Source organism: Gymnoscopelus microlampas (assembly GCF_963454915.1).
Source record: "Gymnoscopelus microlampas genome assembly, chromosome: 15".
Classification (NCBI taxonomy): domain Eukaryota; kingdom Metazoa; phylum Chordata; class Actinopteri; order Myctophiformes; family Myctophidae; genus Gymnoscopelus; species Gymnoscopelus microlampas.
In genome coordinates, this window is record NC_139952.1 from 4,892,183 (window position 1) to 5,036,361 (window position 144,179).

General features: G+C 41.9%; 7 protein-coding genes across 10 annotated transcripts in view; 4 read left to right on the forward strand and 3 right to left on the reverse strand.

Annotated features, from left to right (window-relative positions):
- Positions 1–17,373: 17,373 nt before the first annotated feature.
- Positions 17,374–23,502, forward strand: cart4 (cocaine- and amphetamine-regulated transcript 4; the record flags this gene model as incomplete). Its single annotated transcript, XM_084080279.1, has 3 exons — positions 17,374–17,508; positions 21,073–21,156; positions 23,395–23,502. The coding sequence occupies 3 exons, from the start codon at positions 17,374–17,376 to the stop codon at positions 23,500–23,502; spliced, it is 327 nt and encodes a 108-aa protein (XP_083936405.1).
- A 6,365-nt stretch (positions 23,503–29,867) lies between these two features.
- On the forward strand, positions 29,868–41,974 carry jtb (jumping translocation breakpoint). 4 transcript variants are annotated; one of them, XM_084081486.1, is made up of 6 exons: positions 29,868–30,020; positions 31,814–32,214; positions 34,991–35,025; positions 36,426–36,514; positions 37,738–37,814; positions 39,381–41,974. In XM_084081486.1, the coding sequence occupies exons 2-6, from the start codon at positions 32,126–32,128 to the stop codon at positions 39,535–39,537; spliced, it is 447 nt and encodes a 148-aa protein (XP_083937612.1). In that variant the 5' UTR covers positions 29,868–30,020; positions 31,814–32,125; the 3' UTR covers positions 39,538–41,974. The 4 variants fall into 4 exon arrangements, with proteins under 4 accessions (XP_083937612.1, XP_083937610.1, XP_083937613.1 ...); XM_084081484.1 differs by having other exon boundaries at positions 37,735–37,814; positions 39,381–41,973; XM_084081487.1 differs by having other exon boundaries at positions 36,429–36,514; positions 39,381–41,973.
- Positions 41,975–50,600: 8,626 nt separating this feature from the next.
- LOC311061594 (glycerol-3-phosphate dehydrogenase, mitochondrial-like) lies at positions 50,601–52,784 on the forward strand (the record flags this gene model as incomplete). Its single annotated transcript, XM_084080280.1, has 1 exon — positions 50,601–52,784. One exon carries the CDS (start codon positions 50,601–50,603, stop codon positions 52,782–52,784), a length of 2,184 nt encoding a protein of 727 aa, XP_083936406.1.
- A 4,033-nt stretch (positions 52,785–56,817) lies between these two features.
- glmp (glycosylated lysosomal membrane protein) lies at positions 56,818–87,304 on the reverse strand. The gene is made up of 7 exons (XM_084081207.1): positions 87,209–87,304; positions 82,219–82,398; positions 78,909–79,007; positions 78,574–78,774; positions 64,478–64,696; positions 62,182–62,441; positions 56,818–58,349 (listed from the first exon to the last, which is right to left on the reverse strand). Exons 1-7 carry the CDS (start codon positions 87,296–87,298, stop codon positions 58,181–58,183), a joined length of 1,218 nt encoding a protein of 405 aa, XP_083937333.1. The 5' UTR covers positions 87,299–87,304; the 3' UTR covers positions 56,818–58,180.
- On the forward strand, positions 71,313–72,389 carry LOC311061173 (beta-1,3-galactosyl-O-glycosyl-glycoprotein beta-1,6-N-acetylglucosaminyltransferase 3-like; the record flags this gene model as incomplete). Its single annotated transcript, XM_084079730.1, has 1 exon — positions 71,313–72,389. One exon carries the CDS (start codon positions 71,313–71,315, stop codon positions 72,387–72,389), a length of 1,077 nt encoding a protein of 358 aa, XP_083935856.1.
- A 4,458-nt stretch (positions 87,305–91,762) lies between the features above and the next one.
- On the reverse strand, positions 91,763–113,332 carry pdia8 (protein disulfide isomerase family A, member 8). Its single transcript, XM_084081205.1, has 13 exons — positions 113,114–113,332; positions 112,397–112,475; positions 111,145–111,262; positions 107,657–107,764; positions 106,899–107,028; positions 101,631–101,744; positions 101,173–101,298; positions 100,694–100,873; positions 97,429–97,537; positions 96,617–96,745; positions 95,437–95,516; positions 91,980–92,037; positions 91,763–91,894 (listed from the first exon to the last, which is right to left on the reverse strand). Exons 1-13 carry the CDS (start codon positions 113,320–113,322, stop codon positions 91,805–91,807), a joined length of 1,530 nt encoding a protein of 509 aa, XP_083937331.1. The 5' UTR covers positions 113,323–113,332; the 3' UTR covers positions 91,763–91,804.
- Positions 113,333–129,998: 16,666 nt separating this feature from the next.
- The window catches only part of LOC311061174 (semaphorin-6C-like), a 139,306-nt gene continuing 125,125 nt past the window's right edge, over positions 129,999–144,179 (reverse strand). Inside the window, 4 exon segments of the mRNA XM_084079731.1 lie at positions 129,999–131,314; positions 133,692–134,114; positions 137,556–137,681; positions 143,030–143,292. Coding sequence (XP_083935857.1) covers positions 130,013–131,314; positions 133,692–134,114; positions 137,556–137,681; positions 143,030–143,292 — 2,114 coding nt within the window. The 3' untranslated portion in view covers positions 129,999–130,012.

The following is a 144,179-nucleotide window of genomic DNA, read 5'->3' on the forward strand; positions in this document are numbered from 1 at the left end:
TTTGAAAGTAACCAATAAGCAGACTTGGCAACTCTGCCATTCACAAGGGGGGACGCTACCCTTCTCTACCATTTCCTGAACAAGAGGGAAGTATGGACGGCATTGTCTTTCCGATATTTTTTGTCTGTTTGGAAAGTCTGACCTTCCCGAAGAAAAGTTTGGGGCGTATGGAAAAAAAACAGGGGCAAAACAGGCTCTGTCCAAATCCTAATAAAATGCTAAATGTCGATGTTTAAACTATCTGCTGATATAGCAAGACCTGCAGATCTATTCAAGATACAGGAACAGTTTCTTCTCAGTGGTTGTAAGACTCATAAACAAATATGTATACTAAATAAATGTTTCTATAGGCCTATTGTAGTTGTTCAGCGTAAATTATATCAACGTTTCTATTGTAGGTGTAAATAATGTCAATGTTTTTATATATTTTTGTTATATAAATGTATATATATATATATATATATATATATATATATATATATATATATATATATATATATATATATATATATATATAAATAAGTCATACAAACATACCTGTTGTTGTGATTCCTCTGCTGGAATCTTAACACCTCTCAAGGCTGAAACTTCATTCACCTCGAATTAACTTTCTGCTCTGAAAACGAGATGGATGTACGGACGTGTTACAACAATGAAACCACGATGACAACGAGGCAGTGTCACGACACATTTTGAAGTAGGCTACTATGAAGCTGAAAGATATGTGAGTCACATGACTGATACTGAAGTGATACAAGACACACACACACACACACACACACACACACGCGCGCGCACATGTGACAATGGTGAAATGAGGGGTTCTTAAAAACTTTTGTAATTGTTTTATTGGTGCCTAATGTATATTTATTTTCCTCATTTAACCCCACCATCTTATTATTTTTACGGGGACAGAGCTCTGCTCTGTACACGTATTGTTATTGGCAGTATTCTGTCACTTCTTCTTCTTCTTCTTCTTCTTCTTCTTCTTCTTCTGCCACTTTTCGCAGTTCTGGCTGAACCGCGCTGTCGCTTTTTACGAAACTCGGCCATATGGTAGATGGTCATGAAAAACGATCAAAAAATAATTCTCACAATCTTTCGTCCAAAGGTGGCGCTATAGCACTCAATTGAAAATGCCAACTTTGACCAGGTACAACTCATGCCCTGTTTGACCTACAGCCATGAAACTTGGATACACATATGCGTCTCCTCATGCTGAACAACTTTCACCCTCTGACTTTTGACCTCTGACCTTTAGATCTCCCACCATTTTGAATTACATGAAAAACAGTCATTGGCTCCTAACTTCTGCATTTTTTCACTTATGGAAAATCCGTTGGAAATTTTTGTAGGCAGTGGTCCAAGGTTCAAGTGCTAAACGTTTCGTGCAGATTGCTCAAAAATCCCAGGAGGAGATAGATTTTAACTATTACAGTTTAAAGAAAATTATTCATCTGTGCCTAAAACATACATGCAGACTCACATTTCTTTGAAACTTTGCAGAAATGTACAGGGTCATTCCAAATATCACTGAAACCAATCTTACTCCAATTGGCCAAAAGGGGGCGCTATAGCAATTTTTTGAAAAGGCAGACTTTAAACAGGCATAAGTCATGCCTCGTTTGGCCGAAAGTCGTGAAACTTGCTTACACATGTGCCTTGACTCATGAGGAACACACGTATCGATTTGACCATTAAGCTCCGCCCTTAGATTTTCCGCAATTTTGAGCAGTTTGAAAAATACTTGTTTTTGCCAGTTCTGGCTTAACCGTGCATACGCTTTTTACGAAACTCGGCCATATGGTAGATGCTCATGAAAAACTACCAAGAAATAATTCTCACACTCATTCGTCAAAGGGTGGCGCTATAGCACTCAATTGAAAGTGCCAACTTTGAACAGGTACAACTCATGCCCTGTTTGACCTACAACCATGAAACTTCGATACACACATGCGTCTCTTCATGCCCGACAACTTTCGTGGTCTGACTTTTGACCTCTGACCTTTAGATCTCCCACCATTTTGAATTATATGAAAAACAGTCATTGGCTCCTAACTTCTGCATTTTTTCACTTATGGAAAATCCGTTGGAAATTTTTGTAGGCAGTGGTCCAAAGTTCAAGTGTGAAACGTTTCGTGCAGATTGCTCAAAAATCCCAGGAGGATATATATTTTAACTATTACAGTTTTATGAAAATTATTCATCTGTGCCTAAAACATACATGCAGACTCACATTTCTTTGAAACTTTGCAGAAATGTACAGGGTCATTCCAAATATCACTGAAACCAATCTTACTCCAATTGGCCAAAAGGGGGCGCTATAGCATTTTTTTGAAAAGGCAGACTTTAAACAGGCATAAGTCATGCCTCGTTTGGCCGAAAGTCGTGAAACTTGCTTACACATGTGCCTTGACTCATGAGGAACACACGTATCGATTTGACCATTAAGCTCCGCCCTTAGATTTTCCGCAATTTTGAGCAGTTTGAAAAATACTTGTTTTTGCCAGTTCTGGCTTAACCGTGCATACGCTTTTTACGAAACTCGGCCATATGGTAGATGCTCATGAAAAACTACCAAGAAATAATTCTCACACTCATTCGTCAAAGGGTGGCGCTATAGCACTCAATTGAAAGTGCCAACTTTGAACAGGTACAACTCATGCCCTGTTTGACCTACAACCATGAAACTTCGATACACACATGCGTCTCTTCATGCCCGACAACTTTCGTGGTCTGACTTTTGACCTCTGACCTTTAGATCGCCCACCATTTTGAATTATATGAAAAACAGCCATTGGCTCATAACTTCTGCATTTTTCCACTTATGGAAAATCTGTTGGAAATTTTTGTAGGCAGAGGTCCAAAGTTCAAGTGTTAAACGTTTCGTGCAGATTGCTCAAAAATCCCAGGAGGAGATAGATTTTAACTATTACAGTTTTATGAAAATTATTCATCTGTGCCTAAAACATACATGCAGACTCACATTTCTTTGAAACTTTGCAGAAATGTACAGGGTCATTCCAAATATCACTGAAACCAATCTTACTCCAATTGGCCAAAAGGGGGCGCTATAGCAATTTTTTGAAAAGGCAGACTTTAAACAGGCATAAGTCATGCCTCGTTTGGCCGAAAGTCGTGAAACTTGCTTACACATGTGCCTTGACTCATGAGGAACACATCTATCGCTTTGACCAGTAAGCTCCGCCCGTAGATTGTCCGCAATTTTGAGCAGTTTGAAAAACACTTAAACCCAGGATTTTTCAGCTATTTGCGTGAAACTGTATCATCTGTGTAATCTCTTTTTTCATAGTTCCTTGTCTGTTGGTCCAATGGCGTCTCCCTTAAATGAGTGCCTCACAATCTCAAGGTCGCCAGTTCAAGCCTCACTTGATGCAGACTTAATTTAAGTTGAATTGCAAACAACATGACTGTATCAATGAATACATGTGCAAATGGTAAAGATAACCTGAAATGCTTATTTGAGAGTACGATTTCTCAATGTATGACATACTTCATTCTGAAAATAGCTGATCTACAATCTCAAAACTTTTCAGATAGCAACGTGTTTCTGAGCTTGTAGATCGGCTGCTTTCACTGTTTTCGGTAGCGAGGAGACATACAATTTCTCTATTGGTAAATGGTTTGTGAACGAGTGATCTTAGTGTTGGCTTGGTTCATGACAGAAGGCAAGAGTTTATGATCTTCAACAGACAACATCAGCCTGGACAAAGCTATAGCACTATAGGTAGTGTTGCAGCCTATTAGCCTATCATGGGGCGGCCATAGCTGGGTGGTTAGTGAGCACGCCTAGGGAACCAGAGGCCCTGGTTGCCCCAGGTTCGATTCCAGGCCATCCCAGCATATGCGTCGATGAAATGAAATTTGTCCCTGAACAAGACTCTTAACCCCTAATTGCTCACAGGTTCTCATTGGAAACAAGACCACAAGGACTTTCATGAACGACCTGTTAAAAGGAATTATCCTTATCCTAGTCCGAAGGTTGAGAGTTCGATTCCTGTTAATGGCAATAGGTTGAGATGTCCAATCTATCCATTCTGTTTCCATCTCTCTCTCTCTCATCAATCTATTCCGTTTCCATGTCTCTCTTCAATCTATTCCGTTTCCATGGCTCTCTCTCTCTCTCTCTCTCTCTCTCTCTCTCTCTCTCCCGTTTCCATCTCTCTCTCTCTCTCTCTCTCTCTCTCTCTCTCTCCAGTTTCCATGTCTGTCTGTCTGTCTCTCTCTCACTGGCCCCGTATTATCGCTGCTTGCAGCTATATTTTTACAATTGTTTTCCTCCGGTTCACTCATTGAGAGACATTCAGTGGCCGAGCGGCCGTCACGCAGTCACGCCCAAGGCCACAGTCATGGCCAATGTCCCGAGACAGTACGTCACCACGGGCGAATGACAGGAGAGCGAGGTGTGGTTTTCCAGGTACAAAAGAGGAGGCGGGACAGTTGAATGAGAGAAGCAGAGCACCAAGAGAGAGCAAGCCGTCAGAAGGAGAAGGACACCAGAGGGGAAGGTTGTGCAGGGAGACACGGAATAGAGTGAAAGAACAAGTGAGTTAGACACACCAGCACCTAGGAGAAGGAAGCCGAGGTGTGCCTACTCCAAGGAAAAGAAGCGATCGAACCGAAGGGGAGGAAGAGACGAGTGAGACCAGACCATACGAGAGAGAGTGAGACCAGACCATATAAGGAGCGCTGAGACGGAGAGTGGCGATAACGTTGCATACGCAACCAACTCAGCGTCAGGTGTAAAAACCTGGCTGGCGAGAGAGTATTCGAACAACGCAACGTTGAATCCTAGTATAACCACTGCCTGAGACGACGCAATTGTATATTGTAAATGCACAGTGAACTGGTCCAGATTTCTATAATTGCAGACGGAGAGAAAGAAGAAAAGAAGACAAAGACGGCAGGCCTATAACCCTCTTCCATTCTACCCCCATATATGGACATGCAGCATTGCCCCCTGAAACGAACCGTGTTGAGTATCCCAAAGCACTTTACTGGCACCGCACTTTACTTTAGAAGTATTTGTTGCACAGAACCCCCTGTTGAGTAAAACCCTTGAAAAGCCTTGCGTAGTTTGCACAACTTTATAATTTATTTCATAGTTGTTGTGTACATTATTGCTTTGTGTGTTTAGTTTAGGTTTTATTAGTATAGTGTTTATTTTGATTGTTTTTAAGGCGCAGATGCCACTGTATTAGGGACCAATAAATAATACTTACCTTTTTGCTACATTTTGCATCCGTGTCCAGTTCTTAAGGGATTTTCTGAAGTGTTGTGTTCTCGAAACCAAAAGCATTGAAACTTACCAGTTAACTCGAACCTGTGAAAGCCTGAAAAAGAAGTTAAAGTGTATTCAAAGGGGACTTTCCTCTATAACAAAAGTGGCGTAGTCGACAACCAAACAAATTCAGATTGGACTCACAATAATTACGCACCCAGCACTTTATTGTGCATTGATATTTTATTGTTGAGAGTTTGATTCGAATTATTTATCAAGAGAGAAGTGTGCAATAGTGCAAGCTAATTGCAAGTCAAATGTGATACAATTTCGGCCCTGTTCACACACACACACACACACACACACACACACACACACACACACACACACACACACACACACAGACACACACACACACACACACACACACACACACACACACACACACACACACACACACACACACACACACACACACACACACACACACACACATGTGCAGGCCAACGCCGAGATGTGGTTACAGATCTGCGATGTTGTGGTGCTGTACTGTGCATTCCTTCACGCAAATGCTGCCATGCCTTTTGTTATCTTATCACTCATGTTGCACGTCGTCTGTGCCCTATAAAGTATGATGAACAATCGCACGCTTACACACTGCATATAGCCACTTCTGTTAATAATTAAATTAAGCAGGCTGGCTAGAGGTGTCTGTGTGTTGTAAAATACATTTTTACAATGTCATCTTTACTCCACATTGCTTTTAAATATAAGACACAGGGAGTAGTTGTGGTATGACATAATTAAAATTTCTGGTTATTCCTCTGTTTTAGACCTGGAACTGCCAAAACCATATTGATAGCGTACCATTTTATGGTTTATGACAGGGGGGTCCGGGGGAAGGTGCTAGGTATGGCATTTCAGGGGTGTGTCTTCATTGTCAAGAAGATTGTGTGTGTGTGTGTGTGTGTGTGTGTGTGTGTGTGTGTGTGTGTGTGTGTGTGTGTGTGTGTGTGTGTGCGCGTGTGCGTGTGTGCGTGCGTGTGCGTGTGCGTGTGCGTGTGCGTGTGCGTGTGTGTGTGTGTGTGTGTGTGTGCGTGTGCGTGTGCGTGTGTGCGTGTGCGCGTGCGCGTGTTTGTGTGTGTTATTGTTATTATAATTTATATTTTTGGCTTTGTACATACTCCATGGGATTTGTCTGGTTTTGGAGCCTTAGCCATTCGACCATCTTCACAATATACAGTACTGTACATATCCGTTGTGAAAAGTTTATTTTAACAGTGGAGAACAATATAGATAATAGTTATAATGCTTGGTGTGGGTGGCCGTTCAGTCCTATTCTATTAGGCTGGTTCTAATTCTAAACTTCTACCCATGTCGTGTCTGTTACAACACGGACACAGTCGACTCCACTCATCAAGTCTTTAGTGAAACTGAGCAACCTCCCCCTGGTCAGCCGGGGCGCCTGATGGAGGGGAAAGGAACTGGTTGGAATAACGTGTTCCTTCCACGCGCTACGTCCTACCAGGGAAACTCCCCCCTGTCAGGTGATAAGAAGCGGCCTGCTAGCTCCTCATGCATTGAAGGAGGCGTGAGCTCAGTTCGGGGCTCTCCCTAGGCTGGCAGAGGGAGAGTAGTGCCCAGGATTACGGCAATTGGCACTGGGTGAAAAAATGGGTGACAAAATCGTGGGATAAAAAAAAGAAAGAAAATATACGGAGCAATAGCACTGATACCTGCTCTGAATATCCAATGTGTGCCCTTCCTCTTTCTATGTTTTTTTTCTTTTTTTCATGTTTAAATGATCTTCCTTGTAGCATAAGTAGCCCACACTTTTTTGACTTGAGAACTATTAAAATGACCAGCTCAACATGATCTACCCACCCAATGTATTTTTATCCCATTGCTGAAAGAAATGTACCTGAGGGGGCTTTAGAATAGCGGCGCTGGTGTTACATATAAGACAAACGCACTTGGAATGGGAAATAGTTGGGGGGAAAGCCTTCCTCCCATTCTGTATGGGCAACACTCTTGAACACAAAGCATTGCATTGGGGGTTAGCCTACTATCGAAGCCGTGAAGGGAGCTGACATAGTCCGTTCTTCATGTCAATCAATCAAGTCATCTTAATTCAAGTGGCAGATGCCAAAAAGAGGAGGAGTATGTCATGTGGTCTACCTGCACAGCCTTTGTGATCTACCGGTAGATCACAATCTACCTTTTGGGCACCCCTGGAAGAGAGTATTAAACACACAAAAAATTCCAACAGAATTTCATGACTAAAATACAGTGGTGGAAAGTAACTAAGTACATTTACTTAAGTACTGTACTTAAGTACAATTTTGAGGTATTTGTACTTTACTTGAGTATTTCCAATTTCAAATACTTTTACTTCTACTCCACTGCATCTCAGAGGCAAATGTTGTACTTTTACTCCACTACATTTACTTGAAAACTTTAGTTACTAGTTACTTTTCAGACATAAATTAATGTTATAATGAAACATACATTAACCACTTTAAACCTATTTTATACCTAGGCTATTTGAAAATAGCAGATCTACAAACTCACAACGGGTCGCATCGCGACGCGTTGTGAGCTTGTAGATCTGCTATTTTCAAATATTTAGTACTTTTACTTTTGGTACTTTAAGTACATTTTGATGCCAATACTTTTGTACTTTTACTCAAGTACATTTTTAATTCTGGACTTTTACTTGTGACAGAGTATTTTTATATTGCAGTATTGGTACTTTTACTTAAGTAAAGAATTTGAGTACTTTTTCCACCACTGCTAAAATAAATCAATCAAATAGACGGCTTATCAGACAACGTCACACTGATAAGTAGTAGTACGTGCGCCGTTTAAACAGAGCCAAGACGTTGTGCACCTGTATTCATCGTTCAACCTTTCATTCATCTAAACAAGCAATTTACCAGTGTTTTTGGGTGATAAAACGGACGCAATGATCACTGAATGCTCGTGATAGTGTTCCCAAGCTGGTCCGGGTTCTGTTTACCGTTCAGTCCGGGTTTAGATCCCGCCTACTGTATCCGATCATTTCCACTCACACATACATGAACACAAACAGCTGTTTCCGTGTCCGCTCTATAGACCGGATATGCAAATTACAAAGCGAATTGGACAGCATTTCAAACGCGGTCCAAAAAACATCCCATAACCATAACCATAACCGGGCATGGCCATTCTGACTAAACACACTATGTCACACATATGTTTAGTAATGTACTTTTGCGTTCTAAATGAAACCTGGCCTTTTACCAAGCCCAGCCAATGTGGAAAAAGTGACGTGAAAGTGACGAGAAAGTGACGACTTGCAGCAATTCCAAGTGCGGTGGAGGGTGGGCAGTCCCCAGTTCAAACATGATTATTTTTGGGGGTCGCGGCCTGAAAAGTTTGGGAACCCTTGAAATAGAACAACAGATACAGAAACATACCGTATGTGCACATGACATAAAACGTATTAGAGTATTTTTTTAATTTTTAACATTATTTTTAACATTATGGAATGTTACATACATTCAAGTTTTTTAACTCAATGATTCTGTCTTAATTTCATCTCATCTTTATTGAACTGAATTACAACATTGATTAAATTGACACTTAAATCTTCATGTGGCGCTTGCTGTGCTAAAATGTAGGTAGCAGAATCAGACCCTGAAATATGAAATACGACCTGACATCTAATACCTCTCTCTCTCTCTCTCTCTCTCTCTCTCTCTCTCTCTCTCTCTCTCTCTCTCTCTCTCTCTCTCTCTCTCTCTCTCTCTCTCTCTTGCACGCACGCACACGCACACGCACACACACACGCACACACACACGCACACACGCACACACACCACACACACACACACACACACACGCACACACGACACATGACATCGAGGGCATTCATTAACATTTGTGCGTATTAAATGTCGTGTCATTCTCTTTGATGTAGCGGTGCTGCGATAAAAAAACACGTACGTCTGTTCCTCCGTCTCTCTCCGCTCTGACATTTTCACTCCTCCGTCCGACCTGACCCAGTTCCACCGAGATAATGAAACCAATCTACTGCTCTTTGTTCAACACACACGCACGCACACACACACGCACACACACACACACACACACCGCATACACACAGAGTTAAAATAGCATTTAGCCTCATTATCAAAAGGTATTTCATGTATCTACATCAGACAGACTTCAACCTTCAGCTCAACCTTCTTGCACGCGCGCACTCGCGCGTGTGCCCCCACACCCCCACACACACACACACACACACACACAGAGGAAACCATGCAAGGCACCAACCAGCTCACCAGGAGCAGTTAGGGATTCATATGGTCTTGCTAAAGGACACTGGCTCAGGGAGAGGCGGGGAATCGAACAGGGAACCTTCCGATTCCCGAGCGGCCACCTGAGCCACTGCCGCCCTACACCATTAGCGGCCTACACACCTGCATGTGTAGTTCGGCTATTTTCACAATGCTTGCCTCTTGCTTACGTAATATTTCACAATGTGGTAATAAGAAGGCCTTAAACATCCTTAAATTGTCACTTTAGAAATGTGCAGATACCCTGTTGTGTATACACCTATACTGTATGTTGGTATGTTTACTGTTGAGTGAGAAAACAACGTTGCACATTAAGCTAATCATCTGGGGTCCCAACCTCGGTCCCGACCCGACGGCTGCAATCTGAGCTTTTCAAGTAGGATAATATGTTAAATAAATCCCTGGTCAAGATGTGTGTCAGTTAACAGGCCCGATTAGGTGGGCTGTTGTAGCCTATTTTATGTTGTATTCATTTGCATGTATCTTGGCTGTTTTATGTTGGTTATTTGTTTGATAATTGTTTGTTATAGATTGTCATGTCTGTTCATTGTGTCCTGGTAAGTCCATATGGGCTGGGCTTCCTTGGAAGTCAATAAAGAACGAACCATCAAAGATCATCATCCTCGCATGTAGGCTGGCTGTTAAAGCGGTAAGGAGGGGGGGGGGGGGGGGGGCGGACAGTACCGGTAAGCATGTCAAAGAGAACATAAAAAGATGACGATATCTACACAGAGCGTATACTAGCAGAGTACATGAGGTTAAGCAGGTGTGAAAGTGGTAACACGGTGTTGGTCATAGCGGCAGGCAGCTCAGGAGGTATAGAGCTATACTACCACTTGGGTAAACGGTGCATTTCACTATTCAAACCACCACTTCACAATGTGCATTGCATTCACCCATTCACACACCTACGGCAGAGGAAACCGTGCAAGGCACCAACCTGCTCATCAGCAGCAGTTAGGGGTTCAGTGTCTTGCTCATGGACACTTGCCTATAGCTTCGACATTTAGATAGCATGTAGACAGATAGCGTGCTTACTGCATAGCTTCAATGTACAGATGATTTATTTTTGATATTATACTGTTTAGACCAGGGACCTTCAACAGGGGGTCCGGGACCCCTAGGGGGTCCTCAGAGTTACTACAGGGGGTCCGCCAAATTTTTGTGTGATATATTTTTTTTTACCTTAACCACTTGAACCCTAGCATCCCTTTTCTGAAGAGAACTTTGGCCAAAAATAGCCGATCTACAAGCTTGTAGATCGGCTATTTTTGGCAAAGAGGCATAGGTGTAGAGGGAAAAAAGAGCAGGCCACGTAAACAAAAAATGTTGAATCTGAAACACAATTGTATACGGTATAGAGGGGGTCCCTGCTTCATCTCTCTCTCAGCTAGGGGGTCCTTGGCCTGAAAACGTTGAAGACCCCTGGTTTAGACTGACGTTATATTCTTGGTTTACCTATGATCCTAGATCACTATGCCTATGCTTTTGATGTATTACCTTGCTTACTACTCTGGATTAAAAGTGTCTGCTAAATGCCCAAATTGTAAATTGTAAAGGTCCTGAGGACACTTTCCTGGAATGCCCTGCATGGGATGAGGAGAGTGTGTTCGTGGCTACAGTGCAGTCCGTGCTGCTGTATAAATGGGGCCGAGATAGGAAGTACAAATTAACTTTTTTTTTTTTTTTTTTTAGCATTCTCGCCGGTTTATTTACACCAAAACAACCTTGTGCCGTTTGTTTTACATGTTGCACAGCTGTCTACAAGTAGACACACATTTAAATACGACCTTCTGAAAAGAGACAGGTGTATGTACACACACAACACTTTTCACTCGTCGTAATGAGATTCTGTGTGTGTGTGACAAACACACACACACACACACACACACACACACACACACACACACACACACACACACACACACACACACACACACACACACACACAAAGTTGACTTCCATTCCCCTCGAACTTAAACCTTGAAAGCAACTTTTCACTCGTCGTAAATAGATTCAGGGTGTGTGTGTGTGCAGGGCCGGTGCAGACCCAATTGCCGCTCTAGGCAAGCCACCCCGGTCCGCCCACCCCCGCCCTCGGTGAGGGGAGTGGGCCAGACGACGCGTGCGCGCACTGAGTCGGCTTAAGCGGACTTCGCAACGTTCGGCATGGCGACTCGCTCGATTGGCGGTGGCTCAAGTCCGCTTCAGACGGCGCGCCTCCGTCGGGGCTGTCCGAAAACAAGCGCTCTCTTGCGTCTCGCCTCCTACGAATTTTGTCCTTTTTTTTGCCTTCATAAAATATCAACAGCTGCATGTAGCAAAAGATAGCACGCATTTCTCACCTTCTTTCCTCAAAACTGCAGCACTGGTGGTGGTTTATTTGGTACTGACTGGTTTTACTGCCCTAGGCGGTCGCTTAATTAGGTCGCCTGTATGGACGCACCGGCCGTGTGCGTGTGCAAAATATCTCACGCCTCGACTGCTTCAATGGAAAAGGATCTGAAGGTCCGGAGGGCACTTGCCTGGAATGCACTGAACAGGGTATGAGGAGAGAGTGTGTTCGTATGGCTACTGTGGAGTCAGTGCTGCTGTGCTGTATGCATGCACATGGACTCTCACAGTACGGCAGGAAAAGGCCCCGGATGGCGTCTAAACAAGAATGCTACGAATGGCACCTGGTGTGACATGGGCGGACCACATCAAAACACGTGGACCTCTACGGGGACCTCCCACGTAGTGTTGATTTTGACAGCAAATTCTTATTCAGTTTTAGTCATAGTCTTTTGAATCAAATTCCATTTAGTTTTAGTCTGTTGTTTTACTTTTAGTCTAGTTTTAGTCGACTAAATATCATAAGATTATAGTCGACTAAATCTACAGTTGATTTAGTCGACTAAAATGTATCTTGGTGGTGCCTTGATGGCGTTGTAATGGCTGATTTTGGTTGCATGCTGAAAATAGCAGATCTACAAGTTCACCTTGTAGATCTGCTATTTTCAGCGCGCAACACTCGAGCACAACCAAACATAAAATAACTTAGTCTTAATTCTACTGGATCTCTTATCCACTAGTCCCTCACTAACATTTTTGTCTTTTTTATTTGTTGACGAAATTGTCCATATATTTAGTCTTAGTTTTAGTCATCATAGCTTAGTTTAATTTATTGTGTATTTAGTTTTCGTCAGTGAAAAAAAGGTAGTTGACAAACATTTTTTTGTCATAGTTTTAGTCGACGAAATCAACATCGGGTCACAGACACGGTCAGAGAGAGAAGGATGAGGCTGGCTGGGCACTGCGTCTGGCACCCCGGAACTGGTGGCAAGCAAACTGACACTGCGGGAGCCTGTGGTAAAAGTGCATTGTCTGTGATAATAGGCTCTATGCACAGCAGCCATATTATCACTTCCTTCACAAGTGTTACCAATGATACTAATGAAGGCTCTGTTCCATTTAGTGTAGCACAGTGGTTCTCAGATTTTTCAATTTCCACGACCCCCATAACTCTGAGAGTGTACAAATGGAACCAAATGGACCCTTACGGGTCCATTTGGTTCCATTTGTACACTCTCAGAGTTACACACTCGTAAGGGGCCATTTGGAAACCTCTTAAGGAACCATGAGGGTCCCTGGACCCACATTTTAGACCCACTGGTGTTGCAGAGTGTTTCCAATGAGCCAACATGCACAATATCAGCACCCTGACTCTGTTTGACCAGAATGGAACAGAGCCTTCATTACTATCATTGGTAACACCTGTGAATGTCTTACAATGTGGCTGCTGTGCATAGAGCCTATTTGCCTGGACATTTCTTTCTGAGCAAGTGGTTTGTTGCTCAAACCACTGCTTCTAGCTGGCCTCCAGACTCTTGTGTGGCATTCAGTGGGGGGTGGGTGTTTTGATGCCCGTTCTTTTGTGTGTGTTCGCTTTGTGTAAAGTAACCATAAGTACATTTACATTTTCAAAAATGTTACATAGTGCTGCTTTACAGTTTGAACGACCATGGCGGTTTTAAACCTGCTTGGTAAATAAAGTTATGATGATGATGGTGATGATGAATGGTTTACTTCAGTCATAGGCTACGTCATAATGAACCATCTTGTGTCCATTTGTGTGTGTGTGTGTGTGTGTGTGTGTGTGTGTGTGACGTGTGTGTGTGTGTGTGTGTGTGTGTGTGTGTGTGTGTGTGTGTGTGTGTGTGTGTGTGTGTGTGTGTGTGTGTGTGTTTGTGTGTGTGTGTGTGTGTGTGTGTGTGTGTGTGTGTGTGTGTGTGTGTGTGTGTGTGTGTGTGTGTGTTTGTGTGTGTGTGTGTGTGTGTGTGTGTGTGTGTGTGTGTGTGTGTGTGTGTGTGTGTGTGTGTGTGTGTGTGTGTGTGTGTGTGTGTGTGTGTGTGTGTGCGCGCTTGCGCGCGCGCGCGTGTGTTATACTTAAGCAATATTACACGAGAGGGTGTGCTTTACCGTCATTATTGGCACGCCAGTGATGCGGTCAGGAACGAGGCGAAGCCGAGTTCCGCCAGCATCACTGAAGTGCCAATAATGTAAGGTAAACCACACCCTCGAGTGTAATATTGCGATTATACAACAGTTACCAACAAAACACATCCAAATGTATTCATATTGTGGGGCAATTAATAATAATTTTTTTTCGCTATTGTCCGTTTCCCTGTAAAGAGAAGAGTTTTTGACTGAGAGACATTAAATAGTCCCTGTAGCAGTGCTTTGAGTTTGAGGCACCGTCTCATCAACACAGCTGAGCTATCAATGCTTGCGCAGTGGAATGAATTCCAGTAGGCTATATGCTCCGTCGTACGACCGTGTCACGCGGCCAAAATAACTGATCTACAAGCTGACAACGCGTCGCGATGGCGACGCGTTGTGAACTTGTATATCGGCTATTTTGGCCGCGTGACACGGTCGTACGACGGAGCATATAGCCTACTGGACTGTTAACGAAATGGGAGTCATTTTACTTTACACAGGAGGATATTTATAACCTTCTAACCATTGATCAACCGTAAATCCACCAAATTAACAACATAGTCCATTTTGCATAGCTGTTTGTTCTCCGGTGGCGGCGGTGGGTCAGGCTACTGTCTGTTTGTTTTCCTACCGTGGGACAGAGTGACTTCACAGCACAGCTGTGCCATATAATGGTCTAATCAGGTGCGGACTGGACTGCACTGCGGAGTGATTTATTAATGTGATTAGGCCCGTGCTATGATGCTGGTTTGAAGCACGGCTAGAAAGCTATTTCAACCAATCAGATTGCTTGGTCGGAACTACCTGTTGTATAATGACTCTTGGGATAACAGAGGCTTTCTTCTCCACAGACAGACTGTGTGTGTGTGTGTGTGTGTGTGTGTGTGTGTGTGTGTGTGTGTGCGTGCGTGCGTGCGTGCGTGCGTGCGTGCGTGCGTGCATGCAGTATAGTAAGAAGTATAGTAGAATTTAAAAAACAGACATGGTAAAAAAAATATAGATTTACAATTATATAAAGATTCAGGTTGGGGATAGGATTAGGATTAGACATGTAGAGGTTAAATTTAGGGGTTGGAATTAGAGTTACATGATTTATACCTATAGTTGCGTACCAGTGTCACACACCGAAAAATAGCTGATTTACAAGCTCACAACACGTCACAGTGTGTGAGCTTGTAGATCTGCAATTTTTCGGCTCTAGACATGTGTGTGTGCGTGTGTTTGTGGGTGCGTGCGTGCGTCGTTCATGCACGTGTGTGTGCGTACATGTGTGCGTGCGTGTGTGTGTGTGTGTGTGTGTGCGCGTCTGCGTGTGTGTGCGCGTCTGCGCGTGTGAGTGTGAGCGTGAGCGTGTGTGCGTGTGTGCTTGTGTGCGTGTGCGTGTGCGTGTGCGTGTGCGTGTGCGTGTGCGTGTGTGTGTGTGTGTGTGCGTGTGTGCGTGTGACATAGATAGCCTGTTTAATATGAATGAGTTGACAGCTACATAAATCAAAATGTGAATTATTCAGTAAATGTAGATTTTATCTGATGCTTCCTGTGTTGTATAATCTGACACACAAAACAAGGCGACATGAATAAAACCATAAATTGCAAATATGAATAAGAAATGGTGAAGGTTAGATTATTATTATTATTCTACCACTATTAGTTCTACTACTATTAGTTCTACTAATAATATTACTACTGCCAGTGGTGTAAAGTAACTAAGTACAGTACATTTACTCAAGTACACAGTACTTCAGTACAATTTTGAGGTATTTTTTACTTTACTGGAGTATTTCCAATGTTCAGTACTTTTACTTCTAGTCCATTACATCTCAGAGGAGAATATTGGACTTTTACTCCACTATAATTATATGAAAACTTTAGTTACTAACTTTGTCGATTTTGATTATTATTACAAAACTATCTTCAAGCTCATATTGCGTTGCGATGCAACGCATTGTGAGCTTGTAGATCGGCTATTTCTATGATTTTTTAAACATTTTGAACTTGTGAAATGGGACCTTCTACACAATGGGTACTTTTGGTGCTTTAAGTACATTTTGATACCAATACTTTTGTACTTTTACTCAAGTACATTTTGAATCCCAGACTTTTACTTTACAGAGTATTTCTACATTGCAGTGTCAGTATTGATACTTTTACTTAAGAAAATATTTTAATACTCTTACCACCACTGACAACTGCTATATCTATAGTACCAATCCTAATACTAACCCTAACCCCGACTGCTTCAGTAACTAGGGTTGCCGACCCGACCGTCCCTTGAAATGAGGAATTGCGTGGGGCGCTCGGGTGGCGCAGTGGTAAAGTGCCTGCCCACCATCCACGGGGGTTGTGGGTTCGAATCCATCGCGGTGCATCCGGCTTTGTCGAGCTTTGTGTATACGAACACAATTGGCCCGTGTTTAGGGGAGGGTCATAATTGTCGGTAAATAAATAATATTCTTTTTTTTTATCCCACGATTTTGTAACCCATTTTTTCACCCAGCGCCAACTGCCTATGTAATCCCGGGTGCTACTCTCCCTCTGCCAGCCTGGGGAGAGCCCAGAACTGAGCTCATGCTTCCTTCAATGCATGAGGAGCTAGCAAGCCGCTTCTTATCACCTGACGGGGGGGAGTTTCCCCGGTAGGACGTAGCGTGTGGAAGGAACACTTCCACACGCTAGGAGGAACACCCCTGGTCAGCCCCGGCCGGGTGTCCCTTGTTTGAATCTCAGGTATCAGCAAGTCAGTCTAACGTTTTCAGTAAAGCAAAGCTATTTTATGAACCAATTACTTAAATCTTGAATCTCAAATTATTTGAACATTTTGTGTATTTTTGGGGTTTTGTTATGTATATAACATCCTGTCTTCACCATTAGAGTGGCAAAAGACAAGACCAGTCTGAATAAAATATGTTGTGTGCTCTGCATGTGTGCGTGCGTCCGTGCGCGCGTGTGTGAGCATCTGTGTGTGCATGTGTTTGCGTGCCTGTGACGTCAGAGACAAATTGTTGGTATAAATGCCAGGGCAGCAAGCCGGCAGAAACATCAGAGAGCAGAGAAACACAGCTATAAAGCAAAGAAACAAAGAAAAGAGTGTGAAATCACTGAGATAGACAGTTACATATCGATAGACAAATAGAGAGACAGAGATAGACCCAGAGAGAGAGAGAGAGAGAGAGAGAGAGAGAGAGAGAGACTCAACTTATGTGGATTTGTTTTTTCCTTTTCATTTCAATAAGTAAATACATAGTAGCAGTCGAAGGCAGTTTGTTTCGCAGTGCGTGTGTGTGTGTGGGTTCACATCGTCTTTTCAGCATCATGGAGAGCATCAGCAGAGCCGCCGTCTACCTGTCCGTCTGTCTGTCCGTGTGGACGGCGGTGTCTCAGGGACAGAAGCTGTCCTCCAGCCCGCCCGACGACAGCTACCCCCTGGACTCTGTCCCCCGGAGTCTGGTGAGTACGAGTGTTGTTGATTTTCGTCGACTAAAACTGTGACGAAAAATGTTCGTCGACTACCCTTTTTCCACTGACGAACAGTGGTGGAAAGTAACTAAGTGCATTTACTTAAGTACTGTACTTAAGTACAGTTTTGAGGTATTTGTACTTTACTTGAGGGTTTTCAATTTCCAATACTTTTACTTCTAATCCACTACATCTCAGAGGAAAATATTGTACTTTTACTCCACTACAATTATTTGAAAACTTTAGTTACGAGTTACTTTGCAGATATAAATGATTACATTATAAAACATACATTAACAAGCCCTACTTTATACCTAGGCTATTTGAAAATAGCCGATCTACAAGCTCACTTTAGTACTTTTACTTTTGGTACTTTAAGTACACTTTTATATCAATACTTTTGTACTTTTACTCAAGTAAATTTTGAATTTGGGATTTCTACTTGTAACAGAGTACTTCTACATTGCAGTATTGATACTTTTACTTAAGTAAAACATTTGAGTACTTTTTCCACCACTGGCTATGATGACTAAAACCAAGACTAAATATATTGACAATTTCGCCGACAAAAAAAAACTGGACTAAAATGTTAGTGAGGGACGAGAGGAGAAGAGATCCAGCAGAACTAAAAAGACAAGTCATTTTATGTTTGGTTGCACTCGGGTGTTGCGCTCTGAAAATAGCAGATCTACAAGATCACAACGTTGTGAGCTTGTAGATCGGCTATTTTCAGCACGCAACCATGTGTAAAATCAGGCATTGCGACGCCATCAAGGCACCGCCATAAATACATTTTAGTCGACTAAATCAACTGTAGATTTAGTCGACTATAATTTTATGATATTTAGTCGACTAAAACTAGACTAACGGTAAAACATTTTAGAAGACCAAAATATTGTACTTTTACTCCACTACAATTATATGAAAACTTTAGTTTAGTTACTTTGTAGATTTTGATTATTATTACAAAACACACTAAACACTTCAGCCCTATTTACATTTCGGCCATTTGAAAATAGCAGATCTATTCGTCATGCGACGCATTGTGAGTTTGTAGATATGCTATTTTCAAACGTTTTTTTTAATACATTTTTAACTTGTGAAATGGGACATTCTGCACAATGAGTACTTTTACTTTTGGTACTTTAAATATATTTTGATGCCGATACTTTTGTACTTTTACTCAAGTACATTTTGAATTCCGGACTTCTACTAACAAAGTATTTCTACATTACATATTGATACTTTTACTTAAGTAAAACATGTGACCACTTTTTCCACCACTGGTCATAGTCTTTAATTTGAATAAAATTCCATGCAGTTTTAGTCATATTCTTTTGAATAAAATTCTTCTTTCTTTTCTTCTTCTTTTTTTTTTTACGGTGTGGACTGTAATTTCTGTTTACATGTCTTTGGTCAGTTTGTCCTCTACCTGGTTTTTATAGTGCATGTGCAAGCCTTTTCAACATTTAACTTTCCCTTTTTATTCGACACAACTGTCTAATCACATCCAGAATCTGTATGCTCATAAACAAGGAATGTGATTTGGTGCTCCAGGAAAAACTGCGTAAACAACTAAATCTAATATAAGTGTATATGCGGAAAGTTCCGAAATATGCGCAACATATTTCTCATAGTATGTGATGTGATGTCTGATGTGCATATTATGCGATGCTATGCTATGCTATGCGATGTGCATATTATGCGATTCAATGCAGCCTTTTCGAAAAAAGATTACCCCCGCGTAATTGTGCGCCATTTTGCTGATTATGCGGTAAATCATGCGATCGCATAATCGCATTTTTCTGGAGGGTCTATATTAGTACATTGTCAGGTAGGTGACAACGTTTAAGCCAATCAGGAGAGTGCACTGAAAATGCAACTTCTGTTTAATAAAGAGCTGGAGACTCCTTTTACTGAACAAACACTCCCTACCTTTAAACCCCAAGGGCTCTGTAGGCTTTCTCCTGTTATCGCACTAAACTAAATACCGAATATAGCTGATCTACAAGCTCAGAACGCTTTGTGCTTTGATGCGTTGTGACAGGGACAGGAGAGAGAGAGAGAGAGAGAGAGAGAGAGAGAGAGAGAGAGAGAGAGAGAGAGAGAAAGAGAGAGAGAGAGAGAGACCCGGTAAATGCTGGGTACTGAAGCCTGAATGCACTGATCGACAAGTTGTCAGTTCAATAATCCCAAGGTGATAACGTTTCTGCTCGTGTGTGTGTGTGTGTGTGTGTGTGTGTGTGTGTGTGTGTGTGTGTGTGTGTGTGTGTGTGTGTGTGTGTGTGTGCGCACGCGTGTGCACGTGCATGATCATCTAAAAAGCAAAAGCAGTAAACACAAAAGCACACATTGTGCTAAAATAATGATTTCTTATTTCATCATACTGTGCAAGGCATCGGTACAAAATTGTCACATGATAAACAAAATTAATCTTCCTCAGTGGAACAAATTAATACCAGTTTCTAATAGTAGATCAAGTTACTGTATACCTGAATGTAACAGAAGGATCTTTGATTTATCTTGGTTTATTTCATACAGTATATCAACAGACCAGAATGTTGAATGCTGAAGACTGCCCATGCAAAGCAGTGGTAAAAGTATCAATACTGTAAAATTACCGAAAGTAAAAGTACTCATGATGCAGAATGTCCTGTTTATGATACCACAAGGTATCGCATGTGTAAAATGTATTCAAATCTTTTGAAAATAGCAGATCTACAAGCTCGCAGCGCGTTGCGACGCGTTGTGAGCCTCAACATTGCTCATGTAAAGGCTGTTTAAGCATCCCTTTTAAAATGTAGTTTATTTGTAAAATAGTGCAGTTGTAATGGAGGGCAGCCTATGACACCTGTCATCTGTGATGTCATTAGTATGACATCACTTCTGTGTGGCATCAGTCATCCCCATGTTTGGGCAAAAGCTGCAGCAACTACAAAGCAGAAAAACAAAGTCGCTTACAATAAGCAGACATGGCAACACTGATTGATATTACCCACCAAACTTGTAACACTGTAGTTATTGGTGATTTATTTTGTTCGTTTTTTAGAAAATCTCATGTTTTAATAATTTGGATTGAATTTTTACGAAATTCCACATATCATAATATATGACTCATTTCAATATTATTTCTAGGTGTCATATATTGACACTTGTCAATGAATAATATTACCAGAAACACAAGCTAGCCCTGAATGACCATAACAGGTCTGTAACTCTGAGAGTGTACAAATGGAACCAAATAACTCTGAGAGTGTACAAATGGAACCAAATGGACCCGTAAGGGTCCATTTGGTTCCATTTGTACACTCTCAGAGTTAAGGGGGTCCTTGCAAATAAAACATTTGAGAGCTAATACAAGTCGGACTCATTTGTCCGTGTACGGACATATTGATGACCGCCTGGTCAAAATCTATCTCTCTATCTCTCTATCTCTCTGACCTAGAGAATGACAATGACCTAATATTTTCCGTTTTGTGATGAACCAGACAGAAAGGTTTCATATTATGAAGTGTGAGTTCATTAGGTTTTATTATTCGTGGTTTGTTGTTGCAGGTTGAAGCTCTGGAAAGCCTGCTGGAGACTCCAGACAACAGTATCAGTCTGTCTGTGGAGAAGAAAGCCTCTGTTATCCCAAGAGTCAGTATAACACAGGCGCGCGTGCACACACACACACACACACACACACACACACACACACACACACACACACACACACACACACACACACACACACACACACACACACACACACACACACACACACACACACACACACACACACAAAATATAATACCATTTGTACCATTCTATTGAGAAACACGTCCAATATTTTGTTTCATTGTTTATTGATCCATGTGCTTGGTATTCTACCTTATTTCGTGTTTTATTGTGATCTTTTAATGATGATGTTTGATAGAGAGAAAGAAAGAAAGAAAGAAAGAAAGAAAGAAAGAAAGTTTAGTATCTTAAAATAAGTATATAGTCTAGAGGTTCCTGAGATGAACACACATAAGGACTTACAGGGTCTGATTTGAGCCACACAAAGAACAGACTAGACACTCATCCCCCACTGGATGCCACACACACAAATCTCTGATGGTTAATGAGGAACAGTCATTTAAACAGCACATGGTCTTTGTACTTACATACATGCATCCATACATAACACCATACCATTATACACTAATATACCAGCACCCATATTGTAATGCATTCACATTACAATATAACCATGCATATTACTAATGAAGGCCTAATAGACATATTCCATTGATACTAGTTGGTCTAGTACATACATGGGCAGCTGGCGGCCCCCACCTTCACGTAATACGGCCCACAGGTTAATATCGGAATACTGATATATTATTGATTTCATAAAGTTAACATTAGTATAACTAAATGCATTTGATTTTTATTTTTATTTTTTTTCAAGATTCCAATTCGAAAATAACAAAAAATAAAAACAGGATTCCAATGTAAAAGTAGCAGATCTACAAGCTAAATGTATTTGAAATAAAAACAAAAATGATACTTTTCAGGATTCCAATTAAAAAATAGCAAAAAGAAAAATCAGGATTCCAATTCAAAAGTAGCAGATCTACAAGCTCAAAACGTGTCGGACTGCAACACGTTTTGAGCTTGTAGATCGGCTACTTTTGCTACTTTTGTTTGGCATAGAATGGCGAAGTACAGCATTAATTTACAAAACAAAAGTTAAAATACGGAGATAAGAGGTGTCTGACAGTATATGCAATGTGGCCCCCTGAAGTGAGTGTGGAAATATAGTGGCCCTCTCCATCATCAAAGTTGCATCACCCCTGGTCTGGTAGACATTCCTGATTAGTTGCAGGAACCAAGGAGGTTTTCACAGGAGATAAAAAGGCACATTCTTTAAGTCCAGATGTCCAGTTTACTGATGATTGTCAGAGGTCAACTGACCTTAGCTGACCATTATAGGGTCTCACCCAACTCATGTACAATGGACACACACACACACACATGCACGCACGCACGCACGTGCACGTACACACACACACACACACACACACACACACACACACACACACACACACACACACACACACACACACACACACACACACACACACTGAAGTACATCCTTGCGTACCCACACACACACATAGGACACACACTGTTATACTTCTGGATCCCAACACACACACACCTCGTGCGCAAGCTTAGAAAACAGTGTGCATGTACACACACACTGAGTATAGAGCACCGAAGTCTGACGTCATTTACACATCCTAGGTTTGTCTACCTGGTTCGCGGTTTTCCACCCCCATTCTGAATCCCCATAGACGTATTTAATATCGCGTCAAATAAGAACTGTGTTCCAGAAATAAACAAATGACCCCGGCGGTTTGACTCTTATGGATATGAAGCATCAACTGACGGTGAGAAAACGCTAATGTTACTTCCACCGAATTAGTTAAATTTTCGCTAGAAACAGACTGTATCAAATATAAGTGACTGACTATCATAAACGATACAGAACCTCCTCCATGACAATATCGCCGAGACAGTTGGTTTATAAATATCCACTCTGAGTTCACCTCTCTCTCTCTTGTTCCTGCCAAGCTGCCATGTAAAAGCCATGTACAGTAACAATAATTGTCTTCACTCCTTAAATAAAGTAACAAAGTATAAGTAATGCCTGGACTCTCTCATTCTTCTCAATAGAGGCAAATAGTCCCACAGATTGATGCACTTTACCACAAAAGAAAGAAAGACAGAAAGAAAATGTCATTGTGGTCTGACCAATTTGATCAATGTGATCAATAATTTCCTCTCTTTCTGTCTGTCTGTCTGTCTGTCTGTCTGTCTGTCTGTCTGCCTGTCTCTCTCTCTCAGTGTGACGTAGGGGAACGTTGTGCGATGAAACATGGACCTCGTATCGGCAGATTGTGTGACTGTCTGCGCGGAACGGCCTGCAATACCTTCTTCCTACGCTGCTACTGAACACACGCACGCACACGCACACACATGCACGTACACACACACACATGCACGTACACACACACACACACACGCACGGATCACACGCACACACACACACACACACTGGTTGCACGCACGCACGCATGCACGCACGCACACATACACGCGTGCACACGCACACACACACACGCACGCACGCACACACACGCACACGCACATGCGCGCGCACACACACACACACACACACACACACACACACACACTGTGTTGTTTCTCCATGTTTGTTCTTTTCTGGTGATGTGACGTTATTGTTTGAACCACGTTTTTAATAAATAATCTTCACAGAGTTGATTGACTCCAGTGACGTCTTGTTTGTCCAAATGGAAACACCATGCACTTCCTCTCCTGTTTCTGTGATGTAGCCCAGGTCAGGAGGAGTACCAAGCAACAGTGGTGTAAAGTAACTAAGTACATTTACTAAAGTACTATACTTCAATTTTTAGGTATTTTTTACTTTTTTTTTTTTTTTACCAATTTCAATCATTTTATTTCTAAGGCAAATATTGAGTACTTTTGCTCCACTACAACTATTTGAAAACTTTAGTTACTAGTGACTTTGCAATTATACATTATTACATTATGAAACATACATTAACCACTTTAGCCCTATTTTATACCTATTTGAAAATAGCCGATCTACAAGCTGTGAGCTTGTAGATCTGCTATTTTCAAACATTTCTAGTACTTTTACTTTTGGTACTTTAAGTACATTTTGATACCAATACTTTTGAACTTCTACTCAAGTACATTTTTAATTCCGGACTTTTACTTGTAATAGAGTACTTCTATGTTGCAGTATTGATACTTTTACTATCTTTTGTATCTCTTTAATAAAGACCTGAGGCAGATTCTAAAAATGTAAATCGTAACAGTTTTCTGAAAAAAACGTATGTTGCTATATCAGTGGTGATCAAACGTTTCAAGTCAAGGACCCCCAACATGATATGTATTTGGCCTCCATCTCAAAATATTTCGTCCGTTTTTAATGATTGCGAGTGTTTCTGGTAATATCATTGTCCGAAGAAACGTACTCTGCGCTCTTTAGATACCTCGATACAATTCTATACTGTGTATATTGAAAAATAAGGCAGCAGAAAACAATTTGTGATATCGTTGCTGTCGGGCAGAAACCTTGTATCTCCATATTTCAACCTTTTATGTTTTTTTCCTAAACTGCTGCCCTACTTCATCATACAAGAGTGTAAAATTACTTTTCAGGATTCCTATCCAAAAATAGCAAAAAAAAAATCAGGATTCCAATTCAAAAGTAGCAAAAGTAGCAGATCTACAAGCTCAAAACGCGTCGCACGCATTTTGAGCTTGTAGATCGGCTACTTTTGCTACTTTTGTTTGACATAGAATGGCGAAGTGCGGCATTAATTTACGGAAAAAAAGTTAAAATACAGAGATAAGAGGTGTCTGACAGTATGTACGATGTGGCCCCCTGGAGTGAGAGTGGAAATATAGTGGCCCTCTCCAACATCAAAGTTGCATCACCCCTGAAATAGGCCTAGTAATAAAAAAAAGGGTAGTGGACAACTGGACATACAGTATGAGGTTTCCAGTGTGGTTTTCTATCTGAACCAATTATTTTACCACAGTCATACAGAAATAGTGTTTACTCATGTTTGTCTCATTGACTTCAATGCATTCCTTCAAGCGTTCAGCTGCAGTTTGCCCTATCAGTGCGACAAATCTGACAGCTGCAATTACCGGATCAAGAAAGGGACGTAGGTGTCCCTTCCTTCTTTATATGACATTGCAGGGAAGCCAATTCTTCACTTTTGCCAAATTTAAGTTTTTCTTTTTTCTTTTTCAGTATGTAAGTAAAATGTATTTGCAGAGCACCTTTAACAAACATTGACAGTCACAAAGTGCTTCACAAGCGTATCAATAAAAGAATCAAAGACAGAATAAAACAATCACCATCCTATATAAAAATTGGCTTAAAGGAGTAGTTCACCCAAAAAATTACTTATTTTCTATCAATTACTCTACCCATGAAGCCTTGAATGCATCCTGAGCCAATAATTTGATGACCGGCTCATCGGTCAATAGGAGACTCAGTTGGCTTAGGAATGCAACAAAAAAAATCTCCATTAATTCAAGGCTTCATGGGGTGTGTAATTGATAGAAAATAAGCTCCTTTAAGGGAGAACCGTGTGTGCGCGTGCGTGTGCGTGCGTGCGGGTGTGTGTGTGTGTGTGTGTGTGTGTACATGTATTTGAGAATGTGCATGCGTGACACGTTGTTGTTGTAGATGCACGGCCATCATTTAATCAATCAGTCAGTCAGTCAATCAATAGTGACGACTGGAGCGGAGACTCTAATTTTAAAATGTTTTTTGACGAGTTGACATATACACTGTCATCAGAGAGAGAGAGAGAGAGAGAGAGAGAGAGAGAGAGAGAGAGAGAGAGAGAGAGAGAAAGAGAAAGAGTGTGTGTGTGCGTGTGCGTGTGTGTGTGACATCAGAGAGGTGACAACAGACAGTGTGAATAATCTGATTGGTCCTCAGGGCTTTTGTCTATGTTTCCATGACGACCATCACCACTGAAGTCTTGTAAAAGACTGTACAGTATGTCTCTCCTACACTGTCTCCCTCTCAGCTTTGCAACTGTCTGTCTCTCCTACACTGTCTCCCTCTCAGCTGTCCTACTGTCTGTCTCTCCTACACTGTCTCCCTCTCTGCAACTGTCTGTCTCTCCTACACTGTCTCCCTCTCTGCAACTGTCTGTCTCTCCTACACTGTCTCCCTCTCAGCTGTCCTACTGTCTGTCTCTCCTACACTGTCTCCCTCTCAGCTGTCCTACTGTCTGTCTCTCCTACACTGTCTCCCTCTCTGCAACTGTCTGTCTCTCCTACACTGTCTCACTCTCAGCTGCCCTACTGTCTGTCTCTCCTATACTGTCTGTCTCTCGAACACTGTCTCCGTCGCGAACAGCCTTTTTCCATGCAGTTGAAGGCACAAGGGGGCGGGGCTGGAGGGCTAAGTTATAGTGCAGTGAGTGTGGCAGTTGGGGCAAACGCAGTCCCCACAACATCATTTACGATTCTGTGCCTATCGGTACATAACTCGGACGGCGCTTAGTCGACTAGCAGACCTTGAGGCCGAGGAGGCGCGCCCGAGCGCCTCCAGGCGCGAGTGCCCGCGCCGACCGGCGCCTCCGTCATGGTCAAAAACTGTACTTTATCGGCGGTATCATCTCAAGCGGGAGTCGAACCCAGACTCCCAGAGGCAGTGAATACGTAGTCTAATGATTATCAAGGTGCAACACTCAGGCCGGTGCTGATCTGGGGTATTTGGACTGTATTACAATGTCACGTCCTAACTCTTCTAATGTAGAGGAAAGAAGTCCCGCTCAATAGGGCTTCCCCATGGAAGCATGGAAAAAGGCTGTTCGTGTCTCTGTCTCAGCTATCGTTTGTCTCTCCTACAATGTCTCCCTCTCAGCTGCCCTAAAGTCTGTCTCTCCTACACACTGTCTCCTTCTCAGCTTTGCAACTGTCGGTCTCTCCTACACTGTGTCCCTCTCAGCTGTCATACAGTCTGTCTCTCCTACACTGTGTCCCTCTCAGCTGTCATACTGTCTGTCTCTCCTACACTGTGTCCCTCTCAGCTGTCATACTGTCTGTCTCTCCTACACTGTGTCCCTCTCAGCTGTCATACAGTCTGTCTCTCCTACACTGTGTCCCTCTCAGCTGTCATACTGTCTGTCTCTCCTACACTGTGTCCCTCTCAGCTGTCATACTGTCTGTCTCTCCTACACTGTGTCCCTCTCAGCTGTCATACAGTCTGTCTCTCCTACACTGTGTCCCTCTCAGCTGTCATACTGTCTGTCTCTCCTACACTGTGTCCCTCTCAGCTGTCATACTGTCTGTCTCTCCTACACTGTGTCCCTCTCAGCTGTCATACTGTCTGTCTCTCCTACACTAGAATGAAAGAACGAACCCAATCGATGGTCTTGAAGGGCGGATCCAAACCCAGCCGGCAATAGGAAGCGGCGCTTCCTATTGCTTCACCAATCTTGTAGGCAGTTCAGAGATAAACAAAGAAAAAAACTCCAGCAGTTCGTTTCCCCGACCACCAGGGGGTGACTTCCATAGAGTTAAGGGGACTTCAAAACTGGCCATGCCGAATATAGGTTGCTTTATTTGGATCCAATTCGCGGAACTGCCCGCCCCTGCCGGTTCTCTGAATTTTATTTTTAAATAGGCTCTTTTTTTTTTTTTTTAATTGACCACATATATGAAGTTAAACAACTAAATTCTATCCAAACGATTTCTTAAAAGTAAATTCTGTGCCTCAAAAAAGAAGTTTGAAAGCGTTTTAAAACCGAAAGTAAAAAGTTCTCCATGGGGTGACTAATCAATCGATAGGAAAAAAAAACATTTTGGGGGTGAACTATCCCTTTAACACACAGACTGCAGGGGAAATCATGCAAGGCACCAACCTGATCATTGGGAGCAGTTCTGGGTTCAGTGTCTTGCTCAAGGACACTTCAACACTACCTCACGGGGAACAGGGGATCGAACTGGGAACCTTCTGTTTCCCAAGCTCTGCTTTTATTTTCCTGAACTGTTTATTTGACAAAGGTTGCAAATACTCACAATTTAAATAATAAAATATAAAATAAAATAATCAATCAATCAATCAATCAATCAATCAATCAATCAATCAATCAATCAATCAATCAATCAATCAATCAATCACTCAATCAATCAATCAATCAATCAATCAATGCTTTCCATCAATCAATGCTTTCCATCGAACGACCCAGCTGCAAACGGCCAGTGCCTAGAACATACATGACATATTCTGTGTGACCTGCCTGCAACGTCGCGTCATCTGGCTTTCCCATTATACCTCTATGGGCTTTCCACGGATAGAGCCGCTTACTGTATCCGGTAATTTGAACGCAAATGTATCCATTTCTGTTTCCGTATCCGTCCTAGACCGGATGTGCAACCTGCAAAGCAGTCCGGTCTGGGTTGTCAGCAGATCCCGTTGTCAGCGTTGCCATGTCCACTTATTATAAGCAACGTTGGGATTATTTTTCTGTGAAGTTGCTTGTAAATAATTTACAAGCAACTTCACAGAAAAATAAGCCCAAAAAACGCAACACGCAACTACCAATACAATTATTGTATTGGTAGTTGCGTGTTGCGTTTTTTTGGGGGGCTTGTTTCTAAAGTGTTTGCTTATTTATAGGCTTGCTTCACAATTTAAATTATTAAATTATTTTCACCAGTGGTTCTCAAATATTTTCATGTCATGGACCCCACATTTAATATGTATTTGTCCCCTAACCCCCATCTGAAAATGTTTTGTGCCAGGGAGCCCCGTACCAGAAACCAGATTTGTGTTAGATTGTTTAAAAAATCTTCCAAACATTAGACATTGTATTTAGATATATATATAAATAAAAAAGTAGATCTACAAGCTCACTGTGTTTTTTATCCTCTAATCTATTGTTGTAGTTTATTTCCAATGCTTATAATGTTGTTCCTTTTATCCTGCTCTGTAAAGCACTTGGTGACTAGGCTATGTCTGGAAATGTGCTATATCAATAAATTCATTATCAATACCCTTATCAGAGTTGCTTCTTTTGGGCTTGTTTTCCTAGACCTGGTTGCTTATTTCTTAGCCCTGGTTCAGAGCGTTAGTGAGTTCTCTCTAACGCCCTGGAATACCCCTCGCTCTGCGCTTGTAGAAGGAATTCCACTGCCCTGCGAGTGCTCAAGAGTAGTGAAAATAAACAAAACAATTTCGCTAATCACCAAAGAAAAGGCTGTTTTGCGTTGTTGAAATTATATTCTCGGAACCCGCAAGCCTCTCAGCACCCCACCTACTCTGTAAAATACACTTTTTGGGCAGAAAATAAAATATGTCAGCGAGACGGAAATTATTTGTATTTACTCCACAGTGTCCTCTACAGATTTTGGTTAATGGTAAGTTCAACTACTCCGGATCTGTAGAGGGCGCAGTGGAGTAAATAAAAATAATTTCCGTCTCGCTGACATATTTTATTTTCTGCCCAAAAAGTGTATTTTACAGAGTAGGTGGGGTGCTGAGAGGCTTTCCACCTCCGAGAATAGACTTCCAACAATACAAAACAGCCTTTGTTTCGGTGAGTAGCAAAATGGTTTTGTTTATTTTCACTACTCTTGAGCACTCGCAGGGCAGTGGAATTCCTTGTAAAGGCGCAGAGCGAGGGGTCTTCCAGGGCGTTAGAGAGAACTCACTAACGCTCTGAACCAGGGCTACTTATTTCTCTCATAAGATCTGGCAACACTACGCGCTGTGATGACGTCAGCAGCCTACGTTAACACTTCCAGCATCAGACGGTTCAACAACATCCCCGTTAAGAGGAGAACAACAACAACAACAACAACAACAAAACAACTATTTAAACGAAGTGCGTCATAAGTTAACTTCACTGACCGCAGTCAGTCTGCTCGTCACCTTCTGTTTAACGGTGAGTCTCTGCTGTTGTTAAGCTAGCCAGCTAGCGTTAGCCTCCAACCCAAACACTGTTATTCATCTAGCCTGTTGGCTATTGTTTGCTTGTTAGCTTGTTAGCATCGGCTGCTAAAACACAGTCACCATTCCGTTATGTTGTGTATGGATGCTACTAACTAGCTAACTAACAGTGGTGGAAGAAGTACTCACATATTTTACTTAAGTAAAAGTATCAAAACCATAAAAAGACTCTGTTACAAGTAAGAAAGGCCTGTGTTCAAAATGTTGCTCGAGTAAAAGTACAACAGTATTGGCATCAACATATACTTTAAGTATCAAAAGTAAAAGTACTAAAATGTTTGAAAATAGCAGATCTACAAGCTCACCAATAGCCTAAGTATAAAATAGGGCTAAAGTGTTTAATGTGTGGTTTATAATGTAATAATTTATATCTGCAAAGTAACTAGTAACTAAAGTTTTCAAATAATTGTAGTGGAGTAAAAGTATAATATTTGCCTCTGAGATGTAGTGGAGTAGAAGTAAAAGTACTGAACATTGAAAATACTCCAGTGAAGTAAAAAAAAATAACCTACATTTTATTCAAGTACAGTATATGAGTAAATGTACTTAGTTACTTTACACCACTGCTAAGTAACAGTTATTGACTCCAATCTACGTCCATGGATCGGTAATATATGAAGATTGTTATTAATAATAACAATACTAAGTTATTACATGTTAATGTGTGGGTGTAACTGTTAAATGTGAACTTAGCTAAACTAACTGATTGAAGTTCATAGTAAAAGTGTAAAACAACAGTCCGTGGAGTCAAATGATGTTATGTGAACATATCATCATAGATGTATTTTATACATTTTGTCATTTGCATAACTATGTATCTATATATCATAGATGCCTTTTCATCTATGATATCTATCATAGATACAAAGGTAAAAGTCAGACTCGATAAAATGCATCTATGATAGTCTTGATCCAAGGTTAATGTGAACTGATGTCACATCAATAATTACAGAAATAGTGATTGTGTTTGATATTTAGTCATTCAAATTTTTTTAGCTATTCTTAAGTCATTGGTTCTCAAAGGGGAGTCGGGGACGCCCAGGGATCCTTGACTAGGTTCCAGGGGGTCCAGCTACGTTTTAACAACACTAATCTTGTATGGGGTCCCTCAGTCCCTATCACAAAATATTTTCAGAAGGGGGGTCGGTGGACAAATGAATATTAATCAGGGGGTCCTTGACATTAAAACATTTGAGAACAGCTGACTTAAATGATATGTTAAAGGGATAGTTCACCTATAAAAAAATACCTTTTTCCTATCAATTAGTCACCCCATGGAGAATTGCATTCATGGATATTGTTTTGTTCTTGTAGCATTCCTAAGCCAATAATTTGATGACCAGCGGTTCTGGTAGGAGACACGAAGGAGACTCTTTGTATCTCCTCCAATTATTGGCTTAGGAATGGGACAAAAACAAAGACAAATCCAGGAATTCAAATCTCCATGGGGTGACTAATCGATAGAAAAATAGTAATTCTGAAATGTAGTGGAGTAGAAGTAAAAGTATTGAAAATTGGGAATACTCAAGTAAAGTAAAAATGTCAACATTTTACTTATGTACTTAGTTAATTTACACGTGTGTGTGTGTGTGTGTGTGTGTGTGTGTGTGTGTGCGCGCGCGCGAGTTCGTGTGAGTGAGACAGAGAGAGATTAGAGATATAGGAGAGATTAAAAGGATAGAGTGTTGTAACTCTAACTGTGACCGTGTCTGTCTCTCTCTCCTCCAGGTTCAATCACTGCAACCGTAATGCTGACCTGTGACCTCTGTCACCGTCGCGTCGGTCCGGTCCGTTCAAACCGCATCATGTTGTAAAACATAAAAAGAAGAATGGCTCCCGTGAAAATATTCCGCCTTTGACTGAAGAACCGAGAGCAAACGCTGAGCGTTAGTGTCAACCTGCCAGTGTTTTTCAGTCTTATCGTTTTAGTCAGTGAATCGTTTCAGTCTATCACCTTTTAGTCGTCGGTGTAGTCAGTAAAAGGTAGTGCCGAGTCGTTTCAGGGTGGCTGGTCCATTCACCAGGTGGCGCTACAGGATCATGGAGGGGGACTGTAGGATTCCTGTGGCGTGCTTCCGACCCCGCGTTCTGGCTCTACACGCGCTCTTCTGGGGGCTCGTCTCTCTCAGGTGGGTCCCCGAACGTCATCGACAGCCATTTGTTTTTAAGACCTGAGGCCGAAAAAAACGCCATCTGAATCCTAACCTAAGTTTTCTGAAAAACGTAATTATTTTATTCAAATTGTATATATATATATTTTTTCTTAATCATGTTGCTATATGTATCGTCGTTGTCGGGTGGAAACCTTGTACGCCCAAAACTGTTCCTTTTTAAATTATTTTAAAAACTATTTAAAATAGTCGATCTACAAGCGCAAGCGAGGCGTTGTGCGCTTGTAGTTCGGCTATTTTCACTACTTTTGTGCAACACTCTTGTATGATGATGTAGGGCTTTCATTTATGAAAAAACATCACAATTTGAAACTTGGAGATACAAGGTTTCTGCCTGACAGTGACGATATATAGTAACAACTAAAATGACACAGATGCTTTCCCGGATTGAAAGGTATGACAACGTATAGGCTTTCCTGATCTGATTCTACAAATGTCTTCTAAATCCTAACAGTTTTCTGAAAAACGTATGTTGCCATACGGTGCACAGTGGTGCACAATCAAAGGACCCCCAAACTGATATGTATTTGGCCATGGACCCCTATCTCAAAATATTTTGTTCCAAGGACCCCAGAAGCAAAGATCTAAGTTAAAAATGTTCGCTTTTAAAGTTTTAATCTTATATAATTTAAAAAAAAATTATATAAGATTAGCAAAAATATTTCACGATTTGACACGCTCTGAGCTTGTATATCTGCTATTTTTGAGTAATGAATTGAATACACACACTCTCATATATAGCGCTAAAATCTAAAATGACGGCTAAGTAAGTGGTTCTCTTTGGTTAAAAAAGTGTTAAAGTGTTCTATATTCTGATAGTAATCATTGCTATAGAGTGTTTGTTCAGTAAGAGGAGTCTCCATGTCTCTCCAGCTCTTTATTAGAAAATGCATTTTCAGGTCGGGATACCAATTGCATCCAAGCAGGATAGAGAACTCAGTCAGGATATAGATTAAACAAGTGGAAGTGATGACACAAAGAAATGAGCATGCACAATTGAAACTGGAGCACTATGAAGCTGATAAATGCATACTCTCTCCTAATTGGCTGAAAATGTGTTCTGTTTATTTTGTGTACACATGGAACCAAATGGACCTTTTTAGGATTTGGACCCTTGGTGGTCCCCATACCTCACGTTGAGAAACATCGCTCTACACACAGGATGTGATGTCGTCATGTCTCGTGATCCAGTGCATTGATCTCACAGTTACTTCGAATTGATTATTAGATATTACACCGAAAACTATCTCAGCCTTTGCACTGGATTAAAACGGACAAATACAGTAGTTGATTAAATCACAAATAGTAACCGTTTTGTTGTATGAATTAGAGCTCTCCACGGGCCATAGCCCGGGCTGTGGTATCGGAGCCGGGCTCAGGCCCCAACCCGAAAAGGCTCTGCAATTTATTGCCCAGAGCATTACCCGAGACCCAACCCCAAATTGGCGTCATCGCTCTCTGACGTGCACTTTCTCTGATGCGAAACGCGCTCACTTACACCGTCTGATCCATGCAAGCACAGAGAGAACACACATATTGCATTACACTACTAAGAGGTAAACTTGTTGTACTTGTATTCATCCATTTAGACGTGGAAAGCCTATGCGTTGTTCTACCTTTCAATCCGGTAAAGCATCTGTGTCATTTTAGTTTTTTTTCTATAGATATAGCGAAATGAGTTTTTTTCAGAAAAGTTAAGGTTAGGACAGGAGACAATTTAAATAGAATCGGCCTCAGGTCTCCATAACTTCAAGTGACACGAAGGAAAATGCTCACATAATTTAATAGGCTACCGTGTCCTGACCGACTGGCCATTACACAGACACATAAGCAGCAGCATGGCATGCATTGATTAGAGAATAAACGCAAAGCCAAGTTATGTGACGCAGCAGCAAATAAGTGAATAGAGATTTACGCGTGACCGATCTTTGATGTGAACTGTGAAGAACACTGTCTTAAAAGTCATATCCTCACAGCGTAGGGTCCTTTTGGGGCCCCTCACAACTTGAGGCCTGGTTGGGGTCCCTTTGGGCGAACGGGCCCGGAGCAGACCTTTTAGTGTGAAGATGTGAAACAGCCTGTTGTTGATCTCATTGATTTAAAGTTCTCAGTCGCCACGACTGATGTCAGTCAATTGGATTCTATAGAAGCCTGCATGTCTTCTATCGATCGGCTATTTTTTAGATTATTTAATATTAAGACCTGGAAGGCATCTGTGTCACTTTAGATTTCTTTGGCTATTCAAAAATAGCAGATATACAACAAGCTCATAGCGCGGCACCGAGTGCCGCGATACGAGCTTGTAGATCTGCTATTTTTGAAAAATCTTGAAACATTTTTTTTTTCTCCCCAAAACTGTTAGGTTTTAGAATCTTTAAAAGAATCCCCTCAGGCCTTAATGGGTTAAGATTGTTTTTAAGATCAGAGTCAAACTGGCAATCTGTTCAGAAGCATCTTCCACTAAAACACTAATGGTCTCATATATTTCATAAAAGCAAAGGTTAAAACCTCAATCTGTGATTTCTGCAACTGGTTGGCAGTGTGTAGAACAACAGGAAAATATGTTTACTAAAACATCATTTTACATATTTAGGAAACGGCACTAGTTGGGGGGGGGGGCTCCTTTCAAGCTGTTTCACAAGTCTCACATTTAGGACACATTTAGGCCATGCAACATCTTTCAGTTGTGAGCTTTTATTTGTGCTTTAATCCACCTGTTGATCTGATTTTCCAGGGTGTTTGGAGCAGCCCTGCTCAGCGAGGCACCAGGTACGACTCTTAATGATATCATATAATACTAACTCATTGGTACATCTAGTAGTAGGCTCTATGCACAGCAGCCATATTATCACTGCCTTCACAGGTGTTACCAATGATACTAATGAAGGCTCTGTTCCATTTAGTCTAGCACAGTGGTTTCCACGACCCCCATAACTCTGAGAGTGTACAAATGGAACCATTTGGTTCCATTTGTACACTCTCAGAGTTACACACCTGTAAGGGGCCATTTGGAAGCCCATGAGGGTCCCTGGACCCCAACTGTAGACCCACTGGTGTAACGGAGTGTTTCCAGTGAGCCAACATGCACAATATCAGCACCCTGACTCTGTTTGACCAGAATGGAAAAGAGCCTTCATTAGTATCATTGGTAACACCTGTGAATGTCTTCATAATAGACGGATTTCCGCGCGACGTCATCACAGAGCAGAATGCGCAATCTGCGCATGCCCGGGTGAAAGGCGCGTTCGAAAATACAGCCCTGAGCGGCAGTGAGCGCACTGGCCAATACAAACTAATAGGCGAGTGTGCTCCGGTGCGTAATTTCCGGTAACCGTCTTCCATGCCGACATCTCGCCACTCCGACTAGTGGCTTCCGCGTGCGGTTAGGGTTAGGGTGAGGGTTAGGTATAGGGTTCGTTAACGTCGGAAAGGCGACATGTCGGAAAGCCGCCATGTAACCGTAATTTCCAAACGCACCCATAGGCTAACCCCCTCCTCTGCGCGGTCATATTCCTCTCATGTTTACTAACAGGAAACCCGTCTATATGGGTGCTGTGAATAGAGCCTATATATAGGGTTGTCATTGTCACCATTACAACAGTTGACGATTCATTGTCATACAAATAATTGCGATGAACGATTGAATTGTGTTCATGGCATTCCGTATTGGACCGTTTTTTATTTCTGTTTGGCCTTTTTAAGCTATGTACTAAAGACAGGGCAGATATGACAAATAACTTCAATACAACAAAATTACTGACATATTTAATAATTTTATACTTTTTCTTTTTAATAGCTGAAATAGCAGATCTACAAGATCTACACTTTGTGACGCGTTGTAAGCTTGTAGATCTGCTATTTCTGCAATTTTTTGAAAATGTAACATGGAAATGTTTATGACGTTTATGACTCACTGGAAACCACTAATAATATACAACTTTCTTACCTTTACAGTACAGAAGTACACATCTGTTTCTATTCACATTAAACACATTGTGTCTTTTCAACCATTGGTTCTTCATAACATAAAGTAGCATTAAGGCTAATTAGGAATATATAATGTCATAGCTAGTGTAAGAATCATAATTATGTTGATATTGTAACAGTATGTACATTATGGGTATTAATGTGTGTTCTAATGTGATTTCCATGCTTGGTGTTGTGTCCAGCAGCTAGTAAGTCTGCCGCTGCCCCCTGCTGGATGCTGGAGGAGTTTGTGGTGACAGCAGAGTGCGCCCAGTGCACCGCCTTCATGACTGTGAGTCTCTTTACTGTGTGACAGTAGATTCTTTAATAGGCTCTATGCACAGCAGCCATATTATCACTTCCTTCACATGTGTTACCAATGATACTAATGAAGGCTCTGTTCCATTTAGTGTAGCACAGTGGTTTCCACGACCCCCATAACTCTTGAGACTGTACAAATGGAACCAAATGGACCCTTACGGGTCCATTTGGTTCCATTTGTACACTCTCAGAGTTACACACCCGTAAGGGGCCATTTGGAAACCCCTTAAGGAACCATGGGGGTCCCTGGACCCAAATTTTAGAGCCACTTGGTGTAGCAGAGTGTTTCCAGTGAGCCAACATGCACAATATCAGCACCTTGACTCTGTTTGACCAGAATGGTACAGAGCCTTCATTTTAGTATAATTGGTAACACCTGTGAATGTCTTCACAATATGGCTGCTGTGCATAGACCCTATTAAGTATATCTCTGCTGTAACCAGCTATGTCCAAATAACATGTTTTTAGAACAACACTATACTGCCTCATCAAAGTTGGTATGGTGACTTTGAATACTTGAATGTGCCCAAATACAGCTCAAGTGAAGTTAGGAGGTTTTTGACCACTGATTCTGTGTTGCCCTCAGAATCAAAAAAGATTCTGAGGGCAACACAAAACCCCCCGTTGACAAAACTGTCCCGGGGGGCACCGAACCGGGTCCAAGCACCGGGCACCACGGAGGGTGTGAATTTTGGTGGGACTCATAAATTGTCCCTGGGACCCATCTAAAAGACCACCCTTGGGTCCCAGGACCCATTACATTGAAAACCTATCAACATCACTGGCACTGTATTATTTATTAAGTTTAAAAATGGAGATGGCTGGTCAAGGACCCCCATGTATTATGCAGACCCCCATCTAAAAATATATTGTGCCAGAGGTCCCCATATAAGATTTATGTTGTTAAAATATTTCAATAAATGTTCACATCTTTTGAAGATTAAAAGAAATGAATAGTAGATGAACCACAGTGTATACGTGGTTAAACTGATTTTAATACTATATTAACTCATTTAGCTGGGGGCCCCCTGTAACCTTCAAGGACCCCAAGTGATCCCGGGACCCCACTTGAGAACCACTTGTATATGTGACAGTGTCTTAGCTCTATCTAGCATTGATGTGAAACCTAAAAAGCTCATTGAAGACTGTGTGTGTGTGTGTGTGTGTGTGTGTGTGTGCGTGTGTGCGTAGAAGTCGTGGTCAGCTTGTGGACTGACAGGCTATGTGGAGAAAGTCAACTGCACCAAGTCCAACAAAGACGACTTTAAGAGGTTAGTCTGTCTGCCTGTCCTACCTAGCTCTAGTCCATAGCCTTAGAAGGAGTTCTCCTTAAAGGTGTAGTGAAATGAAAAATACGTTTTTCACACTTTTAGAGCATATCCGTGGTCATCATATGGGCATACCTAACATCTGCAGATACTCTAAAATATGTATCTGAAAACATTATAGGTTAGAAATAAGCCAGGTAATACCAAACGTGCTTCACTGGCCGTCTCTCTCTCACTTGTAAACAAACACTAGCCGTGTTGCGCACGGCTGAAGTGATTGAGATTCCAACGTCCCATAGCCTGAAGGGATGGGACCTTCTGATTGGTTTAGAGTCGATTGAGACGACGTTTCAGACTGAACCTTCAAAATGAAATGACCGAAAATGTCACTGCACTGCAACTTTAAAGGGAAAGGCCACTTTGGTAGGTTTGGGTTGTGTAGTTACATTGCCATGATGTAACTCCAAAGGTGGACAAGAAATCCAAAATAATTGCTCCATTGATTAGAAATTGATAATTCAAAGTATGCTCCTCATTGATTTACATTGTATGATAAAACAGCTCTCAACGTCACTCTTTTAGCATGTAAACGAAAACAAACAGACAATATAGAACATCACCAAACCAAACCCAGTACTGTTTAAAAAAAAAAAAAATAGACTTCCTGCTAGGGGTGTGCCTTTTCTTTTTTTACAATCATTATAATGAGGCATGCAAACAGCCCCGAGGTGAAAAGGGTGACAACATGTTGTTGTTTTTTCGGGTCAGGTGTCACACTATTGCCCTATTTGGATTCAAAACGGCTATTGTAGCTGAAAAGCTACAAGTTTGCATGTCTGAATAATGCAAAAACAGAATTATTTGTTTGCATTTGCTTTTTTTCTCCCCCATATATTTTCATAATAAAAAAGTGCGTATCGTATCGAAGTCGTATCGAAGTTATGAGCCCAATATCGTATCGTATCGTTTCGTGAAATTAGTGTATCGGCACACCCCTACTTCCTGCTGATTTTACTATTTGAAGATCCAGATCCGTGGATCCAGTCACACAAAAAGAGTGACTTTGATAGCTGTTTTATCTTACAATGTAAGTCAATTAGGAAGTATATTTAGAATGATCAATTTCTAATCAATGGAGCAATTATTTTTTATTTCTTGTCCACCTTTTGGAGTAACATCATGGCAAGGCACTCGGTGCCGCGCTATGAGCTTGTAGATCTGCTATTTTTGAATATTCAAAGAAATCAAAAAATGACACACAGATGCGTTCCCGGTCTTAATGGGTTAAGTAAGTACAGGCGTTGTGAGCTTGTAGATCGGCTATTTTCGGCTAAAGAAGTCCTTAGAATAGGGATGCTAGGGTTCAAGTGGTTAATGTAAAAAAAACGATGATCCTATCGCGCAGAGATTTGGCGGACCCCCTGTAGCAACTCTGAGGACCCCCTAGGGGGTCCCGGACCCCCTGTTGAAGACACCCTGATTTATGGTTTACAATTGTTGAATGTGAAATCTCGTGCGCAAAAATTGCAATACAATTTATTCTCTCTCTCTCTCTCGCTCTCTCTCTAGCTGTCGTTCGACCGTGATGGAGGAGCATCTGTTCTGGAAGTTCGAGGCGGTCATGTTGTCTCTGACGGTCGTCTTCGCCCTGGTGGTGGTCGCCCGCCAGCGCTCCCTGGACCGGCTGGCGTCGGAGAAGGTCCGACGGCAGATCGAGTCCATCTAAGGACCTCCTCGGATGTCCCTTTCTTTTTAGGACCCAGGTGGAAAGTCTTAACACTCCAGTAATCAAGACCATGGACCCGAGAGGGTTCTGGGAATCACATCTTAAAGACTGGACAGAGACCAGACCCAGTGATTCTAAAGCTTATTTTTCCCTATTTGATCTCTCGGTGACCCCAGTCAAAACTGTAAAATCCTCAGTGTTAATTTAACAAATGGACCCTTGGTCAGTGTTGCCAGATTCTGTGAGAGAAACAAGCAACCAGGTGTAGGAAAACCAGCCCAAAAGAAGCGACTATGGACCACATAAGTGCTTTAACATGTACATCAGCTCTTTGAAAATAGCCGATCTACAAGCTCACAACGCGTCGCATCGCGACGCGTTGTGAGCTTGTACATCTGCTATTTTCGAATAAAATCTTGCGGGGAATTTCTAATAAGCAGATCTGGCAACCCATGCCCTTGGTTGGTTCATTTGGTTTCTATTTGCACGCTCTCGGCGTTACGGACCTGTAAGGGTCCCATTTGGAAACCGAGACCTAGGTAAAGGTCTGGACTAGACTTTGGCGCGTACTGGGATTGTACTGCTCCAAAAACTGGTATCTGGAACGGGATCTTAGACCGGACGGGACCGAACCGGACCGCAGTGGGACTGCATGGCTAGCTGTTAGCATCACACCGCCGACACTGCAAGTGGACTTTACAAATCCAATGTTTTATCATCTTACGTTTTTTTTTTACGACGGTTTTGAAAAGCCGTCTTTTTTTCCCCCCCCAGGGGTTGACAAAAATGAACCCAAAATGTAATTTTCACCACTTGTTGTCACGGAAAGAGAGACTGTGAGCGTCGGAATATGACGGATAAATGTGATTCCTGTTGGTCAAAACGTCAACGACATTATTTATTCAACTGACATGTTACGATGTTATTGAATTAGAGTGTGTGTGTGTGTGTGTGTGTGTGTGTGTGCGCGCAAACATGAACCCTGGCATCCTTATTCTGGGCATGACATTACAAGTGAACATTCAGCAGAAATAGGCAAACATTCTAGAGGAAATAGCCCATCTACAAGCTCACAATGTCTAGTTGTGAGCTTGTGGATCAGCTATTTTCGCCATTCGATGTACAACAGAATATATAGTTTTTTTAAGTGGTTAAAATGGTGTAATTTAGAGTTCCAGATCCAACATGAATACCCTCAGGGTTCCTTGGGGAACACAGGTCTGTAACTCTGAGAGTGTGCAAATGGAACCAAACGGACCTGTGCACTCTCAGAGTTATGGCGGTACCTGAAATAAAAACAAGATTGAGGAAATGTATAGTAATAACTTATATAGCGCCTTTCAAGGCACCCAAGGATGCTTTACATCAACGAGTAAATAAACAAACTTAGCTGCCCCAACAGCCTGTGTGAAGTGTCTCTTCAGTGTGGACTTAGTCTCACGTGGCCACACAACCATTCCACAAACCTCCGAATGCTACATAAGAGTCTGGAGCTACACATCCCCAAGGCCGAGAGCGGAAGCCGTCATCTGTGCGTCATTTCCGTTTCGCAAAAATATCTTTAAAAAATATCTTTAAAAAATATCTTTAACCCATCTCTGTCATTTTAGATTTCTTTGGCTTTTCAAAAATAGCAGATATACAAGCTCATAGCGCGACACCGAGTGAGCTTGTAGATCTGCTATTTTTGAAAGATATATAGAATGTATTTTTAAAGCGAACATTTGTGAAGTATTTTGTTCCAGGAGCAAAGATTTGAGCAAATAATGTTCGCTTTAAAATATATATATATTTTTTCAAAGAACTTTCCACGACTTAAAAAAATAAATAGCAGATCTACAAGCTCATAACGCGGCACTCGGTGCCACGTTATGATTGTATATCTGCTATTTTTGAATGGTTCCACAGGGTAAGGGGCTTCCTGCACTGAGAACCACTGTGTTAAACCAGTGGCTCTCAACCCTTTTCATGTCAAGGACCCCCAAATTGATATGTATGTGGCCGCGGACCCCCCACCTGAAAATATGTTGTGCCAGGGACCCCCAGAAGCAAAGATTTGTGTTCAAATTGTTCTTCTTTAAAAGGAGTTACAGGCCTGTAAGTAACCCTGGACCTCACTTTGAGAACCACTACAATAATATGTATGCAATACTGTATGTGTGATTTGAATTTGTTTATAAAAAATATAATGATGGCCAAAATGATATGAATTTATATATTTTTAAAATATATATAGGAGTCGTTAAAGGGAATCGCTAAGGAACCGGAATCGTAACAATCCTTAAAGGACGACTTCACCACTTTTCAACTTATCTTCATAGAACAGGTCCTCACTAATGCTCATGATAAAATGGTAAAAAAAATTTTTAATCAGTCTGTCTCAGAGGAGGGCTGTAGACAGTTCAGAAACCCGTCTACCAGTGACATCATCGATGGGGAATCCAAGCTAATAGAAACTGCAGGCTTTGTATTCCTGGAAAGTTGCAATGCAATAATAGATCCCATTGTTCTCGCCTTGATAAAAATCTGAATTAAAAAATTGTAATCTTTTTGGGAAAAAAAATCCTGCCTAACGATGATGTCACTGGTAGACGGGTTTCTGGACTGTCCACAGCCCTCCTATGAGACACAGACCAAGTAGAAAAAAATTGTATCATTTTATCATGAGCATTAGTGAGGACCTATTATATGAAGATAGGTTGAAAAGTGGTGAAGTCGTCCTTTAAGGATCCCAACACTAGTCAATTGACTTAAGACTGTTTTCTTTTTCAGGGCCGATAGTCATTATCAAGAATCATCCGACAGACGATATTTCTGAACTATTCTTTAATAGTTTAGCAGTAAATGTAAACATGTCAGTGTTGCAATTTCAAAACAATACTGCATTTAAATCAACATTTAATAAAACGACTTGTTGAATGACATTAAAGTGCATGGAGTTGACAGCAGGATTCCATTGAATAAAACCAAAATAACACTGTTAACACTTTGAACACTATTTCAGTCACATTACAAGCATGTAGAGTAAAAACGGACTCAAATCGCTGCTCAGCAAAACTTAGATTCACATGTCGCCACAGAGTAATATTGTTGCTAAATTAATGTATTTTAAATGTTAAGGTATCAAAATAAGTACCTAAAGTAGCCTACTAAAATGTTTGAAAATAGCAGATCTACAAGCTCACAATGCGTCGCGATGCGACGCATTGTGAGCTTGTTGATCGGCTATTTTCAAATAGCCTAGGTATAAAATAGGGCTGAAGTGATTAATGTATGTTTTATCATGTATATGCAAAGTAACTAGTGACTAAAGTTTTCAAATTATTGTAGTGGAGTAAAAGTACAATATTTGCCTCTGAGGTGTAGTGGAGTAGAGGTAAAAGTACAGACAATTAGAAAATACTTTAGTAAAGTAAAAAAAAACACCTCAAAATTGTACTTAGGTACAGTACTTGACTACATGTAGGCTACTTAGTTACTTTACACCACTGATACTGTATGAGTTCTCTCTCCTGAGCGATGGTATAGTTGGTTACCAGCGCTCCGTTAAATGTCGCGTCCTGAGGTCAGAGGCTCTTCAGGAAGAAATGGGAGCATTTGGACCCCTTTGGACAGCGGCACAGATGTCCCGGTTTGATCCCCAGCGACGCGGAGCAGTACTTGATGACATTACACTGAAAAACACATACATTTGTATCACTATACTTGTGAGGTCGCTTTTTTTCCCTTTTCAGTGTGTCTCTGGGTTCCGAGATTGCTATACTTGTGATAACATCGACATTTTAGGTCAATGCAATTTCTTGGGCTCTTTTAACCAGAAGCCTAAAGCCGAAACATAAGCAGATCTACGAGCTTGTAGATCGGCTATTTCTCGGTACACTAACACGACACCAGCACGCAACTTAAGTATAAATCAAGCATAACTCTATCTCTGATCTCTAAACCTAACCTCTAAATGTCTAATCCTAACCCCAACCCAAGTCTTTTCCTAATTCTATACCCATTTCTAAAAGTATTTTTTAACCATGAAACAACCATTTCTCTTGTGAGAACCAGGAAAATATTCCTCACAGCGTCTAGGCTATTTCTTAAGTTCTACTACACTTGCATTTGGACATTTGTTTAGCAAAACAAACACACACACACACACACACACACACACACACACACACACACACACACACACACACACACACACACACACACACACACACACACACACACACACACATGAACATGTTGCAAAGTAGATGAAAAAAAAGATCATTTAATTATTATAATTTCAATCATATAAAATATATCCAATAGCCACTTTCAACCTGGCATACTTATTTGGTAAATATCATTATAGGTGACAGAAAGAGAAGAGAAAATACATTTTAAAATAAATTGAAATTATAAATAAAAACATTGAAAACTAAATAAAAATAGACATTTATATATCATGAGGTACAGTGCTCCACCTCCTTGATTGATAAATTGATTTAGGCTACTGATAATTTCTATGTCCTGGGGACAAACTTATTAGGATGTTACACCATTTGGACACTAGGTGGCATCGCTGTCCTATTTTCTAACAATTTGGACGTGAACTGGGACCACCTCAGTCTGGTAAGATGTGAGGCCCGAACACACACACACACACACACACACACACACACACACACACACACACACACACACACACACACACACACACACACACACACACACACACACACACACACACACACGCACGCACACACACACACACACACACACACACACACACACACAGGGCTGCCAACACTCCTGGATCCCGCATGAGTCTCCTGGTTTTTGACCATGTCTCCTGACACTCTTCTGGATCGTCATTTCTTCTGGTTTTCTACTGGATTTGGTATCAAACTGACAAACTCCCAAAATTCACCTGGGGGAGGACCCCCAGACCACCCGGTTCGGGGGTGTGGTCAGTGCATGCCATCATACAGAGATATTAACTTTTAAGTAATGAATGGTTATTATTAAAGATGGGTCTTACATTGGTTCAGTCATCAAATCAATTTCTGTAGGCCTACTTTTTTAATGGATGAAATTGTACCCATTATTTTCCAATGCTAGTAAAGCACATAAGAGGTTTTTTGGGGGGACGATTTTGGCCTCCACACTTAGTGATTTTTTCGGATTTAACTTTCGTTTCGGTAGTGACAAACCTTCGTTTCGGTAGTGACACAATGGTGAAAAAAAAATGTACTAAGTCCAGAGCTCGATGAATTTTAGGGACCAAAAGAAAAGTCACTACAAAGTACTACCAATCAACTCTAAATTGCCTGAAACGTACTCCTAACAGGTTTTTGGGGGGACGATTTTGGCTTCCACACTTAGTGATTTTTTCGGATTTAACTTTCGTTTCGGTAGTGAAAAACTTTCGTTTCGGTAGTGACACAATGGTGAAAAAAAAATGTACTAAGTCCAGAGCTCGATGAATGTCAGGGACCAAAAAAAAAAGTCACTACAAAGTACTACCAATCAACTCTAAATTGCCTGAAACCATTGTGTCGGTAGTGACACAATGGTGAAAAAAAAATTTGAATGTTAGGGACCAAAAAAAAAGTCACTAGTAGTACAAAGTACTACCAATCAACTCTAAATTGCCTGAAACTTACTCCTAAGAGGTTTTTGGGGGGACGATTTTGGCCTCCACACTTAGTGATTTTTTCGGATTTAACTTTTTTTTCGGTAGTGACAAAGCCTTGAGTCTTGGGACTCAAGGCCCAAAAGAGGAATTTGATGTCTCCGCGGGAGTAATTGGTTCGACTCAAGACCCCAAAGAAGGTGAACTGACAGTAATGATTCAAAATGTCATATATAGAATAGAAACCCCATTCAAACTTTAAAATGTTCATCCTAATATGGACATTTTTGCCTCAAAAGGGATCTTTGAAATGTTTCATTGTTTTAGAATAGTACTCCTTTAAAAGTTCAGAGATTTATAATGGAGGTCGATGGAAGATTTTGGGACCTCAAAAAATACTTTCACCTAGAAACTCCATTCACAGTTAAAAAAATCCACCTTACTGTGGACATGCATGCTTGAGATTTTTTCTTTGAAATCATTTGTAGTTTTGGAGATATTTAACTTTAAGCGCTACATGCATTGTCAATGTGTCAAATGGACATTTAAAGGCAGGCTTACAACTACATACTTACGCCTAGTAACCTCATTCTTACTTTAAAATGTTCATCTTACTGTGGACATGTTTGCCTGAAAAGGAATCTTTGAAATGTTTAATAGTTTTAGAATTGTACTCCTTTAAAAGTTCAGAGATTTAGAATGGAGGCGGATGGAAGGTTAGGGTTAGGGTTAAGGGACCTCAAAAAAACACTTTAACCTAGAAACTCCATTCACAGTTCAAAAATTCCACCTTACTGTGGACATGCATGCTTGAGATTTTTTTTTTTTTAATCATTTGTAGTTTTGGAGATATTTAACTTTAAGCGGCCCATGCATTGTCGATGCGGCAATGGATATTTAAAGGGAAACCAGTACAGGCTACGAATCCTACATACTTACTGCTAGTAACCCCATTCATACTTTAAAATGTTTATCTTACTGTGGACATGTTTGCCTGAAAAGGAATCTTTGAAATGTTTAATAGTTTTAGAATTGTACTCCTTTAAAAGTTCAGAGATTTATAATGGAGGCCGATGGAAGATTTTGGGACCTCAAAAAAACACTTTCACCTAGAAACTCCATTCACAGTTAAAACATTCCACCTTACTGTGGACATGCATCCTTGAGTTGTTTTACTTCGAAATGATTTGTATTTTTTGAAATATCTAACTTTAAGCGCCCAATGCATTGTCAATGGCAATGGACATTTAAACTTTTACCTGGGGCTTTTACCAGGGCTGCCAACACTCCTGGATCCCGCATGAGTCTCCTGGTTTTTGACCATGTCTCCTGACACTCTTCTGGATCGTCATTTCTTCTGGTTTTCTACTGGATTTGGTATCAAACTGACAAACTCCCAGAATTCTCCTGGGGGAGGACCCCCAGACCCCCCGGTTTGGGGGTGTGGTCAGTGCATGCCATCATACAGAGATATTAACTTTTAAGTAATGAATGGTTATTATTAAAGATGGGTCTTACATTGGTTCAGTCATCAAATACATTTCTGTAGGCCTACTTTTTTAATGGATGAAATTGTACCCATTATTTTCCAATGCTAGTAAAGCACATAAGAGGTTTTTTGGGGGGACGATTTTGGCCTCCACACTTAGTGATTTTTTCGGATTTAACTTTCGTTTCGGTAGTGACAATCTTTCGTTTCGGTAGTGACACAATGGTGAAAAAAAAATGTACTAAGTCCAGAGCTTGATGAATTTTAGGGACCAAAAAAAAGTCACTACAAAGTACTACCAATCAACTCTAAATTGCCTGAAACGTACTCCTAACAGGTTTTTGGGGGGACGATTTTGGCCTCCACACTTATTGATTTTTTCGGATTTAACTTTCGTTTCGGTAGTGAGGACCCCCAGACCCCCCACTAGCCACGCCCCCAACCAATCTCCTGGATTCTGACAGTCCAATGTTGGCAGCCCTGACACACACACACACACACACACACACACACACACACACACACACACACACACACACACACACACACACAGTGGTGGGAAAAGTACTCAAATTCTTCATTTAAAGTATTGATTCTGCAATATAGAATTACTCTGTTACAAGTGAAAGTCCAGAATTAAAAAATATACTTGATTAAAAGTACAAAAGTATTGGCATCAAAATGTACTTAGAGTACCAAAAGTAAAAGTACTATAAATGTAAATGTTTGAAAATAGCAGATCTACAAGCTCACAACGCGTCACAATGGGACGCGTTGTGAGCTTATAGATCGGCTATTTTCAAATAGCCTATGTATAAAATACAGGGGTTAATGTATGTTTCATAATATCATGATTTATCTGAAAAGTAGTAACTAAAGTTTAAAAATTATTGTAGTGGAGTAAAAGTACAATATTTGCCTCTGAGATGTAGTGGAGTAGAAGTAAAAGTATTGGAAATTGGACATACTCACGTAAAGTACAAATACCTCAAAATTGTACTCAAGTAAATGTACTTAGTTACTTTCCACCACTGCACGCACACACACACACACACACACACACACACACACACACACACACACACGAACGCATCACTTTTATGTTACCAGCACAGTGATTCTGCGTCTGCGGAGTCTTCGACATACACCAGGAAGTCTGTTCAACTGGTGGTGTAACTGGTGGCTGACAGGACTGTGTGTGTGGTCGTCATGAACAACCTGCAGCAGACATCAAACAATCTATTTTATTTAAATACATTTGGAAAAAATGGATGGAATGTAATATTATATACATACAGTAAATACATAAGTGTTTCTCAAACTTTTTTGGGCAAGTGTCCCCTATCCAATATCTAGACCCCTTACGGTAGCCCCCCAGACCCAATTAAAATGTAAGATTTATTTGTATTGTGTATTGTGTCATTTAGAAAACATCTAATCGATTTCCAAATATCAGAATTTACATTAAACTGGACCGTTATTATGTGATTATTACACCATGATACTGATATGATACTGACCATGTATCATGGTCAGTTTCATGTTTGTATCATGGTCAGTATTGTGTCAGTATCATGTCAGTTTTGAGTCAGTATCATGTCAGTATTGTGTCAGTAGTGTGTCAGTATCATTTCAGTTTTGAGTCAGTATCATGTCAGTACTGTGTCAGTATCATGGTCAGTATTGTGTCAGTATCATGGTCAGTATTGTGTCAGTATCATGGTCAGTATCATGGTCAGTATCATGTCAGTATCATGGTCAGTATCATGGTCAGTATCATGGTCAGTATCATGTCAGTATCATGTTAGTATCATGTTAGTATCATGGTCAGTATCATGGTCAGTATCATGTTAGTATCATGTCAGTATCATGGTCAGTATCATGTTAGTATCATGTCAGTATCATAGTCAGTATCATGGTCAGTATCATGGTCAGTATCATGGTCAGTATCATGTTAGTATATCACGGTCAGTATCATAGTCAGAATCATGTTAGTATCATGTCAGTATCATGTCAGTATATCATAGTCAGTATCGTGGTCAGTATCATGTTAGTATCATGGTCAATATCTTGGTCAATATCATGGTCAGTATCATGGTCAATATCATGGTCAATATCATGGTCAGTATCATGGTCAATATCTTGGTCAATATCTTGGTCAATATCATGGTGAGTATCATGGTCAATAGCAGATCAGTATCATGGTCAGTAGCATGGTCAGTATCATGTTAGTATCATGTCAGTATCATGGTCAGTATCATGGTCAATAGCAGATCAGTATCATGGTCAATATCATGATCAGTATCATGTCAGTATCATGGTCAATAGCAGATCAGTATCATGTCAGTATTTCCACCTACAATGACATGCCCAAAATAGGAATGTTCAAGGGTAGTCATTTACATTACAATACCTTTGAAAATCATCAAACTGAAGTTGTATTGCAGTAATTGCACAATGTAGCCTACTGATGTGCCATTATCATATTCACTGCTAACAGTGCCAATAACCTTGGTATATTTTATGCACAAGTCTGACCTTTCCATTGGGTCTCTCTGGCAGACTGGCCTGAACAGCAAAGTCTTCTGATAATAGACACCACAGTAGCACAAATACCAACACAAGTCTCGCGATAAGATGTGCCATGTTCTCCGTTCGTTCTGCTGACGCTATGTCTCAAAGTGTCGCGAGACTTAACGGTTCCATTTCCACTGTCTGGTCAAAAAACTCCCAACTGTTGGCAACACCGAAATCGGTGACCTATTCAAATCCGTTACTCACGCGTGTTGACATACAACGAAGATCTTTCTCAACACACAAACACGAGACTTTAAAGCAGTTATAGTTGTCCAGAGGTGCATTTCTACATGTCAGTAGGACTTCATGCTGGATGAAGTCAAACCAAACGTATGAAGTCAAACGTATAGGGTCGGAATCGATAGGTCACCAATCTCCGTGTAACACCGCCCACGGCCACTGTCCGCGGTGCTGAAATGCGCGCAGGGCTCTTTCTTCAGTTTTTTTGAATCAATCAACTATTGTTTCTTGCGGCTTCCTTGAACGAGTTTTAATCTGACTCTTTATAAATGACTAAACGAGACTAACCCTTTCATCAGCGTTTTAGATCTGTCTGAATGATCAACAAAACAAACTTGATACAAATACCAACACAACAGCATTCCTCCTAATCCCCTCTGTCTGAAGAATTGAGCTATAAGAAGATCTACAAGGATTTACCATCACGTGACTGAGGCTTGACGTAAGCCTGTCTGTAGTGGAGGAAAGTAACTAAGTACATTTACTCAAGCACGCATTTGAGTAAATGAGTAAATAAGTACTATTTTGAGATACATTTATTTTACTAGAGTGATTTTTTTTTGGTAATACTTTACTGTTGCACTTTCATTCTACTATAGTCAAATACTTGACTACAGTTATTTGAAAACTTGTATTATTTAAAAATAAATCCCCCTCCTCCGAACACAGGCCAATTGTGTTTGTGTACACGTTCGACAAAGCCGAATGGTGGATTCGAACCTCCAGACCCACCCGAGTGCCAGTATTGATATATCTCAGAGTTACAGACCTTGGGGGTCCCCGGACCAGAAATTCCATATTTGGGCATGTCTGACCCGGAATTCCATATTTGGGCATGTCTGACCTGGAATTCCATATTTGGGCATGTCTGACTCATCATGACCTCACTATGATGACAAAACTCTTCCTTCAAGAACCTCCGATTCCCACCAGAGTGAGTAAAGTATCCTTCATCCTCAGGTCTTTAAGGCTAACCTACAAACACCATACATCCATATTTGGGCAACGGTTTGAGCTACGCCAGTGTTACGTCACACCCGAGGAAATAGACGGAGTATAACTGATCTTCCCAGTTGACGCCCTGCCCTGTATTTTAACACTTTGCAAGACGTTTAGTCGTCCCTCAACGAGGAGATCTGTTCCATGGGGTTCTGGAACGCCGCGAAACGGACAGCCATCATTGGCGGCGGCACAATCGGCACGCTCTGCGGCATATCGCATTTCTCAGCCTACAGGACCAGACGGGCACGGCTGGCTGACGTCGCAGCGGCAGCGGAGCTCGACGTCCCGTTCCCGGACCAGCTCCCGACGCGCCAAGAGCAGCTCGCCAGGCTGAAAGACACCGATGTTTTTGACGTTCTGGTGGTGGGAGGCGGCGCCACCGGAGCGGGATGCGCCCTGGACGCCGCGACGCGCAACCTCAAGACCGCGATGGTGGAGAGGAACGATTTCGCATCGGGAACGAGCAGCCGCAGCACCAAGCTGATCCACGGAGGGGTGCGCTACCTGCAGAAAGCGCTCATGAAGCTGGACTACGAACAGTACATGATGGTGAAAGAGTCTCTCGTCGAGCGGGCCAACCTCCTGGAGAACGCCCCTCACCTCTCCACCATGCTGCCCATCATGCTGCCCGTTTACAAGTGGTGGCAGCTGCCGTACTACTGGGCGGGCATCAAGATGTACGACCTGGTGGCCGGCTCGCACTGCCTGAAGAGCAGCTACGTGCTCAGCAAGTCCAAAGCCCTGGAGGAGTTCCCCATGCTGAGGAAGAACGGGCTGGCGGGGGCCATCGTCTACTACGACGGGCAGCACAACGACGCCCGCATGAACCTGGCCATCGCTCTCTCGGCCGCCCGCCACGGAGCGGCCGTGGCCAACTACACCGAGGTGCTCCACCTGCTGAAGACCGACGATCCGGAGACGGGCCGAGCGAGGGTGTGCGGCGCCCGCTGCAGGGACGTCCTCACGGGGGACGAGTTCGACGTGAGGGCTAGGTGCGTGATCAACGCCACCGGCCCGTTCACCGACTCCCTGAGGAAGATGGACGACCGGGAGCTGGACGACATCTGCCAGCCCAGCGCCGGCGTCCACATCGTCATCCCCGGGTACTACAGTCCCAACAAGATGGGTCTGCTGGACCCGGCCACCAGCGATGGCCGCGTCATCTTCTTCCTGCCGTGGCAGAGCATGACCATCGCCGGGACCACCGACTCGCCCACCGCCGTGACGGACCACCCGGTGCCCGCCGAGGACGACATCAACTTCATCCTGAGCGAGATCCGCAGCTACATCAGCCCCGACGTGGAAGTGCGCCGGGGGGACGTGATGGCGGCGTGGAGCGGCATCCGCCCCCTGGTCACCGACCCCAACTCCAAAGACACCCAGTCCATCTGCAGGAACCACGTGGTCGACGTCAGCGACAGCGGCCTGGTCACCGTCGCCGGCGGGAAGTGGACCACGTACCGCGCCATGGCGGAGGAGACTCTGGACTCTGCCGTCAAAGCCCACGGGCTGACGGCCGGTCCCGTCAGGACTCGAGGTCTGACACTGGAGGGGGCCAAAGGCTGGTCCCCCACCCTCTACATACGCCTGGTCCAGGACTACGGCATGGAGGACGAGGTGGCTCAGCACCTGGCGTCCACGTACGGGGGGAAAGCCTTCGACGTGGCCAAGCTGGGCGAGGTGACGGGGAAGAGGTGGCCCGTCATCGGCCGGAGGCTGGTGTCGGAGTTCCCCTACATCGAGAGCGAGGTGCAGTACGCCGTCGCCAAGGAGTACGCCTGCACCGTCGTCGACGTCATCGCCCGCCGGACGCGCCTGGGCTTCCTGAACGTGCAGGCGGCCTACGAGGCGCTGCCCCGCGTCGCGGAAATCATGGCAAAGAACCTGGGCTGGGGCGAGGAGCGGAAGGCGGCCGAGCTGGAGGCGGCGAACACCTTCCTGTACCGAGAGATGGGCCACCACTGGCGCTCGGAGCAGCTAAAGAAGGCCGAGATCAGCCTGGACTACCAGGACATGACGAGGTACAAGAACCGCTTCCAGAAGTTCGACAAAGACAACAAGGGCTTCATCACCGCCGTGGACGTTCAGCGGGTGCTGCAGAGCGTCAACTTCCAGATAGACGAGGACACGCTGCACGACATCCTAAACGACGTGGACCTCACCAAGAACGGACAGGTCCAATACGACGAGTTCCTGCAGCTGATGAGCGCCGTGAAGAAGGGCAAGGTGTCCGACAGCCGCCTGGCCGCGCTCATGAAGAGGGCCGAGCAGAGCCTGGACCAGCGGGCGCCCGTGTCCGTGGATCGCAGCGGCGGCGGGGTCTAACCGCTGTTTGCGTCAGTGGTTCTCGAAGTGCGGTCCCGGGGGGGACACTTTAAACACTTAGGCCCCATTTTATTTTTTTGCTCAAGCGCATTATGCGTCGCTATGTGAGGATCTGCAAGCTCAGAACACGTCGCAGTCATGTTTGCTACTTTTGTGCGACAGCAGCATGATTAATTTACAAAAAAAACATAAAAAGTTAAAATATGGAGATTATAGATAAGCGGTTTCTTCCCGACAGCAACTATACTATAAATATATTTACTTCCTTGGCCTAGTGGCAATGTTCACAAGGAATCTGGCACTTCTCGGAATCGAACCTGGGGCAACAGGGGCTCCCCAGGCCGGCTCTCTAACCATTCAGCTATGCCGCCCTCAATTACAATTTGGTTCTGCCATGCGTGATATTAGCTGCATTACAGATAGACAGGCTCTGTTCCATTTAGTGTAGCACAGTGGTTCTCAATTTGCTTCATTTCAAGGACCCCCATAACTCTGAGAGTGTACAAATGGAACCAAATGGACCCTCCCGGGTCCATTTGGTTCCATTTGTACACTCTCAGAGTTACACCCTCTCAAGGAACCATGAGGGTCCCTGGACCACACTTTGAGACCCACTAGTGTTTCTAGTGAGCCAACATGCACAGTATCAGCCCCCTGACTATGTTTGACCAGAATGGAACAGAGCCTTCATTAGTATTATTGGTAACACCTGTGAAGGAAGTAAGAAGAGGCCCAATTTGTCTCCAAAATGGCTGCTGTGCATAGAGCCTATTAAGTTGCTCACCCAAGACGTACTCCTCCTTTCCGGGTATACATTATTAAGACATAGTTGAGGTCAATAATGTTTAAAGGGCTGTGTTTGAAAGTGGAATGTTAGAAATAGAAACCACCATATGCTCATGTACAGTAGACACATCAATGCATTGAATGGGACATTATCACGTTGAATCAGACCATTGAATGAGTGAAGTAGGCGACATACTGACCTACCTGCGATTTATCAGACCATTCATTGGGTGTTATCAGGACATACTGACCTACCGACGGAGACGACTTATACAAAGTTAGTTTCGGTTTCGGTTTAGAGGCGCGTAGTCTCAAGCGAACTAGAGCCACGAGAGGGACCACCGAGCGAGCTAAAGCGAGCGAGTTGCCGTCCCGAACGTAAAGTTTAGAGAAACAAATTAACGTGTAGAGTATGGGTATTTAAAAAAACATGCAATTATGAATGATTTAATTGTATGCACATACTGTAGTGGACTTGACAGAAAAGCATAAACCATGGGGCATCCTCAAAACGAGTTAAAAGCAAGAGAAAAAAGTCAGGTCTTTGTATAATTGTCTATGGTGGAGCAGGACGTAATGTGGGATAAGTTTAGTCCAGAGGCAGTGTCAGTTACTCAAATAAGTGTACATGGAAATGTTTCAACAAGTTAATTTGAACCAAAAATGTATCAGTAACAATGCAATGTATAAGGACCTTTAAATATACTTATACAACCCTGAAGACGTTGGTTCAATAAATATATTTGTCATTTTGCGAGTACAAATTGAGTGTGTCCTTCCTCTTTATTTCCCTTAGATGTTTAGTTGGCACAGTGACATCTGTCGGTCTGTCTGTGGCCCAGGAGATATGTCTGTTAGAAGTAAACAGAAGGTTCTTGGTTCAAAGCTTCCCATACCCACTAAATCGTCCTTTCAAAATACTAAATCCTATGAGCTTACAGTACCAAACACACACCTATGACACGCATTCATGTGTGCACGACAGAGAGAGAGACAGACAGATGCAGTTTGACATTATAACAGTAGACATTTTTGTCACTTATTTGACTATGTATGTTTGTTAGTATGCATTTTTTCAGTGTAGCATAGTCTGATGTTCATTTATTTTATTCATTTACGACATAGTATATTTGACTGTTCTTGCCTGGCATAGTAATTATCACAAAACTTTAAAGACATTAAAATGTTTATTTTTTGATATATCAGAGAAGTCCAATACAGAAGTTTGTCATTCTCAAATAAAACAAATGTGGTCGATCAACAAATGTACGCTTTCAATTAAATTACTGTAATGATTGAGCGATAAGTCTGTTATAATATAAAATTATGGAAATATGATTAAGCAATTAATCAGTAATATCAAATCATACAAATACTGATTTCTTAAATCATCCATTGTAAATTATTCTTGTGATCCAGTATTTATAAAGACTAATGCAGAATGTCATCGCTCAGCATAGAAGCATGATGACTTTTATTTCCTTCAAGTAAGAAAAAAAACAGAAATTAAAAAAATAAATGAAAATAAAAATAAAAAACATTTCAGCAAATAGGTAGGACACCTACCAAATGACAAGAGGTATTTCCTGAAACTCAAAGTGACATATCATCCTCTGCCCAAACTAACCGCTCTGTCTTAGCTAACTAAGCACAGTACAAAATGGCAGACCTTGCGTGGGAACACCGGGTTCGAATCGCAGGTAGGACATACAGTATATCGTATGAATTGTAGCATTAAGAAGTGAAGAACAGTACCATTCAATAGGCTCCATGTACAGCAGCCATATTGGAAAGAAATTGTCTGCTTCCTCAACTTCTGTCACAGGTGATACCAATGAAGGCTCTGTTCCATTTAGTGTAGCATAGTGGTTGTCACACTTCATTTCAAAGGACCCCCATAACTCTGGGAGTGTACAAATGGAACTAAATGGACCCGTGTTTGTACACTCTCAGAGTTACAAACCCATAAGGGTCCATTTGGAACCCCCTCAACGAACCATGAGGGTCCCTGGACCACACTTTGAGACCCACTGGTGTAGCAGAGTGTGTCCAGTGAGCCAACATGCACAATAATCAGCACCCTGACTCTGTTTGACCAGAATGCAACAGAGCCTTCATTAGTATCATTGGCAACACCAAGTAAGGAAGAGGCCCAATTTCTTTCCAATATGGCTGCTGTGCATAGAGCACATGTGAGCAAGATGAGAAAATGAACACTTCTGACAAGTGCCAATGGAGCTTGCTCTTCAAACTACAAGAAAAAAAAGAAAATATAAAGCACTAAAAACGCCACAATGAATTCAAAATGGCTGACTTCCTGTCGGGTTTAGGTCATGGCTCCAAGAGGTGTTTCTGTCCGCACATGATACATGTGCGTACCGAATTTGATGTGGGGCTTCAACTTGGCGCTGTTGAGCCATTTTGGGTTAGGGTAAATGTCATTATTTTTCACCACTTTTGATGAGTGTGCAACGTTTTAAGCACGTTTAGGCCTTCAAAAATGCCTAAACTCTTTATGGAAGGAATAATAATTAATAATTCCTTGCATTTCAATAGGGATTCGCACTGGTGCAGTGCGCGGGCTCTAATACACCATCTGATATGAAATGATATGAATCAGATAAAAAATCTGCGAAGTAACCGCATGAACCCCTATTCTGGGGGGGGGGGGGACATTCTGCAAAAAAAATGCCGATCTACAAGCTCACAAGCTTGTAGCTCACAAGATCGGGCTGTTTTCTTCGTAAAGATTTGGTGCAGATCAGTGGTTCTCGACCTGTGGGCCGGGGTCGTCAACGTATAGGCTCTATTCACAGCAGCCATATTATGAAGACATTCACAGGTGTTACCAATGATACTAATGAAGGCTCTGTTCCATTCTGGTCAAACAGAGTCAGGGTGCTGATATTGGGGAGGCATGCGATAATCCGACAGACCTTTTCTCCGACTATGTGGCATCCGCGTGCGGTTAGGGTTAGGGTGCGGGTTTGGTTCGGGTTTAGTATTGAAACGTCGGAGCGCTGCGCTGTCGGAGGAATGCGCTGTCGGACTAACGTACTGCACCCCTGATATTGTGCATGTTGGCCCACTGGAAACACTCCGTTACACCAGTGGGTCTACAGTTGGGGTCCAGGGACCCTCATGGGCTTCCAAATGGCCCCTTACAGGCGTGTAACTCTGAGAGTGTACAAATGGAACGGGTCCATTTGGTTTGTACACTCTCAGAGTTATGGGGGTCGTGGAAACCACTGTGCTACACTAAATGGAACAGAGCCTTCATTAGTATCATTGGTAACACGGTGTTACTTGGCCACGCCCCCGCTATGACGTCATCACTGTCCCCCCACTATTTAACCCCTTCCGGCGTGCCTGGTAACACCTGTGAAGGAAGTGATAATATGGCTGCTGTGCATAGATAGAGCCTATAGCAACTGGGGCCCCAAATAATTGGCAAAAACACTTTTCTTTTTTTTACAATTTTAACGATAATATAACATGAATAAAAAAAGAATATATATATATATATATATAATGTTAAAAAAAAATCACAGTATATTTTCTTCTGAACTTTTTAAAAATGGGTTTTTCATGGTGATACCGATAAATGGGATCCATTGATCCAAGCCAGAACACAAATTTAAAAAATGCACGTGGCCCACCCATACTTTTGAGATTTTCAAGTGGGCCCGGATCCAGAAAAAGGTCGAGAACCACTGGTGTAGATGGAAATAGCAGCGGACCCAAGTACAGAGCCCTGGGAGACCCCCCGGTCAACTAAGTACACAGGGTTTTTAAAGAGGTGGTGCCATGGTTTTGCACTTTTTCTGTTTTTCATGTGTCTATGAGTTTGATAGAACTTCATTAAGCCCCCTGGTGGTGTTTTTATGGTGTTTTATGTCTTCTCTGACTATTTGGAGTTTCTACCTGGAGGCTGAAACCTTGAGGGTCAAACGTGCCAATAGAGAAACAGCCCTTTAGTGACATAGTAAAAACATACTGTCCCCCTCATTATCATAACACAACAGGTGCGGGCATGAGGAGGAGGAGGGACTAGGACAGGTGGGTGGTGCTAAGGTGGTGGAGGAGGTGCTAAGGTGAGAACCAGGTATACTTAATGAACTGGAGGTGTGTCCACATAAAAATATAATTTTAACAATTTCTGTATACTTTTTTGAAAAAAGTGGTCCTCCTAATATAACCATAATACCTGATGATCATGTTTTAGGGGGGGGGGGGTCACTGAAAATCACAGCACCGTGTCTTTAAGGGGATCTCTCAACCCATTTGGTACAGAAATGTACATAATTTACAACACATAAGTCACTCCAGTTCTGGTTTTGTACGTAAAAAAAAACACAGTTTTTAAACAGTATAATCTAATCAGAACACAAGATTCAAACATGTTTTATATCCCACAGGATTGGTTGAGCTCAGGATCACTGATCCTGTCAAATAAAAAGATAAAACATTCAAAAAAATCTAAATCCACCAACGATATAAAAGTCTGGAAACAACGTCGTCTTTCTATTGGCAGCTTCACCACTGGCTGACAAGTACACTGCCACCTCATTGGCTGAGGCGTAGTAGGAGGGACGGACACCGACGTGCCCTCAGTTGATTGGCTGGTACGCCGGCGGGAGGGGTTTCCTCCTGAGGCAGACGTAGACTCCGCCCAGCAGGAGGATCACCATGGGCGTGCCCAGTCCGACCGCCATGATGGCGAGGACGAGGGGAGAGAAAGAGTCGACCGGAGGGCGACCGACACCCATTAGCAAAGTCCTGGAGAGAGAGAGAGAGAGAGAGAGAGAGAGAGAGAGAGAGAGAGAGAGAGAGAGAGAGAGACATTAAGTCAGGAACAGTGCTGTAAAACCTTTTCGGTTCGTGACCCCCCGAAATAATCATATTTGAACCGGGGACCCCCCACCCTGACAAGCACTTGGAATTGTAGGAGTTGAGGCATTCCATTTAGTTTGACTCGGTTCCACAGATAAATATTGTGAAAATAGCAGATCTACAAGCACACAACGCCTCATTGCGAGGCACTGAGAACTTGTGGATCGGCTATTTTCAAAAATACGTAACCGGTTTGTTGATTACTTTTGATGCAGTAATGGTCTCTTTTCTTTTTTCTTCTTTTTCTTATTTAAAAGGTCTTAAAAGTCCTTAAAGGACGACTTCACCACTTTTCAACATATCTTAATATAATAGGTCCTCACTAATACTCATGATAAAATGGTAAAAAAAAATCTAATCAGTCTGTGTCTCAGAGGAGGGCTGTAGACAGTTCAGAAACCCGTCTACCAGTGACATCATCGATGGGGAATCCAAGCTAATAGAAACTGCAGGCTTTGTATTCCTGGAAAGTTGCAATGCAATAATAGATCCCATTGTTCTCGCCTTAATTACAATCTGAATAAAAATAATTGTAATCTTTTTTGAAAAAAAAAATCCTGCCTAACGATGATGTCACTGGTAGACGGGTTTCTGGACTGTCCACAGCCCTCCTATGAGACACAGACCAAGTAGAAACAAATGGTATCATTTTATCATGAGCATTTTATCATGAGCATTAGTGAGGACCTATACTATATACCAGCTCAGGTAGTTGGTGGCAGTGTACACTACAATACGTTTGTATAATAAGCTGGTTAGTTTTAACTAGACCATACCCGTTGGGGAATATGAGCACCTAAAGTGTACAGTTTGGCTTATGCGCTGAGAACAGAGAGTTTATCAGGGATCGAAAGTGAGTTTGTACTGTGTAGTCCATTGGTTCTGAAAGTGGGGTACGGGGACCCCCAGGGGTACTTGAGGCAGTTCCAGGGGGTCCCCAGCTAAATGATGGATAGGAACCAAATGCACCCTTATGGTTCTGTAACTCTGAGAGTGTACAAATGGAACCAAATGGACCCTAACGTGTCCATTTGGTTCCATTTGCACACTCTCAGAGTTAAATTAACATTGATTTTATAATATAAATTCGGGCCCCAGGTATAAATGCCATTAAATGGGGGTCCGTAGCCTAATACATGTCAAACTGGGGGTACTTGACATTAAAATGGTTGAGAATCACTGCTAGAAAGCCGTATAAACCGTCTCTTATTGGGGTCCCTGGCTTATCTTTTCAAATGGGGGTCCGCGGGCTAATAAGTGTCAATTTGGGGGTCCTTGACATGCAAACGTTTGAGAACCACTGGTGTAGTCAGTCGTGTGTACACACAAACGGGTGCACATCCTGTCGTGGAGGCACAGAACACACCCGCACATATAACAGGCGGAGCCGTCGGCCGTCGCGAGCGCGCACAAAAACAAACACACACACACACACACCACGGTACATCCATGCGGCCCGTGGCCTGTCGCGAACACACACGGGCGATCATCTCCCCCCCCAGCCACACACACACACCACGGAGGCACGATGCTACTCCCCCCCCGTCCCCCCCGTCGTCGCAAACACACACACACACACACACACACACACACACACACACACACACACACACACACACACACACACACACGAAACACAGCAGAGTTTTTGACGCACACACGCTCACTTTTAGATCCAGTCCTATTTTAAAAGTCTGCGTATGGGGGATGCACGTATCCGCCTCGTGTAGCCGGTGTCATTGATAATCAATTGAATCTAAACAAACGGTACGCACAACGCATACGCTCGCTTTGAAAAGTCTGGTGTGTACTGTGTAGATCCGAGCGGCCGTAGAGTGCACTGAAAGAGTGGGCGGGGTCTATGTTGCAGCCTGGTGTTGCCATGTCCGCGTATTGTAAGCGCTTTAGGGCCAATGTTGGTGTTATAGGGTTCGTTTGGTTTGGCCTCGTTTTCATAGACCTTGCTGCTTATTTCTCTCGCGAAACCTGGCAACGACGCATGCGCAGTTTGATCAAGAGTCCACCCAACCACCACCCAACCACCACCACCACCACCACCACCACCGTGAGGTTACTAGAATTATAATAGGATGTTAGTTAGTGCAGGGGTCTTCAACGTTTTTCAAGACAAGGACCCCTTTAGCTGAGAGAGAGATGAAGCAGGGACCCCCACTACTTATTGTATAACATTGTGTCGCAGATTAAACCAATTTAATAGATTTCATAGATAGCTTCATGTTTGACATTATTATCATCATTATCTTTTCTATTAACCCATTGATACCTGGAACGCATCTGTGTCACTTTAGATGTCTTTGGCTATGTGCCGCGCTTCCAGCTTGTAGATCTGCTATTTTTGAAAAATCTTGACTTTTTTTTTGTTGTGATTTTTTTTTCAAAAAACTGTTAGGATTTAGAAAACATTTTAAAGAATCGCCTCAGGCCGTAATGGGTTAATATGCTGGATAATGCCTATTTTCAGTAATTTTACTTTTTTTATCCCCCAATATTTAGTAAACTTGACCTTTGGCTCTGTACTCTAATGAAATGTTATAATATAATAAATAAATAGGTATGCTAGGGTTCAAGAGGTAAAAAAAGAAAAAAGACAAAAAAGGTCTTATCACACAAAGATTTGGCGGCCCCCCCTGTAGAAACTCAGAGGACCCCCTAAGGGTCCCGGACCCCCTGTTGAAGACCCGTGAGTTAGTGGGTTAGGGTTAACCCATTAAGACCTGAAGCCGATTCTACATGTCTCCTAAATCTCAACATTATTCTGAAAAACGTATTTTTCTATATCAGTGGTGCTCAAATTTTTTCATGTCGAGAACCCCCAAAATGATATGTATTTGGCCGCGGACCCCCATCAAAATATTTTGTTCCAGAGACCCCCAGAAGCAAAGATTTGAGTTACAAATGTTCGCTTTAAAAATATATATATTCAAAGATTTGCACACATTTTCACGATTTTTCAAAAATAGCAGATCTACAAGCTCGTAGCGCGGCACTCGGTGCCGCGCTATGAGCTTGTATATCTGCTATTTTTGAATATCCCAAAGTGTAAAATAATGCTTTTTAGCTCAAATCTAAAAATGACAGTTCCAGGTCTCAATGAGTTAATTAAGCAATATTACACCAGAGGGTGTGCTTTACCGTGTTTATTGGCACGACAGTGATGCATGCGGTCAGGAACGAGGCAGAGCCGAGTTCCACAAGCATCACTGAAGTGCCAATAATCAAGGTAAAAGCACACCCTCTGGTTATTGCGATTATACGACCGTTACAAAATAAAACATATCAAAATGTATCCATATTGCGGGACATTTCTCTCAAAATCAGAGAGAAATGTTATCCTGGAAATACATGGGGTCCCTGTTTACTCAGCCACGCTAGACAACTTTTGTCAGAATGGACACATACAGTAGACAAACAAAACTTAACTGTTAGCTCAATTTCATTGTATTTAAGATATTCGATAGAAATTTAAAAAAATATATATGCCGAATTTAGCTAATAAGGCCGCAAACTTCATTCAAACAGTTAGCCTAGCCACCGAGACTCCGTCTGATCAGCACAGCTGATTTTTATATTTTGATTAGGTGTGCTCGTTTGAGCATGGGTAGATAGCCTATTTCAACCAATCAGATTGCTTCGTCGGAACTACCTGTTGTATAATGTTAGTTAGTTAGTTAGTAGGTTAGTGGTCAGTGGTGTTTACCAGCTCAGGTAGTTGGTGGCAGCGTAAAACGGATCTCCTGCGATGCTGAAACTGATGTTGAGTGCCGTGGTTGTGGGTTTGGGTCCGTAGAAGGCCAGCACCAGGCCTGAGGGCGACGCTGCCTGGCTCACAGGCACGGGCTGGCTGTGGTTGCAGGGCGTGGCGTCCTCGAACACAGGATGTGACTTGCGATACGCCACCGGCTTCCATTGGACGAAACCCTCTGGAGAGGACGAGTTAGACTCCACCCATTGAGACACCTGAGGACGGGACCAGGAGTTAGCAATCAAGTTATTTATGGCTTAACCCATTAAAACCCGGAACGCATCTGTGTCATTTTTAGATTTCTTTGGCTATTCAAAGATAGTAGATGTACAAGCTCATAGCGCGGCACAGAGTGCCGCTCTATAAACTTGAAGATCTGCTATTTTTGAAAAATATAGAAAAAAAACATTTTTAACACAAATCTTTGCTTCTGGGGGTCCCTGGCACAACATATTTTCAGGTGGGGGTCCGCGGCTACACACATATCAATTTGGGGGTCCTTGGCACGAAAAAGTACTGTCCTAAAGTAGGGGTTCTCAACCTTTTCAGGCCGCAACCCCCCAAAATAGTCAGATTTCAATTGGAGACCCCCACCCTGACAAGCACATGGAGTGGAGGCATTTCATTTTGTTGTCTTGCGTTTTACAGATAAATATTGCGAAAATAGCCGGTTCTTTTCAAATGTTTTGCCTCTTTCTCAGGTAATATTTCACAATTTGGCCAATGTTTGACCATTTTTTGTAGTATAGTTTGTTGGTTACTTATGGTCTTAATTGTGATTTTAGAGGTATTAAAAAGTCCTTAAATTGACACTTTATAAATGTGCAGATACCCTACATACACTTATACTGTATGTTGGTTTGTTTACTGCTGAGTGAGAAAACAATGTTGCACATTAAGCCAATCATCCAGGGAGTCCGGAGACACGCGCGTGACGGTGTCACATTTGTTTGCGGTTCAAATCTGCTGCCGAGCCAATCAAACAAACGTGTGTACAAGCTCGCAGCGCGGCACAAAGTCACTTTGTATACCGTAAATCCTCTAATAGGAACTGGGGCTTTTATTTGTTTCAACTGTAGTGTGTACCAGGTTTTTATTGAAAGGAGGCATATATAAGTGAGAGGGCTTTATTTCTATTTTTCAAAAGAAAAGGCTTGTATTATATAATTATTGTATTGTATTGTACAAAAAGAGGCTTGTATTAGAAGAGAGGCTTTTAATCGCTTGTTTCAACAACGCCCCCGGTCATTAATAGAGGTCCCGTTTTTAATTGAATAGAGGTCACTATTAGAGGACGGTATCTTTACGGTATCTGCTATTCAATAGGCTCTATTCACAGCAGCCATATTATGAAGACATTCACAGGTGTTACCAATGATACTAATGAAGGCTCCAAATGGACCCGTAAGGGTCCATTTGTACACTCTCAGAGTTATGGGGGTCGTGGAAACCACTGTGCTACACTAAATGGAACAGAGTCTTCATTAGTATCATTGGTAACACCTGTGAATGTCTTCATAATATGGCTGCTGTGAATAGAGCCTATAGCCAACAAAAAATCTTAAATGACACAGATGCTTTCCCCATTTTAACGGGTTAAGGTGTGACAATACAACATATTGTATCGTATAGTGTCTTGCCCAAGGACACTTCCAACACAAGTTCAGGACGAGCTGGGGTTCAAACCGGGAACCCCCTGCCTCCAGGGCACACTAATGCCTGATTTGTACTTTGTGTCGTGTGGTGAAAATAGCAGACCTACAAGCTCACAACGCATTGCAGATGCGACACGTTGTGACGTTGTACATCGGGTCAACAAAGTATGAATGGGGCTTGACCACTTAAACCCCAGCATTCGTATTCTGGGGAAAACCTTCGCAGAAAATAACAGATCTACAAGCATACAGGTTATTTTCAGTAAAGATATTTAATATAGAGCGAAAACAGAAAAGAAACTAGCAATGGTGGAAAAAGTACTCAAATGTGTTACTTAAGTAAAAGTATCAATACTGCAATGTAGAAGTACTCTACATTGCTGTATAGAAGTACTGTAAGAAAAAGTCCGGAATTCTAAATTTACTTGAGTAAAAGTACAAAAGTATTAGTATCCAAATGTACTTAAAGTACCAAAAGTAAAAGTACGAAAATGTTTGAAAATAGCCGATCTACAAGCGACGCGTGCATAGAGCCCTGAGGCACTCCACTCAACAATGTTTTTAAGAGGCGGTCAATAGGGAGAAGACACGCCCACCTTGAAGACAGAGGGCGTGTACTCGTCGTCAATGGACCGTCCAATCGCCACCGTGTCCAGAGGATGGGCCCCGCCCACCGCCTGCAGCTCCAGAGAGAACCTGCTGTGATTGGCCCTGGCCGGCACGCCGTCTAGCCACACCTGCACCTGGGAGGAGTTAGCGTTGTGGAGGAGGCGGGGCCAGGCCTCGTCCCGCCCACCCGAGCCAAACGCAGAAAACTGAGGAGAGCACAGAGATGATTGGTGAATTAAACATAACTGTGTTAACCCATTGAGACCTGAAGCCGATTCTACATGTCTCCTAAATGTCAACAGTATTCTGAAAATCGTATGTTTCTATATCAGTGGTGCTCAATCTTTTTCATGTCAAGGACCCCCAAAACTATATGTATTTGGCCGCGGAGCCCCATCAAAACATGTTGTTCCAGGGACCCCCAGAAGCAACGCTTTGAGTTAAAAATGTTCGCTTTAAAAATATATATATTCAAAGATTTGCACACATTTTCAAGATTTTTCAAAAATAGCAGATCTACAAGTTCATAGCGCGGCACTCGGTGCCGCGCTATGAACTTGTATATCTGCTGTTTTTGAATAGCCCAAAGGGTAAAATAATGCTTTTTAGCTCAAATCTAAAAATGACACAGTTCCAGGTCTTAATGGGTTAAAGTAGTAGATAGTTCATTAAGTTCAAACTTATTAATTATGTTATTTATATTATACTAGCCCAGTGGTTCTCAAACTTTTTCATGTCAAGGTCCCCCAAAATCATATGTATTTGGCCGCGGACCCCCATCTCAAAATATTTTGTACCAGGGGCCCTGGTACAAATGTTTGCTTCAAAAATAATTATATAATATAAATATATTCCAAGATTTGCACAACTGTTCAAGATTTTTCAAAAATAGCAGATCTACAAGCTCATAGCATGGCACTCTGAGCTACGAGCTTGTATATCTGCTATTTTTGAATAGCCAAACTATAAAATATGGTTAAAGTGGTTAAAATGATGTGTGACACACTATATTAACTCATTTTGCTGGGGAGGGTCAGCTAATTTGACTTTGAATCCAATGGAGGTTCATGCAAATTTTAATTAATAAAAGAGTCTGTTTTTTATATACCTTTTTAGTACAGCAGAACAGCGGTCTATTTCTCTATTTCAAAGGATACAAAGGATTCAAATCAATTAACACCTTGGTCTATTTAGAATCAGTGACTGTCATTAACGAGCCATCAATGCACAGCGAGTGTGAACGACCCAGTCAAATCTCTTTTAGAGAGAGAGTCTATTCAGCGTCTTAACAATGGTGGTTGAACAATTAAGCAAAACTAGAAAATAGCAGAAAATAGCAGATCTAAATCTTGTCTCGCCAGACAAGATTGGCCCGCCAGCAGGTTGGTCAAAAAGATCCCGCATTGCCGGACAGACTAAATGACTTTTATGCACGTTTTGAGGTTGATAACACCCCCCCACCACACCTCAGTGCAGTGCTGCAGCTGTCAGCAGCTGGAGTAGAAAGGGGCCTTCGCCAGCGTCAACCCACGCAAGGCGGCGGGAACGGACAACGTCCCTGGGTGTGTGGTGAAGGAGTGTGCAGAGCAGAAAAAAAAATCCCACAATTTTGTAACCCTTTTTCACCGAGTGCCAATTAGTGATCCTGGGCGCTACACTCCCCCCGCCAGCCTAGGGAGCCCAGAGCCGAGCTCATGCCTCCTTCAATGCATGAGAGCCAACTGACCTTCTTATCACCTGACAGGGGGGAGTTTGCCTGGTTGGACGTAGCGAGTGGAAGGAACACGTTATTCCAACCAGTTCCCTTCTCCTCCATCAGGTCATGGGGGAGGCGGTGTAGCGACCAGGAGACACGGGTAGAACATGCAAACTCCACACAGAGGAGGAGAAGACACACCCCCGGCGCCACAGCGTCCCCGGCAGGAATCGAACCCAGAACCTTCTAGCTGTGAGGGCGACAGCACTACCGACTGCGCCACCATGCCCCGATTTTTCAGACATCTTTAATATCTCGGTCAGCCAGGCATTTGTGCCAACTAGCCTCAAGAGCGCGACCATCGTTCCGGTGCCCAAAAAGTCATTTAGACCCTGCCGGTCTAAATGACTTCCGACCTGTGGCCCTTACACCTGTAGTGATGAAGTGTTTTGAGCGGCTTGTCTTGCAGCACATCAAGGGCAGCCTCCCTGCAAAACTAGATCCACTACAAATTGCATACAGAGCCAATCGCTCCACAGACGATGCCGTCTCAACCGCACTCCATCTCACGTTGTCCCATCTAGAGAAAGAAAACACCTACGCCAGGCGTAGATGAATTGCACGCCATACATATATATATTTTTTTTAACCCATTGAGACCTGAAGCCGATTCTACATGTCTCCTAAATCTCAACAGTTTTCTGAAAAACGTTTGTTTCTATATCAGTGGTGCTCAAACTTTTTCATGTCAAGGACCCCCAAAATGATATGTATTTGGCCGCAGACCCCCATTTAAATATTTTATTCCAGGGACCCCCCAGAAACAAAGATTTGAGTTAAAAATGTTCGCTTTAAAAATATATATATATTCAAAGATTTGCACACATTTTCAAGATTTTTCAAAAATAGCAGATCTACAAGCTCATAGCGCGGCACTCGGTGCTGCGCTATGAGCTTGTATATCTGCTATTTTTGAATAGCCCAAAGTGTAAAATAATGCTTTTTTAGCTCAAATCTAAAAATGACACAGTTCCAGGGTTAAATGTTTGTTTATGCTATTTTTAGTCTGGGTCTTTTATGTTTCTTAGATGTTTTATGTTGCACTGCTAGTGACTGAGGGGGAACGATATTTCATTTTCTGTGTGTACGTAAGTACATGGGGAAAGTGGCAAATAAAGTGATTCTGATTCTGAGGGAGATAGGCCATTACACTAAAAGGGGAGGGAACAGCATGATCCTTTTCAATTAGGAGATTTTTGAAAAGGATTTTTACCAGAAGTGGCCAGTGTCATGAGGAGCTGACTTAAGCAAACTTTTCCTCAAAAAATTACGTAGGCCATTAGTTTAAGAACTAATTTAAGGTGACGACATGTAAGTTGAGAACACTATCCATTCTGCTACCATTACAGTTAGCAAGACTGACTACAGTAATGGTCTAATCAATGTGGAAAGAAAAACATCGGACATAATATCAGTTTTAAATGTCATGTTGTTGTATTTGATGGGGAGGTTTAGGGGTGTCATGATCCACAAATGTCACCATACGATACATGATGTTGGGCAACTTTATAAAGCACTTTAAAAAAACAATTACAAAGTGCTTTGTACACACGAATAAATAAAATGATGCAAGCTTAGGGGAGAAGTGAAATTCTCGCTAACTATAAACCCCATCGTTTCAGAGGACAGATATAATATAATACTGCATAAATATAAATTCCACAGACCTCATATTTTTGTCATCTGGACTTTACCAACGAAGTGCAGCCTAGTTATATCCAACAGCTCAAAACAAATTATATCTATAATACGTGCTGTAGGCAAGGTTTGGCGGCCGCCTGGGGCCCCACACAGTCAGGGGGCACCATGAGATTTTAAAATTTTATATATATATATATATATATATATATATATATATATATATATATATATATATATATATATATATATATATAAACAGCTTTCCAATCCGTTCGAGGCCCTTAACAAATCTAAGGGCCTCGAACGGATTATTCGAGGCCCGCACTATGAGCTTGGAGATCTGCTATTTTTGAAAATTTGTGAAAATGTGTGCAAAACTTCTGAATATATATTTTTAAAGCGAACATTTTTAACTCAAATCTTTGCTTCTGGGGGTCCCTGGAACAAAATATTTTGATGGGGGTCCACCGCCAAATACATATAATTGTGGGGGTCCTTGACATGAAAAAGATTGAACACCACTGATATAGAAACATACGTTTTTCAGAATACTGATTTAGGAGACATGTAGAATCGGCTTCAGGTCTCAATGGGGTTAAAGATAGAACATCTCTGTGAGTCCCTGACAGTCTATCGACAGACGGCGTTCACGGCGCCCACGCTGAAATGCCTCTCACCAAAAGGTAATAGAAATCCAGGGAACTTTTTGAGCGAGAGTCTCCCGAAGGTGAAGGTTAGAAGTGATAAGTGCGGAGGGAGCATAAACAACATAGGGACTGTTTCTGTGACATAATGTAATAAACAAGGATTCAATATTAAAACTAGAAAAATGTGCTCCTTGGTGCACAGGTCTTTGCCAGGGCAGGTAGCTTATTGTGGGCCCGGCAATGTTTCACGGCAATCGGACGCTGCGTTCATGATTTGAGGCATTTTTTTCAAAACGGGCCAATCCTGCAAACTTTGACGCCAATCTTAGCCAATCAGCGTGGAATATGAAAAATCTGACAGATCCGTCTTGATCACGTGACTATAGACATAATGTTGCAAAACATTAAGTTGCAAAAATCGGCCTCCTGGTGGCGCTATAATAGGCTGTGTGGGGTCCAACGGTGCTGGAGATTAGCTGCTCACAGATATCTGCCAGTTGTAGCGCCAATTTGAAAAATGGCATTTATTCTTTGGCCTAGTGGGAATGTGCGTGCATAGTTTCACGGCAATCGGACATGCATGATTTGAGGCATTTTGCTCAAAGCGAGCCACTCCCGCAAACTTTGGAAGCCAATCTTGGCCAATCAGTATGGAATACGAAACATCTGACAGATCCCATGTGGTTGTGTCTACCTCTGTGCGCAAGCCTGTGCACAAGCCCATGCGCAGGATTGTGTGAGTCAAACTCATTGGTCTAAACCGTGTTCACTCGTTCATGTAAATGGGCCCCAGCTTGGTCAAGCTGGACTACCAGAGTCGGACACCAGGAGGGAAGCACTCCAATTTTCCCTCCCGGTTCTGGGGGCTTGGTCATGAGATGTTACCGAAGGCCAGACGCCTCATTTGCGCCGCCTGATGCAAACTGGCATCTATTCTTGTCTTTGCATTGACTTTATATGTAATGATTCTGATAATGATTCTGAATCACTCAGCGAAAAAACATCTTAGCCCTCCGGTGCAAACACACTGTACAAATAATCCTCAGGGGTCAAAGGACAGTCGGCTTGTGCTGACACTGTTCCCAAATATGGAGATGCCTTACGTTACAGTACTGACAGATTAGCCTGGTAAAGCTCCTCCTCCGGAAAATCTCATTTCCATTTGATTTCGGGAAGGAGTCTGGCATGAGAACCTGTGTGTGTTTTTGACTGTGGGCTGGAGTTGGGCGGGAGTAATACCGCTGACTGACAACCCCTTCAGCCAATCAGCAGTTGTTCCCCTTCAGCCAACCGGCAGTTCATTTTTACCACCTCTAGACCAATGTGACGCAACAGGACTTTTGAAATGGCCATGACCAAAATAGGTTGCCTTATCCTGATACGTGCGTGTCACTGCCCGCCCCTGCCGGTTCTCTGAATTTATATTTTTAAATAGGCTCTGTCGTGATTAATTGACCACACATATGAAGTTAAACAACTCAATTCTATCCGAACGATATCTTAAAAGTAAATTCTGTGCATCACAAAAGAAGTTTGAGGGGCGTCCGCTGGCCTAGCGGTCCAGGCGCATACCACATATGCTGGTAATCCAGCTTGACAGCGTGTCGCGGGATCGACTCCCGTTCCCGACGACCTTTGCTGTATGTCTCCCCCCCACATCTCTCTCCCCATTTCCTGTCCTGTCCAAATAAAGGCATAAAAGCCCCAAAAATATCTTTAAAAAAACAAGTTTGAAAGCGTTTTCAAGTTTTAAAACCTAAACCAAAAACAGCGCAAAGAAAACAATGGCGGCCCGTTCCATTTTTGTCGGCTGCACTCGGATCCATACGGGTTCACTTGAACTTTCGTTGTCAATCACAAAACGATGGGCTTTACCAGGCTAAGGGCTTTACCAGGCTAAGGACGCTGATAAGCTCATCCACTTGGTGGACGGCGAAAAAAAGCCAAACAAGCTCTCATGCCAGACTCCTTCCTGAAATCAAATGGAAATTAGATTTTACGGAGGGAGGGGCTTTACCAGGCTACTGACAGATTGCATCATCACAATATAATATACACAGGTCGCGCTTGAAATTGTTTGAAAGCAGAACACCTGAAATAAAGCTGTTCTTTGTAAACTGGATTAAAACTGGATTAAAACCAGTAGCTCCATATATGGGGCAGGCTGACGCAGTTTGAGCTGCTGTCACAGACCGACTCATTCGGGTTGGACGTCCCGATCTGACAGTTAGATTGGACGCCGTATACACCATGTATGGGCGTAGGTACTGTGGAAGCTCCGTAAAAGGACAAATGTGGACATAGTGACACAGTGATCAGATATAGACATCTCACAGCAATTTGATATAAGGCGACGCTTGGCCTGGTGTCTGTCAATCAAGGATATCTGGAACCGGATAGCTGTCCTATTAACCGACCTTCCAGCCTATTAGCGGGCAAACATCTTTTCGGCTATTTTCAGAGCACAACTCCAGCCTGGACTGGCTCATATAGTAGCTGTAGACCGAAACCAAACCAGGAGACCAGAGAAAGATGTACCCAAAAGCCTTCTTTCCACGGCGGTTGTTTAGTAGAAGTACTTTAGTGGGACTGACTTTTCTGGGACTGGGCTTGTTTGTTTACTACATGCATGTACATACTACATGTAGAGTACACTACTCTTTCACCTTCTGCAAGAACAGCCATTCTGCCTCTGAGTGGCCCTCAAAGACTGGCCACAGAGTACCAAAAGAATACTTTGATGACCTCCCGGTCTGCTCTGCCATCATCCACGGAGACATGGTAGGACAAAAAGATGAGATTGCTCAGCTCCTGGAGCCTAGGAAGAGACTCTCAGAGGAGTCCTACCTTAGCATGACAAAGGACTGTAAAGCTTACATAGAAGACAGAGGGTTCATCACAGTTCCGCTCAGCGCGGAGGAGAGTGACTTTCCCATTGCCTACTCCATGGTGATTCACGCAGATGTCGAGATGTTTGAGAGACTCCTGCGAGCCATTTACAACCCTCAGAACGTCTACTGTGTGCACGTAGACGCAAGGTCCCCAGAGGGATTCCATAACGCTGTGAGGGCAATAATTTCCTGTTTCCCTAACGTCTTCATAGCCAGTAAACTAGAAAGGGTGGTTTACGCATCCTGGTCAAGAGTGCAAGCGGATTTAAACTGCATGAAAGACCTAATGACGTCGCCCGTCCAGTGGAGGTACCTGCTCAACACTTGCGGCGCAGACCTCCCCATCAAGACCAACGCAGAAATGGTTCGGGCGCTGAAGATGCTCAATGGAAAGAACAATTTGGAGTCTCTGGATGTGCCAGACGACAAGAAGAGCCGCTGGCAGTACCATCACAAAGTCCCCGAAACTGTGTACCGACACGATACCAGGATTGAAATCACGGAAATCAGGAAAACCCCCCCGCCAATCCCCATGTTCTCTGGCAGTGCTTACTTTGTGGTCACTAGAGGCTTTGTGAAACACGTGCTGGAGAACGATGAGATTCAGACGTTTATGGAGTGGAGCCGCGACACGTTTAGCCCAGATGAACATCTGTGGGCCAGTCTGAACAGGATGAGCTCTGTGCCTGGATCAGAGCCTGGGCACAGTAAGTACCACCGGTCTGACATGCGAGCCATTGCTCGCCTGGTGCTTTGGAATGCCCATGCGGCTGAAAAGGTGAGCCCATACCCTGCATGCACTTCGACGGTTAGAAGATACCTGTGTGTGTATGGGGCTGGTGATCTCCAGTGGATATTTCAACAGCATCACCTCATGGCGAACAAGTTTGATCCGGAAGTTGACGACATTGCTATAAGATGTATCGAGTCGATTCTCCGTATGAAAGCGCTGCATGAAATATAGTCTATATAGCCAATCACCTCCAGCAGCTTCCCACAGAACTGGTGTAGCCCAGTGATTAGTTCATGCCCATAACCCTATAGGCTCTATTCACAGCAGCCATAGTATGAAGACATTCACAGGTGTTACCAATGATACTAATGAAGGCTCTGTTCCATTCTGGTCAAACAGAGTCAGGGTGCTGATATTGTGCATGTTGGCTCACTGGAAACACTCTGTTACACCAGTGGGTCTACAGTTGGGATCCAGGGACCCTCATGGGCTTCCAAATGGTCCCTTACAGGTGTGTAACTCTGAGAGTGTACAAATGGACCCATTTGGTTCCATTTGTACACTCTCAGAGTTATGGGGGTCGTGGAAACCACTGAGCTACACTAAATGGAACAGAGCCTTCATTAGTATCATTGGTAACACCTGTGAAGGAAGTGATAATGGCTGCTGTGCATAGAGCCTATTCTAATACATAGAGTTTAAGTCATTCTAAAACAGTTGACAAAGTTAACACATTGAGTGCCATAACCGTAGATCTGCGGGAGGAGAATTTTACTTTATATTTCTTTCCACATGGTGCACCCTAATGCAACTTTGGAAAGATCCACGGACCCCTTAAAATGGAAAGGACGGATGTGGATTCGTGCCAAGAAACCTACCTCCCGTCCACTCCATTATATGATCTTGAGAAAAAGCTCCCTATCTTTTTAACGTGGTGAAAACGAGCCATTTTCGACGCACGATCACTCTGCAATGGCGGATCGCGTGAGAAATGTTATTGTTCCAGGCGTTAGTCGGGACCCACGAACATCGCGCACGCAGCCTTTGTTTACATCCGGATCCTCGTGGAGCCGTCTACAGCTCTGAAAGACTAAATGGTAAGAACGCCAGCACTGGATGTACCCTGTTTTAAGAAACCTCTGGGACTAAATGTGTTAAAAATGCATATCATGGTGTGTTAACACATTGAGTGCCATAACCGTTGATCTACTGGAGGAGATTTTTTTTTTAATTATTTTTTTTTCCACATGCGGCGCCCTAACGCAACTTTGGAACGATCCACGTACCCGTTAACACATCCACCGCCAAGGGCTAATCTCATAATGTACTCACCAGTGCCAAGGTTTTATTGTTTTTTTTGTTTTTTTCACGTCGCCATAGGCCCCGTTAAAATCCTTTAGAATGCGCGATGGACTGTTTGTAAACAACGTGCACATGTCCAACGTCTATTGCGTCTATTAGTCCAGACCACGTGTCAAACGGAGCCGCCATGTTTGAGTTCTGACCGTTTATGTTAACATGGGAAATGCGAGGAGAAAAAACTACACAGGATAAACAAGGGTTTTAGTGTGCGCCTTAGAATGGAGGCCGACGGGAAACAAAAAACGGGATCGCACTTCCGGTCGACTTCCGGTGGTGTTACACTGAAAATGGTCCCCCTAGAAAATTGAAAAAAAAAACTGTTGGATTTAACGGACCGTAGGACTACGTTCTTGGCGGTTAATGTGTTAAAATGGAAAAAAAAAAACATTAACGAGGAGTAATGAAAAAAATCACACCCTGTGTGAAGGTAGCGGCGCCTTTGATACATTTTGTCATCGATATGTGTTTATAATGTGTTTATAGCCATGTGTTTGATTGATTGATTGATGTACTTTATTTAGTAAGACATGAGAACAACAGTACATGGAAGTACAAATTCACAATACAAGGTCTACTAAACTGGAAGACTCATAAAAGCACTGAGCTTGTTTCAAATGAGTTCCCCATGCACACAAATCATGATACATATAAGAGACAGACAGATATACACAACTACTATAGAATGTCATACAATCAGTTTACAGGTTACTGGTATGAAGAGTGAGAAATATGTACAAAAGGAGAAGGAGAGAGGGGGGGGGGTAGGGGGGTAGGTTAGGTTAGGACTTGGACAGGGGCCATTTTCCAATTGCAGCCTCCTGAAGGTGTATCTTTAGGGCTGTTTTGAAAGAGAGTAGGGTTTTACACTCCTTTACTCCTTTTGGTAGGGCGTTCCACATTTTTGATGAATAGCATGAGAACGAGTTACTTCCCTTTGTTGAGCCAAAAAAGGGTTGGACAAGGTTTGTGGAGCTTCCTCTGGTATTATGATCATGGACATCATTAACATTTTGGAAGTATTTTGACAAATACAGGGGGATCCCAATGTTATGGTATATCTTGAAGACCAGGCCAATAGCAAGTTGCTGTACTCTGTCCGCAACCCTAAGCCATCCAATCCTATCAAAATGATCAGGGGTTAGATGGATTTTGTAATTGAGGCCAAGAAGTAGCCTTACAAGTTTGTTTTGGGATGTTTGGAGCCTTGTTTTTAAGGCCTTGGAGGTGTTGTGATACCACGAAGTACATGCATAATCGTAATGACCTTGTATGAGGGCCACTGCAAGAGTCTTCAGAGTCTTCTTACTGACTTTACGATCAATACTCCGCAAATAGCGTGTTTTTTTGTGGACCGTTTTGATCGTTTTTTCAGCATTTTTGTCACCAGAGAGGTCAGCCTCCAAGATAGAGCCCAGGTAGGTAATTTCGTTTTTTCTTTTGATGATATCATCACCCGCTTTGATCGTGAAGCTCTCTGCCTTTCTGAGGTTAGGAGTGGACCCAAAGAGGATGCATTCCGTTTTGCCCAGGTGTAATGAGAGCTTGTTGTCGGAGAGCCAGATGCAGATCTTGTTGAGTTCAGAGCTGAGAGTTTTCTCAACCTGCAGCCTGTCCCTGTCCGAGACTAGCAGGGCCGAGTCATCTGCGAACAGGAACAGGTTGCAGTCGCAGGCTGACGACATGTCATTCACATATATCAGGAACAGTAAGGGCCCTAGTATACTTCCTTGGGGAACACCACAAGTCACTGGGAGGGGGGGGGACTGGGTGCCGTTTACTTCCACCACTTGCTCCCTCCCTTCCAGGTAGGATCTCATCCAGTTCACTGACGTGTCATCAAAACCTATTGCTTTGAGCTTATTGATCATAATTGGGTGATTAACGGTGTCAAAAGCCTTCTGGAGGTCCAGCATGACCATGCCGCAATATTTGCCCTTTTCGATCTCTTGTTTGATAGAGTCGTTCAAATAGAGAAGGCATGTGTCAGTGGAGTGGTTTGTTCTGAAGCCAGATTGGAATTTGTAGATTAGATTTTTCTCGGCAAGATACTTGTCGACCTGTTCATAGACTATTTTTTCCATGACTTTCGAGATGGAGCTTAGAATAGAAATAGGGCGGTAGTTGCCAGGGTCTAATTGGTTTCCTTTTTTGAACAGAGGGGTCACCCTTGCTTTTTTGAAGTCGTTAGGGACCTGTCCCTGTGAGGTGGAGAGGTTTACTATGTGGGTAATGATTGGAGCAATGGAGGCGGCTGAGTCTTTTAGAAATTTGGGGGGGATATTGTCGAGGCCTGTGGCTCTGTGTTGATGAAGAGCACTCAATTTTTTAAACACCTCTTCTGTTTTCACAGGGGAGAGTTTAAAGTCATCTTTGCAAACACCCTGTTTTTCGTAAAATGAGACAACATACTCCTCACCATATCTCCCAGAGTGTGGAGGAAGTTTTTCAACCAAATCTGAGGCTACGGTCGTGAAGAATATGTTGAGGATTTTACTCACTTCGTGTTTGGATGAAATGAGAGTGTCATTCACCTTGAGGCTTAAGTTTGAAAGCCTGGTTTTCAATTTTTTGCTGCAGCCTAGGAGGTTCTTGAGTAGCTTCCAAAGCTCTCGTGTTTTTTTTTTATTTTCCTCAATCTTGTCATCGAGGTAGCTTTTTTCTGCTAACTGGAGCATTTTATTTACCCTGTTTCTTAGCTTGTTTTTTTCCTTTTCAAGTTTGGCTACGTGGGATTCGAGACCTTTGTTAAAACATTTGGCTAGTTTGATCCTACTTTTATGAAGCTCAGAACACTTTTTGTCTCTGGCTTTCATGGCAGTAAGGATGTCCGAATTCATCCATGGTACCGAGCGGGTTTTGACCCTGATGGATTTCAAGGGAGCCACACTGTCCAAAATTTGAATGAATTTGGTTTTGAAACTAAGCCAGGATTCGTCTGCCTGTGTGCTGTTTAGAACGTCGGACCAATACTGTTCCTCCAGTCTGTGATCTAAGTCCTCACTCTTATAATTTTTGAGTCACGTGAAGCTTGACCAATCACTTTGATGACGGGTCTGACCAATCAGAACGTTGACGGTGAACACGGACAAAGTCAGGTATAGAGCAAGATCCGCTCTATACCTAAAGGTATAGAGCGGCTAGCGCCGCTAAAAATCACACCCTGTGTGAAGTGAGTGGTGCCTTTGATGAGCCCCGTATTGACCCCCGTATTGATGTTGTCATCAATGTTTGTGGACAGACATACATACATACATACATACATACATACATACATACATACATACGGACACACGGACAAAGCCAGATATAGGAGTGGTTGGCACCACTCAAAAAGAGTTAAAGAGTAGTGAAAGTGATATTATTTGGTTAAAACAAAACATATTTTGTTAAAAGGTTAAAGCTCTATATTGTGATAGTAATCATTGCAATAGAATGTTTGTTCAGTAACAGGAGTCTCCCCGTCTCTCCAGCTCTTTAAAAAAACAGAAAATACATTTTCAGGTGGGTTGCCAGTTTCAGCCGATCAGGACCGGGAACGCATCTGTGTGTCATTTTAAGATTTCTTTGGTTATTTTTGAAAAATCGTGAACATTTGTGCAAATCTTTGAATATACATTCTACAAACAGTTTTTTGAAGAAAAAAAAAAGTATGTCGCTATATCAGTGGTGCCCCAACTTTTCCATGTCAACGCCCCCCAAAATTATATGTATATTTGACCGCGGACCCCCCGTCTCAAAATATGTTGTTCCAGGGACCCCAAGAAGCAAATATCGGAGTTAAAAATGCACCGAGTGCCGCGCTATGAGCTTGTAGATCTGCTATTTTTGAATAGCCCAAAGAAATCTAAAAATGACACACAGATGCGTTCCCGCTCTTAAAGGGTTAAGAGGAGACTCCCATTTCTAGCTAGGATACTAATCTTAACCACTTGAACCCTAGCAGCCTTATTCTGGGTGCAGAAGGGGGAAACTCTTGAGAGAGTAAAATGAGACCAAATGGACCCTTATAGATCTTTCACTCTTGAGAGAGTAAAATGAAACCAAATGGACCCTTGTAGATCTTTAACTCTTGAGAGAGTAAAATGAAACCAAATGGACCCTTATAGATCTTTAACTCTTGAGAGAGTAAAATGAAACCAAATGGACCCTCGTAGACCTTTCACTCTTGAGAGTGTAAAATGAAACCAAATGGACCCTTATAGATCTTTCACTCGAGAGTGTAAAATGAAACCAAATGGACCCTCATAGATCTTTAACTGTTGAGAGCGTAAAATGAAACCAAATGGACCCTTACGGGTCCATTTGGTTTCATTTTACGCTCTCAAGAGTTCAATTATTGTTAAACATCTGCATTACTTAATTAAATAATTGTTATTTTGATCAACGTTTGCCTGTTATCTGTCCTATGGTTCCAGCATGGAATTGAGGACAAAGTCGTATTGCAACGGTAACAAAATATTCTACGTCTTGGGGGTCTGAGAGGCTAAAATCTGATACAAACGGTGGTTCCGTGGCTCAAATGCCGAATAAATAATGGACCTTTGATATGAAAAGTGTTGAAAACCACTGAATTAGGGGGTCCTTGGCAGTGTTGGAAAACTTACTAAAACATAGTAATATATTACTTATTACATATTACTTGTTTAAAAAGTAATAGAGTTACTTTAGTTATTACTCCCTGCCAAAAGTAATTAGTTACTTTACTAGTTACTGGAAAAAAAGTAATATATTACTTTAAGTTACATATTACTTTATAGTTACTTTCCAACACTGTGTTGGAAAAGTTACTAAAACATTACTTTCCAACACTGTGTTGGAAAAGTTACTAAAACATAGTAATATATTACTTAATACATATTACTTGTTTAAAAAGTAATATAGTTACTTTACTTATTACTCCCTGCCAAAAGTAATTAGTTACTTTACTAGTTACTGTAAAAAAGTAATAATATTACTTTAAGTTACATACTTTAGTTACTTTCCAACACTGGCACAAATACGTTTGATAACTACTGGTTTAAAATCATGCTAAATTGGGCGTGGCCAGATTCACCTGCAAACAGAGGGATCCGTTGGCAAAGCCGGGGCTGGCGGGCCCTCCACAGAGACGCACGGTGGGGGCGCCCGGGTCGATGGCGCTGGCGTTCCCCTGAAGGGTCCAGACGAAGGTCTGGAGGCGGTACGGGTCCAGGAAGCTGGAGGGAGCGACCTGGTCTGGGCGCGCCGTGTCATTGACGTCGTCGTACTCCCATAGCTGGAGAGGAGAGGAGAGGAGAGGAGAGGAGAGGAGGTGTTGGCACAAGTGAGGAGAGGAGATAATGACACGAGAGGAAGGGGTTAATTAACACACACACGCGCACACACACACACAATGAACTTCATTCTTACTGTGGTGAAAACTAAAGCGGTGCTGTAGAGAATGCTGCTCTTTGGCTCCACCCGCAGGCTGCCACTGGTATTTTGTGCCAGGAAAGGTGCCCAATCCACCTACAACACACAGAACAACACATACAGGGGAAGAAATCATTAAATAAGCATGTTAAAGAGAACATAAAAATACCAAGATATCTACATATATAGATCTACATATATAGATCTACATATATAGATCTACATATATATATATATATATATATATATATATATATATATATATATATATATATATATATATATATATATATATATATATAAACCGCTCACAAAATGTAAGGAAACTTGAATTTGGGCCATTATATCTCCCCTTTACTAATACCAATCAGTAAAGTGTTATATATCATTTTTATCGGTAATTAGTCAGCTTTACAACGAGGTACAGCTTGTAAGCATCGGGCATTCATGGAATGAGCAACACAGGCAGACGTGTGGGTAGCGGCGAGCAAAAATGTGCCAAAATCACCAAATATGCTTTTGCTGGTAATCGCTCTTGTTTTGAGCGACCTGCCAGCACACACCTGCTGAGAGGTGGGTTCTGCAACTTTGCGTTCTGCAACATGGGATCTACAACTTTGTTGAGTTTGTGTATGCTCCAAGCAGCAACACTGCCCCCATAGAAAGATGGCACGTTTGTCCCCTCAGGATAAGGCCTGTGCAATAGGGCAAGTGAAGCTGGTGTTCCGTTACGCAGATTATGCATTATTTGATGTCAGCACTGGTACCATTTGCAGGTAGGTGTGTGCCAGTCAAAGGTGTGTGACCTGCACCTTAGCATGGGCCCTGCAACTTTGACATCTGTCTTTGGTACCGTTGTGCAAATCTTGCCTGTAAATCTATGGTTCCTCAGTGAAGCAAGGGGTCTGGGTTGTTGTCTTCCTTGTTGACTTCACCAGTCTCACAGAACTTAGTCCTAAGTTTGGAAATGGTACCAGGGCTAACACCAAATAATGCTGTCACTCTGCATAACGAAACACCAGCTTCACTTGCCCTGTTGCACGGGACTTATCCTGACAAAAGTGGCATCTTTCCATGGGGGCAGTGTTGCTGCTTGGAGCATACACAAACTCAACAAAGTTGCAGAACCCATGTTCAGGTGCCAGTCACTCACATGTGAGGCAGTCACACACCTGTGACTGGCACACACCTGAAGCCCATTGAATGTCATGAATGTCACGACATTGAATGTCAGCAGAAAAGTCTAACAGGCCCTTTTGGCACATTTTTGCTCGGCGCTACCCACACGTTTGCCTGTGTTGCTCATTCCATGAATGCCCGATGCTTACAAGCTGTACCTCGTTGTAAAGGTGACTAATCACCGATAAAAATGATATATAACACTTTACTGATTGGTATTAGTAAAGGTGAGATATAATGGCCCAAATTCAAGTTTCCTTACATTTTGTGAGCGGTTTATATATATATATATAGATAGCGCGGCACTGAGTGCCGCGCTATGAGCTTGTAGATCTGCTATTTTTGAAAAAATCGTGAAAATGTGTGCAAATCTTTGAATATATATATTTTTAAAGCGAACATTTTTAACTCAAATCTTTGCTTCTGGGACCCCCTGGAACAAAATATTTTGAGATGGGGGTCCGCGGCCAAATACATTTAATTTTGGGGGTCCTTGAAATGAAAAAGATCTCGGGCGCGCCTCCTTCCGCAGGGCTAGCCCATATAAGGCTTGGGCTAGCCTTCCACTTCCTTCCGCTTCAGCAGGGCAAGCTGGAAACTTCCGTGTGCGTCACAGAAGGGGGCGTTCGGTAGGCCAATCAGAGGCAGGTGGGGCGGGTCTTTTCTTAAGAGGCAGCCGCGCAGCAACTAGTCAGTTAGACGCGCTGTGATTGGCCAGTAGTTAACGCGATGTGATTGGTCAGTAGTAAACAGCCCTGCGGAAGAGCCTTGTATTGAGATACCAGTCGCTACAATGAACTGCAGAGGCCAATGAGGTATCTAGGTTTCTATATCTATGCTGATATAGGGCATAGCAGTGGCGGCCATTTTCTGGTTCCACTTCAAAATAGTCAATGCATTTTTCCCATTGACATTTCCAAAGATATTTATATCAATTATTTTAAGCCTAGAATCAAGCCATCCAGGGTCCTGGTGAATCATGACCATTAACACGTTTGATTCTGTGAAGAAAAAAAAATTGAAAACGGCAAAACAAACGGCATTTATTAAATATAGTATATCATATAATTAAATACATCATTTTTTTTTAAATCACAGAAATAAATGTTTTATGGTCATGATTCACCAGGACCCTGGATGGCTTGATTCTAGGCTTATATTAATTGATATAAATATTTTTGGAAATGTCAATGGGAAAAATGCATTGACTATTTTGAAGTGGAACCAGAAAATGGCCGCCACTGCAATGACCTATACTGTAGAAACATTCGTTTTTCAGAAAACTGTTGGGATTTAGGAGACATGTAGAATCGGCTTCAGGTCTTAATGTGTTAAGGTAAAAAAACGCTTAATCTCAGGCAGGCAATGTGTTAAGCATAACACAACAAGCATAACCAAGTGAAAGTGTCAACACATTGGTAGGTCCACATAGCCGCAGGTGTGTGCATGATTACACATATTAAGGTGCAAAGAAATACATGTTAAAAACCATGGGTCTTCACCAGGGGGTCCAGGACCCCCGAGGGGTTCTCAGAGAGTTACTGCAGGGGGGGCCGCTAAATCTTTGTGTGATAGCAACTTCCACCCCCCCCCCCCCCCCCCCCCTTCACATTGAGCACTTGAAACCCTAGCATCCCTGTTCTGGGGTGAACATTTTTCCGAAAATAGCAGATCTGCAAGTTTACAGAGTGCCGTGCTGCGACACGTTGTAAGCTTGTAGATCTGCTGATTTTGGCGAAGAGGTTTGGTGTAGAGGGGAAAAAGAGCAGACCAAGTACAGAGCCAACGATCGAGTTTACTAAGTATCGAGGGTTTAAGACTCGCATTTTCAGGGCCCTGAAAAGGGGTCCACTGTGGACCCCCCAACATGATTTTCATACTTATGGGGCCGTCACCATCAAATCTATGAAAGAAAGATCTGCAACATAATTTTACACATTCTGTCTCTCAGCTTAGGGGTCCTTGGCACTGAAGACCCACCCTTTTCAATTGTTTGTCTTTTTTGTACGATGTTTTTATTTGATATGGATCTTGAGTGTGAAATAAAGTTTGAATTGAATTGAAATTCATTATTACTGCAGCATGAGACAGTCATCCAAATGAGTCTGAACGGGGTGTAGTTCCTGACCTGGACACTAGAGGCAGTAGTGTTGGTGTGAACCAGTAGGAGCGTTGGCGCCGCCAGGCTACAAAACAGGAAGTGCAGTGTGTCGTTGTTGCCTTGAGCGCGCACGTGCAGCAGACTGACACCCGGGGGGGGCGCTGGGGAGACTGACGTGTTCCAACCTGGGTTCAACTCTACCGAGAGCTGCAGGGAAAAAGTCACGTGTTAATGATATGTCATGACATGTTAATATGTTATATTAATGTGTTAATGACATGTTAAAGGGATATTTCACTTTCAAACTTGTTTGGGGTCATTTTAATGTCTACTCTGGCTTTTGTGAGCACCCCACACAGGGGTGCTCACAAAAGCCCAATTAGACATTAAAATGACCGCAAACATGTTTGGGGTCATTAATATGTTAACAACATGTTAACAACATGTTGATATGTTAATAAATGTAAACACATTAATGTCATGTTAAAGAAATAGTTCACCCAAACAAATATGTATATTCCATCAATTACTTACCCCATGAAGCCTTCAATTCATGGTGATTTTTTGTTTTTGTCGCATTCCTAAGCCAATCATTTGATGACCGTCAGAGTCACCGGTAGGAAACTCAATAGGCTCTATGCACAGCAGCCATATTGGAAAGAAATTGGGCCTCTTCTTACTTCCTTCACAGGTGTTACCAATGATACTAATGAAGGCTCTGTTCCATTCTGGTCAGGGTGCTGATATCGTGCATGTTGGCTCACTAGAAACACTCCATTTTGGTTCCCAAATGGCCCCTTATGGTGTGTGTGTAACTCTGAGAGTGTACAAATGGAACCAAATGGACCCGTAAGGGTCCATTTGGTTCCATTTGTACACTTTCAGAGTTATGGGGGTCCTTAAAAATAAGACAACCAGTGTGCCACACTAAATGGAACAGAGACTTAATTAGTATCATTGGTAACACCTGTGAAGGAAGTAAGGAAGGGGCCCAATTCATTCCCAATATGGCTGCTGTGCATAGAGCCTATTGAGTCTCCTACTGACTGATGACCCGGTATTCACAGATCTGTATTGATCTGTCTGTGTCTCTTTTATGCCCATATATGGAGATACCTGATGTCATCACAGGGTGTTGTCATAGTACTACTGACATCATAGACTGGCTTTCAAGTACTATGACAATGGTACTACAGTACTACCAACTGAGCTACATCCATTTTATTAAAAGGCTTCAAATCATTTGCAGGCTAAAATAATCATAACAAGTACTAATAATAATAAGAAATAAGTATTAATCACCAGCAGAGTTGGTTTTAAGAATAAACTGAGAAGAGAATGCGGAAAGAGATGGTTTTAGATTATGTGTAGTGTTTGTCAGTTTACTACATTTGTCATGAGTTATGCCTGGTTCATTTGTTTTCTTTTGACCTATTTTTGTTTAAATTAGTTTTCGTGTGTTGTTTCTGGTTATTGCTGTTATATTGATACGTCTTAATTTTGTATGTAATTCTGGTTCTTTAATTGTTTTATTTTTGCTTAAAACATATTATATTTTATTATTATTATTGTCTCCGCCAGGAGACATTGTTTTCACTTTCCACATGTCAAGCTAACATTGGTCAAGCCTCACGTGACACGTGACAATACGGTGAAATAGTGTGATCTGATTGGCTAGTGACGTATAGCGGCCTATAAATACGTGTGTCACTTTGAAAGAGTCTTAGCCTCTTTCAAAGTGAGGTAAGACAGGAATAATCACACTTACACAGACAGGACAGATAGGACACTTACATAGGACACTTACATAGACAGGACGGATAGGACACTTATACAGACAGGACGGATAGGACACTTATACAGACAGGACGGATAGGACACTTATACAGACAGGACGGATAGGACACTTATACAGACAGGACGGATAGGACAGTTATACAGACAGATAGGACACTTGTGTCATGTTACTATGACACAGTAACAGGTTCTATTTTTTGTAAGAATTAGAACATAAGAAGTAGAACATTCCCAACATTCCCAAGTCTGCTGGCGGAGACTTGTGCTCCGAGGAGCACTTTTTCTAGTTATTATTATTATTATTATTATTTATATTTGTTTTAATTGTACTGTTTGACCCCGGGAAGAATCACTGCTGATGCAGTGACTAATGGGGATCTAAAATAAACAATAAACAACAACAATAATACTATACTATTAAGTATGTGTTACTATTCCCTCTCACTGTAAACTTCTCTTGATTGCATTTTACATTTTGATTCAGGCTCATGGAGCCCATATTAAGATTTGATATATTTGTATTATTTGTTATTATAATTACAATTACTAGACCATACCCGGTCGACGCATCCGTGGGGGGATATGCGCACATGATCTGGCAACCCGGGAGGCGACATTGTTTGACACATAAACGCTAATAAGAAGCTGAGATTTGATGAAATTGAAAAACGGGCTTCACAGTTAAGTTCAGATGGTAATGGTCAATGGCTGTGTGCAAAATCAGAGCAATTGGTCCAGCCACTGAGGAGAACCGGGTAGCTTCACCTACCACTACAGAGGTTACTAGAATTATAGTAGGATAGTAGGATAGTAGGATAGTAGGATTTCAAATAATATGGATGAATTCAAGATACGATAACATTGGGATGTTAACATGAGAACACGGCCACCAACACCTGTTATAATGATATACAAAGTATGTCTGTCTGTCTGTTTGTTAGGCCTGTCACAATTATTACATAATCGCAATTATTTGAGATCATCGAAATTATTTTGCATAATCGTCATAATCGTTTCCATGTTAAAAAGAAATCATACATTTCCCAACATTTTCCAAAAATAGCAGAAATAGCTGATCTACAAGCTTACAACGCGTGACGCGTTTTAAGCTTGTAGATCAGCTATTTCTGCAATTTTGTATTCATTTTCAAGTATAAAATTATTACATGTGGCAGTAATTTCTTTGTATATTTAAGTTATCTGTCATATCTGCCCGTGCATTTTTTGATTATGAAGCCCAAGAGGCAAACAAAAATCACACCCAGTGTGAAGTGAGCGGTGATATTTATGAGTTATTAATTTCATCATCGCTAGCCAATCACAGTGCGTCTGCGAAGTTTGAAGTTAATTTCATCATGCATCTCGGTAGCCAATCACAGCACATCCTGCGAAGTGACACCATGTCGTGGCGTCACGGCATGGATCAATTCACACCTAGTGTAAATTGAGCGGTGCTTACATTTTTTACATTATTATTAATTTCATCATGCGTCTCGCTAGCCAATCACAGCGCGTCTGCGAAGTTTGAAGTTAATTTCATCATGTGTCTCGCTAGGCAATCACAGCACGTCCTGCACAGCTTAGCCTATGGCCGTGTTTTCCACAGGTAACCAGACATTTCGCCCTAAATCCATTTCGCCCGTGTTTTGATCGGACATTTCCCAGACGTTTTTCCCAGACATTTCGCCCACCCCCAGACATTTCGCCCGACATTCATTATAAATATATAATCAATCAGTTGTGCGAGATTCATTATAAATGGCTTTATTTAAGAGGGGAATTTTCAGTCATCCGCGGACTACTTTTTTTCGCCGATAAAGTATAGTTTTGGACCATGACCGAGTTATGTACCGATAGGAACAGAATCGTAAATATTTTTCGTGGGGACTGCGTTTTCCCCACTGACTGCGTGTCTCTCACACACACACACACACACACACAAACACACACACACACACACACACACACACACACAGACACACACATTATTCTTTCCACAGCATGGCATCACAGCGAAAGACACATTTTCACGACGGAAAGAAAAACTTTCACCACGGACGGGTCCTAAACCCTCTTATAGGAGTGGCTGCACCGCTCAAAAATTATGTTTTTGTTCATAATGTTCCAATGTTCAACGCCAAAAACACAATTAAATTGTTAATCGCAATTATTTGTGTGACAATAATTAATCGTGAACTTAAATTTGTAATCGTCACAGCCCTCCTGTCTGTCTGTCTGTCTGTCTGTCTGTCTGACAGTCTGTCTGTCCTACAGAGACAAACAACAGTCTGATGACCGATGACGTCACCTGGAACTAGGAAGTGAAACCTGCTTCAACATCAATGGTTAAATATTATAAAAATACAATTTTACGTGGTTAAAAAAAACGTTGAAAACTGTTTCATGTTTCATAATTCAACACAAACGCATCAAAATAAATGAAACCAGGAGCAATGTCTTTGTTACAATATAATACATGTTACTAGTCTGAATAGTATCACATTAGCCCTGAAACAAGACTGTCATATCGGGTGCGTTCGGAAATTACGCACCGGAGCACACTCGCCTATTAGTTTGTATTGGCCAGTGCGCTCAGTGCTGTATTTTCGAACGCGCATGGCGCAACTTGTTCCTGTTTTTTTTTAATTTTCTCCATTTCTCCACCCGTGCTTCAACATAAACGTTCAGATTTCAAATATAAAGTGCTTGCCTCATGGCCACGGATGTTACAAGTTAAAACGCGTGGGTATAAGTATCCGTATCTTCCGTATTGTTCAATAAAAAGCATTTTAATCCAATCGGCGGCCATTTTCTCATACAGTTATAACGTATCAGAAAGCAGTATACCTCCCAACCAATAGGGTCGCGCAGTTGAAAGCACAAGGAGAACAGGCTGAGAAAATGGCCATGCGATCGGATTAAAATGCTTTTTATTGAACAATAAAGAAGATACGGGTACTTAGAGTCAGGCGTTTTAACGTGTAACATCCATGGCCGTGGGGTCAGCACTTTATATTTGAAATATGAGCGTTTATGTAGATGTACAGGCTGTAAATGTAGACATTTCAAAAACCAGGAAGAAGTAGCGATATGACGCTTGTGACAGACGAGAGTCATGTGAACCATGGCTAGTATCACATTTAATCATCCTTAAAAACAAACAAAAACATTTTTATTTTTTTGAACAGCTTATTATTCATATTATTCATAATTTACTTACAGTTCTTTTAAAAGCATCGCCGCCAATAAAAGCAGAAGAAACGTTAAAAATGGAGAGTAAAATCAGGAGGTGTTTTGTGCTGGCGGCCATCTTTGTTTGTTGTGACCCGGTCACGTGACTCATCAGTCAGCTGACTGTGACGTGCGCCGAAAAAAAGAACAGATCTACAAGCTCACAACCTCTATTCTCACCAGTGGTGGAAAAAGTACTCACATTTTTTTTTACTTAAGTAGAAGTATCAATACTGTTACAATTAAAAGTTCGGAATTAAAAATGTACTAGAGTAATTGTAATAAAGTATTGGTATCAAAATGTACTTAAAGTACCAAAAGTAGAGTACTCATTATGCAGAATGTCCCATTTCGTTTTTAAATGTATAAAATGTATACAAATCTTTTGAAAATAGCAGATCTACAAGCTCAAGATGCGACGCATTGTGAGCTTGTAGATCTGCTATTTTCACTGAAGTTGTTAATGTATTGTTTTGTAATAATAATCCACATCTACAAAGTAACTAGTAACTAAAGTGTTCAAATAATTGTAGTGGAGTAAAAGTACAATATTTTCCTCTGAGATGTAGAGGAGTAGAAGTAAATACTGGAAATTGGAAATACTCAAGTAAAGTAAAAAAAAAAAAAAAAAAGACCTCAAAAGTATACTCAAGTAGTACAGACGGTAAATGTACTCAGTTACTTTCCACCGTCCACTGTCTGGTTTAGAACTGAACTTGGAAAGTGTGAATATAGCTATACATCAGTGCTGCAATCTAGTGGCCACATATGGTATTACAAAGACACTTTGGAACTAACTAAATTAATGAATGCAATAGGTTCTATGCACAGCAGCCATATTATGAAGACATTCACAGGTGTTACCAATGATACTAATGGCTCTGTTCCATTCTGGTCAAACAGAGTCAGGGTGCTGATATTGTGCATGTTGGCTCACTGGAAACACTCTGTTACACCAGCGGGTCTACAGTTGGGGTCCAGGGACCCTCATGGGCTTTCAAATGGCCCCTTACAGGTGTGTAACTCTGAGAGTGTACAAATGGAACCAAATGGACCCGTAAGGGTCCATTTGGTTCCATTTGTACACTCTCAGAGTTATGGGGGTCGTGGAAACCACTGTGCTACACTAACTGGAACAGAGCCTTCATTGGTATCATTGGTAACACCTGTGAAGTGATAATATGGCATGCTGTGCATAGACCTATTCAGATCAGAAAGATGTTTAATGGAGGTCTTAATCTCATTCATTATATATTTCATTCTTATACATTCTCTCATTGGGTAAATCTACAAGCTCACTACGCATCTCGATGCGACGCGTTGTGAGCTTGTAGATCGGCTATTTTCAAATGGCCGTAGGTATAAAATAGGACTTAAGTGATTAATGCATGTTTTATAATGTAATCAATTACATCTCTATCATACAGATATCTATCATATATACATTGGCTATTTTAATATAGTAGATCTACAAGCTCACAATGCAACTCATTGTGAGCTTGTAGATAAGTCTATTTTCAAAGTTATGTTCAATAAAAAATTGCTTTCGATAGCTTTAAAAAAAGCAATCTTGAAAAATGTTTTTATATTTTTGAAACATTTTAACACCACAAATCATGTTTGGGGTCCCTGGCAAAAAAATATCTTTAGATGGAGATCCGTGGCCAAATCAATATTAATATAGGGGTCCTTGACAAGAAAATGTTTGAGAGACATTGTTATTAACAGAGTACATATAATATAAAACAATCAAGTGTTCATCTTTTGATCCCAGTTTGAACAAATCCAACATGTTGGAAATGAAAACACAGCAACACCAGGACCAGTCAGAACCGTTTACTTTTTTAATTTTTTTGTAAAGCAAACCCAGTGAATTATCAGTTTATAAAAAGAAAACATCAACCAATAAATAAACAAAATAAGCATGATAAATAAATCCATACTGTACACGTGAAATCAATAAATAGCAGTAGCTCAAAAAACACATTCACATACAAAACATGATTAATCATTATTGAATGCACTTCCTGTGGGAGTGAAATGTAACGCAAACAAGAAAGGCAGAGATTCTGACAGCCCATATCCTAAACTATCAGCCAAGACAAATAGGCTCTATTCGGTAACCGTCTTCCATGCCGACATCTCGCCACTCCGACTAGTGGCTTCCGCGTGCGGTTAGGGTTAGGGTGAGGGTTAGGTATAGGGTTCGTTAACGTCGGAAAGGCGACATGTCGGAAAGCCGCCATGTAACCCTCTATTCACAGCAGCCATATTATGAAGACATACACAGGTGTTACCAATGATACTAATGAAGGCTCTGTTCCATTCTGGTCAAACAGAGTCAGGGTGCTAATATTGTGCATGTTGGCCCACTGGAAACACCAGTGGGTCTACAGTTGGGGTCCAGGGACCCTCATGGGCTTCCAAATGGCCCCTTACAGGTACGGGTCCATTTGGTTCCATTTGTACACTCTCAGAGTTACACACCCACCATACGGGGCCATTTGGGAACCAAAATGGAGTGTTTCTAGTGAGCCAAAATGCACAATATCAGCACCCTGACCAGAATGGAACAGAGCCTTCATTAGTATCATTGGTAACACGGTCACCTGTGAAGGAAGTAAGAAGAGGCCCAATTTCTTTCCAATATGGCTGCTGTGCATAGAGCCAATCGTCACAAGCCACACAATTTCCACAACATTCTGACGCTAAAATGGCTTTTTTTCAGAGAGACAAATCAGGAGAAAATCTACTTTGTTATGGACCTTTCCTCTGTCCCAGCAACACATTCTCGAGATCTAGCCAACAACAAACACAGGACGTTCGCGAGATATGCCGCTAGACGGCACCCATTTAGGAGACCATTTTGTATGCAATTTGTGTACCATTTTGCCTCTAGTGGCTAAAATTGGGATGGCGGATCTTCCTAGATATCCACCACATTTGCTATGCCACTTCCTTACTTTATTCATAGGTCTATAGGCTCTATGCACAGCAGCCATATTATCACTTCCTTCACAGGTGTTACCAATGATACTAACGGAGGCTCTGTTCCATTTAGTGTAGCACAGTGGTTTCCACGACCCCCATAACTCTGAGAGTGTACAAATGGAACCAAATGGACCCTTACCATTTGGTTCCATTTGTACACTCTCAGAGTTACACACCCGTAAGGGGCCATTTGGACCCTGGACCCCAACTTTAGACCCACTGTAGCAGAGTGTTTCCAGTGAGCCAACATGCACACAATATCAGCACCCTGACTCTGTTTGACCACAGAGCCTTCATTAGTATCATTGGTAACACCTGTGAATGTCTTTATAATATGGCTGCTGTGAATAGAGCCTATCATACTAATTAACGCTCTGTTCCATTTAGTGTAGCACAGTGGTTCTCAAACTTTTAAAATTCAAGGACCCCCATAACTCTGAGAGTGCACAAATGGACCCGTCTATTTGTACACACTTGAGTTACACACCCGCAAGGGGCCATTTAGAACCCCTGGACCACACTACATTTCCATCAGTTTGTAGTTCTAACGACTGTTTAAAACTACATTTCCCTCAGTTGTAGTTCTAATGACTGTTTAAAACTACATTTCCCTCAGTTGTAGTTCTAATGACTGTTTAAAACTACAGTTCCCTCAGCTGTAGTTCTAATGACTGTTTAAAACTACAGTTCCCTCAGCTGTAGTTCTAATGACTGTTTAAAACTACATTTCCCTCAGTTGTAGTTCTAACGACTGTTTAAAACTACATTTCCCTCAGTTGTAGTTCTAATGACTGTTTAAAACTACAGTTCCCTCAGCTGTAGTTCTAATGACTGTTTAAAACTACATTTCCCTCAGTTGTAGTTCTAATGACTGTTTAAAACTACATTTCCCTCAGTTGTAGTTCTAACGACTGTTTAAAATTACATTTCCCTCAGATGTAGTTCTAATGACTGTACAACTGTAAATCTGTGATGTGACAATAAAGATTGTTCAGATTCTGATTGTAGTTGTAATGACTGTTTAAAACTACATTTCCCTAAGTTGTAGTTTCCAAAGACTGTTAAAAAACACATTTTCAGTCTTCATAGCAGGTTAAAAAGAACAATAAATAATAATTAAAATACAACAAAAAATAAATACATACAAAATTATAAAAAATGTAATAAAATAAACACTATGAGTGAGTGCACTATGAGGCCAATATCTTGCCCAGACCTGACTAGTAGAGGCTGATAATCAGATCAGAGTAGCAGATGATCAGACCAGACTAGTAGATGATCAGACCAGACTAGTAGATGATCAGACCAGACTAGTAGATGATCAGACCAGAGTAGTAGATGATCAGACCAGACTAGTAGATGATCAGACCAGACTAGTAGATGATCAGACCAGACTAGTAGATGATCAGACCAGAGTAGTAGATGATCAGACCAGACTAGTAGATGATCAGACCAGACTAGTAGATGATCAGACCAGACTAGTAGATGATCAGACCAGACTAGTAGATGATCAGACCAGAGTGGTAGATGATCAGACCAGACTAGTAGATGATCAGACCAGACTAGTAGATGATCAGACCAGACTAGCAGATCATCAGAGTTCTTTTCGGACTCCACTGACCGCCACCTTGTGAGCAGCTTCTCTCCTTATGAACTTCAGGAAATCCTTCAGCTCTCGAGCTCCCTGGAACACATATTATTATTATTACTGTTGTTACTATACTAGTACAAAATGTGAATGTGAGTGTGTGTGTGTGCGCGCATATTACCGTGTATTTTTTAGGTTCATCTTTCTTGTTCGCTGCAGCAAAGTAAATGGTTGGAAAACTGAAAGAGGACAAACAGGAAGTACTTTAATACAGACATATACTCACCTCTGTCTGTCTGTCTGTCTGTCTGTCTGTCTGTCTGTCTGTCTGTCTGTCTGTCTGTCTGTCTGTCTGTCTGTCTGTCTGTCTGTCTGTCTGTCTGTCTGTCTGTCTGTCTGTCTGTCTGTCTGTCTGTCTGTCTGTCTGTTCTCTCTCTCTCTCTCTCTCTCTCTCTCTCTCTCTCTCTCTCTCTCTCTCTCTCTCTCTCTCTCTCTCTCTCTCTCTCTCTCTCTCTCTCTCTCTCTCTCTCTCTCTCTCTCTCTCTCTCTCTCTCTCTCTCTCTCTCTCTCTCTCTCTCTCTCTCTCTCTCTCTCTCTCTCTCTCTCTCTCTCTCTCTCTCTCTCTCTCTCTCTGCTAACCACATATTGTATGTTCTATGCAACACTATTGTATTGCACTTTATTTAATCATTACGATTATTGTAAGGATTTTCAAACGTGTGCGCCTCACCTCCTGGACATCATAAAGCACCGGGACGTAGTTAGCAGGTTGTGTGTGTGTGTGTGTGTGTGTCAGGGCCGGATTACCCATAGGCCATTTTTTACCAGGTGCTCGAAGAGCCCTGGTCTACAAACCGTGTCAGTAGACTTTCGACACCTAAGCACTCAGGGGTCGACACCTAAGTCTCATTGGCTGTCCTGGCTGTCCATCACACTTCTCTCCCCTTTTAAGCCAATGGGGAGACGAACATGTAATGGACACGTTAGTCAACGAATTAGACGAGACGAAAATGTTAGGGCGGGACGAATGGAAAAGAGATCCAATCAGAATTACTCTTTTTGAGGGACTAGTTGGGAAGGGAACCAATCAGTTAGGTCTATCCACCCGGAAGCACACCATAGGGGCCAGCATGGACGAACATCACAACAAGGCAACGCACGGAGTTACACAACGCAGGAGGAGGGTTAGCCTAAATGCTAGCGTGCTTCATTAGACCTAGTTTGGCTATTAAGTTATTATTTGGTCATGTTCACAATGACTTCAATCTTAGCTATTGTTGGGAAGACCCGTGTGGTGTCACAAAATGTTGCCACCACTTATATAGAAAACATTACAGCCTTAATCTGCGACGCTAATGTTGCCAGGTTTGGCGAGAGAAACAATCAATCCAACAGACAAAAATAAATAAATAATTCGCGGTAAAATATTTGTTTTACCGCGAATATTTTACAAATCCATGGGACACGACCATTTCGCATGGCCACATCCTACTTCATCCTACTTTATAAACGATAAAATCCACGTAGAAATAGTCTTAGAAAGACGATACAAATGACAATAATGATCCATGGGAGCCGCCAGACCGAATTCTTTGGGTAACGACTTTGCGTGTAACACACACACACACACACACACACACACACACACACACACACACACACACACACACACACACACACACACACACACACACACACACACACACACACCGTCTGTTGCAGCAGCAGCAGCAGCACAGCCCCTCCCCTCCCCACTGTTACGCTACACAGAGAGAGAACGTGTTAAAACGACTTGGACAGACCACTGTCTGGAATAATAACTGATTATCCTACCTACAGGTCTACTAGCCTACTAACCTATGTTGCTATTGTCATCTTAAATTGACCAGCCAAAGTAAAATCGACGATTTTAGAGTGTTCTCCAAATTGCTTGTAGATCAGAGTGATGTGGTGGCTGCTTTTAACGCATGTTGCCAATCAGCTGTGTAACATTAGCAGGTTAACGATGGCTCGTTGAGCCTATGCATTTGACCCTGATTTGACCACAAAGGCAATCAAAAGCACTAATTAATGGCAGCTGTAAGTAACCGCTTGTCTATCGTCTGTGTCTTGTGTATGTTTAATAGCCAACTGAATGTTTTCTGTAGCCTAGAGATATATCAAGTAATTCCCTGAAGAGGGTAGACCCTCTCCCTCATGCTAAACTTAAAGTGACTTAAAAGGTTCCACTTCTCCTCAAAAAGACAACTTTATTTTCCTTTCTCAATGACAAGCTTAATATTATTATAGCATTTTGCCTATGTGCAACAACTGCAAGCCAATGTTCATAGGCATTGTCAGTATTTGTCTTCATTATTTCTTGAATTCCTATTTCTTTAGTTGCCAATATTTCCACTGTAAGCCAGTGTTTTCAGTCTTTTATTGCTACACAATAAATAGTACAAACACATTTTACATTCATAAATAATACACAATAAAATAATAATGATTAAAAAATGATTGAATGTATTCTATTGGTCAAAAAAACGTCCCGGGGGGCACTGAACCGGGTCCAAGCACTGGGCACCACGTAGGGTGTGAATTTGTGCCACTCATAAAATGTCCCTGGGACCCATCTAAAAGACCACCCTTGGGTCCCAGCGCCCATCACCTAGCAACATCACTGGGTGTCACAAAATGTTGCCACCACTTATATAAAAAACATTACAGCGTTAATCTGCGACGCTAAATGTTGCCAGGTTTGGCGAGAGAAACAAGCAATCCAAAAAACAAGTAATCATGTCTATGAACAGATTGGGCCCAAAAAAGCCTGCCACATGCGGCTTTATTATGACTTTGGTCATTCTTGTTATATTGCAGTATTGGTACTTTTACTTAAGTAGAGAATTTGAGTACTTTTTCCACCACTGCTTATTTGGGCTTGCTTTCAAGATTCTTTTTGAAAATAGCTGATGTAATTGGCCTCAAGTGGTCGCGTTGTGAGCTTGTAGATCTGCTATTTTCACAGATTTAGTACTTTTACTTTTGGTAGCCTACTTTCAGTACATTTTGATGCCAATACTTTTGTACTATTAAGTTATTATTTGGCCATGTTCACACTGACCTCAATCTTCGCCATTGTTGGGAAGACCCGTGTGGTGTCAAAAAATGTTGCCACCACTTACATAAAAAACATTCTAGCGTTTATTGTCGCAGATTCAATGTTGCCAGGTTTGGCGAGAGAAACAAGCAATCCCAAAAACAAGTAATCAGGTCTATGAAAACACACACACACACACACACACACACACACACACACACACACACACACACACACACACACACACACACACACACACACACACACACACACACACACACACACAGAGCACCTGGTAGGATATGACTTCAAGTCATTTCTTTCTTGTTTTTTTTTTTTTTAATAAGGTTTAAATAACATAGCCTTAACATAACCCTAACCCTAAAACCGAAATAAAGTAACCAAAAACCGAAAAGAAACTAACAAAATCCGCCAATTTTTCGCGCGAGTACACGATTTCGGCGCCGGCGCGCGGGGGCACTTCAATTTGAGGTCGCCCTGGGTCACCACATGGTGCTAATCCGGCCCTGGTGTGTGTGTGTGTGTGTGTGCGTCTCACCCCTGGACATCGTAAAGCACTGGCACATCGTTCGTAGTGGCGTCCATCTTAGCGATGACAATGTTGGGATCAGAAAGTAGCTGTGGACAGACAGACAGACAAGACAGATAGTGAGTGTGTGCGTGTGCGTGTGCGTGTGCGTGTGCGTGTGCGTGTGCGTGTGCGTGTGTGTGTGTGTGTGTGTGTGGTGGGGTGGGGGGGGGGGGGGGCAGCATGACAGACAGGTGTAAGTAGTTATAGTTTTCTTAGCAGTGATGGAAAAAGTACTCAAATGTTTTACTTGAAGAGGTGGTGCCATGGTTTTGCACTTTTTCTGTCTTTCATGTGTCTATGAGGTTGATAGAACTTCATTAAGCCCCCTGGTGGTGTTTTTATGGTGCTTTGTGTCTTCTCTGACTATTTTGAGTTTCTTCCTGGAGGCTGAAACCTTGAGGATCAAATGTGCCAATAGAAAAATAGGACTAAAGTAAAATCGTAAATCTACGTGAAATCAATCTTTTCGTTTTTTTAGTTTTTTTCCACAAAGAGGGGGGGGGGGGCGGGGGGCTAGCGCAGCTCTGGAATCACCCATGGTGACTCTGAGAAGGAAGGGACAGATGGATCACTGTGCCAAAAAAAATGGCTCCCGTCCGCTCCCATTCTATCTCCTTGCAAAAAAAAATCCATATTTCCTTAACTTTTTACAGTGGGGAAAACCACTCATTTTCAATCACTCCGCCATGGTGACTCGCGTAAGAGATGTTATTGTTCCAGGCGTTAGCCAGGACCATCCACCATCGTGCACGGATATATTGTTTACAATCGGGTGCTCGCCGTGGAGTCTGCAGCTGTAAACAGCATAGCGCTACAAACGGTGAGATCTCTGGCACTCAAGTGAATTAAGTGAATGTACTTAGTTACTTTCCACCACAGTTTTTAGTCTTGTGTTGCTAGGTGATCAGACCTCTCCAGTTATTCAAACCTTTTGTTTTCATCTCTGAATGGTTTCAACCCAGTTTCAGCCCCTACGCTGAAGGTAGATGTCAATGCAATGCAAGTAGGCAGAGATCTTTGATAGTTTCACTAACCTAAGCTTAAGCTTCAACTGTTTGTCACTGACTAATAAGTTGTGTAGCTGTGCGTGTGTGTGTGTGTGTGTGTGTGTGTGTGTGTGTGTGTGTGTGTGTGTGGGGGGGGGTACCGTCTCAGCCAGCTGCTCGTAGACAGGTTGCAGCCTCTTACAGTGTTGACAGTTAGGAGAGTAAAACTGGATCAAAACATCTTTTTCGGGAGAGTTGACGATGTCTTCAAACGACTCTGCTACCACCACCTGTGCGCACACGTACACGCGCACACACGCGCGCGCACACACACACACACACACACACACACACACACACACACACACACACAGTTTAATGAGAAATATTACGGAGTCATGTGATCAAACACATACACTATAAAGTATCTTAACGACTCTCAGCCTGACGTCTCCATTTTGGGGCGCGTCAAACATTTTCATCCATTTCCAGGAATTGCGAAAATAGCCGATATGCGACGTGTTGTGAGGCTTCTAGATTGCAGATTGTCATGCAACACGTGGTATGACAAAGTGTAAAATAGGGTTTAAGCGCTCAATTGATTTGTGCTAATCTCGAATGAACCTTTTGGTTTAGCAGGTGGTATCAAAAGCAGAAAAATAAATAAATAAACAACACACAATTAATTATATAGATCCGTTAGCAATATGGGATTTGGCCTTCTTATACTGAACAGTTAACATTGTATATTGGTCTATTAAAAAAAACTAGTAACAAGCAAACTATCATTTATCATAGACGTTTAGGCTATCTAGAAAAATATAAAGTTTTTTTTTTTTCTCATTACTAAGTTTGAAAATATTGGATCATTGAGATATATCAAGATGCATCAAGATCCGTAGAATCGTAAACTAATCTAACTATGAGGCCAATGAAGATGTCTCCCCCCCACACACACACACACAGTGTGTACCTTAACCGGTGTGTAGTTCTTCTCAGGGATGGGTTGAGATTTGATGTAACGCTTGAGTCGACCGGCAAAGTAATCCTCTAGAAACCTTTCTAGAGACACACCATCTCTACTGCAAACACAAACACATACACACACACACACACACACACACACACACACACACACACACACACACACACGCATCAATATCTCCATTTGTAACTCAGAGAATTACAAATGTGTGCACACCCTTACGGGTCCATTTGGTTAAATTTGTGTACAGACATATCAAAAAGACAGATACACGCACACGCACACGCGCACACAATACATGACAATAATAATAATGGTGATGAAAAAAATGCGCTCTTCAGAGCACATGCCTCCGTGAAGCTGGGTTGTCAACCGGGGATATCCTGGGGGAAAACAGTTTTTATTGTGAGACCCACGGTTCAAGAGTTATAGGCCAATTTGTTTTCATTTGGGGCAGACATTTTTCCTGGGCCTAGACACTTTGCAGGCGTAAAAAAGTGTAATAGGCTCTATGCACAGCAGCCATATTATCACTTCCTTCACAGGTGTTACCAATGATACTAATGACGGCTCTGTTCCATTTAGTGTAGCACAGTGGTTTCCACGACCCCCATAACTCTGAGAGTGTACAAATGGAACCAACGGGTCCATTTGGTTCCATTTGTACACTCTCAGAGTTACACACCTGTAAGGGGCCATTTGGAAACCCATGAGGGTCCCTGGACCCCAACTGTAGACCCACTGGTGTTGCAGAGTGTTTCCAGTGAGCCAACATGCACAACATCAGCACCCTGACTCTGTTTGACCAGAATGGAACAGAGCCTTCATTAGTATCATTGGTAACACCTTTGAATGTCTTCACAATATGGCTGCTGTGAATAGAGCCTATGCCGATCGGTCCAACGATGCTGGGGATTAGCTGTTCACAGACACACGCCCGGACGGGCGGACAGGAGCGAAAACATGCCGGCCTTTGACCTGGCAGAGACAATAACAATAATAACTAGAAAGTACTGTTCCTGAAGAAACAGTGTGGGATCGCTAAGAATGTTGCAGGTATTGAGTATTGATAGTGTTAGTAGTGTTATAGGTTTGAAAGGTTTGAAAGGTTTAAAGGGTTTGAAGGTTTTGAAAAGTTTGAAAGGTTTGAAAGGTTTGAAAGGTTCTAAAGGTTTGAAAGGTTCTAAAGGTTTGAATGGTTTGAAAGGTTCTAAATGTTCTAAAGGTTCTAAAGGTTCTAAAGGTTTGAAAGGTTCTAAAGGTTCTAAAGGTTTGAAAGGTTTGAAAGGTGTTAAAGTATTAGTGTTAAAAGTTTTTATAGTGTTGGCAGTGTTGAATAGTGTAAAATGTATTTTTTTTTGGGTAAAACAGTGATAGTTAAGTTCTAATAGGCGGTTGCTAGGGTCTAATAGGCGGTTGCTAGGGTCTAATAGGTGGTTGCTAGGGTAAAACAGGTGGTTGCTAAGGTAAAAAAGGTGGTTGCTAGGGCCTAATAAGCGGTTGCTAGGGTCTAATAGGTGGTTGCTAGGGTCTAATTGGTGGTTGCTAGGGTCTAATTGGTGGTTGCTGGGGTAAAACGGGTGGTTGCTAGGGTAAACAGGTGGTTGCTAGGGTGTAATACGTGGTTGCTAGGGTCTAATAGGGGGTTGCTAAGGTTTAATATGCAGTTTATATGGTCTAATATACGGTTGCTAGGGTACAAAAGGTGGTTGCTAGGGTAAAACGGTGGTTGCTAGGGTGTAATAGGTGGTTGCTAGGGTATAATAGGTGGTTGCTAGGCTCTAATATGGTGTTGTTAGGGTATAATAAGCAGTTGCTAGGCTCCACTGTGGCTAAATAGCATTTCTCCATTGAAATGAATGGGATTGTTTTAGCAGTAAAAAGTGAAATATCTCTAAAAGTACAAATTATTTCAAAAATTCAAATGGTAGCCAATATGTCCTAAGTAGGCTGAACGTTATAGAGTTGGAACGGAGTTTCTAGCTAAAAGTATGAATTTCCCCATTGAAATGAATGGGCTTTTTTTAGAAGTAAAAAGTGCAATATCTCTAAAAGTACAAATTATTTCAAAAATTTGAATGTAAGCCGACATGTCCTGAGTAGGCCGAACGTTGAAGAGTTGGAACGGAGTTTGTAGCTAAAAGTATGAAGGACTAGTTAGGTGCCAAAAAACGGGCGGAATAAATATATAATAATAACTAGAAAGTACTGTTCCTGAAGAAACAGTGTGGGATCGCTAAGAATGTTGCAGGTATTGAGTATTGATAGTGTTAGTAGTGTTATAGGTTTGAAAAGTTTGAAAGGTTTGAAGGGTTTGAAGGGTTTGAAGGGTTTGAAAAGTTTGAAAGGTTTGAAAGGTTTGAAAGGTTCTAAAGGTTTGAAAGGTTCTAAAGGTTTGAAAGGTTTGAAAGGTTCTAAAGGTTCTATAGGTTCTAAAGGTTTGAAAGGTTTGAAAGGTTTGAAAGGTTCTAAAGGTTCTAAAGGTTTGAAAGGTTCTAAAGGTTCTAAAGGTTCTAAAAGTTCTAAAGGTTTGAAAGGTTTGAAAGGTTCTAAAGGTTTGAAAAGTTCTAAAGGTTTGAAAGGTTTGAAAGGTTTGAAAGGTTTGAAAGGTTTGAAAGGTTCTAAAGGTTCTAAAAGTTCTAAAGGTTTGAAAGGTTTGAATTTGGAAAAAAAAAAAATTGGAAAAAAAAAAAATTGGAAAAAAAAAAAAATTGGAAAAAAAAAAATGGAAAAAAAAAATGTGGAAAAAAAAACATTGACAAAAAAAATTTGGGGAAAAAAAATTTTGGGAAAAAAAAAATTTGGAAAAAAAAAAATTGGAAAAAAAAAATTTTGGAAAAAAAAAATCTGTAAAAAAAAAAAAATATTTCAAAAATCCAAATGGTAGCCAATATGTCCTAAGTAGGCTGAACGTTATAGAGTTGGAACGGAGTTTCTAGCTAAAAGTATGAATTTCCCCATTGAAATGAATGGGCTTTTTTTAGAAGTAAAAAGTGCAATATCTCTAAAAGTACAAATTATTTCAAAAATTTGAATGTAAACCGACATGTCCTGAGTAGGCCGAACGTTGAAGAGTTGGAACGGAGTTTGTAGCTAAAAGTATGAAGGACTAGTTAGGTGCCAAAAAAACACCGTCCACAATAACAGTAGTGTGATCGCTTTAGCGATCCCACAATAAATATGCACAATAACATTAGTGTGATCGCTTTAGCGATCCCACAATAATAACAATAATAATAATAGTGCTACTAACGTGAATTCTTCTCTCATGGTGTATTTGTGTCCCAGTCGTGTTTTAATCGTAACAAACGGAGTGTCCCCATCCGTCAATCCAAAACCAAACTCCTCCTCCAGGTCTGACAGGAAGTCCTTCTTATTGGCTACCGCACAACTCAGGCCCCGGCCGGAATATTTCGACATAACCTTCATCACCCTGGAAACCAAAGATACAAAGCGGGTTGTTATCGCTTTATTGTGTGTGTGTGTGTGTGTGTGTGTGTGTGTGTGTGTGTGTGTGTGTGTGTGTGTGTGTGTGTGTGTGTGTGTGTGTGTGTGTGTGTGTGTGTGTGTGTCGGTGTGTGTGTGTGTGTGTGTGTGTGTGTGTGTGTGTGTGTGTGTGTGTGTGTGTGTGTGTGTGTGTGTGTGTGTGTGTGTGTGTGTCGGTGTGTGTGTGTGTGTGTGTGTGTGTGAGTGTGAGTGTGAGTGTGAGTGTGTGTGTGTGTGTGTGTGTACCTGTTCCTCCAGTAGTTCGAGCCTTTAGGGTTACGATGGTAGTCGAGGTCGTAGTAGGCGATCAAAAGGTCATGACCTCTCAGCTTGTCCTTATTATCCAAGGTCATATGAGGACACAAACCATGACTAGAGAGAGAGAGAGCGAGAGAGAGAGAGAGAGAGAGCGAGAGAGCGAGAGAGCGAGAGCGAGAGAGAGAGAGACAGAGAGCGAAAGAGAGAGAGAGAGAGAGAGAGAGAGAGAGAGAGAGAGAGAGAGAGAGAGAGAGAGAGAGAGAGAGAGAGAGAGAGAGAGAGACAGACACTAGAGCTTTAATCAGGTCTCTTAAGTCCAGGTGAATTCGGTCAAAACTGGACCCCAAGACCAACCAAGACCAAGGTATCTCTCTCGCACACACACACACACACACACACACACACACACACACACACACACACACACACACACACACAGTACTTACATGTGGTCTCTGATGAAGCGTCGTATCCCGGAGACGCTCACAGTAGACGGTGAATGGACCTCACTGTCCTCAAACTTGCTGGACAACCTGGGTGGTCTGAACACCACCACACGCCTACACACACACACACACACACACACACACACACACACACACACACACACTTTAGGGTTTAGATTTCATGCAGGCCTTGAGGGAGTTCCAGGGGGTCCCAAGCTAAATGTTACATAGTTAGGAACCAAATTGACCCTTATGGGTCTGTAACTCTGAGTGTCCAAATGGAACCAAATGGACCCTAACGGGTCCATTTGGTTCCATTTGTACACTCTCAGAGTTAAATTGACATTGATTTTACAATATAAATTGGGGTCCCAGAGATAGGAATGCCATGGGGGTCCGTAGCCTATATGCATGTACATTTCTTCTCTTATGGGGGTCCCTGGCATATATCTTTTCAAGTGGGGGCTAATTAGTGTCAATGTGGGGGTCCTTGACATGAAAAGGTTTGAGAACCACTGCTCTAAATTACTCATTTTAACCCTAAACCCAAGCTGAACCTTTTCCTAATAGGCTCTATGCACAGCAGCCATATTGGAAAGAAATTGGGCCTCTTCCTTACTTCCTTCACAGGTGTTACCAATGATACTAATGAAGGCTCTGTTCCATTTAGTGTAGCACAGTGGTTCTAAAACCTTTTAATTTCAAGGACCACCATAACTCTGAGAGTGTACACATGGAACCAAATGGACCCTTACGGGTCCATTTGGTTCCATTTGAACACTCTCAGAGTTATACACCCGTAAGGGGCCATTTAGAACCCCCTCAAGGAACCACGAGGGTCCCCTGGACCACACTTTGAGACCCACTGGTGTAACAGAGTGTTTCCAGTGAGCCAACATGCACGATAATCAGCACCCTGACTCTGTTTGACCAGAATGGAACAGAGCCTTCATTAGTATCATTGGTAACACCTGTGAAGGAAGTAAGAAGAGGCCCAATTTCTTTCCAATATGGCTGCTGTGCATAGAGCCTATAGTTAAGCCTAACTTTAAACCATAAAAGAACCATTTGTTGAGGACCAGGAAATGGTCCTCTCAATGGTCTAGCTCCATTATATCTATTATATTAGAGCCAGGCAGATATACCCATTTGGCCATTATATTGCTGCTGTCGGGGGGAAGGAAACCTTGGTACTGCATGTCCAAAACCATGCCCTTTTTATTATCATTTTAACCCATTAAGACCTGGAACTGTGCCATTTTTAGATTTGAGCTAAAAAGCATTATTTTACACTTTGGGCTATTCAAAAATAGCAGATATACAAACTCATAGCGCGCTACGAGCTTGTAGATCTGCTATTTTTTTTAAATCGTGAAAATGTGTGCAAATCTTTGAATATATATATATTTTTAAAGTGAACATTTTTAACTCAAATCTCTGCTTCTGGGGGTCCCTGAAACAAGATATTTTGATGGGGGTCTGCGGCCAAATACATATCATTTTGGGGGTCCTTGACATGAAAAAGATTGAGCACCACTGATATAGAAACATAGGTTTTTCAGAAAACTGTTGGGATTTAGGAGACATGTAGAATCGGCTTCAGGTCTCAATGGGTTAAAATAGTGACAATAGATGATTGCCTATTGGCAATTTTTGTGGCATTCATTTGAAATATGGAGATTACAAGGTTTCTGCCCGACGGCAACGATATTCAGCAATTTTTTTAATGTATTGACAACATCGCTATTGGGAACTTTACATCCGGTGTGTGCCATTTTCTAACCCATTTCAACCTGGCGTGCTTATGTCGAAAAGTCTATAATATTATCAAAATAGCAGCTTTATAAAGCTCATAATATGTTGCATCATGGACTTGTAGATCTACTATTCTTCTTTTTATTTTTTTACCCCCCCCCCTCCCACCAGGTGGTCCTGAGTGAGACAGGAAGACCATATAAGGTCACAGTACAGCAGATGGGGGCCAGGGGCTACTGTATCAGTGACAGCTGTGACTGTGTGGACCAACAATTCACAAATTAACAATACAATACAATACAATACAATACAATACAATACAATACAATACAATACAATACAATACAATACAATACAATACAATACAATACAATACAATTACAATGCAATACAATACAATAGTGGACAATAAGCAAGTACATTTACTTGAGAACTGTGCTTAGCCTGTACTGTAACTGTGCTTTTGGGCGGGAACCACTATTTGTAACTATACCTTTCAAGATGGGAACCGCTTTTGGGGTTCTTGTTGCTATGTACAGTACTGTATAGCAACATACATTTTTTTGTAATTTTTGAATACATATTTGAAGTTTTTCAGAAAACTTAGGTCAGGATTTGGAAGGCGTTTTTAGAATCGGCCTCAGGTCTAAATGGGTCCAAAAAAAAAGTCATACGTATCCCAGAATATATAATACTCAAGTAAACTTGAGTATTTGTATGTTGGGATACGTATGACTTTCACTCCAATCCATTTCAAAGACAAGTATTGTACTTTTGACTCCCGTAAATTTGTAGTTAGGGAAAAAGTGCATCATGTGCAAAGTAATGTGACCTACTAGATGTTCTATTTTCACTATTATTGATATTATTTGAAAAGTTCTGGAAAATCTTAGGCTGTGGGTGGAATGAGGAGAACATTTCTATTGTTTAATGGCATGCATTCTAATACAGAAAAATGACACTGAATTAATAATTACACATATGGTCATGTTTATATTTCCCTCACGCTGTAAGGCCAGACCTCACCAGGAAAAAGTTTGACAATATGTGACATGTGGTCATGGCTTTTCATTAGGAAAAACACTAGAAAAGGCTGAGACTATGCTCAATATAATATTCAAATAAACACATCTTATTTTAAATGCTGCTCCTACAAAAGAAATGCAGCCAAACACATCTGTTGTCGATTCGGCTGAATGTTTAAAGCTGGAATCCATTACTTGTGTTGTGAACAAAACGTTACTTTAACTTTTAACCAATCTGCATGGTAGAGTGTGTTAATACAACTAATGCAACTTGTGGTTGGTCCACATGCTCTTTAACTTTTAACCAATCTGCATGGTAGAGTGTGTTAATACAACTAATGCAACTTGTGGTTGGTCCACATGCTCTTTAACTTTTAACCAATCTGCATGGTAGAGTGTGTTAATACAACTAATGCAACTTGTGGTTGGTCCACATGCTCTTTAACTTTTAACCAATCTGCATGGTAGAGTGTGTTAATACAACTAATGCAACTTGTGGTTGGTCCACATGCTCTTGCTCCTGTGGTCTGGTGGGACACCTACTGGTTGACAAGAAGTATTGCATCAAAGTCAAAACCCATTTTAGCCAATGCTCTAAACCAACTTTGATGATGGAGAGGGCCAGTACATTTCCACACTCACTCCACAGGGCCACATCGTACATACTATCAGACACCTCTTATCTCTGTATTGTAACTTTTTTCGTAAATTAATGCCGTACTTCGCCATTCTATGTCACACAAAAGTAGCAAAAATAGCCAATCTACAAGCTCAAAACGTGTCGCACTGCAACGCGTTTTGAGCTTGTAGATCTGCTGTTTTTGAATTGGAATCCTGATATATATTTTTTGCTATCTTTTTATTGGAATCCTGAAAAGTAATTTCAAATGCATTTAGTTACACTTATGTCAACTTTATGAACTTAAATACAAATACATTGGACATAAAAAAGACAATAGAATTGTAATACTAGTCATTAGCTGCTATTATAGACTGAAGTAATTAAAGCGGGTCATGTTTGGAATTGTAACAGCTGAAATCAATAATATATCAGTATTCCGATATTAACCTGTTCTTCCTTCTGCTGTATGTGTCCCTGGTTTGTTGTTATGCGCCTGTTCGCTCCCACCTCCAACCCCAGCACCACCAGTGGTGCTATTAGTATATCGTATATCTATCTCCCTGTTCTTAATGGTAAATGATGGTTGTCTTATTGTGCTGAGCAGGGAGGAAAATGTAGCAGCGCCTGAATGCTAAGATAACAATATTATATTGTCACCAGTGTTGATTTTTTTTAGTTTAGAGTTTTAGTCATAGTCTTTTGAAGAAAATTATTTTTTTTTGTCATATTTTAGTCACCTGAAATGTTTTACTTTTAGTCTAGTTTTAGTCGACTAAATATCATAATGGCTGATTTTACACATGGTTGCATGCTGAAAATAGCCGATCTACAAGCTCTGAAAATAGCGATCTACAATCTCACAACGCGTCGCGCTGTGAGCTTGTAGATCTGCTATTTTCAGAGCGCAAAACCTGATCGCAAGCAAACATAAAATTACTTGTCTTTTTAGTTCTACCGGATCTCTTCTCCACTCGTCCCTCACTAACATGTTTAGTTTTTATTTGTTGACAAAATTGTCAATGTATTTCGTCTTAGTTTTAGTCATCATGGCTTTGTTTTTATTTTGTTTTCGTCAGTGAAAAAGGGTAGTCGACGAACATTTTTCGTCATAGTTTTAGTCGACGAAATCAACAGTGATTGTCAGTGTCACTTGTATTCACATTCTATAATACGATATCGGTTCGATCTATTCGTGAGTTATCTGACTGAATAGGCTCTATGCACAGCAGCCATATTGGACAGAAATTGGGCCCCTTCCTTGCTTCCTTCACAGGTGTTACCAATGATACTAATGAAGGCTCTGTTCCATTCTGGTCAGGGTGCTGATATCGTGCATGTTGGCTCACTAGAAACACTCCATTTTGGTTCCCAAATGGCCCCTTATGGTGGGTGTGTAACTCTGAGAGTGTACAAATGGAACCAAATGGACCCGTAAGGGTCCATTTGGTTCCACACTCTCAGAGTTATGGGGGTCCTTGAAAATAAGACAACCACTATGCCACACTAAATGGAACAGAGCCTTAATTAGTATTATTGGTAACACCTGTGAAGGAACTAAGGAAGGGGCCCAATTCATTCCCAATATGGCTGCTGTGCATAGAGCAGGGTTCCCCAATTACTTTTCCCCAAGGGCCAAATTATGTCTCCGGTACAAAGCCGAGGGCCAGGGACATTTTTTTTTTTTTTTTTTTTTTTACAGGAGTCGTTGCTGGCCGCACAGTTGCCTCTCGCGGGCCGCAAATGGCCCGCGGGCCGCCTATTGGGGAACCCTGGCATAGAGCCTATTACTAGTAGAAGTAATAATACTGCCGGCAGTCGTACTATTAGTGTCAGTGGTGTGTAAAGTATGATTTGTACAGTACGTACTCAGTATTGACTCCATAGCGTTGTCCCACACTGTAGTCCAGGGTGTGGGCGAATCGGAATTGTTCTCTCATGATTCCGGCCGCTTTTAAAAAGTCCGTCGCCTGCACACTGTCCGGAGCCGAGAGGAAGCCTTAAAATATGCATGCATACACACACGTTACTGATGATATAGTGCCATATAGTACTACTTACCGACTTACAATCGGTGGTGGAAAAAGTACTCAAATGTTTCACTTAAGTAAAAGTATCAATACTGCAGTAGTAGTAGAAGTAGTAGTAGTAGAAGTAAAAGTCCAGAATTAGAAAATGTACTTGAGTAAAAGTACAAAAGTATTGGTATCAAAATGTACTTAAAAGTACAGAAAGTAAAAGTACTACAATGTTTGAAAATAGCCGATCTACAAGCTCACAACGCGTCGCAACGCGTTGTGAGCTTGTAGATCGGCTATTTTCAAATAGCCTAGATAGGGCCTAAGTGGTTAATGTATGTTTTATAATGTAATCATTTATATCTGCAAAGTAACTAGTAACTAAAGTTTTCAAATAATTATAGTGGAGTAAAAGTATAATATTTATCTCTGAGATGTAGTGGAGTAGAAGTAAAAGTATAGACAACTGGAAATACTCCAGTAAGGTAAAAGTACCTCAAAATTGTACTTAAGTACAGCACTTGAGTAAATGTACTTAGTTATTTTACCCCACTGCTTACGTGTGTGCTGTACTGCAGAGTACTGCTGTGCTGTACTGCAGATTCTTACCTACTATACTCGCTTCAAAGTTGTTGATGAAGTTTTGCAGATCTGCCTCCGTGGTCAGATACACCGAGTTAGGACCCGCCTGCTTCTTCATGTACTGTACAATACCGTCTACACGCACACGCACACGCACACGCACACGCACACACACACACACACACACACACGTTAAAAAAATGACAGGTGTTTTATCACAAACCCAGCCCTACCAGTATATCCCCTGGATGAAGGAAGTGATAAAGAGCACAGTATCAGCATCATTTTTTTTGCTGAGTGCGGCCTATTGTTTACAATGGGAGCGCCACATTGTTGGGAAAACCCCAGCAGCATGACGAGGCGCTGAGCATCTATTTTGCACTCGCACGTTCGCGTGTAGAGTTTTTTATCTGCATAATTATTATATATCGACTTGGGCGTTTGGAAGCGATTTTAACCCATTAAGACCTGGAACTGTGTCATTTTTAGATTTGAGCTAAAAAGCATTATTTTACACTTTGGGCTATTCAAAAATAGCAGATCTACAAGCTCATAGCGCGGCACCGAGTGCCGCGCTACAACCTTGTAGATCTGCTATTTTTGAAAAATCGTGAAAATGTGTGCAAATCTTTGAATATATATATTTTTAAAGCACACATTTTAACTCAAATCTTTGCTTCTGGGGGTCCCTGGAACAACATATTTTGAGACGGGGGTCCACGGCCAAATAAATATAATTTTGGGGGTCCTTGACATGAAAAAGATTGAGCACCACTGATATAGAAACATACGTTTTTCAGAAAACTGTTGAGATTTAGGAGACATCGGCTAGAATCGGCTTCAGGTCTCAAGGGGTTAAGCGAGCGCCTTGGCGAAAACAAAACACAAAAAAACCTGTCTTGTTGGACACTCAAGCTTCCAACTTGGGCGTTTGAAAGCGTTTTTAAGCCAGCGCCTTGGTGGGAAAAAAAACTAAAAAAACTAAACGTCTTGTGGTTCTCAACTTGTGGGCGGGGGTCCCTAGATGACAGTGAAGTGATAATGTAGTGATTAAAGACCTTTTTAATACCTAAAAAAAGAAAAAAGAAAGAGCATTACTGCGTCAAAAGTATTCAACAAACTACAGTACACTATAAAAACGGGTCAAACATTGGCCAAATTGTCAAATAATATAAGAAAGGGGCAAACATTTTGGAAATAGCTGATCTACAAGCTCACAACGCCTCGCAACGCAAGGCGTTGTGAGCTTGTAGGTTGGATTGACAAAGAATAAAGCTACTTATTTCACAATAAAGCTCAGTTGATATTTCTTAGAAGAAAAGGGTCTAAAGTTCAAGTAAAATGTAAATGAAAAAGATATATAAATGTAGGAAAAAACCTTTCTGTAACTGAGTAAAACAAAAAAAAACAATCAAAAAGACAGATACACGCATGCACGTACAGTACACACACGCGCGCGCGGACACACCATAGACCAGGGGTAGGCAATTGAGATAAGCCTAGGGCCAATATCACTCCCAGACATTCCATCGCGGGCCGGGCCTCCCCGCGAACATGCACGCGCGCTGCGCGCGTGCATGTGCGTGCACAACACGCGAATTTTTTTTCGGGTCTAATTCGGGTCTAACTCGGTCTAATTCGGGTCTAATTTGGGTCTAATTCGGTTCTGTTTGACCAATATAAATCAACATTTTTTCCGGTTTAAATATCAGCACAGGCGATTTTTCTGGTGATTTTTTTTTTCTTCTCCATTTTCCTCTAATCTAGCTATAAAATGTTATAAATCCTTTAAAATGCATCGTGTTTATGAGTGCATGATTTCAAAAGTGGGTTCAGGTTCTATGAAATAAGTATTTATAATTATTTTAACATTAATTTTTAATACTTTTTTTTATAACACTTTTCAGTAAATCATTCATACTGTATCTTTACTAATATGTGACTGATGGCACCAACAATGTGAACATTAACATAATTAAACCGAATTAAAATCAGACCAAGATAAAAGATGAATCCATTTGATCATGGAGTGCTTGATTTCAGAGTCTCTTGAAACGAGCGCTACATTAGTTATAATTACAATGCGCCATTTACTAACTAAATAAAAAATACATAGGGGGGCGCTCGCTGTTATTTGTTCAGTCTGTCGCTTGATTGCAGAAAACATTTCAGCTGCTGCTAGTGAGCGAGATACAAACAACAACAATGGCGCTATCGAAAAGTTTGAAGAGGAAAGTTGACAGTGAAAACAGAGTGTTTAGAGAGGAGTGGACAGATCGGTATGTGTTCATCTTACCTGGTCGCCGTCACATTGCTGTTCTGTCACATTTATGTTTCTATTAGTAAAGATACAGTTTGAATGATTTACTGAACTGTGTTTTTATTTCATACCATACTACTGCTTGTTTGCTATTTCAGCACCAAGTGCTGTCCAGTGTCCACTGACTTTTTTTCATGTCATTGAGCGAGCGCCGCCCACGTTATACCCCGCTGTCATTCTCTGGGTGCATCCACATATATCCGTCAAGTTACCGTACGGACGCCGGAAGTCCCATCCACTCCCATGTTAAGTTTAAAACCGGAAGTACCGTTCCGGTTTTTTTTTAACATGGGAGTGGACGGGGCTACCGTCGCGTAGCCAGCGTACCGTTGCACGCTAGCTTACGGACATGTGTGGATGTACCCACTCTCAACATGGAGTAATAGTCATTATTTAGGTGGGGATAGTTTCTGTATTTGGATATAATAGATATAATAGCGGCCTATATGTGAGACTATCGGTCTGATACTGTATAAAAATAAAATCCCTCCCCCCCAAAAAAATCAAACATTTTTTCTAAAAAAATATATATATATTTTTTCAAAAAAATTAAATTCTCAAAATTATCTCACGGGCCAGATATTATTTCTGGGGGGCCAATTTCGGCCCGCGGGCCGCCTATTGCCGACCCCTGCCATAGACTGTAAAAAATGAATGGACAAAGCCACTCCCCTGCTTTCTACAGACCGAAAATGAAGCCGATTGTTCCAAGGCTGTAGGTCCGCCATCTTTCAATATAACGTCATATCCTGCAGAATGCGACCAGACCATTATTGGTTGGGTAGCTTGTCAATCAAGAGCGGGGGCAGGGAATTAATGCTATTGGTTGTGTAGCTTCTCAATCAAATCATCCCGCCCCTCCTAGAGAATAGCCTACTTTATCGTCAATTTTAAAATAAATGGGACCATAATTTAGCAAAACGCACATCCTGATGATTGAAAGGAGACTTTAAACTAGCGACTGGAAGCATATAGAATTTATGACAATTTTTATTACGGTAAGAAAATCTAGTCTAAAGTTTGTCAAAAAATTCATTCACTTGCGTTAAAATAAATTCTTTCTGACACCGCAGGTCGGCGCAGAGTAAAACAGTGCCACACTCTGGCCATTCATAAGCTTCCGTGTTGGCCTCATCGTAAATATCCAAGCCTTGCCCCTTGGCACACACACACACACACACACACACGCACGCACCAGCAGTTCTTGGTCCGTCATACGATCCAGAGTCTTCTCCGTTCCTGAAGATTTTCAGCGTGGGGTAAACTGTCGCACCGAAACGTGCGCACGTCTCCGTGTTGGTTGTACAGTCCACCTGGTGTGTGTGTGTGTGTGTGTGTGTGTGTGTGTGTGTGTGTGTGTGTGTGTGTGTGTGTGTGTGTGTGTGTGTGTGTGTGTGTGTGTGTGTGTGTACAGAGGGAGAGAGAATAAACAGAAAGGAGAAAATCGTGTGAGTCAAAGATCCTTAAAGATTGATCTCTGTTGGGGTTTTGGGTGAATGAAAATCAGGGTAACTTCTCTGTCAGGTACAAAAGGACAAATATATTTATTCAATCATAAAAATGTAACAATAATAATTGTTATAATTATAATAAATACATACACACACACAGAGTTCAGTCCTTTGTGTGAGGAGACAGTGGAGTTTATTGGGGTGCAAAGTGGTTCACACAATGACTCACACTCACCCTAGTGTTTTCATTCATGTATTCAATTCAAGCTGAATGCTGTTCTCTTGTTGTCTTTGTGAATGAGAAAGGAAAGGCTTGTTGTAATAGAGGGTGATATAGATATAGACATAAAACACAGACCCCCCCACTCCTACCCCCATGCCTAATTTATCCCCCCCCCCCCCCCCCCCCCAAAGCCTCTGGGGAAGAAGACAGAATGAACAGGAGGCCAGCTGTGATAGACAGATGTTTAGACAGACAGACAACAGTGGTGGAAAGTAACATATTGTACATTTGCTTGTTAAGTACTGTACTTAAGTAAAATTGTGAGGTATTTGTACTTTACATCTCAGAAGCAAATATTGTACTTTTTACTCAAGATTTTATTAATATTATTACAAAACATACATTACCCACTTCAGCCCCAATATACATTTCGGCCATGCGTCGCCATGCGACGCATTGAGAGCTTGTAGATCTGCTATTTTCAAAAGATTTGTAAACATTTGAAAATGAGACATTCTGCGTAACGAGTACTTCTACTTTGGGTAATTCAAGTACATTTTGATTCCAATACTTGTGTACTGTTACTCAAGTATATTTTGAATTCCGGACTCTTACTTGGAACTGAGTATTTCTATATTGCAGTATTGATACTTTTACTCCCACCACTGACAGGCAGACAGACAGACAGACAGACAGACAGACAGACAGAGATACAGACAGACAGACAGACAGACAGACAGACAGACAGACAGACAGACAGACAGCTAGCTTACCTTTGCCAGCTGAACGGTTCCCTTCAGCTTGGTCGCCGCCTTTTCAAAGTCCGGAGTCAGCTTCTTACAGTGGCCGCACCTAGAATGTAATATCAAATACATATAAATGCTTGGGCATATTTTGTGCCAGGGACCACCATACAGGATTTGTGTTGATCGGCAAATCATTAAAAACAAATAATGTCAAGATTATTTAGAGAATAGCCCGATCTACAAGCTCACAAAGGGGTTAAATAGATTTTTTTATGCTATATATTAACTAATTTTGCTAAGGACCCCGTGGTGGGCCACAGAACCCACTTTAAGAACCACTGATAAAAAACAGCTACACAATAAACCATAAAACATTATAATCAGTATTCAGTAACACAATGACCACACTATAATAACCATATAATACTATGTATTTACAGTGTAGTTACAATAATAAGAGCTGATCCTAGATCCATAACAATCTATCACACTACAATACAGTCAGCCAGTGAATGCACACACACACACACACACACACACACACACACACACACACACACACACACACACACAGTACTGTAATAACACACACACACACACACACACACACACACACACACACACACACACACACACACACACACACACACACACACACACACACAGTACTGTAATAACACACACACACACACACACACACACACACACACACACACGCACGCACGCACGCACGCACGCACGCACCACGGGGCATAGAACATGATCAGCATGGTCTCATGCTCTGAGGACAGGTAGTCATAATCCGCGTCCACGAGCTCGAGCACGTCTCCTCCTCCTCCTCCTCTGCCCCCTCTGCCGTGCGCGGCCGTGCGCGTGAGCGACGCCAGCAACAAGAGAGCCGTTAGAACGTCAAAGACGTTATAACGCTTTGAAGAGGCTCCATTCGCGTCCATGTTTAGAAGCGTTGTGATTGTGTTTCATTCATAGAAAAGACGTGTGAGTGTGTGTGTGTATCCATGGAGAATCTCAGGGTTGCCATGCTCTGTGAGAGAAATAAGCAACCAGGGTCTAGGTTAGCTGTAGAATACAACCCTCGTAGACGTATGTATGATTCTGACGTTTTCAATCTACGAGAGTTGTAGGGTTCACCCCCCCATGGAGACAGGGACTTTCTGCACTATGCCCCTCAGACACTCCAAACGTGTACAAATTGAAAATAAAGGTGCTTACCCCGAAGCTTCAAATGTTAACTCTCTCTACGCGGTAGTAGTTTAATGTAATAATCCATATCTTTCAATAAGGAAGTGTTTTAATGCCGTCTGTGGCCGATTCTGTCGGAAGTTCCCAATGGGCGGTAGTGACGGGTAGTGACGGGGCGCATCCGGTGAAACCCGGAATTACACTAAATGTAAATAGGAAGTAAATGAGGGTGAAAAAATGGCGTTCGGCCACTGACGGCATTAAAACACTTCTTAATTGAAATATATGAATTATTACATTAAACTACTACCACGTAGAGACAGTTAACATTTGGAGATTGGGGGTAAGCACCTTTATTTTCAATGTGTACACGTTTGGAGTACCTGCGGGGCATAGTGCAGAAAGTCCATGTCTCCATGGGGCGTGAACCCTACAACTCTCGTAGATTGAAAACGTCAGAATCATAAATACGTCTACGAGGGTTATAATACTACAGCTAGGTTTAGGTGTAGGAAAACAAGCCTAAAAGATAAGTGACATTCCACATGAGCACTTTAGTGGTGGGACTGGGAAAAGTACTTTAAAAAAAAAAAAAAAAAAAGAGTAAAAGTATCAATACTGCAATGTAAAAATCGTCCAGAATTAAACATTTACTTAAGTAAAAGTACAAAAGTATTGGTATCAAAATGTACTTCAAAATGTAAGTAAATGTACTTTACACCTGACCAGTGACTTTAAACCTATATGCGTTGGCTATTTTTGGGGGGGGAATAGCAGATCTACAAGCTCACAATGCGTCAACGCGTTGTGAGCTTGTAGATCTGCTATTTTCAATAACAAAAAACCTCTTGCAATAAAATGTGGAATATTTGGAATATTTTTTCAAACATTCTAAATAACGCAAATGCTCCCCTGGCACAAAACATGTTCATGAACATATTTCAGAACCACTGGTTTATATACTAATTTAAACATTTGGAAGCAAGCCTAAATAAGAAAGTACTAGTTAGAAAACAAGCGCCAAAAAACAGCAACCATTTACAAGCAACTTTACTTACCAGAAAAACAAGCCCAAAGTTGCTTATAATAAGCGGACATGGCAACACTGGAGAAGCCCCTCCTCTACCTTCTACTGTTGGGGGTTTGCCTTCAGGATTTTTTGAATCAGTGCCTCTACTGGCCTGGAGGGATTATAACAATACATTATTTAAAGGTAGGGTGTGTTAAATAGCTCTATGTTGTGTTAGTCAGTGGTGAAGTACTCAAATAATTTACTTGAGTAAAAAGTGTCAATACCACCACCATGTGAAAATACTCTTGTTTACAAGTAACATAGTCTGGTATTCAGAATGTATTTAAGTAAATGTACAAATGTATTGGCATCAAAATATACTTAAAAGTACCAAAAGTAAAAAGTCATTATGCAGAATGTCCCATTTCAAGTTTTCAAATTGTAACACAATCTTTAATAGACAAAATATAGAGTTTAAGCAGGGCTCCTGGATTCTGCAGGAGTTTCCTTGATTTCAAGCACAACTCCTTAAAGGGGCATACCACTCATTTTCAACATTGAACTATGGCTCCGCCCCCTCAGCTTGGCTCCGACCCCTCAGCCAAAAGTGCACCTTTGCGTATGTCACTACTGATGCTGATCACATGACCTCAATCAATTATCCAGTTCTACGCAACATAGAAGGGGGGGGGGGGGGGGGGGACTGTTTTCTTATTTCCACACAACAGCTCTAAGGTGTTTTAAAGGCATGTTGAAAATGAGTGGTATTCCCCTTTAAGGACTCCTGGATAGCAGCAGCCATATTTTCACTTCCTTAACAGGTGTTACCAATTATACTAATGAAGGCTCTGTTCGATTTAGTGTAGCACACCCCCCCCCCCCCCCCCCCCCATAACTCTGAGAGTGTGCAAATTTGTACACTCTCAGTTACACAACCGCGAGGCGCCATTTGGAAACCCCTTAAGGAACAATGAGGGTCCTTGGACCCACGTTTTAGTCCCACTGGTGTGACAGAGTGTTTCCAGTGAGCCAACATAAACAATATCAGCACCCTGACTCTGTTTGACCAGAAAGCATTTTTCAATGCTAGTAAAGCAAGCCTGATACAAGAATCCAACTCACAAAGTTCACCAGAGAAAACAAGAAATTACATCTACTCTTATGTGAGAACCACTGGCCTATATTTGTCCAAAACATTAAACACTTGTACTTACAGGTCTGGTCGGGACACCAATGTTCCTCCAGCCAGGATAGAGAACTCATACAGGATAGAGATTAAACAAGTGAAATTGGAAGTGATGACACAAATAAATGAGCAGACACAATTGTAACTGGAACACTATAACATTGACACACACACACACACACACGCACACGCACACGCACACGCACACGCGCGCACACACACACACACACACACACACACACACACACACACACACACACACACACACACACACACACACACACACACACACACACACACACACACACATTTACAGTGCAAATGAATAATCAAAGAAAGTCATCTCAAAAGCAGCAGAAAACATTTGTTTTACTGTGTTTTTATGAGTTGTAGCATAATGTAACGTGATGAACACAGAAAACCACAGGGTGGCGGTATTGTCAGAGAGACTGTAAGGAGGGGAGCAGCACATCTTGTAGAGTTTGGTTCATTTACTCAGATGTGGACAGTATCTATAAATATTTACTTGAGTACTGAGTACTCAAGTACATTTTGGGAGTTTTTCCTCTTCTTCTATTAATACTTTGGGTCCCAATAAGAGTCCCTTCAACAAATATATATTATGAATGAACCACTTAAAGTGACGCGTGTCATGTAATCTTGTCCAATCTGTATGGTAGAGTATGTTAATACGATATATCTTATACTCAGTGGTGAAAAGTAACTAAGTACATTTACTCAAGTACTGTACTCAAGTACAATTTTGAGATATTTTTTACTTTACTGGAGTATTTCCAATTTTCAATACTTTTGCTTCTACTCCACTATCTCAGAGGCAAATATTGTACTTTTACTCCACTACAATTATTTGAAAACTTTAGTTACTAGTTACTTTTCAGATATAAATTATTATATTATGAAACATACATTAACCACTTTAGCCCTATTTTATACCTATGCTATTTTCAAACATTTTAGTACTTTTACTTTTGGTACTGTAAGTACATTTTGAGGCCAATACTTTTGTACTTTTAATAAAGTACACTTAGAATTCTGGACTATTACTTGTAACAGAGTATTTTTATATTGCAGTATTGGTTACTTTTACTTAAGTAAAGAATTTGAGTACTTTTTCCACCACTGGTTATACTCTTCTATTGAGACATTTAGACATGTCCAAGGTCATGTCTCACCTATAGACACAGGATCTGACACGAATCTTTGAATCAAGATTCAGTTTATCCCTTGAGCAAGCAGGCAGCTGGTTCTCTTAGCTCAATGGTAAAAATAAAATGTCAGCACTTCACTTGAGCAGGAAACCGGGTTCAAATCCGGGGCGGAAGAGGAAAGTTACACAGTGTAGCTTTAAGCCCTGTTTCAAACATAGTGAAAATAGCCGATCTATAAGCTCACAACGCGGGGCACCGGCTATTTTCACTATTTTAGAAGATTTGTGAAAGGCATTGATATTAAAAAAGAAAATGTACTTTGCAATAGGCTATGTAATATGTGAGTATTTGTATTTACTGTTATTCGGTGCACTTAAAGCCTGCAAAACTATAACCCATTAAGACCAGGAAAGCATGAGTCATTTTAGATTTTAACCACTTTAACCATTATCTTACTTGTGTGTGCTGTACTTTGGCTATTCAAAAATAGCAGATATAGGCCTACAATATGAGCTTGTAGATCTGCTATTTTGTGAAAAATCATGAACATTTTTAGCAAATCTTTGAATATATATATTTAAAAGTAAACATTTGTAACTCAAATCTTTGCTTCTGGGGGATTCTACAAATGCCTTCTAACTATACGTCACACTCTCAGAGTTACAGATAAGAGTCCATTTGGCACTCACATGCAGCTTCTATAATATTGTTGATTGCTTGATTGTCTTTATGTAATTACTATCAATTAACCGTTATGCACCCAGGCAGTGGTGGAAAGTAACTAAGTACATTTACTCAAGTACTGCACTTAGTACAATTTTGAGGTATTTGTACTTTAGTTGAGTATTTCCAATTTCCAATACTTTTACTTCTACTCCACTACATCTCAGAGGCAAATATTGTACTTTTACTCCACTACAATTATTTGAAAACTTTAGTTACTAGTTACTTTTCAGATACAAACTATGATATTATGAAACATACATTAACCACTTTAGCCCTATTTTATACCTAGGCTATTTGAAAATACCAGATCTACAAGCTCACAATGCGTCGCGCGTTGTGAGCTTGTAGATCTGCTATTTTCAAACATTTTAGTACTTTTACTTTTGGTACTGTAAGTACATTTTGATGCCAATACTTTTGTACTTTTACTCAAGTAAATGTTTAATTCTGGACTTTTACTTGTAACAGAGTATTTTTATATTGCAGTATTGGTACTTTTACTTAAGTAAAGAATTTGAGTACTTTTTCCACCACTGGGTGATTACCACACAGCTCTGTTCTTAGCCAGTTGGAATGACTTACAACGGGAGATTTATACATAGAACTGACAACAGAGTCCCTTATGTTTTTTCCTCTTTTAAAACAGAATCTTGGTGGTAATGATGCAATATCTTTTAAATGGGGGTCACATTTGAGTACGTTCCAGTGTTTATATTATAAATAATGTTTTTAACAACTTGAGATGAAGTGCTATATTTTGAAACGAACGTGACTCTGTTACCTGGGGTGTCTTTGTTGACAGATTCCAAAAGGGTCTCCCTCTGTACATGTTTTGTCTTATTTCTGGCTGTGTGTACAACCGATGCTTTGTATCCCCTCTGTTTAAACCTGTTACTCATTTCATCTGCCTTTTCTAAGTCTGCAGGATCACTACAGATGCGTTTAAGACGCAGGAATTGTCCGTATGGGATATTCTCCACCATACCTCTGGGGTGATGACTGTGTGCATGTAAAATAGTATTACGGTCTGTTGTTTTTTTAAAGTGTGATGTGATACCATTGATGTACTCCCTGAATTGGAATAGGCTCTATGCACAGCAGCCATATTATCACTTCCTTCACAGGTGTTACCAATGATACTAATGAAGGCTCTGTTCCATGTAGCACAGTGGTTTCCACGACCCCCATAACTCTGAGAGTGTACAAATGGATTTGTACACTCTCAGAGTTACACACCCATAACCAAAATGGGCCATTTGGAAGCCCATGAGGGTCCCTGGACCCCAACTTTAGACCCACTGGTGTAGCAGAGTGTTTCCATTGAGCCAACATGCAGAATGGAACAGAGCCTTCATTAGTATCATTGGTAACACCTGTGAATGTCTTCATAATATGGCTGCTGTGAATAGAGCCTATAGCTCATCTTCCGAGCCAACAAACACCATGAAAATTGCATCTATGTACCTTTTCCAAAAAAATGCATTTTTCAAGAGGGGAGAGGCACCTTGGTTGTGAATAAACTGGGATTCCCAGTGACCCATAAACAGATTGGCATAATTTGGTGCGAATGCAGAACCCATGGCAGTACCCTGAATTTGAATGTACCATTTATCATCAAGCATGAATGAATTCGATTTCAAAATAAAATTCGTCAAGCTGAGTAAAAAATCTGAGGGGACTTCGTTATTTGTACCCAGAAAAAAATGACATAGCCGCCAGGCCATCCTCATGTGGAATGTTAGTATAAAGGTTTTCTACATCAAAGGATACTAGATATGCATTTTGCATTTTGTAATCTTTAATGTTTTGGACTACAATGGAGCCACCCTTGTCTGCCGACTTGATAATGATTTTGTAATTTTTTTCTCAATTCATTTAAAGCTCTTCTTTCAACCTCTGTTACATGTTGATGCTTAATTTCCTTGTCTGATGACATCACAAGTTTCTGGATGTCTCGCTATGCTTGCTAAATATAACTGTGTTGTTTTACATTCTTTTGCCAAATAAAAATTTCAATCAATCAATTGCTCGACTAATTTACTGAAAGTGACCAAAGTAAGATTCAGAGTGCTGGTGGGACAAAAAGTTGATGACTTATTACATTTATTCATAGGATTAACAGATTTAGTCTGATCAGCATTTCTGAAAAGATGTTTAAGGTGTAATAACAGTCTGAAACATTTGTAGCAGTCCACTTTCAATTTAAATACATTAACCTTATTTGTTGGGACAAATGAGAGACCTTCAGAGGTGGGGACTTGGACTCGAGACTCGACTTGACTTGAAGTCCCGATTTTGATGACTTTAGACTTGCTTGACCAAATCAAAAATAGACTTGGACTTGCTTGGGACTTGAATGCCAAAGACTTGAGACTTGACTTGACTTGAACGCTAAAGACTTGAGACTTGACTTGACTTGAGCCCTCGTGACTTGAAAATTCAAGTCACGAGGGCTCAAGTCACTTTCAAGTCACTTAAGCAAGCCAAAAATGTTTAAAAAGTGTGCATCAACTATAATGTTATTAGTCAGAAATCCCGGCCGTCAGTGACACCTAGTGTAGTGTTGCCAAAGCTGCTTATTTACCCTAACCTTTGGAAAAATTTGGTTTGTTTTTGGCTTGTTTTTGGAAGTCGGTTCGCTTGTTTCTCTCCCGATACTTGGCAACACTGGCCCACATGTTGCACGTTACCAAACAAACAACACACCGGCTTCACTCCTGCCGTCGCTGCTGGAACTGAAGCCAGGTGGAATAAAATGTAAACTCCAGCAGTTATAGCTTTCGGTTTTAAAGATAGACAAGACGAGAAAAGCAGTATGCAAGGCAAGACCTATACTTCACATTAACATTACTGCGTGCAAAGTGCAAACTATAACCAGTGGTGGAAAGTAACTAAGTACATTTATTCAAGTACTTTACTTAAGTACAATTTTGACTTATTTTTTACTTTACTGAAGTATTTGCAATTTTCACTACTTTTACTTCTACATTATTTAGCAGACGCTTTTATCCAAAGCGACTTACAGTAAGTGCATTCAACATAGGTAGGGAACGAAACTACTAATCACCAGAAGTCTTAAGTGCATTTTCTGCAAAAACAAGCAACCAAGAGTATACCTAGCGCTAAGGTAAAAGTGCAATATATCAGCTACCTACTTCTACTCAACTACATATGAGAGGCAGATATTAGCCTACTTTTACTCCACTACAATTATTTGAAAACTTTAGGTACCAATTACTTTGTAGATTTTGGTTATTAATACAAAACATACATTGACCACTTCAGCGCTATATACATTTCCTCTTCTACCCCGGATTTGAACACGGTTTCCAGTGCAAGTGCTGAAATTTCACCATCGTGATAATAGAGCCTGCCTGCTTGATCAGAGGATACACTGAATTTGTGTCAGATCCTGTGTCTAGGTGAGACATGGCCTTTGACATTATCTAAATGTCTCAATAGAAGAGCAGGGAGACAAAATACAACCACCCTGATTGTATAAGTTATATTGTAGTAACATACTCTACCATACAGATAGTACAAAATTACATTATATTCATTAAAAAGGGCCCTTTTAAACCCTGTCCTCAAGGAGGAAATTAAAAGTACAGTATCTGCGTTCTGTTGGCCTGGAAGAACCCATGTTTTAAAACAAATGCAAATTGTGAAAAATGCTCATGATTTATTTAAATCTTTACCTATCTTGAATTAACATTTTGACTTGTTTGGGACTCGAAACAAAAGGTTAGAACTTGTTTGGGACTTGAAACAAAAGGTTAGGACTTGTGTGGGACTCGAACCAAAATACTAAGGAATTGTGTGGGACTCGAAACAAAAAGCTGAGGACTTGGACTTGACTTGGGACTTGGCTGTGTTGACTTGGACTTGACTCGGGACTTGAGAGCAAAGACTTGAGACTCGACTTGGACTTGCAACATAGGGACTTTGTCCCACCTCTGGAGACCTTTACCTAATACCGATTGTTGGGCTGGGGTGAGGTGACAGTCTGAGATGTTAATCACCGGACCATATGATATATATATATATATATATATATATATATATATATATATATATATATATATATATATATATATATAATCATTAAATAATATACAATATGAATAAGCAGATATCAAAATGCATACCTTGCTCAACAATTATCTGAACACAATCATGAACTGCTGTCCAAAAGTTCTGTACCTTTGATACTTTTAAACTATTATATATACTTTACTGTATGTCTCAGTTGAGCAGGGGTGGAAAAAGTACTCAAATGTTTTACTTAAGTAAAGGTATCAATACTGCAGAAATGTAGAAGTACTCTGTTACAAGTAAAGGTCCAGAATTCAAAATTTACTTGAGTAAAAGTACAAAAGTATTGGTATCAAAATGCACTTAAAGTACCAAAAGTAAAAGTACTAAAATGTTTGAAAATAATAATTCTACAAGCTCACGTGTCGCATTGTGAGGTTGTAGATCGGCTACTTTCAAATAGCCTAGGTATAATATAAGGCTAAAGTGGTTAACGTATGTTTTATAATGTAATGATTTATATCTTTATATAATTTATAGTAACTAGTAACTCAAGTTTTCAAATAATTGTAGTGGAGTAAAAGTGCAATATTTGCCTCTGAGATGTAGTGGAGTAGAAGTACAAAAGTACCAAAAAATTGGAAAAGTAAAAATACCTCCAAATTGTACTACAATACTTGAGTAAATGTACTTTACACCACTGCAGTTGAGCACCTGGTAGCTTTGTTTTCACTGTATAGTGCTTTAGGAATCCATGTCTCTTAAACGTCTTTCCCCCTCCCACAAATGAATAGAAACAAGAGCCGCCACGAATGAAAACAGCGGTGCTTGGTTTGGTAATATTCCACAGTATTTCTTTATTTACACCGGCATCCACATAGTTCATTATAACTGCATCATGGTTAAAACATAACAGCTTTGACATTGGTTATACATTGGGTTTTTAATTATCATCAGTCCCACTGGGGGGCGCCACGTGTCCATGTTCTGCTCTCCATCCTTCATGTACTACAGAGAAGGTCCACGTCAGACTGCATTCCTTTGATGCCGGAATGAGTAGATCTACAAGCTTAAGCGTTGTGAACTTGTAGATCTGCTAATTTCAGTGCAACACCGGCCATCAGCTACAGTACAAATCGTCCTTTTTAACAAAAAAAAAACATCTTATATATTTGAGTTGGGTTGAGTTTAATAGGCTCTATGCACAGCAGTCATATCATCACTTCCTTCACAGGTGTTACCAATGATACTAATGAAGGCTCTGTTACATTTAGAGTAGCACAGTGGTTCTCACATTTTTCAATTTCCACGACCCCCATAACTCTGAGAGTGTACACATGGAACCAAATGGACCCGTAAGGTTCCATTTGGTTCCATTTTGTACACTCTCAGAGTTACACAACCGTAAGGGGCCATTTGGAAACCCCTTAAGGAACCATGAGGGTCCCTGGACCCAAATTCTAGACCCACGTACTGGTGTAGCAGTGTTTCTAGTGAGCCAACATGCACAATAATAAGCACCCTGACTCTGTTTGACCAGAATGGAACAGAGCCTTCATTAGTATCATTGGTAACACCTGTGAATGTCTTACAATGTGGCTAATGTGCATAGAGCCTATTTATTGTCTGTTATTGTAGCACGCACCAAGGGGTTCGAAAACATCTCTGCTGTCTCATCAAAACAAACACCTCATCCATATATTAATACTTTATGATGTGGGCTTACATTTTGTTCCCTAAAATGTTTAGGAAGTGGGGGTGGGGCACAATTACAATTCATTTTCAGTGGAAAGTCAGAATTACACGGACAAAACATACGCGCGCGCGCGCACACACACACACACACACACACACACACACACACACACACACACACACACACACACACACACACACACACACACACACACACACACACACACACACACACACACACACACACACACATTTTCATTCAAAAATCAGGTCTCGTCTGAACTGAGAGAGGCTACATAATTTAATTATTTAAAGGGGTGTAACTGATATATTTTGTGTTAAAATAAGTGTTTAAATAGCTCTATAGTGTGATATTAATCATTGTTATAGAGTGTTTGTTCATTAGCAGAGGTGTCTCTCCAGCTCTTTAGTAAACAGAACATATATTTTCATAGGTATTCCGACTTGAAAATGCAATTTCTGTTCCTTAAAGAGCTGGAGAGACATGGAGACTCCTATTACTGAACAAACACTCTAGCAATGATTACCATCACAATATAGAGCTACATTTTATTCAAACAAAAATATATATCAGTTACACAGCATTTTAAGCCATATGAACTTGGATATGAGATGAATAGCGGATATAGTCAATCCAAACGCATCGCATCGTGACAGCTATTTTCGCTGTTCGTGAAAATGTGAAAATCAGTTGAATGCAACGATCCAAAGATGAATAAATGCTTTGATTTCAGATAAACATTACATAATAATAATAACAATGATGATGATAATAATACAATTATTACCATTATTATTGATATTGAACATTTTGCTGAAAGGATCACAGAGGTTGACAAACGCTCGTTAACGCCAATGACCAGCTGTCCATCCAATCTGCCTAATTAACAGTAACACCAGTGCTAATTAATGAGCATTAGTGAAATAACATTCTATCACCGACACAAACAGACGCGCACGCACACGCGCGCACACACACACACACACACACACACACACACACACACACACACACACACACACACACACACACACACACACACAGGTAAGGTTGCATCATTTTTGCTGCAGCGCTGTTGCCTCAATCTCTCTCTCTCTCTCACACGCACGCACACGCGCACACGCACACGCACACACACACACACGCACACACACACACACACACACCGTAAAAGCCTCGGTGTCAATTTAACTAACGTCAACGGGTCCATTTGGTTACATTTTCTACACTCTGGATAAATAAACAGTGAGGATTTATTTTATAGTGTACATAATCTCCTTATTGCTTCAACTCTTGCCAAACCTGGCAACTCGATTAATTAAATATAAGGATCTCATTCATTAGGTTAAGTAACGTCGCGGCGGGCAGGAAACCTTGCATGTCCAAAACGTTGTGAGCTTGGAGATCTGCTATTTTCACTACTTTTGCTCGACACTCTTGCAGATGAAGTAGGGCATTAAAGGAATACTTAACTGTTTTTTGTTTTTGTTGCATTCCTGAGCCAATAAATAATTTACCGGGTGTCCGCTGGGGTACGAGACTAATTTAAAACTATAACAGAAGAATAATAAACTCCAAAACAACTCAGTGTAATCAGTAATGATCCAGGGTCAAAGAGAATGTTTGAATTATGGTTTTGCTCTTGTCTCCTTCTCCTATTAACTTCAATTAGTAAAATATTGGATTATTGGCTCAGGAATGCGACAAAAAACAAAACAAAAGAATCGCCATGAAGTCCAAGGCTTCATGGGGTGAGTAATAGATAGTGTAAAAGTATTTTTTTTTGCGGTGAAGTAGTCTTTTAAGTGATGAAGAAAACATACAAAGTTGAAACATGAGGTTACGTATGTAACCCCAGTTTTCTTATCTCCGAAGTAATATACTGTTATCCCATAAGTAAGTATATTATGAAGGAGAGACAGAACAACATGGAGATACAAGGTTTCTGCCCCGACAGAGGCTTTGGTAAGCATCTCATTCAGGTCCCTCAAAGAGCATTTCAAAGCTCTAATGACAAAACAAAATAGTTTCAATTATGATTGATAATGATAATAACCATATTGATAAATGTGATAGCAAACATTGATGAATGGCTTCTCTGTCACTAGATGTCCTACATTCGGTGTGTGCGTGTGTGTGTGTGTATGTGTGTGTGTGTGTGTGTGTGTGTGTGTGTGTGTGTGTGTGTGTGCGTGCATGTGTGTGTGTGTGTGTGTGTGTGTGCGCGCACAGTGGTGGAAAAAGTACTCAAATGTTTTACTTGAGTAAAAGTATCAATACTGCAATGTAGAAGTACTCTGTTGCAAGTAAACGTCCGGAATTCAAAATTTACTTGAGTAAAAGTACAAAAGTATTGGTATCGAAGTGTACTTAAAGTACCAAGAGTAAAAGTACTAAAAAATAGCAGATCTACAAGCTCACAACGCGTTGCGATGCGACACGTTGTGAGCTTGTAGATCGGCTATTTTCAAATAGCCTAGGTATGAAATAGGGCTAAAGTGGTTAATGTATCTTTTATTATGTAATAATTTATATCTGCAATGTAACTAGTAACTAAAGTTTTCAAATAATTGTAGTGGAGTGAAAGTACAAAATTGTCCTCTAGTAGTGGAGTGGAAGTAGAAATACAAGTAGAAGTTTTGGAAAATGAAAATACTCTAGTAAAGTACAAATACTTCAAAATTGTACCTAAGTACAGTACTTGAGTACATGTACTTAGTTACTTTCCACCACTGTGTGTGTGTGTGTGTGTGTGTATGTATGTGCGTGCGTGCGTGTGTGTGCGTGTGCGTGCGTGCGTGCGTGCGTGCGTGCGTGTGTGTGAAAACCAAAGCCGTCGTGTTGAGGACTCTGCCCCTTGGAACAATAGGGTCCCTGTTCAGCCGAAATAGCTGATCTACAAATTGCGATGCATTTTTACGACGCAATGTGACGCGCTGCTTGTAGATCAGCTGTTTTCGACGCGTGTCACCGGCACACGTCAAAGTATAGCTCAGGCTTCAGGGTTAGAAATGGCAAAATGATGGCCGTCCTAAAATGTCCTCACAAGAATAGTAATACAAAAACAATAAGTGTAGGGCACAGCAGTGGCGGCCATTTTGGGCTGCCACAGACATAAAGCCCATCCATGTTTCCCAGAGAGATGTCCGAAAAATATTTAAATACATTATTTTAAGCCTGGAACCAAGCCATCCAGGCTCCTGGTGACTATAGCAATGAGATTCTGTGTCGAACAATACTTGAAAACCGTTATAATTAAATATTCAAATATTTTTTTGACACAGAATCAAATGTGTTATGGTCATGATTCACCAGGAGCCTGGATGGCTTGGTTCCAGGCTTAAAATAATTCATATAAATATTTTCGGAAATCTCTATGAGAAAAATGAATGGGTTTTATATCTGTGGCATCACAAACTGGCCACTGTTGTGGCCTATAGTGCAGCGGTTCTCAACCTTTTCAGGCCGTGGCCCCTCAAAAAATGATATTTGAACTGGGGACACCCCAAAACAATCATATTTGAACTGGGGACCCCTCAAAATAATCATATTTGAACTGGGGACCCCCACCCTCACAAGCACTTGGAATGTAGGAGTTGAGGCATTACATTTGGTTTGACTCGGTTACACAGATACATATTGTGAAAATGAGCTATAGTGTGTGTGTGTGAGGGAGACGGTTTTATTTCCTCAATGATGTTATCTGCGGTGCGATTGGACGAGGAGGAGATGTTATCTGCGGTGCGATTGGATGAGGCGGCGATGTTATCTGCGGTGTGATTGGATGAGGCGGCGATGTTATCTGCGGTGTGATTGGACGGAGTCGAATCACTGATGAAAAACGACCACGCGAGAGAATGATCTAAAACGGCGGTATTCTCAACCTTTTCTGGATCAGGGTCCACTTGAAAATCGGTGTTAGCGGCCCACCCATCTGATCAGATGCGTGGGCCGCGTGCATTCACACGTGTGTAGTGTGTAATCAATCGATCGTGTTCAATGGAACCAACGTGGTCGACTTTTGAGTTCCCGTTTAGCAATATCACAATGAAAACTACATTTTCAAGGGTTTTTTAAATAGTCATGTTATATTATTATAACAGAAAAGATTATATTAACATCTTAAAGGGATAGTTCACCCCCAAAAAAAAGCGGAACGGTAGGCAGCGGTTCCGGTAGGAGACACAAAGGAGACTCTTTGTGTCTCCTACCAGAAATGCTGCCGGTCATCAAATTATTGGCTTAGAAATGAGACAAAAACAAAAAAATATCCATGAATTCAAGTCTCCATGGGGTGGCTAATCGATAGAAAAAAAGTAATTTTGGGGGTGAACTATCCCTTTAAAGGGACCACTGTACCACTCATCCTAGGATATAATAACATCACATAAAGGTTAAACCCCATATGGTTGACTGGAGTCCCTCAGGGCTCTATACTAGCGTCTTTTCTGTTTTCTGTTATTGTGGGGAGAGCTTTCGCAGGAAAACAGCAGATCGACAAGATCTCGATAGATAGAAGATCTCAATACCCTCGCGGCCCACCGGCCGGTCCCCCGCCCCACAGGTTGAGAACCACTGATCTAAAAAAACAATCATCCACTGTTTCCTTTCATTTCCTCTGGCTATGAAAGTCCTTTACCATCTTTAGAACTTAGCTTTTGGTGTGTGTGTGTGTGTGTGCGTGTGCGTGTGCGTGTGCGTGTGCGTGTGTGTGCGTGCGCGTGTGTGTGTGTGTGTGTGTGTGTGTGTGTGTGTGTGTGGGGGGGGGGGTCATTCTCACAAAGAATCATTGATCCGATCTGAGGAAAAACTTCCCCTGAGATCTCCCCCCCCCCCAAAAAAAAAAAACCCTGACGGTTTGTCTGTCTGTCTCTGTCAATCCTTTGCTTTGTCACCGAAAGAAAAGAGATGACACTCAGCAGGGTCGTGACTCATTAGGGGGGCCGTGTCCACGGAGAAGAAGTGTTTCATGAGCTGCCAAGCGCCTGTCTGTCATGTATGGTAAAAAAAAAACACGCGCTGGGACCCGCTCCTCTTCTTCCCCCAGCGCTCCGAGCACCGTGCTAACAGAAACTCTCAGTCTCCGGCGTTTTTTTTTTTTTCCTTCTTCTTTTTCTTTGGCGTATAAGCGCCCTCGGCTTTTGAAGCTGACATTAGTTCAACTTTTGGAGAGGAGCGCCTCTCGTCAAATGCCACGCTTGATCCTCCTCTAGGGTCTGTGTGTGTGTGGGGGGGTGCGGGGGGCTTTCACACTCACAAAGACGACTTCTGTCTTGAGATCGGATTCGTGTTGTCGTCTCTGACGAGCAGATTCTTCATCGATCTGCGTTGGGGAGGCTCGAGCAGAGGATTCGAGGTGCGTTCCCGGCGAAAAGATAAAAGTATCTTTCTAGTCACTTGAATCGAATTCGGTTTTGGTCGCGTCGGTCGGCATCGTACACTACGCTATAGTTCCACTGAGGCAAACGTCGCTTCAAGTCGGGATTCTCCATCCGGAGCGTAGATATCGAGGCGACGGATCGCTTCGTTCGCGGCCAAATACGTAACATTTTGGGGGTCCTTGACATGAAAAAGATTGAGCACCACTGATATAGAAACATACGTTTTTCAGAATACTGTTGGGATTGTTGGGAAGTAGAATCGGCTTCACAAATAGCCGATTCTACAAATATTTTATCTCTCCGTGGGAACACACCTTCAGAGTAGCCGATTATTTGTGTCCCTTTTTTCTCCTAATTTAGTCCGCCGTTTAGTTCCGCTGCTGTTGTGTATCCTACTGGTTCACATGCCAGTGAGGAGCCCCCCCCGGGAGGATGTATTGTTGCACCCAGCCCGTAGGAGTACGTGCAGTTCGGCTTTCCCTCCCCTGAACACGGGCAATCGTGTTCGCATAGACGCTCGGGCCAAGCCGGATCCACCGCGGTGGATTCAAACCGATAAGCCTCGGCGGGACCGCTACGTCTTCACGAGGAGGTCACATTTCAATCGGTCGACCCAACGGAGGAATAACGTATACAGACGCGTTGTCTATCACCGTGGTAACCGAGAGTGACGGCGGGGCCAATCATACGAGAGGCTTAGGTCCATTTGTGTTCGTCTCTGCGTCGTCCTGCTCTCATCCACGGAGGGGAGTGGAACGGTGTGTCGCTCGAGGGCAGGATTTAAACCATAGAGCTATATAAGAGCTATATAAGTCTACCACTCGTTTCAATGAAAGCTGCTCACCTGGGCTCATACTCCCACCAGAAGTACACCCTTTCCTGTGGGTCCATAGAGCACGTGCATTAGTGTCCTTTACGCGTCTAAGTCACAAACTATCTCCGTGAGCGAGCCCGTGACTCGATCCCATTGGTCGAGCCATGGAATTTCTTCCCGGGGGTTGAGAGCCCAAGCTTGCAGTACCAGAGTTTGCCACTTGTCAGACCTTTGCTTCAAGCAGCCCACCCGGTCCTGGGGGCTTGATTGATTTAAACCCTCCGACAGCAACCAGAACCTTCCCCGACGTTTTATTACGAGCCACCTTCCCCTCCGCCTGCCCGCCCGCCCGTCCGCCTGCCGGCCCGAGAGCTTGTCCTCTCTGACGTTACATCACGTCCCGTCACTGATTGGACGGCGATGATGTGGCGGAGCAGGGTGGGAGGGGCTCTGGTCTGGAGGGGAGGAGCGCCCGTCTGGGTGGGAGGAGCACAGGTCTGGGTGGGAGGAGGAGCAAAGGCTTTGGCGGGAGCTGTGGTTTGAGCGAGGCAGTCCGTCGCACGATGGCCGAGCGCTGAGCGTGCGGCTCGCTGTAGCTGTGCTGTCTGGTCAGACAGGAGCCGGCGGCCGCCGCGGGCCTCTGACACGAGCCGCCGTCGGCGGAAGCGGTTAGCCTACTGGCGGCCGAGCTAACGGCGGCGGCCGTCACGCCGGCGGCCGTGCTGCTCGCCGGCGACGTTTTGGGTCCGTTGCTGTTGCCGTTAGTGTTCATCCGGGCCAGGAAGTGAGGCGGAAGCACACCGCCAGCCGTTGTGTTAGCTGTCGCATTAGCCGTCACGTTAGCTGTCGTGCTAGCCGTCGTATTAGCTGTCATGCTAGATGTCGTATTATCTGTCACGCTAGCTGTCGTTCTGGCCGTCATGCTAGCTGTCGTATTAGCGGTCACGCTAGCCGCCGCGCAAGCCGCCATGGCGTTGCTGCTGCTGTTGTTGGTGTTCATCCTCGCCAAGAAGTAGGAGGAGCTAGCGGAGGTGGGCGGAGCCCCGCGGGGATGCTGGTTGAAGCTGTGGTGGCGCGACACGGCCACGGCCGCGCCCCCTCCTCCCCCGCTGCCCATCTTGATGAGCGAGTGGCGCTGCGAGTGGTGGCGGGCCACGGCCAACCCCCGGGAGGACACGCCCCCCCCCGCCCCCGCCGCCGCGTCGTCACCGGGAAACTCCGGAATGACCTGCCGCTGGAGCGGGGTGGAGGAGCAGGGGGAGGAGGCGGGGACTGACGTGGAGGAGGTGGGGTTACTAGACGAGGAGGCGGGGTTAGAAGAGGAGGACGAGGAGGTGCTGGAGAAGGAGGAGGTGCCGGCGGCGTCCATGGGGAGCGTGGAGGAGGTGAAGTACGGGGCGGACTCCGCCTGCGGGAGCGGGTGGGGCTTCTGGAGGAGGCGGGGCTGACTGGCGTGGCCCAGGGGGTGGTGGTGGTGGTGGTGGCCGCCGGGGTTGTAGTGGTGGGCACGGTGGGGAGGCGTGGCGTGGCGGTAAGCTCCTCCCCCTCCAGACGACGAGGAGGAGGAGGGGTTTGTTGCGGGGAAGACGGAGGAGGTGGACGTTAGGACCCTGATGCCTCCGTTCCCCGCGGCGCTGACCTCCTGGATGTGCTGCAGGAGCTCGTCCAGCGCCGACACGTCCACGACCGCCTGCGGCAAAGACTGCTGGGAAACATGCAAGGATCATATAGTTAACTAATAACAAAGTGACCAAAAAAATGCATAACTAAAACTGATCATACATAATGAAAAACAACAATAATAATAATAATAATAATAATTTAAAAAAAATCTAATAATCACATTTAGTTGTTTTAGGTAAAGGACCACTTCACCCATTTTCAACTTATCTTCATATAATTGGTCTTCACTATGTATAATATTGTGATGGGTGGGAGGGGCTCATTCTCACAAAGAATCATTGATCCGATCTGAGCAAAAACTTCCCCCGAATCCCCCCCCCCCCCCAAAAAAAACGGTTTGTCTGTCTCTGTCAACCCGTTGCTTTGTCACCAAGAGAAAGAGATGACACTCATCTGGGTCGTGACTCATACAGTAAGTGTTTCATGAGCTGCCAAGCGCCTGTCTGTCATGTATGGTAAAAATATAATATGAATATGAATATGAATGTTAATAATAATAATAATAGCAATCAAAAACGTTCAAATAATCCAATTTAGTTGTTTTAGTTAACCCATTTAGACCAGAGGCCGTTTCTAAAAACAAATACATTTAAATAAATTAAATAAAAACAGATACAATTGTACCATGTTACAATGAGCATTATTGAGGACCAATTATATGAAGATAAGGTTGAAAATGGGTGAAGTCGTCCTTTAACTGAAATAAAAACAAAAAACAAAGCAATTAAACGAAAAGTAACTGTATCTAAACTCCTGGATAAAATGGCCTTAGTTTTTGTCAATATTTCATGCAAAAGACTAATATTTTGGCTGGATATGAAATCTATCATCCAATATTTTAGCCATGGCAGTTTTAAAGGTGTAGTGAAATGAAATATATGTTTTTCACACTTTTAGAGCATATCCGTGGTCATCATATGGGCATACCTTACAATAGATGCCAAAAAAAATGAAAAAAAAAACATTTTTGTGTATTTTTACATCTAAAGTCCCTAAAAAGCCAATCTTAATTACTTCCTGTAAACGAAAACGTGCTGCGTGATGACATAATACAGCCTTCACGAATATAAATGAATCTTGATTACATGCACCTGTTTGATTCCCATAGCTGCACGTTCTTCAAACACAGCTGATTTTAATTACAGAGATACTCCGTTTTGAATCTCATTGAAGATGAGTGTATTACTCATTTTAAACTTCATCTGCACACTAAAATATGTATCTGAAAACATTATAGGTTAGAAATAAGCCAGGTAGTAGCAAACGTGCTTCGCTGGCCGTCTCTCTCTCACTTGTAAACAAACACTAGCCGTGTGCCAGCACGGCTGAAGTGATTGAGATCCAACGTCCCATAGCCTGAAGGGATGGGACCTTCTGATTGGTTTAGAGTCGTTGAGCCGACGTTTCGGGCTGAACCTTCAAAATAAAATGACCGAAAATGTCACTTCAGTGCGTCTTTAAGCCCTGATAAAAAAAAAGAACGGAATTTCACCCCAGACCAATGTTTTAATTACAATAAAAGACAAAAACTAACCCTTTGACGGCAAATTCAGATTTAGTCTTAGTCTTAGTCTTTTGAATAACACACCATTATGTTTTAATCCTATTTTAGTCAACTGAAATTGTTTAGTCTATTATTTAATCGACTAAATATCAAAATCGTAGTCTTTTTTTTTATTCCACAAGAGGGCGCTCTAACGCAATAAGAATGATTGACTCTGAGAGAAGGAATGGACAGATGCGACGTCATCACAAATGACACTTCCGTCCACTCCTATGTTAGGGTTAGTAGAAAAACACATCTAGCTCGGATTTCTCCTTTTTTTGGTGAATACAAGCCTTATTCAACGGCCGTTAGCCAGTGGTGGAAAGTAACTAAGTACATTTACTTAAGTACTGTACTTAAGTACAATTTTGAGGTATTTGTACTTTACTTGAGTATTTCCAATTTCCAATACTTTTACTTCTACTCCACTACATCTCAGAGGCAAATATTGTACTTTTGCTCCACTACAATTATTTGAAAACTTTAGTTACTAGTTACTTTTCAGATATAAACTATGATATAATGAAACACACATTAACCACTTTAGCCCTATTTTATACATAGGCTATTTGAAAATAGCAGATCTACAAGCTCACAACGCGTCGCATCGCGACGCGTTGTGAGCTTGTAGATCAGCTATTTTCAAATATTTAGTACTTTCACTTTTGGTACTTTAAGTACATTTTGATGCCAATACTTTTGCACTTTTACTCAAGTCAATTTTTAATTCTGGACTTTTACTTCTAACAAAGTATTTTTATATCGCAGTATTGGTACTTTTACTTAAGTAAAGAATCTGAGTACTTTTTCCACCACTGCAGTTAGCAACAAAATGGCCGAAACTACAAAGCACCTGGGAAAGATGGTGGTGGGCGGGGCCGCCCGTTCCCCTGTGCTCCTCGTGACTGGCCCTCCTCTCCTCGGGGAGGTGCAGCGAGGACGAAGAAGCTCCGCCCGACAGGTTGCCGTGGAGACGATGATGATGATGATGCTGGGAGGACGAGGAGGAGGAGGAGGAGAACGGGAAGGCGTTCGGCTGAGCCATGGAGCTCCCCACGATGGCCATGAACCCCGGACTGGATCCCAGGCCGGAGCCGGAGCCGGACGCGGGGCCGACGAAGCCCCCCCCGGCGGGGTTGGTGGTGGTTTCCGTGGCGACCCCGTTGTTGCCGTTGCGGTTGCGTTCCCACTGCTGGGAGCGGAACGGACGCACGTTCTTGATCGGCAGCTCGGGGGTGGAGTCTGGCGTGGGGAGACCCGAGACGTCTCCCTCGCCCTGAAACGCACACAGAGAGAGAGAGAGAGGGAGAGAGAGAGAGAGAGAGAGAGAGAGAGAGAGAGAGAGAGAGAGAAGGAGAGAGAGAGAGGGAGAGGGAGAGGGAGAGGGAGAGAGAAATACATTTGAACTCTCGTTGTGATCCAACGTAAAAACTATACCTTAGAGGCAGGGCAGGAATTTCACGGCGGCCACGGCGGCCATGGCCGTCGTTGCCCCTCTTATTGGCCGTGTGCCCCTCGAATAATGACATGCCTTCACGGCCACAGTGGCCGTGGTGCCCCAGCTGCGCCCAGCAACTGATTTCACAGTTTTTCCTCTGCGCGATTTTCTTGTCAATACGTTTTTTTTTAGTCACCAGTCCCTTTGGTTGAGCTGCGCAGCTACAACATGCACAGTGGTAGGTAGGTTTGATTTTAAGCCTCTTATGAACCTTCGGAATCCCGCAACACAGTGTAATAGACACAAAAGCATTACCGGGCCATACAGGAGATAAATCTAACGCAGCCTGAACTAATCAATGGTACGTTTGATTTCTAGCCTGAGAGAGAGAGAGAGAGAGAGAGGATTCTGTAGTCCTACAGACCGATGTGCCCCGATGTTTTTTTCAACAGCAAAATATAGATGAATACATCTAATAAAATACAGCAAAATCCCCAAATTATGAGTCTTAATATAAAGCAAGCAACAGAATAACTGCAAACAAATTAAAAGTGTAGGCTATCAATATCATACAAAAGAGTGACCTCACCGCTCTGATGGACAAGAAATAAATCCTTTTGCAAACCACATCCATGATATCTGTTCGTTTGTCAACAATGTTCTAATTGGGAAGTTTATTTCAGCAGAATGTGACAGTTTTAGTCAGTTTTTTGGTGCGCAACACAGCCCTCGTTTAAGTGATTGCTTTCACCTGCTGCTGCAGTGTGCGGAGCTTGTGCGCAACAGGGCATATCTCCGCCAAGCCAGGGTGACCTACCCAGGGCCATGAAATTCATATGCAGGCATAGTAGCCAAGAATATGAAATCTGCAAAAACGGACTAATATACTGATACAGAAGCATATATTGGCTATATATTATGGCTTTCAGGTGGAAATCTTGTATGTTCCTTTTTATTATTATTTAAAAACAATTTAAAATCATGAAAATAGCCAATCTACAAGCTGTAATTATTAATAATTAAGAAATACTATATTTTAAAGAGAGAGAAAATCAACTAAAGTCATTATTAGTGCAAGTTCAATCACATTTCATTTGAATGAAAATAACTTGTGGGGAAAATACATAAAATCTCTCAGAGGTCTTCTACCTTCGGGGGTCCGCGAAGGTACTGCAGGGGGTCCGCGAAATTGTTGTTTGATTTAAAAAAAAAAGTTTTTAAAAACTTTAAAAACTTTTTTCTTCTTTTTTTTTTCAAAAATGTAAATTTGTCTTTAAACATAACATGACATATTTTAATAGCTTAGTAATGAATGCACAATAACATGGTATGTTTATACATATTTTGTAGAGAAAGATCAGTGGTGTCAGTTCAGCAAAAGCTAAGGTATGGCAAGGTTAGGGTTGCCAACTCCCAGAGATTAAAATAAGGGACATCTATCCTTTTTTTAGGGGTTCAACCCCCCCAAAACCCCTGAAATGCATAGAAACTATGCATTATACCTATAACACAATGCAAACACAATGGTCTGGTCTTACACCTGCATTAGGCTACTATTCATGATTTTTTTTTCTGGAGCCAAGGTATGGCACCTGCCATGCCTTGCCATACCCAATTGACGCCCCTGAGAAAGGTCCTTTTGCACACCTACTGGGTCAACCTGTGCGTAGGAGCAGGCAATTCTTTCATGTTTATTTATATAAAACACAATTGTATATATAAATATATGATATATATAGTAGCCTACCCCCTACCCTACGAGGTAGGGGGTCCCTGCTCCATCACCCCATCAGTTTGGGGGTCCCTGGCCTGAAAGGGTTGAAGACCCCTAATTATTCTGTGAATCTAATGTGATTAATGTGACCCCTACTTCAGTCAGTGAAGTCCAGGGCTGAATGTGACATATTGAGACCTATATAACTAAATATTTGCCAACACATTATTTTGTGAAATAAATGGGTTATATTTCACAGATAGTTATACAATTCTTATAATATATTAAAATACAATCATCCTTAACCTTCAAGTTAAATGCATTATTTCCGGGGACTTAAACACTTTTTTTTTTGGATGGCCTTCCTGCCCTGGCATTTGGCCTTTGTGCCCTCCAAAAAATTACAACACCAAAGGCCAAGTGGCCTTGCCCCTAAAATGACGAAATTCCAGGCCTGCTTAGAGGGATAGTTCACCCAAAAAAATATATTTTTCTCTATCGATTACATGGAGACCTTAATTCATGGATCTTTTTTTGTTGGATGGATGTTCCTAAGTCAATCATTTGATGACCAGCGGACCGGTAGGGAGCGGTTCCGGTAGGAGACACAAAGGAGACTCTTTGTGTCTCCTACCGGAACCGCTGCCGGTCATCAAATTATTGTCTTAGGAATGAGACAAAAACAACAAAATATCAGTGAATTCAAGTCTCCATGGGGTGACTAATCGATGGAAAAAATGTCATTTTGGGGGTGAACTATCCCTTGAATTACTGGGTCCTACTACCAGGACCTAGTACTGCTGGTTTTCTAGTGCAGTGGTTCTCAAAGTGGGGTCCGGGGACCCGCAGGGGTCCCTGAGGGGATTTTGGGGGGTCCCCTAACTAAATGATTGATAGTGAGGAAGAGAGAGTGTACCGAGAGTGACGGTTCCATTTGGTGCCATTTGTACACTCTCAAGAGTTATGGGGGTCGGTCCTTAAAGGGATAGTTCACCCCCAAAATGACTTTATTTCTATCGATTAGTCACCCCATGGAGACTTGAATTCATGGCTATTTTGTTGTTTTTGTCGCATTCTTAAGACAATAATTTGATGACCGGCAGCGGTTCCGGTAGGAGACACAAAAAGTCTACATTGTGTCTCCTACCGGAACCGAAAAACAAATTAAGTCTCCGTGGGGTGACGAATCGATGGATTTTTTCTTTTCTTTTTTGGGTGAACTATCCCTTTACTGCTGGGGGTCCTTGAAATAAATAAAAATCACACCCAGTGTGAAGTGGGCAGTGTGGTCATCACAGTGATGGAAGCTCAAGTGCATAGTCCTATTTATAGGTTATTAATTTCATCATGTGTCTCGCTAGCCATTCACAGTGCTGAATAGAGTCAGCCAATAGAGTGAGCCAATCACAGTACAGCTAGGGGTGTACTAATGTAGAGGGGTGTGCTATTATGAGCCAATCACAGTACAGCGAAGGGTGTACTAATGAGGTGTCCCAACCCCACTTATAGGGGCGGCTACACCGCCCAAAAACAGGTTGAGAGAGTCACCGTTCCAGTGTACGTACCTGGCTGAGGTCGGGGTCTCCCAGCGGGAGACTGTGGTGGGGGGTGGGGGTGCTGGGGGTGGGGTTGTGGAGGTTGGGGATGAACGAGCTGTACATCTGCGACGAGGAACCGTCCAGCTTCTCCTCCTGTGACCGAAAGAGGACGAGAACAGAGGGTCACTTTCACAAGGACACACGGTCACTCCACCCATTTACCCTTTAAGACCTGGAACGCATCTGTGTCACTTTTTTGTTTTGAGCTAAAAAGCGCGCTACGAGCTTGTAGATCTGCTATTTTTTGAAAAATCGTGAAAATGTGTGCAAATCTTTGAATATATGCATTTTTCTTTTTTTTATCCCGCCATTTTTGTAACCCATTTTTTTCACCCAGTGCCAATTTCCTAAGTGATCCTGGGCACTACACCAGCCCTACACCAGCGCTACACCAGTCTCCCACAGCCTAGGGAGGCCAGGGCCGAGCTCATGCTTCCTTCAGTGCATGAGAGCCAACTGACCTTCTTGTCACCTGACAGGGGGGGGTTTCCCCGGTAGGACGTAGCGCGTGGAAGGAACACGTTATTCCAACCAGTTCCCTTTCCCTCCATCAGGCGCCCCGGCTGTCATGGGGGAGGAGTTTAGTGACCAGGATTACTACATGTTTTTGTGAGGGTATTAAAGGGTAAGACCACTTTGGTAGAGGTTTGGGTTGTGTAGTTACCTTGCCATGATGTAACTCCAAAGGTGGACACGAAATCAACAATAATTGCTCCATTAATTAGAAATTGATCATTCAAAATATGCTCCTCATTGACTTACATTGTACGGTAAAACAGCTCTCAAAGTCACTCTTTTAGCACATAAATGAACCCAAACATAGCTGATTCAGACAATATAGAGCATCACCAAACCCAGTACTGTTTGTTTTTTTAATAAAAATGTCAACTTCCTGTTGATTTTACTATTTGAAGATCTGGATCCGGATCCGCCGATCCAGTCCGGGTTTTCTACTTATTAATAATGGCAAAATCAACAGGAAGTTGACATTTTTATTTAAAAAAAAAAACAGTACTGGGTTTGGTGATGTTCTATTGTCTGAATCAACTTTGTTTGTGTTCGTTTTTGTCCTAAAAGAGTGACTTTGAGAGCTGTTTTACCGTACAATGTAAGTCAATGAGGAGCATATTTTGAATTATCAATTTCTAATCAATGGAGCAATTCTTTTTTATTTCTTGCCCACCTTTGGAGTTACATCATGGCAAGGTAACTACACAACCCAAACCTCTACCAAAGTGGTCTTGCCCTTTAACTACCCTAGGAGACACGGGGAGAACATGCAAACTCCACACAGAGTGGGCCCTTTCGCCAACCCCACCTAGGGTATGGGCGCTGATGACGCGGAGGAGAAGACACGCCCCCAGTGCCCACAGCGGGAATCGAACCCAGGACCTTCTAGCTGTGAGGCGACAGCGCTACCGACTGCGCCACCGTGCCCCCGGATATATGCATTATTTTAAAGCAAACATTAACTCAAATCTTTGCTTCTGGGGGTCCCTAAATATTTTGAGATTGGGGTCCGTGGCCAAATACATATCATTTTGGGGGTCCTTGACGTGAAAAAGTTTGAAAACCACTGATATAGAAACATACGTTTTTCAGAAAACCGTTTAGGATTTAGAAGACATTTTGCAGAATCGGAACTTCAGGCCTCAAGCGAACATTTTTAACTCAAATCTGTGCTTCTGTGGAGTCCCTGGAACAACGTATTTTGATATGGGGGTCCGCGGCCAAATACATGGCTAAACGTTATTCACGTGCATGCAAGTAGCTTGTAGATCGGCTATTTTTGAATAGCCAAACTGTACGGCTTAAGTGGTTAATGTTTGTTTTGTATTAATAATCTGAATCTATAAAGTAATTAGCAACTAAAGCTGTCAAATAATTGTAGTGGAGTAAAAGTACAATATTTGCCTCTGAGATGTAGTGGAGTACAAGTATACAATATCGGAAAATGGAAATACTCAAGTGAAGTAAAAGTACCTTGTCAATTTCCTTATGTACTTGCCTGCATAAAGAATAATGAATATCAAAATTGCACTTAACCACTAAGTCCATATTCGTCCATATTCTGGGGGGATATTAGCAAAGAAAATAGCAGATCTACAAGCTCACAACGCATCGTGAGCTTGCAGATGGGCTACTTTTTGCAGAAGTCAGATATTTGGTGTTGACGGAAAGAGTGGTCAAAGTGCGGTCGTAACTCAAGTCCAGTTCTCTAGGACTACCAGGGGGTTAACAGTACTCGAGTACATGTACTTAGTTACTTTCCAGCTGACATTCTCCCCTGAATAATTCAAGGTGTTGATGGATGGAATCGTTGATCCATGTGATCGATCGGCTGACCTTGGCCATGAGTTTGGCCAGGGACCTTGGATCCTCCAAAGTATTCAAAAGTACACATTACAAAGGATATCGTCGCTGTCTGGCAGAAAGTGTTTTTTTTTTTGGAGGCAGGTAGTCAGTAGTGGAAAGTAACTAAGTACATTTACTCAAGTACTGTACTTTTTTGTACAATTTTGAGGTATTTGTACTTTACTTGAGTATTTCCGATTTCCAATACTTTTACTTCTACTCCACTACATCTCAGAGGCAAATATTGTACTTTTACTCCACTACATTTATTTGAAAGCTTTAGTTACTAGTTACTCTTCAGATATAAATTATGATATTATAAAACATACATTAACCATTTCGAACCCTATTTTATACCTAGGCTATTTGAAAATAGCCGATCTACAAGATGCGACGCGTTGTGAGCTTGTAGATAGGCTATTTTCAAATATTTAGTACTTTTACTTTTGGTACTTTAAGTACATTTTGATGCCAATACTTTTGTACTTTTACTCAAGTAAATTTTGAATTCTGGACTTTTACTTGTAACAGAGTATTTTTATATTGCAGTATTGGTACTTTTACTTAAGCAAATAATTTGAGTACTTTTTGCAGGTAGTCTACTTTTACTTTACTCGAGTTGTGACCATTTCTTTTCGCAATACTACTTTATACTTCTACTCCACTACATCTCAGAGACAAATATTGTATGTTCTTACTCCACTACAGCTTTAGTTACTAGTTACAATTACAATTTAGGCAATTAGCAGACACTCGTTAATCCAGAGCGATTACAGTAACCAAGGCATCAAACGCAGAGAGACAGTGTAGTGCCTCAGTAATCTAGGATCATAGGTAAGCCAAGAACCTATCATCACATTTACTCAAGTACTGTACTTAAGTACAATTTTGAGGTATTTTTTACTTAACTGGAGTATTTCCAAATTTCAGTACTTTTACTTCTACTCCACTACATCTCAGCGGCAAATATTGTACTTTTACTCCACTACAATTATTAGAAAACTTTAGGTATAGTTACTTTGTAGATTTTGATTATTATTACAACACATACATTAAAGGTTCTATGACATTTTGGGGGGGTTTTATGACCTCAATTAGACCCAAACAAACTGAACATTGAACATTCAGTTGAAAAGGCTTTAGAAATCAGAGAGAAAAAATCTTGCCATGGATCGCTGAAGTGGATTTTTCAGTTAAAACATTTAATACACGTTTGAAGGAGCATGATAAATACTTTTAATGTTTTGTAACTTCAGCCCTATACACATTTAGGCCATTTGAAAATAGCCAATCTACAAGCTCACAAGCCAATCTACAAACTCACAAGCTCACACAACAAGTACTTTCTAATTTTGGTACCTTAAGTTAATTTTGCTGCCAACACTTTTGTACTTTTCAATTCCGGACTTTTTACTCCTAACAGTATTTCTACATCGTAGTATTGATACTTTTACTTAAGCAAACAATTTGAATAGCATTAGACTAGCCTGGGATCTAGCCTAATTCACTACGTTCGGCAGTTTTCTTTTCTCACTTCGCTTATCAGTCTGGCCAGCCTCCATTTGAGTCGTAATTTTAATGACGCAGGCAAGTCAGGAAGTGACTCGAGTTTTACATTGGACAACAATGGTCCCGCCCCCCCCCATAGTGCTTGGCAACGTGTCGTCGCGACGGGGGGGGGGGGGGGGGGCGTGGCATACCAGCTGCAGACATACTGGTGGGAGTCAATGTTAACACATTGGCTGCCATGGACACAGATCTGCGTTCATTTGCGCAAAAGCCCGCACGCTGCCAAGAACGCAGATCTGCGTTCTTTCAAAAAAAATAAAAAATAAATAAAAGTTTTTTTTTTTTTATTATTATTTTTTAATTTGACCCAAAGACCAAGGAGATATGATTTTCCGAAGATTTAGACTCCCAGACACTTCCTTGTAACTTAAAACTTAAAAATTCTGTATCTCGGCTCCTAAGTACTTTTTTTTTCTCATTGGAAAAAGTCTGAAAAAAAAGATGGCAGCCAATGTGTTAAGTCAACCTGTTTATGACCCACCACGATGGCCGCGCTACCAAATGAAACTTGTTGACGCCCCCCTTCAGGATGTTTTGCTGCGCACTATACAGACCAATCAGAAGCCGCGAGTCGTTTTCACTCGTTGGTGCACGGAGACAGGAGGCTTTCCAGACTGTATAGCGAGTGAGAAACAAAATCCACCGATAGTACGCGGAGCAGTCTGGATCCCAGGCTTAGCATTAGACCACTACACCAGGGGTCTTCAACGTTTTCAGGCCAGGGACCCCCTAGCTGAGAGAGAGATGAAGCAGGGACCCCCTCTATATTGTATAAAAATTGTGTTTCAGATTAAACTTTTTTTGTTTACTTGGTCTGCTCTTTTTTTTACCTCTACATCAAACACCTCTTTGCCAAAAAATAGCCGATCTACAAGCTCACAACGCCTCGTGCTGCGAGGCGTTGTGAGCATGTAGATCTGCTATATTTTTTGGCTACACCATGAATTTTAACTTAATCTTCTTTTTTGTGTGTTTTTGGTCTCCCCTACCTCTCTTCTATCCTCAAAAATAGCCCAGTTTGAACACTCAGGCTTTCACAGCAAATCTGGGGTTTTCTGTAAATTGGTCTAAAAACAGGCCAAACTGAACAATTCCTCCCGTTTTTTTACTTTTTCCACACAGAACCAGGAGATAACATGCATACAAACTGTCTCAATAGCGCCCCGTGCCAAACAGGACAATGTGGTATTGCAGGTGAAAGTGCTTTATAAGCCAGAGAGAAGTTAGTTGGAATGAGTATATCTGAGGCTCAAACCTTTTGAAAAACGTTTGAGGGACATAAACAATGTTAGGTAAAAAAAACTAGAAAGAAAAAACTAGAAAAAAAAACTAGAAAAAAACTAGAAAAAAACTAGAAAAAAATAGAAAAAAATAGGTAAAATAAAAAATCTTATCACACAAAGATTTGGCGGACCCCGTGTAGTAACTCTGAGGACCCCCTAGGGGTCCCGGACCCCCTGTTGAAGACCCCTGCACTACACCAAACATCCACGTTCGACAGTGGATGGGGGACTCACCTTGGCCAGTCCGTTGAGTTTGGCCAGGGACCGGAGGGACAGCGCGTGCGGCAGGGCGGCCTCCGGGTCGTCCTTGCCCAGCCTGCCGCCGCCGCCGCGGCGGTGGCGGTGGGAGGAGCCGCCGCCGCGGCCGCAGTAACACGACACCAGGAGGCCGGACAGGACGGCGCCCAGGAGGAACGCCACCAGGACGCAGGCCACGAGCAGCGTGTAGTGCACGCTGGAGCCCCAACGCAGCTCCATGTCCGCTAGGCCACGCACGCCTGGCACACACACAGACAGACAGGCAGACAGACAGACAGACAGACAAGCAGACACAGACAGACAGGACAGAGAGACAGACAGACAATTTATTCCTGAATACTTTCGCTATAATAATGTAGCTGTTTGTACAAAGCACAGGGGTGAGAGAGAGAGAGAGAGTGTTTTTCAAAAAAAGAGCCACATTCAAACGGCCATAGCTCTGGAATGGAGACATTTTTGTCCCCCCCCTATACAACCAGACCCCCAGCGTGTAATGAGCCGATCTCCGTGAGGACGGAGGTCACGGAGAATATTCCACGATTTTTCAAAGTTACAGTAAAATCGCTCTTTTCGCTGGCAAGGGGACGGTAGACGGAGGAATTAATTAATTAATTCCTGGCAGTGAATGAGTTAACCCATTGAGACCTGAAGCCGATTCTACACGTCTCCTAAATCTCAACAGTTTTCTGAAAAACGTATGTTTCTATATCAGTGGTGTTCAAACCTTTTCATGTCAAGGACCCCCCAAATTATATGTTGACGGACCCCCATCAAAATATTTTGTTCCAGGGACCCCCCAGAAGCAAAGATTTGAGTTAAAAATGTTCGCTTAAAAATATATATATATATTCAAAGATTTGCACACATTTTCACGAATTTTCAAAAATATCAGTTCTACAAGCTCATAGCGCGGCACTCGGTGCCGCGCTATGAGCTTGTAGATCTGCTATTTTTGAATAGCCCAAAGTGTAAAATAATGTTTTTTAGCTCAAATCTAAAAATGACACAGTTCCAGGTCTTAATGGGTTAAGATAGATACATTTAGACAGACAGACAGTAAGGTGTAATACAGTAACTGCATCTATGCATCAATTTTAATTTCAACGATCCAGCTATATCGATATGC

Bases quoted from the DNA above. Each gene is read 5' to 3' on its own strand.
- jtb (XM_084081484.1), top strand. From the start codon at position 32,126: ATGGAGGGGGACTGTAGGATTCCTGTGGCGTGCTTCCGACCCCGCGTT. The intron at 35,026-36,425 runs GTACGACTCTTA...TGTTGTGTCCAG, and splicing joins CCTGCTCAGCGAGGCACCAG to CAGCTAGTAAGTCTGCCGCT. The intron at 36,515-37,734 runs GTGAGTCTCTTT...GTGTGTGCGTAG, and splicing joins AGTGCACCGCCTTCATGACT to AAGTCGTGGTCAGCTTGTGG.
- glmp (XM_084081207.1), bottom strand. From the start codon at position 87,298: ATGGCCGCCAGCACAAAACACCTCCTGATTTTACTCTCCATTTTTAAC. The intron at 79,008-82,218 runs GTCAGGAACTAC...TGTGTGTTGTAG, and splicing joins CTACTGCCTCTAGTGTCCAG to GTGGATTGGGCACCTTTCCT. The intron at 58,350-62,181 runs GTAAACACCACT...CTCTCTCTCCAG, and splicing joins GCCACCAACTACCTGAGCTG to GACTTTGCTAATGGGTGTCG.
- pdia8 (XM_084081205.1), bottom strand. From the start codon at position 113,322: ATGGACGCGAATGGAGCCTCTTCAAAGCGTTATAACGTCTTTGACGTT. The intron at 101,745-106,898 runs GTACGTACTGTA...GTGTGTGTGTAG, and splicing joins CGCTATGGAGTCAATACTGA to GCGTGTGGTGGTGTTCAGAC. The intron at 101,299-101,630 runs GTAAGTACTGTG...CTCTCTCTCTAG, and splicing joins CGCTTCATCAGAGACCACAT to TCATGGTTTGTGTCCTCATA.